General features: G+C 42.4%; 1 protein-coding gene across 4 annotated transcripts; it reads right to left on the bottom strand.

The window, feature by feature from the left end:
* Positions 1-9,658: 9,658 nt before the first annotated feature.
* SEPTIN6 (septin 6) lies at positions 9,659-103,113 on the bottom strand. 4 transcript variants are annotated; one of them, XM_082263512.1, is made up of 11 exons: positions 103,001-103,113; positions 71,973-72,087; positions 67,981-68,176; positions 55,100-55,286; positions 45,915-46,076; positions 45,603-45,699; positions 44,527-44,695; positions 43,911-44,043; positions 40,276-40,466; positions 36,454-36,490; positions 22,805-23,088 (listed from the first exon to the last, which is right to left on the bottom strand). In XM_082263512.1, exons 1-10 carry the CDS (start codon positions 103,028-103,030, stop codon positions 36,487-36,489), a joined length of 1,284 nt encoding a protein of 427 aa, XP_082119638.1. In that variant the 5' UTR covers positions 103,031-103,113; the 3' UTR covers positions 22,805-23,088; positions 36,454-36,486. The 4 variants fall into 4 exon arrangements, with proteins under 4 accessions (XP_082119637.1, XP_082119635.1, XP_082119638.1 ...); XM_082263511.1 differs by lacking the exons at positions 22,805-23,088; positions 36,454-36,490 and adding an exon at positions 9,659-10,328; XM_082263509.1 differs by lacking the exons at positions 22,805-23,088; positions 36,454-36,490 and adding an exon at positions 19,832-20,049.
* Positions 103,114-144,179: the final 41,066 nt, after the last annotated feature.

Below are 144,179 nucleotides of genomic sequence, written 5' to 3' on the forward strand. Positions count from 1 at the left end.
TATCTACAATGCAAGAATATGGTATCTCTGTTCTTGAAAATCTTATTTTTCCATAAACCACATGCAGAGCAATTTAAAGAGCATTAAAAAAAAAAGGACCCTGTCTCTGCTATATGGTATTTTAAAAATTGTCTTTTTGCTTTGTTAAATCTCCTCAATGGCAGTTATCAGCTGCCCATGTCCATTTTTTCTTTTTTTTTGTACAAAAGACTGCCTATTAGCCCTGAAAATGGCCAAAAGATTTAGTATTAAGATTCACCCTCCCAGCCACAGACTTCAGTAGGATTCAATGCGACGTTCAGGGTTCTTGGATTTTTTTAAGCAGGATTCAACAAATCTCTTGCAAATAAAATTCGGGAAGATTCGCTCATGCCTATCTCTTAATAAAAATGTCAGATGGAATGGTACAGTATATACAATCTGCTTACAGAGCTCCATTTGCGTGATCTCAGTACTTAATTTAGGCAGCTGAAATTCCACCTCAACCCATATGGCACTGAGTCTTCAGGCAATGGTCCTGATACTTAGAGCTTGCTTTAGATTGCAAGCTTTAAGCTACTCTTCTCAAGAACTATTCTTTCAAGAGTGGCTGCTAAAACATGACACTAGCTTGTATCTTGGAGGACCTGAAATGAAAGGATTTCCTGTTTGACTGCTGCCTATGGCAAGATTGCCCTGTACCTGCAATGCAAGCTAGAAGAGTACATATAAATATAAACATTTTTACATACCTGCAACTTGTTTCTCTCTTGTCAGGATGCAGTGGTGTAGGCCACAATCCATCTCTATCATCCATAACACCTGGGAGTCTCTAATGTGCAGGAGAAAAATCTTTTCACAGCATAATTGGAGCTCTGAGATAATCATCTCAAAATAAGGTGTATCTAAAAATAAGGATTAGTTCTTGGAAAAAAAAAATACACACCAATAGGTATTCATCAATGACTCAATAGCAAATGTCAGATTTGTTAGGTAATCCCAATAAAAGGTTTTCTTGCTCATCATGTCAGTTTATTAAAGGCGGGATATATATGTAACTGTTGCTCACAGTTCAACAGACCTTTCCCAAATTCTTTTGATGTCATTTTTTTTTTTTTAAAGAAGTGTCCCCTGACATTTTTATCCAAAGCCAGGATGGTTTCCAAGCCATTTACGTGAGATGCTTTAATAGGAAAATGCCAGTCCCCAACCAGAGGTAACAACCCCATGTTGATCACAACAGACTCTCCACTGAACTTAGCAGTGTGAAAACCTGTTCCATTATCATAAAACTTGGATCTAAACAGAAAGCACGCAAAATACACATCTAAGGTAGAACAATATACAAAACTTTTTTTTTAGATTTGGATTAAGTGGTATGAACTTGGGATAGACCGATATGTTTTTTTTCAGGGCCGATACCGATATATTGGTCACATTATTGGTATTGGTATCGGCCGATATTTTGTACATCCTGTGTCAGGGTCCGAGACTAGTCTTCTCCTCCTCAAACCATTAGGTGGTGATGCTCATGTAAGGGTAAAATGATGTCACATAATTCCGTTAAGAAATGCTATTGAATATGCCACTCACATATGTACAACAGATATAAGCAATTTCACATTAGCAGATCAGTATCTCTCACCCACTTGCTGTACATGATACCCGGGTGATACCGCTCCATCCCTCACCATCTGCCACCCATCCAATACCGCTCCATCTCTCACCCACTTGCCATAAGTGACACCCGGGTGATACTGCTCCATCCGTCATACGATCTCGGAGGTCACGTGCATGATTTTGGCCATGTTCCCCGACACAGTAATGTGAACCTAGCCTTCGACTGGGGTGCCTCAAGACTTAAAATACTTTTTAAGGGTGCCCTGAGTTAAAAAAAAATAAAAAACACTACTTTAGAACCTGGGTTTCAACAGCAATGCCATTAAAATTAGTGACTGAGAATCTGGGTGGAACAGAGGGCCCTGTGACAAGAGGTCTGGCTTGCTTTCAGAGGCTAAGGCTCATCCACCAGGAATCTGTGGACCAAGTTTACCTGGGCCTGTTCTTGAACAAGGGGGATCACCGGAGCTTTTTCCTCCTCCATCTCACGACGGAGTCAGGGAGGGAATGTATGCGCCAGTGTGAAAAGTAACAGGACATCCACTGCAAAGGGTGGGGGAATCCCTGGACCAGACTAAAAACCTGTCCAATTTCTTTATCTGGAGGTAATGATGAATTGCTGCGATTCTACCACCAATCCCAAATCACACTGCAATAGTAGATAAAAGTACTACGCCTGATCGGGTGCCATTTATTTTTATCGCTTGACAATTGCGGTAAAACTGCAACGCGTTTAGGTTGCAGTAAAAATGAATGGCACCCAAACCACTATTGTAGTGCGTTTTGGGATTAAGGGCAGAATCACACTCCTCTGCCTGCAATCCCAAAATGCCAGATGAGAATGGGGCTTTAAGGCTGAGGAAATTCTAGGTTCTAGAACAGCAGAATTTCCCAAAGAAATCACATGTGGTAACAGTGAAGTCTGCCCTTGTTAGATTGGCATGTCTATTACATGCCTAAGAGGGAGCTCAAATTAGAGGAATCAAACTGGTGTTAAGATAGCTGTTCTCCTGCCCCGAAGCAAAGTCCTAACAACCTGATCATTTTGCTGGTATTCCTCAATGCTGTCTGAGTGATATTAGACCCTTTCTTCTCAGCTCCTCTCTGCCTGGTCTCTACCACCACGAAGGCTTGCCATAGACCGATCAAAATTTGGCCGAATTTCAATCTATCTATGGCCTTTGCCGCTCAACAGAAGCCAATCTAGCGCTCGACTTCGGTCAAAAATTAAATTTTCATATAATTAGTGGCTGCAGCAGAAGTCCCTGCTGTTTGAATACATTAGGGTGGAGGATTCCTTCAGCCACCTCACTTGCTAGCTGATCAAAAAAAAAGGTTTTTGTAGGGTACTTACGAAATTGATGTGGAATGAGAGGGTGTTAGCATGTTTAGGAAAGGAGCTGCAATGCAAACTTGCTCCTTGCATTCCTCAGCAGGGATGGCCTTCCTGGCTGGCAAACACAAGGATTACTGCTAGCAGCTACAGCTACCGTCAGTAATCACATGTAAAATATGCAACAGGTTGGTTGTACCCAGATGGATCTACTTGGGTACAACCAGCCTGCCCATAGATAGAGCAAATCTCAGCAGGTACCTGCTGAACTGGTCGAAATGTAACCACTTGCCGACAGTAATCCTACTGCGGCAGTGCGGCTACCCTGGGTCCATCGACGTAGACCTACGTCGCTGGACTCCTAGTGGTCTCGTCGGTGCGCACGCGCTGCTGGAGGCTCGCTCCCACTGTGTTTAGACACAGCAGGAGTCGGGCCGGAGGAGGAGAGGCGGCGATCGCCGTTTCTCTTCCCTGATCGTCGGGGAAAGTGTGAGAAGACCTGCCTGCTTATGTAAACAAAGCAGCCAAATCTTCTCAGTGACCGACAGGGAGAAATCACAGGATTCAGCATAGCTGAACCTGCGATCTCTGTTTGTGTCACAGAACCCCCCCCCCCCCCCCCACACGTCAGTAAGCATGAGGCATACATTTAACCCTTTGATCACCCATAGGGTTAACCCCTTCCCTGCCAGTGTCATTATTACAGTAACAGTATATTTTTAGCACTGATTACTGTAGTAATGTCACTGGTCCCCTCAAAAGTGTCAAAAATGTCAGTTAGGGGTCCGATCTGTCCGCCCCAATGTCACAGTCCCGCAAAATATCGTAGATCGCCACCATTACTAGTAAAAAAAAAAAATAAAAAAAAAATAAAAATGACAAATCTTTCCCATAGTTAGTAAATTCGATAACTTTTGCGCAAACCAATCAAAATACGCTTATTGTGATTTTTTTTACCAAAAATATATAGCAGAAAACAAATTGGCCTAAAATGTTTTTTTTTTGGGGAATGTTATATAACAGAATGTGAAAAATATTTTTTTTTTTCAAAATTGTCGCTTTTTTTGTTGATAGCGCAAAAACTAAAAATTGCACAGGTGATCAAATATCACCAAAAGAAACTCTATTTGTGGGAAAAAAAGGACGCCAATTTTATTTGGGTACAGCCTCGCACGACCACGCAATTGTCCGTTAAATTAACGCAGTGCCGAATCACAAAATAGGGCCTGGTCAGGAAGGGGGGAAAATCTTTCGGTCTTAAAGTGGTTAATCCATCTATGGTCGGCTTCAAAGTGCTGAAGTAAATAGGTCAATGTGACAGCCAAGCACCTAGGATTTTGCAGAGGAAAGGACAGCAATGACATCCATGTTTTTTCCACGACAAGGTTCCTTTAAAAATGTTGGAGACTTCAGCTGTATCATACACTTAAGTCAAATCTGTCACAAAGATAGATGTCACTTTAGAAACCATCAATGGAAGCTACCATGCTTGGAATGAAGACTAAGCATACATTTCAGAGAAGTGTCTTTACTCACAGTGAAGTATAATTATAGATGCTGACATTTTAAAATGTTCAGAAAACCTTGATACAGAGGCTTGTGTTCTCATGTTTTCTGAAACATAGCTTTATTACTATTAGACACTGGTGGGCCAACACCTAGAGTGGCAATATTAGTGATGGGCCTCACCAGGCCTCAATATTTAGAGTTTACAAAAATGTATTTTCATCTCCTCTTTTGTCAAATTCTTCCTAAGAGCAATTTTGTGGCAAGGCTTAACCGTGAATAAGCTCAAAGACAAACCCTCCCTGACTTCTGGAGCTGTAGATACTGTGAAGAAAATTCATCCTCAAGGTTACTAACAGAAGCACTGAAGTCACTCAGCACTCTTTCAGACAACTTTAGTTCTTATACTGTGAACATTGAGAATAAACTGCTGCACAGCGCCTGCAACTACAAAGGTCAGTAAGACAGGTCTTGTACTAAAGCTCATTTACTGCTTGTTTAGGATATATAAAAACATGAATGTTCTTGGCCTGATAACTCTGATCATGTGTTTATTGCAGGGAACCCATAACAAGCAGATGTCATTTACAATAGACCCATAAGTTCAAACATATTCAAAGTCTAGCTTCTAGGAGACATTTTACTATGTACATTACCAGTGCTCCTCATACTGGATTACCGATTAAGACCAGAATTGCTAACATGTAACGCAAAGCATCACAAAAAAGGCACAAAATCTTAGTTGTTTTTGTTTAGTTTTTTATTTAAAATGTACGTAAAAGTATTACATGAGATAGTGTTGGTTCTTTAAGTTCAGAAAGAAATATGTATCAGCTTACTATCCACAGCTTATCTTCAGGTTTTATACCGTTAAAAGTAAACCTGCATATAAGGGAATATGTAGACTGTAATTGGGGGGCTCCTTTTGAAAATGCTAGTTGCTTGGCTGTCTCTGCCTTTGATACATATATATTTTTTTAACAAGCATGCAGGTGATGAATCAGCGCTAAGCAAATCTCCTGATCTGCATACAGGTTCCAAGTCATTGACTTAAGGTATCAAAGCCATTGGATGAAAAAAAAAAGCCAGGCAATAAGAATTTTCAGGCCAGCATTGGCAGTCTACACATTACCCTTAGTACAGGCATCTTTCAAGCAAATTCTGCCTTTCTAGTTTTTGCTGAACTATTGTTACACTTGATTGTGCAACTGGAAGAGCTTGGTGGGAATTGTAGTTCAACAGTATGTGGTGCGCTAAAAGTGTCTAAACCTTATTTAGCAAGAACACAAACATCATTGTAAAGCACTGAGGACTGTAGCAGAGATAAAGGAAATACAGTTTCTGTACCCAGTCATTAATGGGAGAAGGGGGATAATTTTTGTATTTGACCTAAAATTTTACAGATGTGGGAATAACATTTTCATTTATGGGTAGCCTTAGTAATGTGTGAAGATGTATGAAAAAAAAAAAAACTCAACTCCGGTATGACTATGGCACGGCTTCAAATAGTTTTGATTTTCAGCTTTTTCATAGGATGGCAATACAAATGTCCCATATTTTCACATGTAATGCACGTGCAGCTAGAGTATGAACCCAAACTGAGGGGCTTTTGTTTGCTTCAAGCAGGTTTTACATTCCCATACAAGTCTACAGAAATGCAAAACCTGCCTGAGGAAAGACAAAAGTTGTCAACTGCAGGTCAGTAGAACCTGTCAGTGAATTCCTAATGGTCTCTAAATCATCTTAACTGATACCATTGACACAAGCCCAAAACCCATCACTACAGGTTTTAAAAGGTGAACAATATGTGGGTTAGCAGACCAACTAGTGTTTCCAGGATCCTTTTTGGAACCCCTTCATGAATTTTTAGAAACCTAAAAATCAAAACAAATTAAAGCCCATTTGTTTTCTAAAGTATTATTTACAATGTGTACTTACACAGCTTTTATGGGTTTAATGACTAAAGTAATAAGTAGAACTGTGTTTTCAACAAAGAAACAGCCCATTAAACATGTGTTGTGCATGACTAAGAATTTCAACCTTTGGTTCTTAGAGTAAAACTGAGATTTAGAGAGGAACTGAACTCTGTGGCCAGAAAAGGCAGGCAGGAGGACAAAGGACTAGTCACCAGCCTAAAGTGACACTAAACGCTTTTCTAAGGCTGCATTCACACTTGAGCGTAGCGTTTTCGCACGTTTTGTTACCGCCATTTTTACCGTAGCGTTTTCAGGTGTTTCTTTCAGGCGTTTTTGGAGGCAGGCATTGACATCTATCAAAAACTCTGCTAATGAGCCTAAAAAGAAGCTCATGTACTTTTTTCAGCTACAGGCGTTTTGCTTCAGGCATTAAAACGCTCAGATGGGAACAGGGGCCATTTTTTTTAGCGTTTTTGGAGCTGAAAAACGCTTAAAAACACCCAGGTGTGAATGGAGCCTAAATGAAGTAATTAGAATGAACAATGTATTCTTAATTAAAAAAACAAAACAAACACCTATAAAATCGCTCAGCCTCCTCCAGATTCCTTTTTTTTTTTTCTGTGATCTGACTTCCTGTTAGAGGGTGACTACGTTCATTTATCATGGTCCCACGGTATGCAAGAACATAGTTACCCTCACCTTCTCTTGCTTGCCCACTGAGATGGATTAGGGATTATGGGATGTGTATTGTGCATAGAGCAATGTACATTATGACAACTAATGTGCACTGCTCGTTAGAAACAAATAAAATGAGGGTGGGGGAGGTTGGGAGGTTATGAAGGATAATACGAGGAGGCAGAAAAACACAATAACAGTTTAATGAAAAATAGATTACAGAGCCTTCAAGCAGTGGATGTGCATGGATTATAGAATTTATTGAAAATAGGGATATAGTTTAGTGTCACTTTAAGGTCTCATAGCATCTGATCCTTTCTCATCGCGGACTTTGTTCTGCACTGTGTGTCTGTGTGGAGACAGTCATCATAGTATAGCATTGATTTTGGTTCCTCATGTCTGAGCCTCTAGTAAGAGCAGCACAGCTGTGACATCAGAAAACCTCACGTGACTAGCTGTCAGAGGCAGCAGTGCCTTAACTTTCACACTGCAGATACACAGCTATGAGGCTCTAGGTACAGGAGTGCCTAGGCCAGTGATGGTGAACCTTGGCATCCCACATGTTTAGAAACATTTCCCATGATGCTCAACCACACTGCAGAGTGCATGAGCATCATGGGAAATGTAGTTCCAAAACATCTGGAGTGCCAAGGTTCGCCATCACTGGCCTAAGCACATTTTCCAGTAAGAATTGAAGGTGCACATCGCTAACATTTGCCTGCCTGCTAGCGGACCTTCTTGCTTCAAAATATTGAGATACCATCACAAAACAAGTATGCCAATAAGGAGTTCAGACATCTTCTGGGTCAGTGACTCAAAGTATTTAAACCAGAGGATCAGCATAAAAGCCGAGCAACAAATTGTCATAAAAAGATCAGCAAAGGCAGCCACAAGTTTGATTCAGGAATGGCTTATGTTAACCTATACTGATCTAGGGTATGAGCTTTAGAACCTTTTCTTCCAATATGCAGCAAGCCTGGTTTAAATTTCCATGTGTGTCCTTGTTAAGAGAGTCGTATTTAGTTAACTTTTACACAGTATAATAGATAAAGTACCTTACAATCATAGGTTAAAGAACTTCTGGGTAGAGGAACAAAGAGAATTTGAGTTGTTACAGTTAGTTGGGGCAGGTTTGTCACATACTTTGCAAAATCTCACACACACATACACAGCACACATGCATCAATATCAGTACAAGTGTGAAGGAGGCACAGGAAGGATCTGTAAACCAAACCTCTTATCGTATCAATACTAATCTTACTGCATAACCTTTATTTCTTTGCAGATTCTGATTGTTGGTCTCAGCTAATATTGCATTGAGCAGTCATTTTAGGGCAGAGTATGGTTACTTTGGGATATTTGTATAGCAAATACAATATTTGTATCTAGGGTAATTGAACGAATAATAAAGATCTTGGTTTCATACATCAAAAAAGACTTAACAGTTGCAGTCTTTGCTTGTTTGTGAAAATGTAATTTTTTTTTTTAAATTTATACAAATTGCTGCATAGCTTAACCACTTGGCAACTAGCCGCCATAGTTTTCCTGCGGCAGGTCGGCTCCATGTACGTCACTTCGTGTAATAGATAGTGAAGGCGTGCAAATGTGCCAATTGGCCAGAGGGGGAGCCAATCAGCGGGTCCGTCGGTCTCTCTGTTCATCAAGTGAGTCGATCCCCCAAACAGTTAGAAAGCACTCTCTAGGAGCACATTAACCCTTTAATCGCCCCCTAGTGTTAACCCCGTCTCTGCCAGTGTCATTAGTACAGTAACAGTGCATATATCTAGCACTGGTTACTGTAGTAATGTCACTGGTCCCCTCAAAAGTGTCAGTTAGGTGTCCGATCTGTCCGCCGCAATGTCACAGTCCCGCTAAAAAATTGCTGACCGCTGCCATTACTAGTAAAAAAATAAAAAAAAAATAAAAATCACATAAATCTATCTCCTAGTTTGTAGATGTGATAACTTTTGCGCAAACTAATCAATATACACTTAGTGGGATTTTTTTTACCAAAAATATGTGGCAGAATAAATATTGGCCTAAGTTGATGAAAAAGTTAGATTTTTTATTGGGAATGTTCTATAGCAGAAAATAAAAAATGTTTTTTTTATTTTTTATTTCAGAATTGTCACACTTTTTGGTTTAAAGCGCAAAAAATAAAAAACCACAGAGGTGATCAAATACCACCAAAAGAAAGCTCTATTTGTGGGGGAAAAAAAAGACATACATTTTATTTGGGTACAGCGTCGCACGACCGCGTAATTGGAGTTAAAATAACAGTGCCGTATAGCAAAAAATGGCCTGGTCATTAAGGGGGTAAAACCTTCCGGTCCTTAAGTGGTTAAACATTGCACTTATGAGTAACTTGACTGCCAAATCTGATGCTGACTAAAGCAAAGCTTTCACATCTTATGGTGGACATATACATGCAGATGTCTCAGTGAAAACAATTAGTAGGAAATCTACACATCTTTAACGAGTCATGTGCCATCAACACCCATCAAGATCTGCCTTCCTAATCAGCAGCATGAAAAATGCAATTTAAAGGCTAATTTAATCTTTTGTACCATGTTACCCCCATATTTATTGTATGGCAAAGTCCCTAAAACCCCACCCTTCCTTCTATGGTATAATATGTAACCTGGTGCAAATTGGTTCTCCCCAGGATATCTTAATAAAACATGCAAGGAATTTGGGAAACGCTGTTCTACTGTAGATCTAGAGAAAACACCTGAAAGTTTGCAAAAGCTGACATAGATAAAGAGCATGTGCTTCAACATACCATCACACATCCACACTTATTTCCCCTAAGCCCACCACACTATCTAATAAAATGACTCCCCCCACCCCCTTTCTCTGCTCCATCATTGAAAAAACATTCACAAAGCTGAGAACTACTTGTGAAAATGGCTTTGTTAGCACTGACCTGAGCGTTGCTCTCTGGGTAAATTAAATAGCAATATGCATTAGCCAATGTCCATCCCAAGCATGGTAATAGTTACAGTATGTATAGGTACTTTTGTTAGTGACGGATGTTATTATGCAGTACAGTTTAATCTCATAATAGGCTGCATACACCATCAAAATGTTAAACATTGCCTAACATCTCAATGGATACCATGCAAGTCACAGAAGCACACTGTTCAATTATTGACACCATTGGTTAGGATAATTATGTGTTTTTTTTTTTGTTATATCTATTATTCCTCTCTCTCTCTCTCCCAGATAAAACGGGACCTCTACATCTTCTACAAAGCAGTCTTCTCCTTTTGACAGATGCGGAGACAGATTAAAAGAAGCTATGAAGAGAAAAAAAAAAAGGGAGAGAAAAGAGGGCATTATCAAGAGGCGGAAAAATGTGCAGTGATTAAAGCTTATCGGCCAAAGAGCATTAACGTTATTAGCATTCAGCAGCAGTAAAGAAAAAAGTTAGGGAAAGCAAAAAGCCATCAACTCAACTGAGATACACAAATAGATTAATATAGTAACTGCTTCTAAATTCAAGCAGACCTGTATTAAATAGGAACAAAATGTGTCTAAACCCCAATGACAAAATGTACATATTCAGGTGTATTTAAACCCTAAATGTATCAAACTGATAATTGCAAATAGTGCAAACCAAAGTATAGAATGTTTCCAAACATTATACCCATTCATAAACAAAAAGGGGGGATGGGTATACGATTTGGAAGGTCTCCCCCTCCCCCTGCAGTCTTCTGGGACATGTCACAGGTTTCAGAAAACTGCGGGACTATTCAAAGCGTGCAGAAGGCATCTGGTTACGAAGCGGTCACAGCCAGGTGCCCACAGTTAAGATGGCAGGGACAGAAGATGGCAGGGACAGAAGACTAGAGGTGAAAATGGCTGGGGTGAGCACATTGCTGGGTCGTGGGACAGGTGAGTGGCTGTTTATTAAAAGTCAGTAGCTACAGTTTTTGTAAATGCTGACCATAATTTTTACACAGGGGACTGGAGCTGCTCTTTAAGGGCTTGTTCACACCAGCACACACAAACAATCTTTTAATGTGCAGGCTGGTGTTCTATGTGTACAAATGGCACCTTTTTCTTTAAATTCATGGGAAGATCACAGAGGACATTGGTGACAGGTGAGCTGTGGTGCATTGTGGAACATTGCAACATGCCTACATTTTTACACAATGCACTGCAAACCACCGTATAGAGGAAAACTGGATTTTTGTAAGAACTTACCCTAAAATCCTTTTCTCTTGAGTCCATTGACGCCGCTCTTATGCTTCTTAGACCGTTGGGTTATGCCATCCCCTGCAGGAGTAGTACTAGGCAGGGGGACAAAAAAAAAAGAAATTCACCACACCCACGGGGCTGTCCCTATAGGCATAACCCCACACACCCTGCTCCAGCAAAACAGTTTTGTTGCAAGCAATGAAAGAAGACACAAACCATCCCCAAATCAGAGGGGCGAGTGCTGCGCCTGTCAATGGACTCAAGAGAAAATAATTTTATGGTAAGTTCTTACAAAAATCCAGTTTTCTCTATAGTCCATTGACAGACGCAGCTTAGACCGCTGGGAAGTCCCAAAGCAGTGTAGGCATGAGGGGTGGGGAGAACGCAATCAAACAGTAAATGTAAACTCCAAAGGCTAAACGTAGCCAATTTGGTAACCTAAAGCTCAACCAGGAACAACAGGAGCTCACCCATGAAAGAAAAAAAAAACCCTAACAAGAGAAATAAACGATTCTCTTATGAAACAGCAGCCTGTAAAACCTTGCGGCCAAAAGGAAGCATCCAAAGATGCCAACAAATCTACCTTGTAGAATTTTGTAAAAAGTGTGCACAGACGACCAAGTCGCTGCTTTACAAACTTGCACTACTGAGGCCTGATGACGAAAAGCCCAAGAGGCACTCAGTCTTCTAGTAGAATGTGTCATCACAGGGAAAGGAGGAACTTGACCCTTCAGTGAATAAGCCTGAACACCCGTCTGCCTGATCCATCTGGATATGGTCGCAGCAGACGCAGCCAAACCTTTCCGAAACCTTTCTAAAAACAAAGAGTCAGATTTTCTAAAAGACTCAGTTACCGTCAGATAAACCCTTATCACCCGAACCACATCCAGAGAATGCAAGGCAATTTCCTTGGGATGCTTAGGCTTAGGACATAGGGAAGGCAACACAATGTCTTCATTGAGATGAAAATCCGACACAACTGTAGGAAGAAAAGACGGATTAGGTCGGAGAACCACTTCATCTCTGTGAACCACCAAATAAGGCGAACGACAGGACAAAGCCGCCAACTCAGACACTCTGGGGGCAGAAGTTATTGCCACCAGAAAGGCAACCTTCTTGGATAAAGAAAGCAGAGAAATTTCCCTAATGTTCTCAAAAGGAGGCTTTTGAAGAACAGACAGAACTAGATTGAGAGCCCACGGAGGCAATGGGGATCTCCACAGGGGAGCCAGATGACGCACCCCCTGAATAAAAGTGTGAATCAGGGCATTAGTAGCCAATGGACTTTGGAAGTAAATGGCCAAGGCCGACACCTGGCCCTTGATAGTGCCCAAAGCCAACCGCTGCTCAACCCCTTTTTGTAAAAAAGGCCAAAACCCTAGCTATAGAGAACAAGCGAGGGTGCAGCTTCAGCGATTCAAACCATGAAATGTACAATTTCCATGTATGATGATAGATCTTCCTAGACGTCGACTTCCTGGCCTTCAAAAGTGTAGGAATCACAGAGTCAGAAAGACCTCTATCCCTCAACACCTCGCTTTCAATAGCCATGCCGTTAAAGCCAGCAACCATAAAGCAGGATGGAAGATTGGTCCCTTGGACAGCAGATTCCCCCGCAGAGGAAGTCTCCACGGAGGATCGACGATCATTTTTACTAGGTGTGCGTACCAAGACCGATGAGGCCAGTCTTGGGCCACCAGAAAGACCAGAAATTCCTTCCACCGCCACCCTGCAAAGAAACCTTGGCTGGAGTTTGAGCGGAAGGAAGGCTTAAATCAGCCGATACTGGCTACAAGGAACCACCAAAGTGTCTATGGCGTCGGCCAGAGGATCCCGAGACCTGGCCACAAACCTCTGGACTTTTCTGTTGAGGCGAGACGCAAACAGAACCACCTCCGGAGTCCCCCACAGGACGCACAGGATATGAAACACCTCCGGATGAAGGGACCATTCCCCTTGATCCAGCACCTGATTCTCCAATTCTCCACACCCGGAATGTGGACTGCGGAAAGAGCAGGAACATTGTCTTCTGCCCATACCTGGATCTCAGCCACTTCCTTGGCCGCCAGGACACTCTTGGTGCCCCCTTGATGATTGATGTAAGCCACAGCCATGCCGATTGAATCCGAACCAGAGAACCATGTAGCCGATTTGTCCAGGGGAACAGGCAAAGCTTGATCGTTCTGAGCTTCAGAATATTGATCGGCAAGGAAGACTCCTCTGTCAACCAAGTCCCCTGGGCACAGAGCTTCCCCAGTACTCCACCCCAGCCTGACAGGCTGGCGTCAGTGAGAACCACTGTCAGAACAGCAGCAGCAAGGACTTGCCCTGACACAAAGCTGGTGACTGGATCCACCAGGATAGAGCCGACCTCGCGAGATGGCTCAAACGTATCTACTGGTCCAATGACTGTGGATCCCAGTTCCATTTTGCAAGAATCTCTTTTTGCAGAGGCCTCGAGTGAGACTGAGCAAACAGAACCGCCTTGAAGGTTGATACCATCAGACCCAGGGCTCTCATGCAAGTCCGTAGGGAAGAGTGATCGGTTTCCAACAGCAACCTGATCGCCCCTTGCAACTTCTGAAGCGGAGGCGAGACCAAAGGGTAATGCCACAAATTGAAAATTCTCCTCTGCCACCGCAAAGTGGAGGAATCGCTATTGTCCCTCGAAGATAGGGATGTGCAAATACGCATATTTGATATCAAGGGAGGCCAGAAAATCCCCCTGATTCAAAGATGCCACCACCGAGCCAATAGACTCCATTCAAAACGTTTGCACCCGTACAAAGCGGTTCAGAGCCTTGAGGTCCAGGATTGGACGCACCTTGCCCTCCTTTCTGGGCACCGTGAACAGGTTTGAATACAAACCTTGAAAATGTTTCTGAGAAAGAACATGGCAGAGTCACTCATTGAGCAAGGAGATCCTGCACAGCCTCCCGGATATCCTTCAAACGATCCGGAGACAGGCGAAGATTTGACTGAAAGAATTTGTCCGCCTGCCGGGACCGAAAATTCAATCTTGTACCTGGGAACGAATCCGTTTGTGAACCCATTTGTCTTGAATGCAGAAAAGTCCAGGGTTCCTGAAAAAAGCGCAGACGTTCCCCCCACCCCAGAAACGGGTGAGGGCGCCCCTTCTTGCTGAAGAGGACTTGTCCGCAGAACCGGTATGACTGGTCTTGGGCTTGCCCCAGGGCTTCTTAGTCACTTCAGAATCTCTGAACGGCTTACCTTTTTCTTGCACCCCGGAGGCACGAAAAAACCATCTACAAGCGGTGAAGGAAGGCTCCCGCTTATTATGGGGTGCTGGGCCTTTGGAGGATTGAGGAAGAAGAGTACTCTTCCCACCAGTCAGACCCTTGATCAACTCATCCAGCGAGTCACCAAATAAATCGCTCTCCCAGAAAAGGAAGATCTGTTAAGGCCTTCTTAGAAGCCTGGTCAGCCGAACAGCTCTTCAGCCAAACCATGCATCTTAAGGCAATCCCCACAGCCGACACTATGGCCCCTCATACAAGTCAATGGGAAAAACAGTTCTATTGCCCACACTAAAGATGGAGGTGACCACCATGAACCATGCGGTCAGGGACCCCCAATATGAAGGCCACAAGGGATCTACAACCAGACCCAGCAGGAAAAGGTAACATTTCCATCCCCCCCAGAGCGCAAGGCGCCTCAACAATAGCACCCCCCAGGGAATGAGAGAGGGGGCAGGGCACAGGGCAGGGTAGCCTCACAGACCAGGGGGATGTTTTAGGAAGTCCAGGTCCCATTATCCACAGGAGAGGGCCCACCCCCCCCCCCACAAGACCACCAAGGGACAAGGGGGGCTGCATTTACTCACCATACCATGGACTGTGGGTGGGCTCTGCTCCCCACAGACCACTTCCCACCCAGAGTGGGGGTGCTGACAGCCGAGGGGTACGCTGCGACTCAGGGCGTTCCAGGTCATTACGTTCCAGCGATACATCTACCCGCAGGCTCGTCCTCATCCAAACAGGGACTCTGTCATGGCGAGGCCTAGTGCGGGGCTATAACCTGCTCACACTCATTAGGCCAGGCTGGGAGACCCTAAGGATCTAAATTATCCAGTGCGAAACCTCAGCCGGCATTGCTTGTAGATCACCAGGAGGATCCCCTGACCCCCTGAACACTAACTAGCAAGTGAGTAAAGAAAAATAAAACAAATTATGCTTAAAAGAATAAAAAAAAACTGAGACCGAAGTCCCAGCAGGAAACCTAGGTCCTACTCCTTCACCAGGCAAAAACAAACTGTTTTGCTGGAGCAGGGTGTGTGGGGTTATGCCTATGGGGACAGCCCCGTAGGAATGGTGAATTGCTTTTTTTCCTGCCTAGTACTACTCCTGCAAGGGACAGCATAACACAACGGTCTAAGAAGTATAAGAGTTGCGTCTGTCAATGTACAATAGAGAAATTCAGTTTTTGTCACCCTACAGCAAATACTGTAGCTGTTGGCATTTAAAAAACAGGTACTTACCAGTGCCTGGCGTCTAGCGCTGATTCTTGCAGCCATTAGCCTAATCACATGGCGCCCTGAATTATTCTTCAGCCTCCTGCGACACAAGACAAGTCCAAAGAGGCTGCCAGAGAGTAGGCAAGTAGCAGCATCCTCGCCTAGGCAAGGATCGCAGAAGTGGGAGCAGGTACTCACCCCCTTCCTTAAAAAAAAATCTGTAATTCAGTTACACGCTGGAGGGAGTGAATTAGTGGTACTTTACTTTTTAAATGTGGGCTACGCTTTAAGGCAGCATTACCTTATGAACAGGTCACATAGAAAACAATAATTTCTCGTGTGCCCTGGCAGGGAGTCTGCAATGATTTGTGCAGAATTTATTCAGTTCTGCATTCATGAATACATTAAATGGCCTGAATCTGTCTCATCAGCCTCTTGCAATCACTGCACAGCAAAGCTCAGACTAGGAGAAAGAGAAGCAAAAGGAGCCAGCAAGTTGTACCACAGTGTTCATTTGCCAACAAGCAGAAATTGGGAGAGAGAGAGAGAGAGCACAGGTCCTCAGTCTTCTGCTTCTCCATTCATTGCAGGCAAAACAGCTCATTTTACACAGAAGTATTTCTTCTATGTATTTAGCCATTTACTTGGAGTTTAGGTTTAAAGAATAAACTTTTTTGGTTATGGCACAACTATTTAACTATTTACCCACTAAAATCCTTTTATCATGAATTGCTTTTTTTTTTTTTTTAATTCTCTTCTAGGTCTTAGCTCATAGGGATCTATATGGAGTCTCAGATGGACAGTCTACAGGAGCTGCTAATGCTGGGCTTTCTAGAAAAACAGAATGCTTTGAAAACAATGTCATGATAGACCATTTATTAAACATTTAATTTTTTTAATGAGGATTTTGAACTAAAAAAATGTGACATACCTTCATACACATTTAGAAATTCAAAAAACTATATATAAAAAAATTAGACCAGAATTATATTGTTTTCCTCCATCATGTTAAACCTTATGTATGTGTTAATTTTAGGCATTTTAACTATTGTTTGATACCACAAAAGTCATGTTGGTGTAGAACTAAAGACCAAAATTCCGTTCACCATTCCCAATTTATAGAGCTACCTGTACAGACAATATGTACTGTGCGCCTACACTGCTTACTACTACTACTAGAAACAAATCAGGATACTGCCCTCTGCCATGGCTTCTGGAACCTAGGTTGCCAACACGTTCCCATCTTGTCTCACTAATTAAAGTATCAACAAAAGCTTGGAAGATGGCATAAACTTTCTTTTGGAGGCCATGGGGTTGATTTTCTAAAACTGGAGAGTGCAAAATCTGGTGCGGCTCCGCATAAAAACCAACCAGCTTCCCATTTTTTTGTCACCATGCAAAGCTAAACCAGATTTTGTACTCTCCAGTTTTAGTAAATCAACTCCCATATGTTCTCTCCAAGACTACTAGTTCTGGTCATCTCTAGCCCTATTGTTATTATACAGGATGTATATAGCGCCAACAGTTTGTGAAGCTTTTTACAACATCTGCTGGTCTTAATATGAATACTGTCTGTAGGTTAACAGTACATTTTCTAAAAGAAACACACATGTCATTGCTGACCTGACTTTCTGGAAATTCTAGCTGCCTGGCTGCGGTTATGCTTATCCAGTGGCTTTAGCAATTTGAGTCACAGACTAGAGACAAGTTTGTGGACTGGAAGTTCTTCTAAATTTCATTGCATGCTTTTTTCATATCACCGACTCAGAAATCATAGAAAACAATTGAACCAGCAAATCTCTCATCATCACTAATTTTTCTATGGGAGCTGCTGCTCATACACAAAAAAGTCAGCTATGAATGAGCAATATGACTGCCCCAAGGCAACAAAAATGACCCAGTGTGGTCAAAACATTCAGACAGGCAGAACATTTACAGTCAAGGTCATTGCACAATCCAGATAGATCAGATGATGGCATTGTTGTGTCTATGGGTTGTTATTAAAAAGGATTTAAGGATTAGAGAATAATGCATTCATTATACAGTGCTACATTAAAAGTATTTTTATTTACTACAACACAAACAACATATAGACAGATATAAAAAGGACACGTTGAAGCCATGAAATGACTATAGGCCAGAAATGCTTTTGGTGTAACATTTTAGGAAGGTATGGGTCATGTAACATTGTCATAACATTAAACAACAAAACAAATACAAAGGGTTACACCTTACAATAAAAAGTCTTTAAAGCATTACATATCAATATTTAAAATAAGCCGAAAATTAAAAGAGAATCAGGTTTCCATAATTCTAGAGCAAGCCTGATCACAATAATATAGTGCAAAGCCAAAAATGTGCAGTGATGCATACAAACCAACAAGGTTTGGAATTTTTTAGCCTGCTAATTCAAACTTCTGAAAACTATATTCTGTTGGTCATTCAAGATCACTACATATTACACCCCTGTCAAGTGACAGCCTAAATACAGGAAATCTACAGTGGAGAAATTCTTTAAAACCCAACACTAGTCAATACCTTTATTCAATATAGCAGCACAGAGTTAGAACATCAGGTTTCTATTGCGGTCTGTGTTTTTGCTGGGAAAATTTTACCTCCTTTAGTGTTTAGGTGAAGTGAGACCAGAAGGTTAGGAAGTGGGAGAATTTCTATAATGGGGACAGACAGCAACATAAGTACTTTAGTAGGATGGGGGAAGGTTGAAACCTATAAAGAGTTCATTGTCATTGGTGCATTGCTGTCCCTGTGATGGTCCTTTACCTGATTACTTCTTCTGGAATCCAAGTTATAGGGAAAGTTTGCCACTGGGGTGACAGAAAGCAATATAAAATGACAGATAATATAACCTTCCCTGCTCTAAATCAAAAACACAAAACAAAAGCATTAGCTACAGTTTGTTTTAACATTGCAAGGAGGCTGATGGGACAAAAAACAGAACTAATAACCTCCTAATGCACTAGTATTCAAAGTGACTATGATGTGGTACTTCTCAGCGGGAGTGAGCCCTCCCTGGCCTTGAAGAAAAAAAAAAAAAAAGCAAACATCTTTACACCCGGGTTCCGACACTGTCACTAGGTCTCACCCCAGGATCCTAGGAAAGCGGATATGCCTTTGGATTCTGTAAGGTAACACTACAGCCCTGTATAAGAACACATTTTTGTGGGATCTTCAGTGTACCCAGGATTCCATAAGAGCCAGAGACAGCCAGTGTATTCATCTTGGACAGATGAGCGGGTGGATAGGAAACGTCTCACCTGGAAGTGCTGGCATGTTAGGAGCGTGTAGTAATGCACTGAAGGGTTAACTCTAGCACTGCACAGTGCCCACTGCTCTGTAGCCTCACCCTGATTAACACAGAAAGGTTATCAGAATGCTAATTTTCATTTTAAATGAGAAAATGGATATAGAAAAGGACTATAAAACTTACTGATCTATTTGAAGAACATAAACCAAGTTTGGAGTCCACTTGTAATATAAATGTGTAATAAATAAGACAGGCAGACTAAAAAAAGCATGTTCCTAGCCTGGATTTACCCTCAATGTAGGATGTCATGTTTAGAGTTACATTTTGAGATTACCCTGTAAACATTTAGAATTTTCAATAGTAATATAAAATAAATAAAAGTGTTTTTTTACATTTTAGTTTTTCAAAGCATGGCAGACAGGAAAATACTTATAAAGCACTCTTTGCTGGAATGACACACCTCGACAAACTTAATAGAAAGGTTTTGTGTTTTCAGTATTTTTTACAAACACATAAGGTTTACAATATATAGTGTATGAGAGAGTGTATGTGTAATTTTATAAATCATGTATGTACATTGAAAAACTCCATGTGCCTATTACCAGCAGCAGACTCTGCCTCCTGCTTTTGCAATGTTACACATCCACCCAATAGAGAAATTTGAGTAAGCCGGTGTTTGCGGGTCTCAAATTCTAATGTGAAAGTTATTTAACGAGTAACTTTAATTCAAAGACTGCAATAAGGACCCAAAGTATAAAAACACACCGAAATGACACTATACTTTCCCTTTTAGTTGTTGTAAATAGCACCAACATTCCTTGTTTCATCTACCCATTGCAGATCTGAGAATGGTTGATAAAATGTGACTGGTGACTATGTACAATGGTTCTACTTTTGCCCTAGTATTTATAAAACCTTTTTAAAATGACAAAAAAAGGAAACAATAGTGACAAAGTAGGTGTAAACTAGCATACGGATTTGATCTTGGATCAAAATGATGAACAGGATATAGATGCTAATTTAGAAAAAGGCATCTTCCATCATTGTAGAAGATTACTCAGTGCACAGCCAAGGGTTACTGGAAAGAAAAAAGTGCAATATGATGTTAATATGATGTAATCAAACATACAGTAAATAAATTACCAGTTCAAATTAAGGTTTGTATTTTTATTTTAAACAGAACCGATAAAAGTTCCCAAAATGTATCATATACCTTTACATACAGTATGAACTATTCATGCACTGATAGTGGCATGTCATCTGTATTGTTTATATGGCTGTACCTGGTCTTGCACACTCAGTCTGCAGGATTAACAGATACATGTGTGAAGAGAAATATTGTAGCCTGGCCTACCATTGCTAACCCCTGCTTCCTAAAGTGGCTTTAACATGAAAAGTATGGGTGCTGCAATTGCAGTGTGCTCCTTTGAGATAGTTGGATCCCTAGCGGTTATGCTGATGCTTTGGTTTCAATAGTATCCAAGTTCCAGACCCAAAGCAAGTATAGTGATGGGGTATTTTATTTATTTATTTATTTATGTTTTACACTTGTTTGTGCAGAAGCATTGAAGCAAGCAACTATAATTAAAAAAAAAAAAAAAGGAACAGTGGCAGCCCCCATACTTTTCTGATGACAGAATTTCTTTAAAATGGGTCACTGACCCAGAAGAAGTATGCAGATGTGGTAAGTTAGAGTGAAGTCAGAATTCATGATCCCTATATTTGTTCCAGGTCAGAAATCTATAGTACTGAAGCCATTAGAGCTGCATGCCAGCCAAGGAGTTTGCACTTTCCAAAGGAAAGCTCAGCATTGGTATTCTCAATGCTGCCCAAGTACAGGTTTACTTGAAAAAGCAGTTTTGGGCAATACGTGAATTTAATCAATAAACAACTAAAGGTATCCAGGAAACGCTGAAGTTTTTTGTAAATCTATAAAGCCCACTCATTTTACTTTATTCTGAGTTCAATTAAATTCATTGCAGCCAGATACCAGAGACTTTGTGAGTTAGGTGGCCCATTTGTGTGATGTGTTGCAGAATTTGTGTCGCGTAACCCCTTCCTCTGCTTGACAATCAGCTTCATGTACTAAAAGGATTAAAAAGGTAATGAATACACCCCCCCAGCAAAATAAATATATTGCAGCCTACCAGTCCTTGGTAGCTGCATGACTTTTTATTTTTAAGGCTAAGAACATTTTTAGCAATTACAGTAACGACTGGATGATCTTACCAGAAATGCAGTTTCTTGTTCACTTCCTGTGAGTTGAAAAGAAGGCAATAATCATCATATTTCTTTTGTAAACTACTAATCCCATAGATCCATTGATTAAAAGAAACTTAACACAGGCAGGCATTTTTGTAGACCAGCCTTTATGAAAACCATGGCTTCCTTCATATATTCAAATGGTGGTGTAGCCATGTAAGGTCAAGTAGTGCGTTTGCAGGATTACAAGATTAAACTAGAAAAGGAAAAAGCCTAAAAAATTAAAATTTAGTGCAGCTACCATATCTATGGACTGGCAAGGAGCAATATATTGCATTCTTGTTTTCAGGTTTAGATAGGCTTCAAAGTATAGAGACATTTGCATTATTCTTTTACCATAGGTTAAGAAACGACAGCCCTGTTGAGCCAAGTGGTGATGAGAGGGCTACTGGCGGCTGGAATTTAGACCGAAATCAGCAGGAATCAGCCAATATATGTATGGCAGGCTTTACGCTAAAGCTGGCCTTACAAATGTACAGTTCCATTCACACATTCAAGAGATTCATGGTACTTTAATGGACTCAATTTTATTAGAACATACATTCTACTTCCAGATGAACTATGAAAAGTTCATGCGCATAATATCAGTTATGATTTTTCTTAGCTGGAAGCATACTCAACTATTTAAAATTCGTTCACTCCCAATATTGTCAAAAAATTTCCAGATTTTTTTCCCCGTTTGCCTTGCTTAAAACAGATTGATCGTTGAATTTTCCCCTTTAACCCCCAAAGATAATTGAACAAATGTTCTGAAAACAGCAATTTTCTAATGAAATTCTACCTTACCTACACTGTGACTGAGACATAAAAATGATTAAGTGGCCAGCAGCAGTGCAGCCAAGTGATATGTGCTACCTTCCATCTCCTCATTCATATTGCTCTGCCCACCATAGCGGCATGTCCTCTCCCCTGAGTTTCTAGCAACGCTGCTGATTGGAGCATGCTCAATCCAAGAACATGCTTAGCTTGAGGAAAGTGATTTTGCTTGGGGGGAGGGCTTGGGAGATTTTGGCCACATATTGCAACAATTGCCCAATTATTGTCTGCCTAATGTCATTATTGCCTCTATATCGTCTCCATGGTGTCCCGATTGCCCTTATTTTTTGCATACATTGTCATTTGTTGCTGTCATATTACCACAATTAATTTATGCCCTGTAGGCCTGTCATTTTCAAGCATGCCGCCATTATTCCTAATTCGCCCAGAACACTGTGGGTGCCAATATTAAACCCTGAATTTGATTTAGAGCACCATTGTCATTTTCATGTTTTGCCACGGCACACTAAAATGTGCTGCTATCCCCCCCCCCCCCCCACCTAACATAATTATAAAACTAATAAGCAGCAATTTGTATAGGATACTAGGAAAGACACTGTGGGGGGGGGGGGCAATGCAAAAGGGATAATGTTGTACTTGAGTGTTTAGCTCTCTACACATTGCAAAAGGTTTGCTTTCCGATTATTGCAGGAAGATACACAGAAACAGAACTATTGTGGCACCAACTTTATTACTGAAAACCTAACTCTAAGTATAAACAATAATGTAGTCAACAGCCATGTAATTCTAAGTATGTCCCCTACAACAGACATATGAAAAAAAAAAATTGATTTTAGTTATCGCCTTGTAATTAAACATGCATATAACAAAACATGCAAAATAAAAAAAATAAGGTGAGAATGAAATGTATGTTGTAAAATTTCCACATGCTACGAATCACATCTTCTACAAGCTGACAGAGACTTGCAGGTTTTCATGCAAAGGAGTAAATTACGATTGACTAAGGGTCAAGGTTCATTAAAATGATTGTTGGAGGGAAACAGTGTGCCAGGAATAAGCATGTTACAGGAAACCAGAACTGTAAATGAGACAAATTAAAATAAGGATTAATATTTACATGATTATAACTTAGGAATCAATTAGTAAATAAAATGCCAATTTGGCAAAAGAACAGACATGCAATGGCAAAATAAAACCTCAAAATAAGTAAAAAACTAAAAAGAAAAGAAAAAGGCAGAACGTGATGATTCACACAATACTGGCAGAGTTGCTGATCATCCAAGCATTTAATTTGTCTATCCATTTTTAGACATGCACCGCCACTAATCTGCCACAAGGTGGTGTTTCACCCCGCTAAGAGCAGCAATGCAGATTTCAGAATACAAGCTCCAATCTTCTCTGTAAAACATCCTATACCTGCCAAAGCTCATTTGTAGCAGCAAAAGCAGCTGCTAGGGGGTAGAAAGGCTCAATGTGAAAAAAAACACCCTCCAATGGTAAATCCTATATTACTAAAGGCATTTTTTTTGTACTGTCTTCTGCTTACCGAATGCCTCTGCCCCTCTTCTCTCTTCCCCAAGGTTTCCAATAGATTTGATGAATTGCATCCTTCTAGAATTGCTTTCATAATGTATGGTGGATAACCTATCCAAACCACAGCATGCTGGAAAGGTTTTAATGCACTGTAATGTACACAATGCAGTGCAAATGGCATTGTACTGCATATTCCTAGCATTTTTCCATTCCAAAATATGAATGTGAAGGTACAATAGTGTGAACAGACAGGACTGTAGAGTAGCAAATGTGAAGATAGTAAAAGTGCTTTTAAAAAAATTTTAGATAGGTTTTTTCTATGTGTCCCCCACCCCCTCCATCACATCCCATAACCCCTTTGTTAAGATGTGATGCAGCTCATTTGCTGGCCATTTTGTCCATTGCGTTTCCAAAGTTGTGAAGGGTTATACTAGAAAACACTAAGGCTCTTGCTGAGGCGATAGTCTCAGAAGCTCCGCAAAGTAGATTTAAGCCCCAACTGAATGACATTTAGAAGCATATTTATAAACGTAGCGAATGTGATGGGTACTGCAGGTGAGTCACTCATTTAAACCACATTCACCAGAAGATACACATGCAGTAAATGTTTAGTTATAAACACAAAAGCAGTGGTTTAAGTGGGCCGGCATGCACTGGTACTCAGTACCGCCACTTCCAAATATGGCTCTTGAGCATACCGCTACCTCTCCGTGCGCCTTAGCGTACCAGTACGCTCATTTTGGACACCTGCGCCCTCAATTGCCCCCCCCCCCCAAGAATATTTCCCACACCAAAGCCAGACCAGTCAGCACCAGTGAGTCCCCCTGCTCGGAGTCCCAGCCCAGGCCAGGGGGGTGCTCTGTGGGGACCCTGATGTGGAGTGGGGAGGGGACAAAATTTATAGGCTATAATAGAGTACCGGCACCTCTTTTGGGCCACTTAAAGCACTGCACAAAAGTGCTGCGCTTAATGGATTACATACACTATAAATGCTATATGATGCAAAGAAATGGTCTGTGCTGGAAATGCAAGTAAACAATATCATACGTGTATGAGTATCAGTGAGAAATGGCACTGCCTGTGCTAAAAATAAATCTTCACCCTCGCTATCTAGGTGAATAGTGTTGGGGAATAACCCACTGAACCTTACATGGTAATAAGAAGTGTGAGTGAGTTTGGGGTGTCAACATAAATACCACAAAATAAGCAATTAATTAATTAGCGCAAGGTTCAGTGGGTTATTCGCCAACACTATTCCCCTAGATATAAAGATTTATTTTTAGCACAGGCAGCACCATTTACCACCGATACTCACAATTTTTCAACAGGACCCCACCAGTCGGTGGTGGTTGTAGTGAGGGCAGCAGCCTTTTTCTATTTATTTACTTCATTTACATTCTATTTTATATATTTATTCACATATTACTTAAGGTGGTCCATAGCATAGGGGGGGGGGGACCCCTAGATTTATTGCTAAACAATATCATGCATGAACACACAAGTTAAATATAAATAAAGTCCCGTGCGGAAACGAGGCAATATCACAAGTGACTGGTGATGTGTATATATCTATATCTATCATGATGTGAAGGTGTATCCTAATAGAATTAGGCTTCCAGATTCAAGTTCCTAATGCCATTCATTCAGGTCTTTCCCACAAACAAGATGGCAATGGCTGATTGGCGCATGCACTGTGGCGGGTGGAGCCGGAAGACACGGCACTGCGCATGCACCAACCAGCCGCAGCCATCTTGTTTGTGGTAAAGACCTGAATTTAAATAGTTTGGAACGCCTACTTAAACCTAATGTATTGTAGGTGCCATTTTTATTTAACTTTGCTGCTTTTAAATTGATTTACACTATGGAGAGTACTCTTTTCTTTCCACGGTAACACTGCTACATGCAGCTTCATTGCCTTGTATATGTTGCGATACACTGTGGTACTGCTTTGCCACAATTAGTGAGCAGATCAGATGTCCTGGGGAGCCATTACATACTCATAAATGCCTTTTTGACTTCTCTTTAATGGGGGTCACTACAATCTGGTAAGCCCCCACCTTGCATTCACTGGGTTCATTAACATAGTGGCACTAGGGACTGGAATCCTGTCTATTTTGGGATACACGTTCACATCCTGTCATATACATCATCAATAACTCGCGATATTTCCTCGTTTCCGCATGTGGCTTTATATTTAACTTGTGTGTTCATACATGTTTACTTGCATTTCCAGCACCGACAATTTCTTTGCACCATATAGCACTCATAGTATATGTAATCCATTAAGGGCTGCACTTTTGTATTTATATACACTCACCGGCCACTTTAATAGGTACACCTTGCAAGAACTGGATTGGAACCCCTTTTGCCTTCAGAACTGCCTAATTCTTTGTGGTATAGATTCACCAAGGTGTTGGAAACATTCCTCAGAGATATTGGTCCATATTGACATGATGATAGCACCACGCAGTTGCTGCAGATTAGTCAGCTGCACATCCATGATGTGAATCTCACATTCCACCACATTCCAAAGGTGCTCTATTGGATTGCGATCTGGTGACTGTGGAAGCCATTAAAGTACAGTGAACTCATGGTTATGTTCAACAAACCAGTTTGAGATGATTTAAGCTGTGTGACATGGTGCATTATCCTGCTGAAGGTAGCCATCAGAAGATGGGTACACTGTAGTCATAAGGGATGGAAAAGCAACAATACTCACTTAGACCATGTTGTTTAAACTATGCTCAATTGGTACTAAAGGGGCCCAAAGTGTGCCAAGACAATTTCCCCCACACCATGACACCACCACCACCACCATCCTGAACCATTGATACAAGGCAGGATAGATCCAGGCTTTCATGTTTACACCAAATTATGACCCTACCATCTGAATGTCACAGCAGAAATTGAGACATATCAGAACAGGAAACTTTTTTTTCAATCTTTATTGTCCAATTTTGGTCAACCTGTGCAAATTGTAGCCTCAGTTTCCTGTGATTAACTGACAGGATTTGCACCAATGTGGGTTTTCTTCTGTTGTAGCCCATATGCTTGAAGGTTTGATATGTTGTGCGTTCAGAGATAGTATCCTGCATACCTTGGTTGTAAGGAGTGGTTATTTGAGTTACGGTTGCCTTGCTATCATCTCAAACCAGTCTGCCCATTCTCCTCGGACATCAACAAGGCATTTTTGTCCACACAACTGCCGCTCACTGGATATTTTCTCTTTTTCAGGGCATTGTCTGTAAACCCTAGAGATGGTTGTGTGTGAAAATCTCAGTAGAATACTCAGACCAGCCCGTCTGGCACCAACAACCATGCCACATTCAAAGTCATCTAAATCCCCTTTCTTCCCCATTCTGATGCTCGGTTTGAACTTCAGCAAGTCACCTTCACCACGTCTACAGTAAACCTGATAAAGTGGCCGGTGAGTGTATATGTATGCCTTGCATTAGGATATTGTGACAGCTTCTATGTTTCACATATATGACTTTTTGTATCCAGCACGGTTTTCTTTTGTTCTTAGTAAATGTTTAGTAAATGTCACACTGCTTTATAAATATAATCCTTAGTTTGATGCATCATAAGAACACCCTTTTAAATAAAATACCTGTTTCCACCTCTTTGTCATCATTTGTTACATTTTAGTGTTCTGTTCTACTATTGCTTCCTTGCAGCCACATCCTGTCTACACATGTGCTTTAGTGACAGCTGCACTGCATTTCTCAGAGTGGCTTTCTATATCTACATAAAAGGGTTTCTAAATAGTGAAAATGCTCAATAGATTAAAGGTTTCCAAAAAAATTGGATCCGAGTTTGGCTAGCTTAATTTATTCTGAATGAGATCTTTGGGCTGTATACCTTATGACGGTCCTGAAATACAGCTGCAAGAAAAAGTATGTGAACCCTTTGGAATGATATGGATTTCTGCACAAATTGGTCATAAAATGTGATCTGATCATCATCTAAGTCACAATAGACAACCACAGTCTGCTTAAACTAATAACACACAAAGAATGAAATGTTACAATGTTTTTATTGAACACGCTATGTAAACATTCACAGTGCAGGTGGAAAAAGTATGTGAACCCCTAGACTAATGACATCTCCAAGAGCTAATTGGAGTGAGATGTCAGCCAACTGGAGTCCAATCAATGAGATGAGATTGGAGGTGTTGGTTACAGCTTCCCTGCCCTATAAAAAACACACACCAGTTCTGGGTTTGCTTTTCACAAGAAGCATTGCCGGATGTGAATGATGCCTCGCACAAAAGAGCTCTCAGAAGACCTACGATTAAGAATTGTTGGCTTGCATAAAGCTGGAAAGGGTTATAAAACTATCTCCAAAAGCCTTGCTGTTCATCAGTCCACATTAAGACAAATGGTCTATAAATGGAAAAAGTTCAGCACTGCTGCTACTCTCCCTAGGAGTGGCCGTCCTGTAAAGATTACCGCAAGAGCACAGCGCAGACTGCTCAATGAGATGAAGAAGAATCCTAGAGTGTCAGCTAAAGACTTCCAAAAGTCATTGGCAAATGCTAACATCCCCGTTAGCGAATTTACAATACGTAAAACACTAAACATGAATGGATTTCATGGGAGGATACCACAGAGGAAGCCACTGCTGTCCAAACAAAACATTGCTGCATGTTTACAGTTTGCACAAGAGCACCTGGATGTTCCAAAGCAGTACTGGCAAAACATTTTGTGGACAGATGAAACCAAAGTTGAGTTGTTTGGAAGAAACACACAACACTATGTGTGGCGAAAAAGAGGCACAGCACACCAAAATCAAAACCTAATCCCAACTGTGAAGTATGGTGGTGGGAGCATTATGGTTTGGGGCTGCTTTGCTGCGTCAGGGCCTGAACGGATTGCTATCATAGAAGGAAAAATGAATTCCCAAGTTTATTAAGACATTTTGCAGGAGAACTTAAGACCATCTGTCTACCAGCTGAAGCTCAACAGAAGATGGGTGTTGCAACAGGACAATGACCCAAAGCATAGAAGTAAATCAACAACAGAATGGCTTAAACAGAAGAAGATACGCCTTCTGAAAAGGCCAAGTCAGAGTCCTGAACTCAACCCGATTGAGATGCTGTGGCATGACCTCAAGAAAGCGATTCACACCAGACATCCCAAGAATATTGCTGTACAGTTCTGTAAAGAGGAATGGTCAAGAATTACTCCTGACCGTTGTGCACGTCTGATCTGCAACTACAGGAAACGTTTGGTTGAAGTTATTGTTGCCAAAAGAAGGTTCAACCAGTTATTAAATCCAAGGGTTCACATACTTTTTCCACCTGCACTGTGAATGATTACATGGCGTGTTCAATAAAAACATGGCAACATTTCATTCTTTGTGTGTTATTAGTTTAACCACTTAACCACTGGAGGATTTTGCCGTCTTACGTCCAGGCCACTTTTTGCGATTCAGCGCTGTTTACACAGGCGGGCAGATCTCCAAACTAGATTCCCAGACGATCGGGGAAGAGCAGCGGCGATCGCCGCCGCTCCTCCCCTGGCCCGACTCCCGCTGTGAATGAATACAGCGGGAGCGCGCCTCCGGACGATAACGAACCACTTTGCCGCAGTAGAGCTCGAGTGAGCGGTCGGCAAGTGGTTAAGCAGACTGCGATTGTCTATTGTTGTGACTTAGATGATGATCAGATCACATCTTATGACCAGTTTGTGCAGAAATCCATATCATTCCAAAGGGTTCACATAATTTTTCTTTTCTTGTAGCTGTATATCAGTAAACACATAGCAAAATTGCAAACATGCAAACATCAATGACATTCTGTCTTTACATGCAAGCTGCATGGCATTTCTCAGGGCAGGTTTCCGGATGATTAAAACGGTGGAACATGCCTGCATAATTAAGATTTCTATTCAGTAGGACGGTGAATCTAATAATACATACACACACATATATATATATATACATACACATACCATACACACACACACACACTAGTATGTTACCAAAAGTATTGGGACGCCTGCCTCTACACGCACATGAACTGTAATGGCATCCCAGTCTTTAGTCCGTAGGGTTCAATATTGAAATGGCCCAGTCTTTGCAGCTAGAACAGCGTCAACTCTTCTGGGAAGGCGGTCTACAAGGTTTAGGAGTGTGTCTATGGGAATTTTTGACCATTCTCCTAGGAAGTGCATTTGTGAGGTCAGGCACTGATGTTGGAGGGAAGGCCTGGCTTGCAGTCTGCACTCTTATTCACCCCAAAGGTGTTCTATTGGGTTGAGGTCTGGACTCTGAGCAGGCCAGTCAAGTGCCTCCACTCCAAATGCGCTCATCCATGTCTTTATGGACCTTGCTTTGTGTACTGGTGCGCAGTCATGCTGGAACAGGGAGGGGCTATCCCCAAACTGCTCCCACAAAGTTGGGAGCATGAAAAGTTTCCAAAATGTCTTGGTATGCTGACACCTTAGGAGTTCCCCTCACTGGAACTAAGGGGCCAAGCCCAACCCCTGAAAAACAACCCCACACCATAATCCTACCTCCACCAAATGATTTGGAACAGTGCACAAAGCAAGGTCCATAAATAAATGGATAAGTGAATTTGGGGGGGGGGGGGAGGAACTTGACTAGCCTGCACAGAGTCCTAACCTCCACCTGATGGAACACCTTTGGGATAAATTAGAGCAGAGAATTTCCCATTCACATCAGTGCCTGACCTCACAAATGCGCTTCTGGAAGTATGTCAAACATTCCCATAGACACACTCCTAAACCTTTTGGACAGCCTTCCTAGATGAGCTGAAGCTGTTAAAGCCACAAAGGGCAGGCCAACTCAATATTGAACCCTACAAACTAAGACTGGGATGCCATTAGCTCAGCCCACGTGACGTTATCACATGGGCAGAGCAACGGACATCAAGACACATGAGATCTGCTCATGGTGTTCTGTGAATGTGAGGGTTTTTCTTATGGTTCAAAAAAATTGCATTTGGCAATCTACACTATTGTGTTCTTCTCCTTGCTTCCTAGATGTACATTTTATGGAATTGAGGATATCTTCATCAAGGTGGACAGAAAGAGTCAGTGGAACAGTACCCCCTTAGATTGATATAAGCTCTTGCAACCTCCTCTAGCGTAGCAAGGCCCTATTTAGAAGGTGAGAGGACACCCTTGAGGTTAGGTGAAAGGCATGGCAGTGTGTCAAAACATCAATTCTAGGAGAAGAGGTTCACTTATTAATTTGGAGTTGCACAATCACCGTATGTAGTACGGGACTTAGGAAGTTGATTTTTTGAATGCACAAAAAACACAATTATTTCTGGATTTATAATATTTTTGCATATACATGGACTTTTTACACATGAACAATTTATTATAGTTTTTGGAATTTATGGCTACTATGGGAATATTTTTTTTTTATTATCAAATACTTTTTATTTCATGAATTGTAGAGATAGATAGATTATATACACACATACATACACACAAACACACAGACACACACACAATCTCACGAAAGCGAGTACACCCCTCACATTTTTTGTAAATACTTTATTATATCTTTTCATGTGACAAACACTGAAGAAATGACACTTTGCTACAATGTAAAGTAGTGAGTGTACAGCTTGTATAACAATGTAAGATTTGCTGTCTCCTCAAAATAGCTCAACACACAGCCATAAATGTCTAAACTGCTGGCAACAAAAGTGAGTACACCCCTAAGTGAAAATGTCCAAATTGGGCCCAATTAGCCCCCCCCCCCCCCCTCCCGCAGTGTTATGTGACTCATTAGTGTTACAAGGTCTCAGGTGTGAATGGGGAGCAGGTGTGTTAAATTTGGTGTTTTCACTCTCACTCTCGCTTACTGGTCAGTGGAAGTTCAACATGGCACCTCATGGTAAAGAACTCTCTGAGGATCTGAAAAAAGAATTGTTGCCCTACATAAAGATGGCCTAGGCTATAAGAAGAATGCCAAGACCCTGAAACTGAGCTGCAGCACGGTGGCCAAGGCCATACATCGGTTTAACAGGACAGGTTCCACTCAGAACAGGCCTCGCCATGGTCGACCAAAGAAGTTGAATGCACAGCATTATATCCAGAGGTTGCCTTTGGAAAATAGAGGTATGAGTGCTTCCAGCATTGCTGCAGAGGTTGAAGAGGTGGGGGGTTAGCCTGTCAGTGCTCAGACCGTATGCCACATACTGCATCAAATTTGTCTGCATGGCTGTCTTCCCAGAAGGAAGCCTCTTCTAAAGATGATGTACAAGAAAGACCACACACAGTTTGCTGAAGACAAGCAGACTAAGGACATGGATTACTGGAACCATATCATGTGGTCTGATGAGACCAAGATAAACCTATTTGGTTCAGATGGTGTCAAGCGTGTGTGGCGGCAACCAGGTGAGGAGTAAAAATACAAGTGTGTCTTGCCTACAGTCAAAAATGGTGGTGGGAGTGTCATGGTCTCGGGCTGTGCGAGTGCTGCCGGCACTGGGGAGCTACAGTTCATTGAGGGAACCATGAGTGCCAACATGTACTGTGACATACTGAAGCAGAGCATGATCCCCTCCCTTCGGAGACTGAGATGCAGGGCAGTATTCCCACATGATAACGACCCAAAACACACCTCCAAGAGGACCACTGCCTTGCTAAAGAAGCTGAGGGTGAAGGTGATGGACTGGCCAAGCATGTCTCCAGACCTAAACCCTATTGTGAATATGTTGGACATCCATAAATGGAAGGTGGAGGAGCGCAAGATCTCTAACCTCCACCAGCTTCGTGATGTCCTAGTGGAAGAGGACTCCAGTGGCAACCTGTGAAGCTCTGGTGAACTCCATGCCCAAGAGGGTTAAGGCAGTGCTGAAAATAATGGTGACCACGCAAAATATTGACACTTTGGGCCCAAATTGGACATTTCCACGTTGGGGTGTACTCACTTTTGTTGCCAGCAGTTTGGACATTATTGGCTGTGTGTTGAGTTATTTTGAGAGGACAGCAAATTTAAACTGTTATACAAGCTGTACACTCACTACTTTACATTGTAGCAAAGTATCATTTCTTCAGTCACATGAAAAGATATAATAAAATATTTACAATAATTGTGAGGAGTGTACTCACTTTTGTGAGATAATGTACATGCTCATGGCTTACCCCACACAGCTGAAGAATTGAGGAATGAGCTGAGGCAATAGTGTGCAGGAGTTTGTACATAACTGTTGTCCACATTCTATATGCAGAGAAGTAGAAGAATTTTTCAACAAATTCCGTCATATCAATCAATAATTATTACACTGCTGCACACGAGGCAGAACACCTATTACATAATAAACTCATGGAAGCATGGAAAATATTTAAAACTGCCAAACTGGTTCCTAGACTAGTGCTGAAGTTATATAAAATTATCCAGGTACCCATATGATCTAGCACAAACTCAGATTTTTAAATTGTATTCTGAAAACTGCACTGAAGAGTACAATTTTTTTTTCTTTGGCATTATTTTTAATTATAAACACTGCCAGAGGTGCTTACAGCAATAAACTTTTATGCAAATAAATTACAAAAAAAAAGAAAAAAAAAAAAAAAAAACACTGCTACAACAGCTTAACCTCCCCTAGCACAATTGAAAAGAAGCAATAATGTATGCAGAATACTGCCAATTACACGTATTAAGCCATTAAATACATTTATCAAATTATTATTGTGATAGTAGTAGTATGGTTTGATTGGTTACTACTGCAGCCATTTGTAATACAAGTCACATTCTGATTCCATTTATTTCCTGCTACAGCAACACATGCATTCCAGGCACAATACTAACAGAAAAACTGCTAGGAAGAGATGTGAGCCAATCAAATAAACCAAAAATTATGTTTTAGAGGCATGTTGTACACACCAAAATAATACAAAATTACCCTTATATATAGGAAGCAGGATTCATTTTTTCCAGTTTTGTAATAGCTTAGGGGTCTGCAGAATGAACTGGACAAGTCGTTTTTATTAACAATGAACTACAAAAAGGCTTGTGTAGAAACTTTACAGGTATATACAAACAAGTGTATAAGGAAAACTTTCCCTATGAAAATGTCTAAAAAACTGACTCCGCAGAACATGCATATAGCAATTTCCTATACTGTTCCAGCTTTATTTTTTAATTCACAGAAAAGCCTAGTTCTTAAAGTTCCTTCCTCCTTCTTACTTGCACAATAGTGGAGTGTTCTCCTGCAGGCATTTAAAGGAAGCTTTATAGCAGCTTATACAGACTGTCACTATAGCTTTCTCACAAAGATAATTGTTGCAGAAAAATTGTACGTTGCAGTGGTTAGGGCAGATGTCTATTTACTTATTGCAAGCAAAAAATACAGACAATTCTTGAAAAAAAAAAAAAAAATAAAATCAGGCAGAATTTTAGATCCGTTGTTCCGTGAGAATTACCTACCCGTGAGAAAAACCTACCCCTCGTCACTTCCGGTACTCGGCACTGTATGTAATGCAGCGGGTACATTAAAACAGCTGGGCTGCAATACAAATCATCTCCGCTCCTGTCACTGTCACTTCCCTGATCTCGGATAGTAAATATAAAAGCGGCAGCGGCTGTATGAAAAGATAAATCACGGAGCCGAAAGCCGCTTTTATATTTACTTGCCGAGAGCAGGGAAGTGACCGGGACAGGAGCGGAGATGATTCGTATTGCCGCACAGCTGTTTTATGTAAGCGCCGCGTCGGTAGGTTTTTCTCACGGTACACCGTGATCGTTTCATACTAGTGCGCTTGCGCACTAGTAAGCTCCTCTGTTCTTCCATCACGTATCCGGGGCTCTGAGCATGCGCAGTGCTGCGCTGCTCAGCTCTTTCTGGCCGGAAGTGACGAGGGGTAGGTAATTCTCACGGGGTAGGTAATTCTCACGGAACACCGTATGCAACTTAAATGCCCTTAGTGCCTAGTGTTTAGTATAAAAATTACCAACTGAGAGGGTTGGTGGTAAATTATACAAGCGTAAAAAAGTTAGCAAAAACAACAAGGTAAATGTGAAACCAAATACATTGCTTTAGTTAAGAGTCAAAATGGTGTGCATTGGACTGCATATTTACAAGGTATAACAGTTGATTTAAGGCTAGGTTCACACCATCGTGGCTCTGCGAGATGAAATTTGCGTGGATGCGTCAGCCCATTCATTTGAATAGACTGCTGTGCCACCAGAAATGCAGGAAAAAAACATTTCCAAAATGGTAGCCCACACAAGAACTGCAAGAACAGTGCGGTTCTCATTGTGTACGGTGTGCCATTATGATTACTGGCACACGCATGAATCTCCTGTGTCTCACTGTGCAGGTAGCCACGCAAACAGGCGTGGAGCCGCAGCGGGAACCACCCATACAACTGTGAACCTAGACTTCTACAGGATTAAAAAAAAAACACTTCAAAAAGTGTTCTAAAGCAGTAAGTGAGCTTGCCAGACATTAACTAAATTGTAAAAATGCATTTCAGATATAAGGTTTACTAATGATTGAATCTCTGTGCATTTGGTTTACTCGATTAGCTGTTGGTTAGATCTTTGAGCTGTATATTAGTTAATGGGAGGGTCTAGAAATATATCACTAAACAGTTAATAAAGTCACAAAGCATGATAATAAAATAATGCAAAGCAACTCATTTAACTAGATTTTCATTACAGATCTCACTTACATATGCAAACATTAGTGACATACTGTCTATATATATTTTCACTCCAGTGACAGATGCATTTCATTCCTCGGGGCAGGTTTCCGGAAAGTGACAACAGTGAACCATGACTACATAATGTGTGTTAAAATTGCTCTTTTAGTCTCCATAAAAAGCCTGTGTAACAGGGTGACAATGCAGGAGAACATTTGGAAAAATCTAAATTTTAGAATCCTATCTATTATGCTGCATGGTTTATGGCTTTTCATTTGGCATGATATTCAGATATAGTTACTATGTCTGACAAGATACAATATTTGGATATTTTAATACATGCCCTTTGTCAACAGACTATTATTTATTTGTTAAATCTATATCTGCAATAAATTTTTTTTTTTTAAAAAACACGAAAGGACAATGAAAGACTTTAAAAAATAGATTTCACAAAAATACACTATGAATGCACTGCAGGTAGTTTTGTTAATTTATTTTGACATTTTAAACTTTCCTCTTAAGCAGATTGTTTCTGCATGGAAAAAAGGTACACTTGTATATGCAGAACAACTTTAGGCTTGGAATAAAACTAAAGTGGATGCTCATTTTTGAACGTCAACCTTTGGACACTTGTCTCCTTTATGGACATTTTTTGCTAGGTTTACCAAGCAGATGATCTCACGCCACAATCAACATATAGATAGAGATGTGTCAGCACAGCTCAAAAGGTAACTGAAGCACTATATAGGCCTTTAGGATTTATAGGTGGCTGAATACATTTCCCCTTATTACAGATAATTACGGTCATCAAAAGGGTTAATTGGTGGCTGAGGAGTTACAGAGATGGAGCTCACCAACACATTATGAACCTCCTTATAGAATAAAGAGGAACCATTAGAACATTTTTTCCTGTTCTTGCTGGTAGAAAATTAAGGACTAAGATGGTTTACCATTAGAAAGGTAAAATGCAGACACAGTTTTGTGAATATCTAGCTCATGTAGGAAAAAAAGAAAAACCTCCACCAAATGAGGTTTTACCCAAAACATGGCTCAGTCAAAAGGGTAATTCCTTTTTAATTCATCTCTTGATCACAAGCATATTACTGTGTTAACACTAGATTAATGGACTAAACATTTATGAGTAATAGTAGTATATCATTCTTGTGTTAGGTTGGGCTATACAGCTTGGTTGCACAAAGTGGTTACCGGTATACACATTGCCACCTTCATGTTTGTCTTACATACAAAGTCTGAGTAGTTCTAACATGTTAATAGCTTACCAAAGCCATGCGCCCATGCAGCAAACAGCAGAGTTAACTGTAAAAACAGCACACAGTAACATCGAATGGGAGAATGAAATGTTAATAGGAAAAACAAAAAAGTGAAATAAAAAAACCAGAACAAAAAGAATGACAAAATGAGTGAACATAATTGCAAAAAAAAAAAAAAGGATCATCATATATAGGAGTGCAGTGCATATTGCCTCTTTCCTACGGTCATGCAAGTGACATTAATTGGTCGCATGGTTATGTTGTTAGCTTGGCATTAGTGTTAATTACAGATTAGAGTGATTTTCTGTACCATATATGTGACTATAGCACTTTGACAGGTGCATAGATAAAAGCATCATATTTCCCTTTTCCATGCAATATATGCTGGATAAAAGCGATGGGGCTTAGTATAGTTGACAATTATACACAGAAGATGTAAAGTCGTTCCTCTATGTGTCCATTAAAATTTCAGCGGTTAGTATTTACAGCCACTACAGTAGGCCATAGAAATGGATCATGTAGCATTAACAGTAGATTCGACCTTCAAAAAAAAGTTGTGTAACATCTTCCTTCACCATAGGAGGGGACCATTTCTACACTAACTCATAACTTTTGCTTAGCATGCTCCAAACACACACAATTTTGATTGAGAACAATTTTTTCTGCACACTCAAAAGGCTTTACTCTGCTGCCTGACACCCTTCTAATCAAAAAGTTTCCCACATACTAGAGATCAACCGATTATCGGCAACACCGATATATCAGGGGCCGATATGCACTTTCCCCTATATATATCGGAATCGGCCCCTGAGGTTACCGATATTGCCGATATTTAGGGAAAGTGCATGTACCGGAGTGATGCCTGCAGCTAGAGGCATCACCCCGGTACCGGTGTCCATAGCTGATGGTCGGCTGACTTGTAATGACAACTGATGCGGCTGAGAAGCCACACGGCTGTCATTGCCCCCCCTTCCACCGCCTTCCGCGGCTCGCCCGGGTCTCCCGTAACACCGCTGCCGAAGAGAAGACCCGGGTCTCCATGTAAAAAACCTGGAAGTGATGTCATGACATTACTTCCGGGTACTCAGCGCCGAATTAAAAAAAACTGACAGCATTCAAAACAGCCAAACTTGGCGTTTTGAATGCTTTTCAGTGCCGAGGAGGGGTTTGGGGTCTCAGACCCCCAGATCCCTCCACAAGAAGTATCTAAAAAATAAAAAATTATTTTTAATGTCCAAAAATAATCGGCCGTTAACGGCCGATACCGATATCCGATGACCAAAATATCGATATTAAAAAAACTGATATCGGTCGATCACTACCACATACCCTAAAAGATATGCTTTCATTTAAATGTCAAAAATACACGTTGATCCTGCCACTGAAATCCATGTTATGCCTCCTTATGCTTCCTGTGATGGGAAAACAACAACAATGCTGCACTACCAATTTAGAGCAACATTGTCACCCTCATGTAGGCTGTACCTGCTGGCACTATGATGGAACAAGAAAACGTAGCAGGTGGTATGGCTATTAGCATTTCCCTGAAAATTCACAAGCCTGTAGCCTATCAATCAGTACGTAGTTGGACACATCTAGCCATACCCCATACTTTCTGGATTGACAGCACTCCCCATGCTGAGAAAACCCTTCCACGGTAGGCTGCAGTTTTTGGTAGTCAATTAGCTTACAGCTTTTTTGTCAATGCTTAATTGAACAAGCTGAAGTTAGAAGCTGATTGGCTACCATGCACAGCTGCACCGTTTTTTGCACTTCCCAATTTTAGTAAATCAACCCCAATTTTTTTTTTTTTAGGTTATAAGGCTTGTGCATCACGCCGTGTGACCTGCTTTAAATCACACAGGAGTCTTTGCACACAATTTAGGAACATTATAGATCCCTTCATAACCTAGTGAAATCTCAATGCTTGGTTGTTGTGTTTTCACAGACACTTCACAGGAAAATCAGCCTTTCCACAAAGAAGACAGAGCATTCAACTAAATTTCAGTTTTGTATTGCATGCCTTCAAAAGTATGCCTTGCCCATTGGATTTTTAAATACATCACACATCTTTGCTGAAGCAGAACACTGAAACATACAGGTGCATCTCATAAAATGAGAATATCAAAAAGTTAATTTCAGTAATTCAATTCAAAAAGTAAAAAATTCATATTTTATATAGATGGGTTACACACAGAATGATACATTTCAAGCATTTATTTCTTTTTAAAATTTTGATTATTATAGCTTACAGCTAGTGAAAACCCAAACTTCAGTATCCCAAAAAATTTGATTATTACATAAGACCAATAAAAAGAAAAAAAAAAAAAGAAGATTTTTAATACAGAAATGTTGGCTTACTGAAATGTATGTCCATGTACAGTATAGTATCCACTCAATACTTGGTAGGGGCTCCTTTTGCACAAATTACTGCATCAATGCAACGTGTCATGGAGGCCCAGGTTGCTTTGATAGCGGCTTTCATCTCGTATGCATTGTTGGGACTGGGGTCCATGTGTCAAGTCCTGCTGAAAGATGAATTCAGCATCTTCATAAAGCTGGTCAACAGAGGGAAGAATTAAGTGCTCTAGAATTTCCTAGTAGAGGGCCGTGCTGACTTTAGACTTGATAAAAGCAGTGGACCAACACCATCAGATGACATGGCTCCCTAAATCATCATGAACTGAGGAACGTTTTGCATTTCATTTAGAAATCAAGGTCTCAGAGTATGGAGGAAGAGTGGAGAGGCAGAGAATCCAAGTTGCTTGAGGTACAGTGTGAAGTTTGCATGATCAGTGATGATTTGGGAAGCCATGTCATCTGCTGGTGTTGGGTGTTTTGTCAAGTCCAAAGTCAGTGCGGCCCTTTACTATTCTAATTCTAGAGCACTCCATGCTGCCCTCAGCTGACCAGCTTTATGGAGATGCAGATTTCATTTTCCAGCATGACTTGACACCTTGCTCACACTGCCAAAATTACCAATACCTGCTATTGATCATGGTATCACTGTGGTTGATTGGCCAGCAAACTCGCCTAACGTAAACCCCATAGAGAATCGGTGGGGTATTGCCAAGAGAAAGAGGAGACCACAGACCCAACAATGCAGATGAGCTGAAAGCTTCTATCAAAGCAACCTGGGCTTCCATAACACCTCAGCAGTGCCACAGACTGTCCAGCCCCATGCCACACCGCGTGGATGCAGTAATTCATGCAAAAGGAGCCCCGACTAAGTATTGAGTGCATACTATAGTGTACATGGACATACTTTTCAGTATGCCAACATTTCTATATTAAAAATGTTTTCCCCTGTTGGTCTTATGTAATATTCTAATTTTCTGAGATACTGAAATTTTGGATTTTTACCAGCTGTAAGCCATAGTCCTCATAATTGAAGAAAGAAATGCTTGAAATATTTTACTCTGTGTGTAACACATCTCTAAAAAATATACGAGTTTCACTTTTTGAATTGAATTACTGAAATAAATTAGGTTTTTGATGATTTAAATTTATGAGATGCACCTGTAGACAGCAATGTTTGGGCTCTGCATGCGACGTGTGAAAGCAATGCCTTAACTGTAAAAGTAGAAGTAGGGAGACCTTTATACGGTATTGTCAGGGAAACGTATACAAAAAGAGTTCTGCCTAAAAAATAAATGCCTTTTTCTGCAGGTAAAAGTTCCATACAAAAGAAATAGAAATATATCCTACTTATTAGTCTATGTTCATAAAGAACTGTCAGACTATGTACAGATATATACACCTTATATGAGCCATACATTAATAAATTAATTTCTGTACACATTGATCACCACTCTTAATAAATGTACTTACTTTTTCCTCTCCTTTTCTCTTTTTAGGGTCTGTGATCCTCCTGCTTGTTGTGCTTGGGACTGGAGTAATTCTGTTGCTGTCTTGCGTTTCTTGAATTCGTTGACTTCATCCTCCAGACTTTTCTTCTTATCCTCAAGCTTCTTCTTCTCGTCCTGGTGTAATTTCTTCAAGCGGTCAAACTTTTCATGAAGCTTTCAAAAATAAGAACAAAACCATCAACCATCAATGGACTACCTGATAAAGAACCTCTCCAGGGCAGAACGATTTAGAAGAAAAGATTTTTTTACTTTATGTATTCTTGCCCAACTATACTAGAAAATCTACAAACAGAATATCATTACTTATGAACGTTTCAAGAGAACTGGATGCTGTCCAGCTCAGCAAGACGTTATTGAAATTGTGCAATTATCACTTGAAAATTATTTATAGTTCCCCCTTTTAACTCCTTGGCGCAGAGTGCACGGAAATATGTGGCCTCTTGGAAACTGGGCCATGGCGCAGAGCAGCGACATATTTGCGTGCAATAGCACCGACAGAGCGGTGCCAAGAGTGCGTGCCTTGCTCGCTCCCAGCACAGTTACCGGTGGCTGACTAGAAGCTACCATTCAAGGCATGCGATCAGGAACTTTCGGATCGTGTGACCGCCCTGATAGCTGTCACAACTGTAAGCCCCCCCCAGGCATACTAAACCCAATAAAGGGCTGGCAGACACCAGCGCTAAGGGGTTTTGCCCTCTTGCCTATAAATCATATATATCCCCCTTCTTGTTTAGCACCATTTACTTTAAAGCTAAACTAAAGAATTTGAAGCTGCATTACAACTTGTTCTCTATGAAGGAGTTCTACAGTGATACATAATAGATTAACTACTAGCTGTTACATAATAAAGCAGCCATATCCATTAATAAATCTGTACAGCAGACCATTTCAATTGGTTTGAGCTGATCACAATCTCCCTCAGAGATTGTCTCTCTTTAACATTCTGCTAAAAAAAAACTGTGTATTACTACTGCTTAGACCTTGAAGAAGGGGACATAATCCGAAAGCTTGTTCTAAAAAATTATGTTAGTGAAAATAAAAAAAGTATCATGGATACAACTGTTTCTAGCTCAGTGTTTCTCAATCTTTTCAGTCAAGGCACCCTTTACAAATTATGGACAGACTCGAGTCACCTTGTAAAAATTATAGACCGTCTAGAGGCACCACATTCTAAAAATCTAAAAGCTTTTCCAATAGGTTTTACATATTGCAGCAACATTAACATGTCCAAGTAGGACACCCCATGTTAGAGGCGATTTATTCTTCCAAAGCAAATAGTTTTGCAAACTGGTTCTGACTAGTATGCCAATGTTTCTCTACTTCCTCAGTTTTTCTCCATCACTCAGCTAATGTGAACCCAACGCTGATGGAGAGGGGCAGGAGAGGGTCAATCAAGGATGCTATGCAGGTGTCTGGCATCCTCCTTATTAACTGATGATACCATTGGTCGTTAGGATGCCGGCAACTAGAAGGTTGTAATGTTGCACAATGAAAACCTGTGATTTAGTGTAACGAAAAAGGCAGGGTTCATCCACACGCCAGCTTGTATACAATTTTTGGGCAATTTTTAGGCATTTTGCCAAGGCACCCCTAAAGAAACCTCAAGGCACCCCTGGTTGAAAAAAGGCTGTTCTAGCTGATGAGTCAAAACCATAAGAAAAAACTGGTGAGGAGCTATAGTACACTTGACATTGTGAATAAATGTTAAAAACGGAAACTGTGAAACCCTTACCAGTCATTTCAAGCATAAAAAAGGTTAGCGTCCAGCATTAAATTTATAAAGCAACTCTTAAGAAAAAACCTATAGCTAAAGAAACACAGGTTACCATAGCCTACTTTTTCTTCTGACAATGTTAGTTGCCCGGGTTTCTTGCTGATCCAGTGGCTTCAATAATCTAACCCTAGAACAAGCATGCATATTAAGAGTCATCATGTCCATTTCTGCATTGTTTGAGACTAAAAAAAAAAAAAACTAGTCAGACAGACTAGCAACTAGCATTTTCAGAATGAGGTCAACAATGGCAGCAATCAAATTATTTTGAGAGGCGACTATAATCAAAATCAGAGGTGTTCTGAAAGATGCATGTGGCTCCCACACCACTGGTTGGGGATCATAGACACAAAATATCTGTAAGGGAATTAACATCTGAATAGAGAATCTTCAACTGCAATCTATGTAGAGTCAAAGCTGCTAGACAGATGAAAGTAGAGGTCTCACTTAAATCCCCAAACTCCAAAAAACATTTTCTTGAACGCATATCCAATGCCAAACTTTTTTTTTTTTTAACAGTTTATAGTAGAAGGACATCACAAATCCTGGTCAATTTCTGTTTGTGTTCTGTTGAGGAGGTTTAAATTGACTTCCAGTCCCAGAATCACAGCTGGAAACCCCTCTAGTTGAAGTGAAGGGAATCTACTGTAAAATTTTGGATTTCACATCACTTTCTGTTCTGGAAAGGGGTATTTATCTCATCTGTGGATACAGATAGCAATAAAAACCTGCCAGATGCTATAACCCTACACCAATCTATCCAAAGTTAAAAAAAAAAAAAAAAAATAATTAAAAAATATATATTTATATTTCAAGAAAAAAAAAAAAAAAAACACGTGGGCCTTATATATACACACACACTTAATATATAGTGAGGAAGGTTTAAGAATTCTTACCTCCTGTGCTGTTGAGCATCATGGAAAATCTCTCCCATTTGGAGCACTCAAACACTTATTTAGTACAGTGGGGAACGGTTAGGACCATTGTGATGTTTTTATTTTGCCTTCCTACCTCAGGGTCCTCCCCATCCCCTTATTTCTAGTCACATCAATAACATTGCTTTAGACCAATTGTAATGTGTAAAAAGAACTCAAGCCTTTTACATACTACAACTGTCTGTTCAGGGCAATGCCTTTAGCTTGATTATTCTTGCCAGGCATAACCGGATACCTGACCTCATTTAGAGCGAGTAATTAATGAAACATTCTTATATATATTTTTAAATACTGCTTCGGAGGTCTTTTTTTTTTTTTGCTTTATTATTAGGCCTAGTACACATTATTCTTTTTTTCAACCCAGAAAAAAAGAAAAAGAAAAAAAAAAAAAAAAAGACAGCTCTGGAGGAGCCACTGTACTAACTACCTGATGTCAGTACAGCGATCTCCCTTGATGTGCTATTGTGTTCTGACAGGGGGTGCCCCACCAGAACACTCCAGTCAGAGCTCTCAGCCATTGGCTGACAGTGCTGACTGGGAGCTGGTCGTCAGACCTTTTTCTGTCAAGCCCCATTGACAGAAACCAGTTGTTTCTATTGAACTGGCCAATGCCGTCTGACATTCAGCCCGTGTGTACTATGCTTTAGCCTCTTGTAACCCCATGCATAGCATGGCTCAGTTTGGGCAGTGAAGGGGGCAGCATTGTAATCCAGTTGAGCTCTACAGTCCTTGCAATCCTTCCAGTCCAACACAGAGCGCTTGCTGATAAGTAGAGTGATGACTTTACAAGTGTTCCACTGCTTCTTCACCACCCTGTAAACTTCAAATCCTGGGTTTTTATCCAGAGGATTAAAGCCATACATTTTCAGAATGATGTGGGGTTCCCCTTACCTCTTTTTCTGCTTCTTTTAATTCTGCTTCCTTCTCTTTTACCCTTTGAACAAACATCTGTCTCATTTCTTCCTCTTTCTTCTGCAAGTCACCCAGAAACTCATTTCGTTTTGCTTCATATGTCTCTTGTAGGCTAAATACAGAAAATACATTTATTTTTTATTCAATGATTTAAAAAAAAAGCTGGGTTAGGTCCAGGTATATTAGTCCTACCAAACAAAGCTCACATGGTAAAAAGGGGTTCAGATGGTATATACCCAATTACATCCCAATTTGCATAGTTGGTGCTTTCTGACACAATTATTTCATTTATAGATTGTACTCAGTACTTGAATACAAAAATGAAATACAAAGCCATAGGAAAGAACAGGACACCTTAGCAGGGACAATTCATTTATTTACATTTCTACCTGCATTGCCATCTATAACAAAAATCTAATTGTGTCCACCAATGAACTAAAAAGGGCAAGTACAAAATCTTTTCATCAACAGTTTACTAAAGAACACAGCAGGACTACTGGGGTGGTCCAGAAACAGTCCCAAGATGGGTGCCCGACATTAGGATGCAACGAAGACCCTACTAGGGAGAATGATTTTCTGCAAAAAATATCATTACCTGAATGGTTTACTGTCAGGGTCAGTATCTTTGAAGCCCATTTCTTCTAACTTGCACCGTCGGTACAACTCATAATGATGCGTGTGTGTCTGTTCCCGCAGATCTTCCATGTTCACCCGTATAAGCATTTCTCGTAACTTTACAAAGTCACAGTGTGATTCATTTTCAACTGGAAGAAAAGAGATACTGTAATAAGAAGTTTAAATGTACACACGAGTATGTATCTCAAATAGCACGCAATGTGTTACAACTTTATAGTGGTAATAAACCCAAAACTAAAAATTTTACATATTTCAGCTTACCAAAGCTTATGTGGTGGCTATTTTTTTTTTTTATGTCTTTTCCCTCGGTTTTAACCTGATGATCTGGCCAGTAACACTTACTGTATTAGGCTGCCTACATTCAACGAAGAGGCAACAGAGACATCTTTAGACAGCAGAACTTTCAGTCTAGGGGGAGGGTACTGTTCGATGTACTAGCAGATTTAGATACACTAACGAATTGAAACCAAACTCCAGCAAAAACTTTTTAAGCAGTTACAGGAACAGTTTTTTTTTCTCCTTATGGGGGAAACAGTTTTACATAAATAAAAGTGTTTTTTTAAGCACCTCTGTTAGCGATAAATGCTTTGTCTCGGCCATCTAAATTCTACATCTGCAGGATAGCTTGTTCTGTTGAACAATAGACTTACTGGCCTGATAACTAAACCAGATCACCAGGTGAAACTAAAAGTAAAAAAAAAAAAAAATAAAAAAAAAAATAAAAACAAAATGCGGCCATGACATCTAAGAATCAGTAGGCTGCAATAGAATAAAATGTTTACTTGTGGGTTTAATGTAAAACTATTTTATATTTTTTGGAACAGCACATTCATTTGAATACTTTCTTGGGCTTCCTCTTAGGTTACAACATTACCCACGAACCAACATTAGTTTGCAACAGGTTGCCAATTGTCTACAGTAGCAGGGTACTTATTCAGAGCCAAGCAATGTAAATATTTCAATGTGGAAATGGAGGATTCAGGCACAACCTGCAAAAAAAAGTCTACAGACTTGAACAGACAGTCAACCAAATACCTTGAACAGTGCCCCACGGGTATTGCCGGACCTTCATCATTTTGTTTCCAATTTTGGCTTCCTCTGTGCTTCCAACAACTGCAAATGGTAAGTGAGCCTGCAGAAACCAAAAAAAGTGTTAAACTGCAATAACAAAAAACAATGCAAATATGGATTAATAATAAGATTTTTTTTTATAATATATTATATATATATATATATACACACATATACACACACACACACAATTTTATTCATTTTTAAATATTTACATGCTTCCTGACAAGGTAAATGTAACAGTTTATCAAAGAAAACAGTCTAGAGAACACTTACATTCATTGTTCCATTAATTTCTGCCACAGTTTCATCATCCGTGGGAAACTGATAGATCTGCACACCATTACTGACCAACTCACTCGTGATTTTAATCTTAAATTTAGTTAGCTCACTTTTTGAAATGGAGTCTGACTTTGCGATGATAGGAATGATGTTAACCTGCAGAGAAAAGTAAAACACACCCCAGTTTAGGATCACGCATTTGCTGGCCTTTATCGCATACGTACAACCGTTCATGACACCATCAAGGAGCCTGGTAATGAGCTTGTTTGAATGGGATAAATGATCAATTTAAAAAAACAAACAATTGTGCTTGTTTCAAATGAAATTGTTCAACACTGCAAATTACAAATATAGTATGCGTAATTATCCGCAGTAAAATGATTTAGAAAAGCAGTGAATAAAATTGCAACTCCTAACCAGTGCTTACTATGAAATCTGAAGGATGCAACCAAGTTAAACGATAGACAGCTTTTGCAATGTGTATCCTCTGTGGTTCCCCAGGGCACCATCCTATGGGAAGACCAAAAAGGCTTAGATTTCTATCTCATAACAGAGACTAGGCACCAGGTACATCCTAAAAGCTTCTCTGATATTTATCTGGTGATTGGTAAATCTTATTGATAGGTGTTTTTTATTTATTTTTATATTTTTATTTTTCAAAGTGTATAATTATATGTACATATACTGTGTCCAAATCTGATTCCTGCTATACAATACAATACTACACGACGGATGCGCTTTGCTGCTCCTTTTTACAATGCAAGTGTATGAGCTGTCCAACACCTAAAGCAATGCACTTCCTGTGCTGATGATATTTTAGTTCAGAGGCGAGAGATTACACTGAACTCTCTCTAGTAGCCAATCTAAAAATCAATAAATAAAAAAGAAAAAAATAAATATTAAAAAGAGAGCATGTAAAAAACGTGAAGGTCACTTACAACATTTTTAAAAAACCCTCCCATAATTATTCAAAAAATGGATTTTTGTAAAATCTTACCGTAAAATCCTTTTCTCTTAGCTCATTGACAGACGTAGTCCTCGGTGATACAGCACCTTCGGGTTATGTTGCCTCCACAGGAGCAGGACTAGACAGGAAATTAAAAAGCTCTGGCCACACCCTAGGGGCAGTCCCAGAGGGTATATCCTCTCTCTCTCTGCCTCAGCAAATCAGTTATGTCAAAAAGCAGTCTTTAGAGATTTTAACCCAACCCAACTCCAAAACAGAGGGGCGGGGACTACGTCTGTCAATGAGCTAAGAGAAAAGGATTTTACGGTAAGATTTTACAAAAATCCATTTTTCTCTATCGCTCATTGACAGACGTAGTCCTCGGTGATACAGCACCTTCGGGACGTCCCAGAGCAGTATCACAAATGAGGGGTGGGAAAATGGAAATCAAATCCCAATCTAGAAGGCCCAACCGGTGCCAACTAGAAGTTTACAATGCTCATCCTTAATGATGAGACTCAACAAAAAAGAAATTTTTCAAACAGAAAAAAACTCTCGAGGTAGACCACCGGTCTCCTCAAATTGCGGCCTGCAAAACCTTGCGGCCAAATGAGGCATCCGCCGATGCCGTTACATCAATTTTATAGAATTTTGTAAAGGTATGTACCGACGACCAGGTGGCCGCCTTACATACCTGGACCACTGACGCCTGATGGTGAAAGGCCCAGGAAGTACTGAGCGCTCGAGTGGAGTGCGCCCTAACAGGGAACGGAGGACTCTGACCCTTAATAGAATAAGCCTGTACCACCGTCTGTCTAATCCATTTGGCAATGGTCGCGGCAGATGCAGGCAAACCCTTTCTGGGGCCATCCGTGATCACAAAAAAGTGAATCCGTCTTACGGAATGATTCCGTAGCTTTCAGGTATACTCTGATTGCCCGAACCACATCCAAGGAATGCAAAGCATGTTCCCGATGATGCTTGGGCTGAGGACACAAGGAAGGTAGTACAATATCTTCATTCAGATGAAAATCTGAAACCACCTTAGGAAGAAAGGATGGCTTAGGATGAAGTACTACCTTATCCCTATGAATCACTAGGTATGGGGACTGGCATGATAATGCAGCCAGTTCTGACACCCTGCGAGCAGAAGTGATAGCCACCAAGAAGGCCACCTTCTGGGATAAAGTAAACAAGGGAATCTCCCTGATGTTTTCAAAGGGAGGTTTCTGTGGAACCGACAAAACTAAATTAAGATCCCAGGGCGGTAAGGGCGCGCGGACTGGTGGAGCCAGGTGCCGCACCCCCTGGATGAAATTCCGCACCAAGGACTTGGTAGCTAAAGGTTTCTGAAAGAAGATTGCTAATGCTGAAACTTGACCCTTGATGGTGCTCAAGGCTAGCTTCTGCTCAACCCCTTGTTGCAAAAAAGCCAATATTCGAGTCACCGAATAGGTACGTGGAGGAAATCCTAAAGATTCGCACCACGCAATATAAGTCTTCCATGTGTGATAATAGACCTTGCTGGAAGTCGCTTTCCTTGCTTTATTAAGGGTAGGAATGACTGAAGCTGACAAACCTCTGTCCTTCAGTACTTGGGTCTCAATGGCCAGGCCATTAAAACCAGCGACTGTAAAGCACGATGGTAAATTGGTCCTTGAGACCACAGACACTCCCTGAGACGAAGTTCCCACGGAAGGTCTGCGACTAGCCTGTCCAAGTCGGCCAGGCCGGCTTGACGAGGCCAGCCTAGAATTTCTAGGACCACTGGTGCTGACTGGATCTGAACCAGGCGTCCCTAGAGCTATCTGGCCCCGACCATCCGAGAAAGTCTGGTCGTTTTCTGTTCCCACACATTTATCAGATACCTGATTGCTATCAGGAAGGGTGATCTTTTCTGGTTGAACCTCAGGGACCGAAGTCACCCGGCTAGAGGCTTCTTGGCCTGTCTGGTCAACCAGATCCGATTCCTGTGGGGAATTGAGACTAATCTTAGGAAAAGGTAAAGGAAAAGATCTATTCAGGGAACGGTGACTACCGCTCCCTGTAGTACTTAAATGTTGGAAGGGAAGAATCGCACCGGTAGTAGTAGTTGATGCTCGATCTAATGTCCTGAATACCGGTGAAAACGTCCCCCCACCCTCAAACCGGGTGGGGGCGCACCTTCAGGCTGTGTACTCCTTTGCTTCGGGTTTGGCTGAGTTGGTCCTCTGTTTGTCCGACCAGCCTTTCTTGAACCCTCCTGGAGGAGTCTTGCCTTTCCCGCTTGTTCCAGCCGGGCGTGCGAACCCTTTATGGGCGGTAAAGAAAGGTCCTCGCTTGTTGCGAGGTCCCTTAGCTTTAGCAGCCTGTGGCAAAAAAGTGCTCTTGCCCCCAGTGGCATCCTTAATGATTTCATCTAGGGTGGCCCCAAATAGACGATTCCCCTGAAAGGGGAGATTCGTGAAGGTCTTTTTGGAACCTAGGTCAGCTGACCAGCATTTTAACCACAGCACACGTCTGAGGATTACCGCTGACATAGATGCATGCCCTAATAGGGGAGTAGTGTCCAAGGCTGCGTCACAGATAAACTGTAGCCCTTGTATAATCTGTACCATCAAATCAGATGTTTCCTGGGGAATATCTTTTCCCCTAAGGTCTTGGCGTACCAATCTCGCCCATTCCGTAAGTGTCTGGGAAACTAGACCAATAACAATTACTGGTCTAAATGCAGACCCTATCAGAGAGAAGATGGTGCGGGACTCTGCTTCCATCTTTCGATCCACCGGATCCTTAAAGGACGAAGTGTCTTCCACTGGGATAACCGTGGCTTTATTCAGCCATGAAATAGGTGGATCCACCACTGGTGGTACCGTCCATTTCTTAATGATGGATTCCTCAAACGGATAGCGTCTAGCAATATGCTTGGAAATAGTAAAGGTACGTTTAGAATGCTCCCATTCTCCTTTAATCTTGTTACCAAAACACTTGGGTACAGGAAAAACCTTCACCGTTTTGATGGGCTTGTTAGTACCAAAAGGAATCTCTGTATCAGTTGCTTCTGCCGGTAAAACCTCAAGTTTTAAGGTTTCCTGCACTGCCACAACTAGTGCGTCCACCAATGCTTCTTCCTGAATTATAGCGGGAGAAGAAACGTCCTCCTCACTGTCTGAGGGAGCTTTACCTGAGGTAACAGCCCTTGCAGAGGGACCTGCAACTGCAGTGACCATCTCTGAATCTGAGTCAGAGGTGTCAGATAATATAGGGGTAGGCGGGGGTCGCTTCCTTGACCCTCGTCCCTGACAGGCCGCCTCCACCCGAGCCACCATAGACTCCAAAATTGCTGTAAATGCCTCTACACTCTGTGCACCGGCGGGTCCCGTGGCCCCCTCGAGGGAAACAGGTGGGGGAATTTGTGTGGCAGGGTCCATGATTATTCCAGTAACTTCCCGGATAATATATTTCAAAAATAAAAAACTTTTTTTTTTTTTTTTTCACAGACCCCTAGCGCCACAAAAGCCCCTTAGTGTTACCTGCTAGGGATCCCTATCGATCGAGAGAGAGAGAGAGAGAGAGATAGACCCCCAGGCTCACCACTTGATGCTCAGAGTTTAACTGCAACAGGTTACAGCGCTGTCTTGACAGACAGGAAGTCTTTTGGCTGGCTGCCAAGGAAGAAAGGAGGCGGCTCCGCCCCTCTGCACGCCTTCCGGCGCCTCCCCTAGCTCGACGAGGTGTTTGGATCACCTCAAACATGGCCGCCCCCATGCTGGAGACACGAGGCTACGCCAAAATGGCGGCTCGTGCAATCCAGCAAAAAAAATGGCGGCGGCCTGTACCGAATAGCGGTGTGCTGCAGGGCACACAACACTATCTCTGCATGGGGATTTTTGGCGTGGTTGGCGGTACCGGCCCTGGCGGACCTCATGGCCGTTCGGAAGGCCTGCTATAGCTGGAGATTTGACTAGGAAAGCAGTCTACATGTCCGTGGCTTCTGACTGGTAGGTACCTTATCCACTGATTACAATCTTTTAAACATGTATACAATTAGATTGTTAGCTCCCAAACCAAGCCTCCTGGCTTTTTGCACATAAAATCACACTCAAAGTAGGGGGATCTGTGCCATGTTATAGGATAGAGGGGGACTCTATCTTACCATACAGAGAGGGGCCCGCGTTCACCACAAGACCCGTCAGGGGGAAAAGGGGGAACATACTACTGATTTACTGAGGCAGAGAGAGAGAGAGGATATACCCTCTGGGACTGCCCCTAGGGTGTGGCCAGAGCTTTTTAATTTCCTGTCTAGTCCTGCTCCTGTGGAGGCAACATAACCCGAAGGTGCTGTATCACCGAGGACTACGTCTGTCAATGAGCGATAGAGAAATATGCATTTACTTCAAATATTCTATATTTTTCAATTAAAAAGATTCCAAGGTAGTGTGGCAGCTTTTTTTTTAAAGAAAAAAAATTGGAAGAGCCATGTTCAGCAACTTATAAAATGCAGGTAAAGGCTGAAAAATCAGCCATTTTAAATGCTTACTTTTTTTTTTTTTTTTTACATAAATAATTTTTATCTTTACTTTCAGTGTGCCTTTGAACTTACTAGAAAATTTGACTACTTCAGGACAGTCAATTCCCTAACAGCCCCATCTCTCCTTACATGTCCTCTACATCTACTCTTCTGGGAGTGTCTAATTACTTTGTGCTGACCCAGCTCCCCCTTCCAGCACCTTTCTATGTAACGTTTCCTGTAGCTGCTGAGAAAGGAAAGAAGGAAAAACTATACAGTATGTATAACTAAAATGGTGGACTGCAATCCAGACCCTGACCTGAGGACAGTTTAATCCTTACTGCCGGCCATCCAGTTACCAGTGCAGGTTCCCTCTGCAGTGATTGGTTGTTAGGAACACCAGCATTTTAACAAGCAATGAGGTCATGTGCATGTTCCACTCTCATTGTCAAAGAAGGCCAGAAGTAGAACTTTGTCTAAACTGACTGCTTTGGCTCCCGCCCTCTGCCTGCCTCACACTAATTGACACGGGGCACTCTGATGAGGACACCTAATGTAAGGGGACACTCTGAGGATCCCAGTTCAAACTGTCCACAACTTTAATGCAGTTACTAAAAATTGTTAAAAATTTCTTGCAATACTATAAAATTTGTACGCTGCTTATTTTTGATAGACATAAAATGACTACATATATACTAGGATTGAGCTATAGCACAAACATGAGAATCAGACCACAGAAGGAATAATATTTTTTTTGACTGGACCGCCTTTCATTTTAGTTTAATACCCCTGCTGTAAAGTGTCACTCAAGGGGCAGTTCTGGGTCTGCTGGTAACAGTAAATATGCACAAAATATATTAATGCAAATATAATGTGGTTGACATTTTTTTCTGATGAACTTGTATGATGAAAGGTTCTCTTCAATAGCAATGCAAAGTAAGAAAGAAATATATTTTGCTACCGGTTTGGTTATTGGCAAAATATTTAAGTATGTCTCAGCATTGTATACAATCTTTCCACTGGCACCACCTAAGTAAACCTAAGTAAAGCAGTTCTAAAGGCATTTTTATTAGATTAAAATATTAAAACATATACTTGCCTGCTCTGTGCAATGATTTTGCACAGAGCAGTGTTCCCCATTGGCCCCCTTGGCCCCTCCCTTCCCCCATAGAAATCTCCTCCCCAATCCGAAGCGGGGCTGCGTGCATCTATTGAAAACAATGTAGCTCAGCCCTGCCCACCCCCCGCTCACAGGATTTGACTGACAGCAGCAGGAGCCAATGGCTGAAGCCAGTGTCCCTGTGAGAAGAAGGAGAAGGGAGATAAGACACCTGAAGCAAGGACAGCAGGATCGTTGACAGACTCAGGTAAGTGTTTTGTGGGAGAGGGGGCTGGGGGTAGTGGGGCGTTTTTTACCCTAAAGCAGGGAATGCATGAAGGTAAAAAACACCAAGGCTTTAGAACCAGGCCTCGTTGACACCATAGACGCATAAAAACCGATGAGAAAAACATGTGGATTTGACTTGCATAGGTTTGTTCACACCATGTGCAGAGACATGCGTATTTATTACATACGTCTCTGCAAGGACACAAAGAAAAAAACGGTTTTCTGTGTGTCCTGTTCACACCTGTATGTCCTGTTCAACACTGGTATCACAAGCTGATTTTTTTCTGGCCAGAGATATGCAACAAAAATTATCTGCAAGGGCACAAGAAAAAAAATAAAAATTGTTCTCTATGTGCCCTATGCACATCAGTTTTTTTTTTTTTTTTTAAATATATACAGGCAGAAGCTGCATACACATTGTAGATTTCTGCACGGGAAAAAAAAAAAATAATAATAATCTTCACATGATACAGCGTTGTGGTATGAACAGGGCACAAAGAAAAAACATCTGCAGAAAAACTCACTCTGTGCACATGGTGAGCACGAGGTCCAAGTCTCAGCCATTTGTTTCTGTAAAAAAAAGCACCATACGAAGTAAGAATTGTATAGATGTTTAGCCCATCATAACCATAGTTAAAAAAAACATATTCACAGAACGATTGTCTTTGAAAGCAGTAGTAAACCGCTAGGTGTTTTTTTTTTTTTAAACCTGGTTAATGGTTAATGTGCTAGTATGCATCGCATACTAGCACTATATGTGACACATTCTCTGAAAAAGAAAACCTTCCCGCAGTGAGCTGTCATTACTAAAGGAGCTTCAATCTTCACCCGGTCTTCCTTCAGGTTCAAAGACTCCGGCTGTGTGAGTGGCCGAAGCGGCAATGACGTCACACCCGCGTATGTGCGCGGCAGCCACCGTTTATGGCACAGGACTTACAGGTATCTGAAGGAACAGCGCGAGTAAGCCGTTCCTTTACAGCACATGTGCCAGTGACGTCACCAGCTGCATGTACAGTAAATATCTCCTAAACTGTGCAGGTTTAGGAGATATTTACAGTAACTATAGGTAAGCCTCATCATAGGCTGCGACAGGGATAAAAAGGTCCGATACTATCAGTGAACACCTCCATTCCTAGTAACAATACAAAACAGGAGAGAAGGATGCCCTGGGACTTTAAATTGAGGTGAACACAGAGGGGCCAATGTATTGAAAATGTAACAAATCATAATATATGACCACACGTACATACATGAATAAAAGTATGCTTGCAAGTACAGTAAACACAATGCATAATTGAATTGGCGCATCATAGAACTCGACGTGTATCGTGAGAAACATAGCTCACTTATTCAGGAGAATCTGCTCATCAATTGGTCTGAAAAGTACATGGAGTATCAATGTTAATTATTTAAAAAAAATATATATGTGTATGTATGTATGTATGCATGTATGTATGTATATACACACACAAACACACACACACACACCATATTGTCTAATAAAGTATGAAGACATATGCAGGACCCTATGCTGGGAATACATACTTGCATTTTGATGGAGCCAAATTGAATGAAATGCCACTGTGATCCCGAGGTGGTGGCAAAGGCACAGCCTTACTATAGGCTTATCTATAGGTAAAATTCATGCATGGGAGTTTACTCCCACTTTAACATTAGAGGTCATAATTAGGTTTACTGGATTAGCTAGCTCAGTTATCATATGTAAAACATGTAGATGGTCACTTCTTTTATAAAACACTATCTAAGCTGCTTGAGATAAACATCCCATGCCCAGATCTGAAAAAAACGGTTTAGGTATACAGTATATATGAAAAAAGAGGACTGAGTTATAAGTGACCACACACCGATCTCAATCACCCAGCGCTTAGGGAATCATTAATGAACAAATGATTCAATAGTTTCAATAGTAATTAAAATAATAAGAAACAGCTGCTGCCTAAACATAAAACCGGTGTAGATCATCCTAACGTGTCAAGAATAATATCCACAAGCGGCGCTGCTTGTGGATATTATTCTTGACACGTTAAGATGATATACACCTGTTTTTATAATTATACAGTACATATGGCTAAACCAAAAAGAAATGTAGGTGCTCCTTACTCTATCTACAGTACTTCTACTTTCCTATGTGGTTAACGCATGTATGGCGAATAGTGTAGCACATGAGCAGGGCCCTCTGAACCCTCTTGTATTGAAATGTATTTTAATTGTACTGCCTTCTTTTATTTTGTAAAGTGCTACACAAACTGCTGGTACTATACAAGTCCTGTGTAATAACAACAATAATTTAAATAGGAGACGGCTATGCAATCTTAGTCTGTTTTCCGAACACTGACCTTGCTGTCCAGTTTCTTCATGGTGACCAGGTCTATAGATTTCAGGGAATGGCCAGTGGGGGCAATGAAGTACAGGCACGCATGAACACGAGAATCGTGGTAGCTATGAAGAACTCGCTTAATCTTCAGCTCTTCCTGCAAGTAGGCTTCAAACTGGGAGTCAATGAACTCGACAAGGGGCTTGTAACTAAGATAAAAATGGACAAGTGTGTATTTAAAACAAAAGATCTTATATAGCATAGTCACATGTATACGGTGTCCACTCCAATTGTGCAGTAAATCTTCAAGGCGATTTCTACCAAAGTTCACTAAATGGGACCAATATCACAAGTCCCAGGAAAACGATGAAGGCAATATCCAAACAGATCCCCATGACATCTGTATGGCAGATGAAATAAAAACCAAGCAGCAAATGGCTACTAAAAGCAACTTCAAAAACTTCCAGGATTTTTGCATTTAGCTTGGAAATACATGCATTCGTACAATATACATACAGTTAGGTTTATACAGGAAATTTCAGTTTAATTTTTACATTTACAACACCAAATTAGTACCTACCTATGACATGTTTGCTATGTATTTATTTTTTTTTTTCAATTATAAAACTCCAGCCAAATTACTAAATAACCATCAGAAACTTATATGTGAACTGGTTAAACAGAATATTCATGTTCATCAATATACATCTCCACTGCGCACTCCCTATATTACAGCTAAGAATACACCCGAGGGTCCTTAACCACTTCTGGACCGGAAAATTTTCCCCCTTAATGACCAGGCCATATTTTGCGATTCGGTACTGCAAGATTGTAAACGGACAATTTGCGCGGTCATGCGAAGCTGTACCCAAATAAAATTGAGGTCCTATTTTCCCCACAAACAGAGCTTTCTTTTGGTGGTATTTGATCATCTGTGCGATTTTTTTTTTTCAAAAATAAAAGGAGCGTCAATTCTGGAAAAAAGCCAATATTTTTCATATTCTGCTATATAACATTCCCCAAAAAAAAAAAAAAAAAAAAATGTAAAAATCTAAATTTAACATTTTAGGCCAATTTGTTTTCTGCTACATATTTTTGGTAAAAAAAAAAAAAAAAAACGCAATAGTGTATTTTGATTGGTTTGCGCAAAAGTTATCGCGTCTGCTAACTACGGAAAAGATTTATGTCATTGTTATTGTTTAATGGCGGCGATCTGTGATTTTTTGCGGGACTGCGACATTGCGGCAGACAGATCAAACCCCTGACTGACATTTTTGAAACTTTTGGGGGGGACCAGTGACATTACTACAGTAATCAGTGCTAAAAAATATGCACTGTTACTGTAATAATTACACTGGCAGGGAAGTGGTTAACATAGTAAGTGATCAAGGGGTTAAATGTGTACCTAGGGGCATGTTTCTACCTGTATGGGGGCGGGGCTTGTGAAATGATCACAGAGACCTGTGTTCCTATATAGCAGGATCACAGGCGCTCTGATCATTCCAGGGAGAAGAACGGTCAGCTGTGTTTACAACAGCTGCCCGTCCTCTCTCTGCGGGGAGCGATCGCGCGTGTCAGGCGGCAATCGGAGCCACCTGCCCCGTGCATCGGCATCCCTGCTGCCGAATGGGGGCGGGAGCGCGCTGCCAACGGCGCGCGCTCGCATTCTAGCTACGGGCATATGACCAACGTATATCTACGTCTGTTTGCGCATGGGGGGGCTGCTTGCCGCAGTATAACTGCAGTGGGCGGTCGGGAAGTGGTTAAAGAACTGAACAAATAATCAGCCCCTCATTCCAGCGATGTGGCCATTTGTCATTCTCCCCAGCTACTTCTTAGTGCTAGGCTGATGTAAATACACATCTGTAAGTGGTTAAAGAACTCAGCCAGGTGATTGCCAGACCATTGTTCCTAATTTTTATGGATAGTCTACAGACGGGTATGGTGCCAGCTGATTGGAAAAAAAGCCAGAGTGGTACCAATATTTAAAAAAAGGGCAGAGATATATCCCTGGGAACTACAGGCCTGTAAGCCTAACATCAGTAGTCTGCAAGATTTTGGAGGGGATAATAAAGGACTATGTACACAAGACTTTAGTAAGGAAAACTGTATCATTAGTAGTAATCAGCATGGATTAATGAAAAATCGCTCTTGCCAGACCAATCTATTAACCTTCTATGAAGAAGTGAGCTGCCATCTAGACAAAGGAAGGCCTGTGGATGTGGTGTATCTGGATTTTGCAAAGGCATTTGATACAGTTCCCCACAAACGTTTACTGTACAAACTAAGATACGTAGGTATGGACCATAGGGTGAGTACCTGGATTAAAGGCTGGCTTCAGGGGCGAGTCCAAAGGGTGGTGATAAATGGGGAGTACTTGGAATGGTCTGGTGTGGAAAGTGGGGTCCCCCAAGGATCTGTCCTGGGACCAATCCCATTTAAATTTAATTATAAACGATCTAGAGGATGGGATAAACAACTCAATCTCCGTATTTGCAGAGGATACTAAATTAAGCAGGGCAATAACTTCTACGCAGGATGTGGAAACCTTACAAGAAGGCCTGAACAAAATAGTGGGGGTGGGCATCTACATGGCAAATGAGGTTTAATGTTGAAAAATGTAAGGTAATGCATCTGGGTGCCAGAAATACGAATGCAAGTTACTCACTATGGGGAGAGCCTTTGGGGGAATCCAAGATGGAAAAAGAACGGGGGTCCTAGTAGATGACAAGCTCAGCAATTGCATGCAATGCCAAGCTGCTGCAAGCAAAGCCAACAGAATACTGCCATGCATTAAAAAAAAAAAAAAAAAAAGGGGGATTCACTCCAGAGATAAAACGGTAATTCTCCCACTCTAAAAGACTCTGGTCTGGTCGCATCTTGAGTATGCCGTCTAGTTCTAGTTCCCACTCCTCAGGAAGGATGTGCTGAAACTGGAGAGAGTACAGAGAAGGGCAACAAAGCTAATAAAGGGACTGGAGGATCTCAGCTATGAGGAAAGACTACAAGCATTGAACTTATCCTTTCTGGAGAAGAGATGCTTGAGAGGGGATAGGATATCAATGTACAAATACTGTACTGGTGACAAACTATTCAGCAAAAGGGAATATAAAAGTATTCGCAGCCATTCACTAAAATTAGAAGAAAAACGGTTTAACCTTGCGTAAAGGGTTCTATACCGTCAGAGCGGTTATCATCCATATTTTTGCTGTATGCATGTAAAGATTTGTGCTAATGCTTGTGTACAAGCAGGAAGCATTCAGAAACCCTATTGGAAGCCACCGATAGATTAGATAGCGATTTATAAATGACTGCCCGAGGTCATTCTGGCCATGCACTGTGGGTGACTCAATGACTCATTCAGACTGACAATGTGTATTCAGCAAGTATCACAGGTTACACACTGTTGATATTGACAAGTTAGCACTAGCAGCTGCTGCCAATAGGGTCCCTGTACATGAGTAAATCTGCCACAAAACATTGCATGCGTACAGTAAATACACAGGATCTTTCAGCCACCCTCTGCCAGCAAGACCCTGCTTCTATGTAGACATATTTCTGATACATCCATGTGTTAGTAGGTTATCATATTTACAGTAATCTATGGACCGCACTATGCAATAGAACCACAAAGTATTTCATATCCCGTCCCGAGTCCTGCTGTACAGGGAATTTTATAAAAAAATTCAGATACCTAGGACAGCTTTATAAGTTGGACTCCAGAAAAGGTTTTATTGCATAGTTACATTGGTCCAGCTTGCATCAATGAATGTACACTTATTCCATTCCTTGGGGTGGGACTGCTGTGGAAGCGGACCATCAGTATTTCTTCAGTGATCACCCAGGTCCTCTGGAGTTGATTCACTAAAAAACTGGAGAGAAAAATCTGGTCCAGCTGTGCATGGTAGGCAATCAACTTCTAACTTCAGCTTCTTCAATTAAGTTTTGACAATAAAACCTAGAAGCTGATTGGTTTCTATGCAGAGCTGCACCAGATTTCGCTCTCTCCAGTTTTAGTAAATCAGCTTCTGTGTCATGTGCCGAGTAGCTGTCCTTTTGCATACTGACAACAGAGAGGTTGATTTCCTAAAACAGGAGAGTGCAAAATCTGGTGCAGCTGTGCATGGTAGCCAATCATCTTTGTCTTCAGCTTTTTCAATTAGGGCTCTTTCACACACTCTGTCCGCTGGACGGATTCCGTTTTTCTCAGCGGGGGATCGAGCCGCCGATCCCCTGCTGAGCAGCAGGAGGACAGCTGTGTCTCCGCGCTGTGTGCGGAGACACAGCTGACAGTTCCCCATGCATCTCTATGGGGGAAATCGGATGTCAACGGACCGTCAGTCCGTTCTCACCCGATCCCATCCGATCCGATCCGCTGGACGGATGGAAAATAGGGTTTCCATCCGTCCAGATTTGACGGATCGGATCGGGTCGGATGTCAGCGGACATGTCTCCGCTGACATCCGATGCCCCATAGGAATGCATGGGGGGACCGTTCAGATCCGCCAAAAAAACGGACAGGCGGATCTGAACGGTCCGCCTGTGTGAAAGGGGCCTTAAGCTTTGACAAAAAAAAAAAAAAAAAAAAACACACCCACCTTTAACCACTTCAATACAGGGCACTTCCCCCTTCCTGCCCAGGCCAATTTTCAGCTTTTAGCGCTGTTACATTTTGAACGACAATTGCGCGGTCATGCAACACTGTACCTAAACCAAATTTATGTAATTTCCCCACAAATAGAGCTTTCTTATGGTTGTATTTGATCACCGCAAGGTTTTTTCTTTTTTGCTAAACAAAAAAAAAAAAAAAAAGACCGAAAAGTTTGAAAAAAAAAAAAAAAAAAGTTTTTTGTTTACGTTATACTGTACAATTTTGTTTTTTCCTGCACTGATGAGGCCGCAATGACAGGCACTGATGAGGAGGCACTGATGGGGTGGAACAAATATGCTGCACTGATAGGTATCACTGATAGGCACTGATAGGTGGCACTGATAGGTGGCACTGATAGGCACCGATAGGCAGCACTGGTGGGCACTAATGGGCACCGATAGATGGCAATGATGGGCACTAGTGGGCAGCACTGATGGGGAGGGCACTAGCGGGCTCCCTGAGCCCTGATTGTCATCCCTGGTGTTTATGGTGGGCATCCCTGGGGTCATGGGTGGGCATGACAACCGGCCACCGCAGTTTTACTGCGGCAGGCAGCCGCTCACAGGCAAAGCGACGTAGTACTACGTTGATCGCTCCTGGCGCTCTGGGGCATGCTCCCACGCGCCCCCGGCCCCGCTGATGGTCTGATAGGGTTCAGAACCGATCAGTCATCAGGTCCAGGCCAATGATTTTTGGCCTGGACCTGTTGATTGTTCCTGCTCAATCAGTTACTGATTGTGCCTGTGTAATGTAAACACAGGCGCAGAAAAGACCCGCTCTCTCCTCCCCAAATCCTTTTTGGATTCATCAAGAGTAGAGAGAGGATCAAAACTGAGTACTGCACCAAGCACCCCCCCCCCCCACACATCACCTGTCACAACACACACTGTATACAGTATATAGCATTTTCCTATATACCTGTATAGGTGTGACTTGTGACCTGGTTTAGTGCTTGCGGCCGTTCCTTTTAGGCTTAGGATACCTGCCCCCCCAATAAAGATTTAACCCCCTGATCACCCCCAGTTAACCCCTTCATTGCCCTGTCACAGTATTACTTATAGTGTACAGTTTTTTTTTCTGATCACTATTATTAGTGTCACAGGTGACAGCGTCAGCATCAGTCTAGGACAGCGCAGATCCCCGACGCATAGTTAGAAATATTAGTTAACCCCTTGAGTACCACATACACTTCCATTACAAGTATAGTGTTTGAACAGATCAATATCTGATCTGATCAGAACTATACTAGTGTGCGATAGTTTAGGGTTCTCAAAACGCTGTGTTTGGACGATCAGCAGTGATTCCTGCCAGCACCTGCGTTTAACCCCTCCACCCAGCCCACCCCACCCAGGCAAGTGCAGTAATCAATAGAGGACTGTCACTTCCAAAAAACACAAAAACGCTGTGTTAGCAGAGTCAGGCCTGATCCCTGCTAGCATTAACAGTTTTTTGGTAGCGGTTGAAATAGTCATTGACAACCAGGTGCTTTTTTACCTGTCAGTCACACTACTGTACCTGTAAATTTAGTTGCTAAAATGACCAAACGGTGGTACAGTAGTTCAGAGGCCTACAGTATACTGACCATGTCAAAAGAGAGCGATAGGGAAGCCTCACTGGCAGAATCAGGGTCAGTATATGAACCTGAAGAGAGCAGTGGCTCCCTGACCGACAGCTCTGACGACGGATGGGTCCCTGTTAAGATCAGGCGTACCCGACCCCATTCTGGAGTTGCTGAGGTGCAGGAATCGCAGGGTGCTCGTATGGAGCAGAGAGCCAGCACTAGTGCCGCTCACCCTTCTAGTGAACTAGCAAGCACCAGCGGCCTAGTACACCCTGGACCTAGAACAACCAGCACTGCAGTATCAGTTGGTGACGTGGTGAGTCCCATAAGTGCAGTTGAAGCTGCAGCCACCGCGTATTCGAAGACAGGCCCGTAGAGCCCATAGTGCCCTCCCTGATGCGCTGGCATATCCTAATTGGCAGCCCACTGGTACTACAGTACCCGTACTTCCCCCATTCACTGCCCAACCTGGAATCCACGTGGAAACACCCAATTTTACTCCCCTGAATTTTTATGAGCTGTTTTTCACGGAAGATCTTTTCAGATCTATTGTGGACCAAAGCAATTTATACGCTGGTCAACAAATCGCCGCCAACCCAAATTCGTCTCTTGCCACACAATTCGGCTGGAAACCTATAACGGTTTCTGAGTTTAAAACTTTTCTGGGCCTTTCCCTCAACATGGGCATAACGAAAAAGAGTGCGTTGTGGTTATATTGGTCCACTAGCCCAATTCACCATATGCGCGTGTACTCCGCTTCCATGTCCAGGGTAAGATACGAGCAAATTCTGCAGTTTATGTATTTCAACGACAATGAAATCTGTCGTCCTTGGGCAGACCCTGAATATGACCGGCTCCACAAAATTCGGCCCCTCGTGAAACCACTTCAATCAGCGGTTTGCAGCCTTGTTTACCCCCCCCCCCCAACAAGTTGTCTGCGTTGAGGAGTCCCTGATTAAGTTTACTGGCCGCCTTGCTATGAAACAGTATTTTCCCAGCAAGCGATCCAGATACAGGCTCTACAGTTAGTTTTCGGGTTTACGAGGGAAAAGATAACACTGTGGAGCCCCCCAACTGCCCAGACTACATAGGGAGCAGCAGCAAGACAGTTTGGGACTTGGTGTCACCCTTATTCGGGAAGGGGTACCATTTGTATTTTTTATACAAGCTTGCCACTATTTAGTCACCTGCTTGAATTTCAAATTGGCGCATGTGGCACCGTGCGACCTAATTGCCGGGGCTTCCCGCAACGGCTTGTAAATTCCCGTCTTAGTTGGGGGGAGAGAGCCTGCTTGAAAACTGACAAATTGCTTGCAGTGAAGTGGAGGGATACATGGAATGTTTTCGTTCTGTCCTCCCTTCACGCAGACACGACAGTCCAAATTACTACGGCAACTGGCGTTTTGGAGAAACCCCTCTGTGTCCACGAATATAACCTTTATATGGGGAGGGGTGGACCTCAACGACCAGCTTTTGGCGCCGTACTTAGTTGCCTGTAAAGCCAGACACTGGTACAAAAAAGGGTCTGTTTATTTATTCCAATTGGTTATGCTGAACGGCTTTGTGCTATACAAAGCATCAGGACGAACTGGATCCTTCCTAGAATTCCAGGAAGAGATCATCGAAGCCTACCTTTATCCAGGAGGTGCTCCTGCCCAACTTCCCCTACCAGATGCAGTGAGCCGGCTGCATGAGAGGCATTTTCAACATGTCCTCCAGCTTACCCCTACCCAAAGACACCCCCAAAGAAGATGTTGTGTCTGTAGCAGGCGCGGATTTAGGCGTGACAGTCGTTTTTATTGTCCCTTCTGTCCTGACCAACCTGGTCTCTGCATCGGGAAATGTTTCCAATGCTACCACACATTAGTGGAGTTTTAGTGTAGGGCACACTAACACAGGGTCTAGAAAGATGTTCGATGGCTATTGACATTTTGAGAGACCCTAAGCTGAAAAGTTGCAGTTCAAAAAAAAAAAAAAAATGTAAACAAAAACTAAAAATTAAAACAAGTTACAAAAAAATTGTACAAAAAAAAAATAATATAAAATAAAAAAGCCAAAACAGTTGTCGTTTGAGTTATTTTTCTGCTCTTCTACTCTTCCTACTGTACTTTTACTGTACTTTGTTTTTCATTCTATTGTTAACCAGTTTGCCTTGCAGGTACACTCATCGGCTGCCACACTGATTTTATATATTCTGACACAAACCGGCGAAGGAGTACCTGTCACTACAGATTGCTATCATAGGGGATATTTAAATTCACTGCGATAACAATAAAAATGATAAAAAAAAAAAACCGAAAAGGAAAGGTGTCAAAACATAAAAAAGCAAAATAAAAAAAAAAATAAAAAAAAAATCAAGCCCCCCTGTCCCCCCGTGCTTGCGCGCAAAGGTGCACGCAAGCATTGGTCTAGTGTCATATGTAAACCGCAATTGAAGCATGCATGTGAGGTATCGCCGCGAATGTCCATGGAGTATTTTATATTTTGCCCTAAGTCTCGGGAAGGTGACAATTTTTTTTTTTTTTTTTTTTTTTACACAAAGTTGTCACTAAATGATATATTGCTCACACATGCCATGGGTATATGTGAAATGATACCCCAAAATACATTCTGCTGCTTCTCCCGAGTACAGGGTTACCACATGTGTGAGACTTTTTGGGAGCCTAGCTGTGTATGGGACCCCGAAAACCAATCACCACCTTCAGGTTTTCTAATGGCGTAAATTGTGCATTTCACCTCTGAACTACCTGTCACAGTTTCAGAGGCCCTGAAACTTCAAGATAGCACAAAACTCCCCCCCAAATGACCCCATTTTGTAAAGTAGACACCCCAAGCTATTTGCTGAGAGGCATGGTGAGTATTTTGCAGCTCTCATTTATTTTGGAAAATGAAAAAAAAAAAAAGGGGGAAATGCATTTTCTTTCCTCTTTTTTCCAATTTCTAAAACTTTGTGAAATAAAGTGAGATCTGCAAAACACAACATGCCTCTCTACAAATAGCTTAGGGTGTCTACTTTCCGAAAAGGGGTCATTTGGGGGGGGGGGGTTGTGCTGTCTTGGCATTTCATGACCTCCAAAACTGAGAGGTATGAGGAGCCCTTGGAAAGCCCGAAGGTGGTGATTGGTTTTTGGGGTCCTGTACGCGGCTAGACTACAAAAAAATCTCACACATGGGGTATCCCCATACTCAGGGGAAGCAGCAGAATGTATTTTGGGGAGTAATTCCACATATACCCATGGCATGTGTGAGCAATTTATCTTTTAGTGACAACTTTGTGTTAAAAATTTTTTTTTTTAAAATGTACATTTTCCAAAAAATTGTGGCAAAATATAAAATATTCCATGGACTCCAACATGCCTCTCAGCAAATAGCTTGGGGTGTCTACTTTACAAAATGGGGTCATTTGGGGAGGGGGGGGGGGTTTGTGCTATCTTGAGATTTCAGGGCCTCCGAAACTGATGATAGGTAGTGAGGAGTGAAATCAAAAATTTACGCCATTAGAAAACCTGAAGGTGTTGATTGGTTTTCGGGGTCCAATACACAGCTAGGCTCCCAAAAAAGTCTCACACATGTGGTATCCCTGTACTCAGGAGAATCAGCAGAATATATTTTGGGGTGTAATTACACATATTCCCATGGCATGCGTGAGCAATATATAATTTCAATGACAACTTTGTGTAAAAAAAAAAAATATATATATTTTTTTTAGTCATTTTTTAAACACCTGTGACAAAAAAATGAAATATTCAATGAGCTCAACATGCCTCTCAGGACATTCCTTAGGATGTCTACTTTCCAAAAAGTGGTAATTTGGGGGGGGGGGGGGTGGGGGTTTGTACTGCCCTGCCATTTTAGCACTTCATGAAATGAGATAGGCAGTCAGAAAGTAAAAGCTGCATAAATTCCAGTATTTACACCATAGTTTGTAGACGCAATAACTTTTGCGCAAACCAATAAAAATACGCTCATTGAGATTTTTTTTGTCAAAGACATGTAGCCAAGTACATTTTGGCCAAAATATAAGACAAAAACTGAGTATATTGGATATTGTTTAAAAGACAAAGATGAAAATGTCATTTTTTCTCAAAATGTTCTCTCTTTTTTTATTAATATCGCAAAAAATAAAAAAGCGCAGAGGTGATCAAATACCACCAAAGGTACAGCATTGCATGACCGCGCAATGGTCAGTTAAAGTCACGCAGTGCCAAGTTGAAAAAGGGGGTCTGGTCTTTGAGCAGCCAAATCCTCCGGTCTGAAAGTGGTTAAGCTGATTTTGGTTTTTATGCAGAGCTGCACCAGCTTTTGTACTCTTCAGCTTTTAGTAAAATCAACCCCAGAGGGTCATTTGCTCATCTCAGCCACTATTCACAGAACACCCTGTATGTTTTTTTATACTCAAATATTTTATTAAATTGAGGATCACAAAAGCCATCACATATAACATAACAGCCATCATAAATAGGGAATGCTTCCATGCAGGGAGTGGTTCATTATCAAGTGTCATTAACATGTCAAAACAAACACCAACTGTACACAATAGGCCAATCAACCTATGAACAAAGATATTCCACCAAATGATGCCTTTTAGCAACCTAAAAACTAAAGTAGAGGTAGAAAAAAATAAAGTGATGATGTTCGAATGGTATAGCTACACGATTAATTGTTAAAAATAAAAATCGCGATCTTAATTCAATCCCGCCCCCCCCTCCCCCCTCTCGATCTTAATCCATGTCTGCGATTAAGTGCAGAGCACTTCTCTGCTGTCAAAAAAAAAAAAAAAAAGAGCCGGCAAAATTTATCACAATATTGCTAAGTGCTTAGAGATAAGGAGTAACATTGTATCATTTTGCTCTTTTAGATCAAAGGGATAAACTTCGGTCTGTAAATGAGGTCAGTTTACCCACTTAAAGATCTTGCCTTTTTCTGACACTTGTTGCTTACAAAAGGTAAAATCAGCATTTTTTGCAAGAAAATCGCTTACAACATACACACACAAAAAAAATTATAATATATATATATATATATATATATATATATATATATATATATATATATATATATATATATACACACACACACACACACACACATACATACATACACATACATGCATACACACATAATACATACACTTTTTTTTTTTGTAGCAGGGACCCTAGAGAATAAAATGGGAGTTGTTCTAATATTATATGTCACACTGTAGTTGGGCAGCGGTCTTTCAAATGCTATTTTTTGGGGAAAAAAATAAACTTCCAATGAAAAAAATAAAATAAATAAAAAATAGTAAAGTTAGCCCAATTTTTTTTGTATAAAGTGAAAGATGATGTTACGCCGAGAATCATGATCTTTATTTTAAGCAAAAAAAAATAAAAAAAATGTGATTCTGATTTCATCCAGAAACATGCAGCTCTATCAGATGGCCCCACCCTAGCCATGGCCCAGGGGAAAACTAGCACCAACCAAAGTTGGTGAATTATCCAGTAATGTACTAATAAGCAAGAGAAAAAAGGTAGAGAGGTACTGGGGGAGGGTGTAAAATGAGAAGGACAGTTATGGGGAGTGAACCAGCCATGGTCCCAAGAGCACAGTCAACTGACAAGTAAAGCTCCATAAGTGAGGTGTCAAAATTAGGGGGGGGGGGATCTATCAACCCAAGCTTGCCAGATTTTGGCGTATCGTCTCACCTTGTCTTGGGTATTTATTTTTTTCCAACTAATGCAATGCTTTCTATGACTGGATGAAGTGTGTATTTGGGCAGACATTTCACGATCTCCACCTCATTAAAGCCTCGTACACACGCAACGAATTTCCGCCGACCGGTCGTCCGTCTTTTGTCCAGAGTGGGGTCTGTTGGTTGAAATGTGCTCTAGACTGCACACAAATTTTCCAGCACGACAGAATTCTACTTCAGAAGTGATGTCATGTGTTGGATTACTTTCTTTGTGTTCTTTCATCTCTGAGCATGCCTAGTCTTGCTCATAAGATTTTTCCCCATCGAAATCTGTACTAATGAGACGAAAATCGAACGTGTTTTGACGGTCGACAAAAATTATATAGCCTGCACACCAGGATTTTTTCGCCCGAAAAGTCAGAGTCGGTTGTCAGAAGCACCATACTAACAAGCCGAAAATCGGCAGATTGGTCGTCGGACGAAATTTCCGGGCAGAATTTCTACTCGTGTGTACGGGGCTTTAGAGTGCTAATGTCCAAATGCTACTATACAAGTGCGCTGCCCGAGTTCCCTCAAAAATGTGCATTTCCTACCATTTGTTCTGGTGATAATGGTCAGGTGAGGATGAATCACCCCAACAGGTACACAGAAAAAAAAAATTAAAGCTTGGTGTTAAATCCTTTTTAAGTCCAACTAGAAGCATTCCACTCCTGCATGTGACACTACAACCCTGTGGTCACTGATCTTGGGTCAAGAGGAGGATGTGCCCTTCAATAATTGGGAGGTAGACATTTTGGATGGACTTTTATTTTATATTACCAAACTTCACCCAAAAAAAAAAAAAAAAGCCTTTAATAAAAAAATCTAAATATGGCCAACACCTGTAAACATTTGAACTGTTGAACTGTAAAAATCTGAATTCAATATGGATCGTTCTTCGGTTTTTACTATAAAAGGTTTCAATTAAAAAAAACAATTACAGTTGACAAGTCCTTGTTACATCATCTATATAAAACTCACCTGTCTTCCTTATTAATTTGGTCCCCAAATCCTATGGAATTGACAATAGTCATTTTCAAACGTACATTACTCTCTGTGAGATCATAAGTGCAGGATTTCAGCTCAACTCCAGGCTGGGAGTGAGCACTTTGTTCCCCCTCAAACTTTGTGTTAAACAATGTATCCATCAAGGTGGATTTTCCAAGACCGGTTTCACCTTTAAGAAAAAAAAAAAAAAAAAAGTTAAATCAATAACTACAGAAGCAATAAAAGTAAAAACTAATGGTTACACAGCGAGGAAGGGAAATGTGCTGTTTATAAGTGTGGTAGTGGGAGGATGTAACCACATTTCCTCAATGATATCCAATGGTTTTGGCAAGAGCTCCGTGAGACCTAAAAACTTCAAGGATCTATAAATCACAGCCTGGAAAATCAGAATACCTTAAAGTTTTGTTTAATTGCATACAAAATCTGCGTTTGAACAGCCGATTCTGTACCAGCTTAAAAGGCTAACTCCACCTTTTACACCTATATATAGGTGTGACATGATGCCAAGCTGACCCTCAACCCCCAGCGGCGTGACAACAGGGAATGAATGAACTACAATCCCTTTCCCACTTTGCTCTAGAATAAATGTCATTAAAAAAAAAAAAAAAAAACACACACACACACACACACACACACACACACACACACACTTCCCTTAAACACACACACACTTCCCTTAAACACACACACACACACACTTCCCTTAAATATATAAGTGTTTTGATAGCATGGATATATTTAGCCTGATTTACTGGCAGAGTTGAGAATCTTCCTTAACACTTCATTCATTTTATTTGCAGAATTACAGCAAACAGGAATTTGCTTTTCACCTGGATGCATAAATTGAAGTGAACATTCACACAATTTATTGAGTGAAGGCTCTCATTTCCTTTGGTAAATCAGCTTCACTGTACAGAGACCCCTCAGAGATGCCGCATTTCTATAAATCTAGAAAGAGAAATAGCATTTCCTCTGAAGAGTGAAGTAATGAGTTTAACACATATGTAAAACAGGTTAGGACATTCTGAAAATTCTCCATCTCCAAGGATCTGAAATAACAGAACTATATTTAGCCAGTTTTTGTTCCCCTAAGAGTTTTAGGCACTAGCAAAATGGAATGCTCACAGCAAAAGCAGTTCAGCCATGTGGAAGATCTATATATCTATCTATTTATTATATATAGAGATATATATTTATTTTTATTTATACATCTCTTACAGAAACTTTTCTGAATAATTTACTATCGTTTTAAAATGTGCTTAACAAAAAAAAAAAAAAAAGGCACAATGAAACTCTGACATAGCACAAAGCCAGGTCCATAAAGACATGGATGAGCAAGTTTGGGGTGAAGGAACTTGACTGGCCTACACAGAGTCCTGACCTCAACCCAACAGAAAACCTTTCGGATGAAGTAGAGTGCAGACTGCGAGCCAGGCCTTGTCGTCCGACATCAGCGTCTGACCTCACAAATGCGCTTCTGGAAGAATGGTCAAACATTCCCATAGGCACACCCCTAAACCTTGTGGACAGCCTTCCCAGAAGAGTTAAAGCCGTAATAGCTGCAAAGGGTGGGCCAACTCAATATTGATCTCTATGGACTAAGACTGGGAAGCCATTAAAGTTCAGGTGCGTGTAAAAGGCAGGTGCCCAATACCAAGATACACTGCAAAGAGATTTAAGCATCCTAAATAATAATCAGGGCCGGCCCTATTATGGGTCCCACTGGGTCCATTGGACCCAGGCAGAACTTTGAGAGGGGCAGCAAATTGATGTCCAAGATTTATTTTTCCAGCAGTTTTGTGTGTCATCAGTTTGCGGCGCGTTACGGGCAGCATTTCCCCATCTCATACTGCCGTCCGTAGTGCAAACTGATGAGTATGAAGTGGCAGGGGTCTCCTCCGGGGAACGTTCCTTATGCGATTGTGGTGTGCGCAATGATGTCAGACATTCAGAAAAACAAAATAATACTGGAGTTTGTGATTTGGAATTTAACATAATGATAGGTCATACAATTGTGCATGTAGACAAAGGGCTATTGCATATAAAATCGGACTTCCTGATATATTGAATTTTAAATTATCATAATATAAAATAAAACTGTGTGGGTCTTTTGGTGGGCATGATTTTTTTTTTTGGGGGGGGGGGCAGCATTTCATTTTTGGCAGCACAATGTCTTGGGCCAGCACTGAGAAGCTGATAATATAATGTTGGTTGCTGAATGTAGTTAAGAGTGGTGTGCAGACCTTTATTGCCAATTACATGTGTTATTTGATCGTCTCGCCCATTTTGTTGCAGTTTGAAAGTTTTTCCTTTACCTGTTAATTTTTTTTCTCACTTGTAAAATCCAGCATTTCACTACTTTGCTGGCCCGCGGAGCTCTTTACTATAAATACTTTGGGAAACCATAAGCAAATTCTACTATAACACTGTCAAAGGAAGAAGTGTGAAGTCATGAGGTGCAGAACGCCAGCAAATGAAGACATGGGAGGTTTGTGTGAATGACCTAACTAGAGCTGGGGAACACGAATACAGTATGTGGATGTGCGTTTTTTTTTTTTTTTTTTAACCAATCAAAACAAATGCACAAGTGCCTTTTTAAGCAATGCAGCACATCACAATGTATGGTGTGTACTTTGTGGTGCATTTTGTATTGCACTCTATTGTACAGTGCATTGGAGTACCATTCACACTGCATGGACTGCAACACACTTAGAATAGGCGAGTTGTGGTAATGCACGCCCTTTAATACATACTGCCACAACACAATTCACATTTGAATTATCCCTCATGTCAGAACAAACAGCAAATCCAGACTTACAGGCATCCAAATTTAATATTAAGACTTTTTTCCTGTAAAAGTTGAGACTCACCCTACTCCCTTCCACCTTCAAAGGCTCCCCGTTAGTCAGTGGGGGCACCCATCACAAAGGACCAATAGGAAGGTTCAGGTGGGGTCAAAGGGGAAAAAAAAAAAAAAAAAACACAACTTTATCTGCCTTTATCTATGGATAAAATCTCTGCTGAGTCATTCTCTATATTCTCTGGCTGAGGCCAAATTTGGGAACAATCACACATGGGTCCAGTATATGTGCCTTCATTTATTCGGGGTCAAGATGCTTTTCTTCCTGTCTGATAAGAAGAAAGTTGCTGCTACAGCAATATTTCTTAGGCCCCTTTCACACTTGTGTGAATTGTCCTGGGACTTGGGACAGCAAAGTCGCATGACAAGTCATACTCCATGATTTCCAATGAGTGTCGTTCAAGTCAGTGCAACTTCAAGTCGCAACGACTTCAAATTAATCCCTGCACTACTTTGATCCGACTTTGATTTGTTAGACATAGTCCTTAGACATAGGCATTGCTTCAAGTCCAGGCGTTGCTTCAAGTCCAGTCAAAATCGCGTCAAAATAGTGTAAAAAAATAAATTGCGGTATAATCGCGCAACTTTTAGGTCGCACAAGTGTGAAAGGGGCCGGTGCTTTTGGCAGGCATATTGTAGTCAGTTTTTTTTCTAATACCACTTTCTGCTTTGACATCTTTAAACAGGCAGTGAAAAAAAAATAAACATTTGCATCCCTTCCGATCAACTGTTCGGATGACAAATCAATGATTATATTATTTGATTGGATCATTAATTAACCAGCAATGGATACATTATTGCATAAGAAAATTATCGTTTTTTTTTCTACCATTCTTATGTTCCTTGACTTGCAATAAAATGGTCCCAGCTTTCTCACATAAAGCACTGCAGTGTTGAAGTGATTTTGAATTGGACTTGTTACAAAGCACTATGTAGCTGGCTGTAAACAAGGCATGCACACAATACTGTATTCATCCATGTCCGGCCATTGAATAGGCTCATTTTCAGCACAGTTTGAGAAATCTTGGTCCTCTGGTGCTATTCATACACAATCTTTTGGATCGTTGCCTCTCCTAACAATGTCAGCATGTCTGCAAATACTCACCCACACAGAGGATATTGAAACAAAAGCCATGATTAATTGATTTGTTAACCAGCTGGTCCGGCAGGCTGTCAAATCCCACATGTCCAGAAAGAGGAAGAGTACGGCACCCTTCACCCTGAAATAACAATAACAAAAATCACAGTTTAAGTTTGATTGCTTGCAATATTTACTTTTCAATTGTATAAATCTATTACTATTGTATTCAGTAAGGAGAAGGGTATTGTGCAAACTGCAGGGAGCCACAGCAGCTAAATCATATATTTTGCCAGTCATGCATTTGGTTTCTATGGGTTACTACAGTCTTCAAATCACCAATCCTTGTGCTACCTTACTAAAATAACCTCATTAACATGTACCCATGAGCAGTAATAAAGTGTGTGATACCTGATCACAATATAAATAAGGGCTCATACCCCAGATAATAACAGCAGGATTCTATAATAAACAGGATGTTCATTATTCAGCTCTGGAAAAGCTACACAGAGGTGCCCTATGCTGCTGTGCATGTAAATCAGGTGTCATTGTATGTGTTACATGAGGCGGAACAGATATGGGCTAAGGAGCAGAAGCCACTAGTAAGCTGCTGAACCAATGACCAGATACAACAGGCTTCTCAGCGAAAAAACACACAGAACATGAAGTACAGAAAGGAGGAAAATGCGTTGTAATATCCTGCAAGTTGGGGAGAGTGACTGAATGACATGCAGCAGTTTAAGTCCCGGTTCACACGGATGTGATGCAGGATTTGCAGCAATTCCTATGCGTTTCCCACACAGCGTCACAAATCGCACTCCGTTCATGCAAACCTCTGCGGGTGTCAATGTTAAGTTAACGACACCCCAAAAACCGTTTGCAAAACACAGTGCAATTGGCTGAATCAGATCTCATGGGTGTGAAGGCCCTCACGATCTGAATCCAGTGCGGCAAAACAAAAAAATAGAGAAAAAGGTGCAAACACCTTTTTCGTGTGGGTGAGTTGTGGTTTGAGCCATATAAAATGTATGGGCTCAAATCGCATCCTTCTTTCCATGGCACATATTGATGTGCCATCCTGGAGGAGTTGGGCTGTCTGTGCAACCTCTATAGCAGTGATGGAGAACCTTGACACCCCAGATGTTTTGGAACTACATTTCCCATGATGCTCATGCACTGTGCAGTATAGTTGAGCATCATGGGAATTGTAGTTCCAAAACATCTGGGGTGCCAAGGTTTGCCATCACTGCTCTATAGGGTCCAGGTATGCATCATGCTACCAGTAGTGACACTGACCCTAGTCAAATGAAAAACAGTCAGAAGAGGGGGCGTGGCCGGCAGCCGAAGGAGATGGCCGCTTAGGATCCGAGCTCCGTCTCTCCCGGTATCTCCACCGACAGCCAAGCGACGTGGGTAAGCACCTCCGGCTCCTAATCCCCTCATACACCACTCAGGAACCTCTAGACCACCATGAGGAAGCGTAAAGACCGCGGGGCGCCCCGTAAACTGACGGACTTTTTCGCCACCTCCAGCACCCCGCGCTCACAAGATGGCGCCGAGTCCTCCTTGCAGGCCCGAGGCGCCGGAGCCTCCGGAGAGGCGCGGCGAACTCACGAGCGGACCTCCGGCTCTATCTCCCCCGCCGCGAGCAGCAAATCATCCCAGGGGACCTCACCTGCCCACAGCCCCCACAAATCGGCGCCCAAGAGGTCTGAAAGCCACAGATGGGCAGGAGATGAGCGGGCGGGGGAGGGGTCCCTGAACAGCACGCTGGAGTTCTAGGAGAACTTTAAAGACTTTCCTACTACAGGGCAGCCTCTCACAGATGCCACTATGAAGGAAATGCTCCTCACTATTAATGGCGCTTTTCACAGGGAAATTGTGGCCTGTGTCAATGGAATTAAAACCGATGTAGTTGAACTCGGGGGCAGGGTGGACCATTTGGAATCCAAAATGGAGGAGTTCACGCTAGCGCATAACGAACTAGTTGACTCTCATAACGGGCAGGACGATGACCTGGAGGCCCTAAAGAGCAAGATGGCGGACCTGGAGGACAGGGCCCGCCGAAACAATGTTAAACTTCGGGGGGTCCCGGAGTCTATTCCCCCGTCAGACCTGAGGCCGTATGTCCAAGCCATGCTTTTGGCTCTGATGCCTGACACACCTGTGACGGAAGTAGTGGTAGATCGGGCCCACCGCTTGCCAAAGCCGCAACATCTTCCAGACAAGGTGCCACGGGATGTCATAGCCCGCATCCATTTTTTTCATGTCAAAGACGATCTCATGAGGTTCGCACGGAAGCATTCACCGCTGCCGGACCCGTATCATGATATATCTGTCTACGCAGACCTGTCTCAGTTCACAATGGCGGCGAGGAGGAAACTAGTTCCCTTGACCAAGCTACTACGGAACAACAACATTGCTTATTCCTGGGGATTCCCTACCAAGCTGCTCATAATCAAGGAGGGCCGCACACATGTTATTCGCTCAGTGCATGAGGGCTTTGCGCTGACTAAGCAGTGGGGAATTATCCCGGATCAGCAGAGCTCACCGCCGAGTACAGATCCGCCAGCTCGACTTGAACCTGAATGGCGCCGAGTCAACAAATGAACTTTGGGTCCCTTCCCGTTGGCCCCGATGGTTCTAATGGCCTGTCCCTTTTCCCTGGAGGTCTCTTCAGCAGATCCAGAGAGGTTTTAGGGGGTCTGTCTGTTTCCCTTTTTTTTCTCCCTGACCGACATGCTGGAGTTCAAGGGGTATCCGGGAGGCCGGTGCTATTACCCCCCTTACCACTACCTGCGATTGAATCGCATGATGGGGTTTACCCCAAGCTTTTGGTTTGTTACCTTTGTTACTTCCATGTTTTGTTTTATTTTGTTTCTTTCATTTCTTCAGCCTCTTTGCAAGCTACTTACACCTGGAAACCACTCACCCTGTAACCAAGGACTCCCACGGTTCCATTACACCAGCGAGGACAAGTTGCTCAGTTCTGACCTTATTCTACATGGACTGCAGGTACTGTGACGGCCACGGCCTAGTGTTACCCTCCAATTTAGGTCTAGTCGCTGATGCTGGAGGCTATTCATGGTCCCCAACCATATCTTACAGAGTCCTTGTCTCTGCATATAGATTGGACTGCAATGATCATTACGGTACCATTTTAAATGGTTATTCAAATTGTCTCTATTAACGCCCATGGACTGAACAGCCCGTTCAAACGTAGGTCCCTCTGGAGAGAGGCTCGCACCCTCAAGGGTGATATTGTATGTGTACAGGAGACCCACTTTGCGCGATCCAACCCACCTAAATGCACGGATAAGGCTTATCCACATATATTTGTCTCTTCTGGGGAATCCAAAAAAAAAGGGGGTGCTCACTGCAGTTAAACATTCTGTGGCATTTCAGCTGCATGAAGTGGTGTCAGATGAGGCGGGTCGATACGTGATATTGATCTGCGACATCAACAACACTACATATACAATCGTAAATCTTTATGCCCCGAACAAGGGCCAGATCAAATTCTTTAAAGCATTAGTCAAGAAGGTGGATCGCGTGAAGAAAGGTCTCACGGTGTATTGTGGGGATTTCAATTGTGTGGTGGACCAGGAGCTGGATTGTTCTCCAGCTCAGGGACGTGCAAGGGCTACTCTGCAGAGGTTCTTGCATGCCTCTGACCTGTATGATGTGTGGCGATGCTTTAACTCCACGGAAAGGGATTTTACCTACTTTTCGGCCCCTCACAAATCTTATTCGCGGCTGGATTTGTTTGTGGCCGATTTGCAATTTTTGAGGGCAGTGGAGAATTCTGTGATACATTCTATATCATGGTCTGACCACGCGCCGGTTTCGGTGGCGGTCTCGGAGTCTCACGTGACAACGCCGGTGCATTTGTGGCGCAACAATGTCTCTTTGCTCCGGGACCCCGCTCATAGGGACCGACTGGGTGGTCAGATAAGGGACTATTTTGGGTACAACGATACCCCTGGGATTGATGTGTTTCATTTGTGGTGCGCTCATAAGGCGTTCTCGAGAGGGTTGCTCATTCAGCAGGCTTTGAGGGCTAAAAGAGCAAGAACGGAGGCGCTTAGGGCCCTAATGGAGAAACTTAAAGCACTAGAATCAGCGCATAAACTGAATCCGTCCCAGCTCTTGTTGCGAGACCTCACAAACTGTAGACTGCAGGTTAGAGCTAAGCTTATGGAGGAACATCAATACCTCCTCTTTCGCACTAAAGCGCGGCATTACTCTCAAGGAAATAAGTCGGGGAAAATGTTAGCTAACTACTTAAGGAAAAGACAACAAAAAACTAAGCTGGCCTCTATCACTGATCCCGTTTCTGGTAATCAGGTGCGACACCCTAATGAGATCGCTAATGCTTTCTCGAGTTACTATACCTCGTTGTATAATCTCCAGGATGATGTGATTACCCCACAGCCTACAGATTCCCTCATAGCTGACTTCCTGGATACCCTTCATCTCCCAGGGGTTACGGACCATATGTTGCAATCCCTTAATGCCCCCATAACCGAAGAGGAGATCCGACTAGCCATAGCTTCTTTGCCCTCCAATAAATCACCGGGAGCGGATGGCTTCTCCTCAGAATACTATAAGGCCTTTAGTCAGGTTCTGTCTCCATATCTAAGTAGGATGTTCAACGCCGCTGTTCAGCGCTCCTCCTTCCCCGAGGAGATGCTCCAGGCGGTTATCGTGGCACTTCCAAAACCTGGGAAGGCGCCAGATGCTCCCCAGAATTTTCGCCCCATTTCCCTTTTAAACACCGATCTCAAGTTGTATGCCAAAATATTAGCGGTCAGACTGGCTGAGGTGACTCCTCACCTGGTCAAGGCTGACCAAGTGGGTTTTGTGAAAGGGAGACAGGCGCCGGATGGTACCAGGAGGATGCTGGACCTGGTGCAGATAGCTGAAACCCGGAAGGTGCCCTCGGTGTTCCTGACATTAGATGCTGAAAAAGCGTTCGATAGGGTTCACTGGGGGTACCTTAGAGCGACACTCACTAAATTCGGGTTGAGGGGGAACATCTTCTCGGCTATCTCAGCATTGTACACCAAGCCCTCAGCTAGGGTATTTACATCAAGTGCTTTATCATCTAATTTCAACATTACAAATGGGACCCGTCAGGGGTGCCCCCTTTCCCCCTTGATTTTCACTCTGGTTATGGAACCTCTGGCTGAGGCGATTAGGAGCGACCCCAATATATCTGGGATTTCGGTGGGAGGTAGGGATCACAAAATCGGGCTTTTTGCGGATGATGTGATCCTGACCTTAACTTCCCCTGTAAAGTCATTGCACTACGTACAGCAACAGCTAGACAGGTTTGGGACAGTCTCTTACTACAAACTCAATGTCACTAAGTCCGTGTGCTTACCACTCTCCCTGAACCCTCCGATCTTGAAGTTCCTGAAGTCAAAATATCCTTTTCAATGGACTAACAAGTCCCTTACGTATCTGGGTATCTCCCTAGTGGCGCCGACATCCTTAACGTACCAGACCAACTTTGCTAAATTACAGTCCATTGTTACGGGGGACTTGCAGCACATTGCGTCCTACGATCTTTCCTGGATGGGCCGCATAGCTGCCCTTAAAATGATAGCGCTCCCCAAAATATTGTACTATTTTAGGACGCTCCCTATATTGTTACCCGAATCCTTCTTTAGAGGTATGGATAAGCTCTTCCGGAAGTTCCTATGGGAGGGCAGGGTACCTAAATTGTCATACTCCACGTTACTTAAATCTAGATCGGCTGGGGGGGGTGGGTTTCCCTCATCTTAAGTCCTACCACTCTGCTGCCCTGTTGGACCAAGCGAAAGCTTGGTTCGATCCAATTTCGGACAAACTATGGGTGCTGTTAGAGAGGGCAATGGTGGCGCAGCGAGATCTACCATCTCTGCTTCAGGCCACATTGACGAAAAGGGAGGTGCACATTCCCAGCCTGTCCTCACTGCGGGCCACACTGGGAGCTTGGGGGGAGGTACAGAGGATGGAGGGAACCCCGATAGCTAAGAGAGAATTAACACTGGCAGCCTATCAGTTCCTGCTTCCCTCCCTGAAAATTCCGAGGACATTGTTCCCGGATACCTTCACATACCATGATGTCCGTGGGCAGGTCGGAACCCCGTCCTCCTTCTTTCATGCACAGCTACACCATTACCACATTAAGTTTCCCAACCCGATTATTGAGGTGCCCTCTGAGATCTGGGACTATTTGCACAAAGGAGTATCGTAAAACGAGGGGGTTGTCGTGGTTCTACCATCGTCTGCGCTTCCAGCGTGGATGGGTCAAGTCGGCTAGTATGGTGGCCTGGGAGGGCGACCTTTCAGTGGCATTTTCGGAGCTGGAATGGCGGCTGGCTATTCGCTCCTTTTACACATTTACGCATTGTACTAACCACTGGGAGGTGGCTCTCAAATTTCTCCACCGTAGTTATCTGACACCTGTGAAGATGGCTAAGATGTTCAAAGATACACCAGTCCTATGCTGGAGGGGGTGTGGGGGTAGAGGTACACTATTCCATCTATTGTGGCAGTGTAGGAAGCTGAGAGGATATTGGGCAGCGGTGTTTGCACTACTTATCTCTATAACGGGAATTTCGCTGTCCATGTCCCCAGCCCTAGCTCTATTGAACTTGGGTATTGACAAGGTTCCACGACCGTTTCGTTGTGTGACCTCTCACATTCTCACAGCTGCTAGGATGTCTGTCACCGCGGCGTGGAGGTCTGTTGATGCACCCATGGTGACAGATGTCATAAACAGGGTTAGAACCCACTACTCCTATGAACAGTTCTTTGCCAACTCCAGCGATAGAAGCCTGCTGTTTGACCGTGAATGGAGTCCTTGGTTGCTAAAGTACCCGAGCTGAGGGGTTTTCCTCTTGCTCGGGCTTGATCTTTACTTGATCACATTATTAATGATGACATATATTTCTATCTGAGGCTGATGTTTAGACCGTCCGGTTGATGGTCTCTGTGTTCATCTGCGTGGATATTGCAAACGTAATGTTCTATAGCATGCTAGAGTTAAGGTTCTTTGTGGACGCACCTCCTGTTAGCTTCGGGAAGCTCTGGGTGTACGCCGGGGGCTGGGTCCCAGCTCCTGCGGGGGTGGGGGGGAGGGCGTGGGACCACAGTATTGATCCCCTTGGGGGTGGTCCGGCGGCCCGAACCTTCGGCTCAGCGCGGGGGAAGTTGGACTGGGGCCTGGTCTCCGGGGGGGGGGGGCCCGGATATTGAGTACTGGGGAATCCAAAAATGTATCCGTCACGGTTTTGTATGGTATACTCTAGTGTGTTTACTATATTTGTTCAATGTTATACAACCATTACGTTTACCTGTACTGTATTTTATGTTTGATGTTTTGAAACTTTAATAAAAACTATTGAAAAGAAAAACAGTCAGAAAAGATGAGTAGGGGAAAAAAAAAATTCAGTTGACCCCACATGTAAAACCATTCCTGTTTTGGAGGTCGTCTCATTGTTGCCCATCTAGTGCCCCCTGTTAATTTCATTAACACCAAAGCAACTGAAACCGATCAACAACCCCCTCTACTACTTAACTGACCGGATCAATATCACAGGAGTTTAATTGACTTGATGCTATACTCTGATTAAAAAGTGTTCCTTTAATTCTTGTGAGAAGTGTATAAGGTTATAGATTTAAAAAAAAAAAAAAAAAACATTTTACATACAAAGCTACACAACTCTGTAAACCCCAAAGTCTTTAAAAAAAAAAAACATTTAAACAGGAATAGAGACACAAGCCATTTGGCTTCATAACTTGGAAGTGGCCGTAGAATTTTGCCATGGTGATGATGGAAGTGTATAATACAAAATATTTATACTTGGGAGCGGTAGGGATCACACATCCGCAATAATGTACAACACTGCCACTTAGGAAAGCCATGCAGCACACTGTTACTATTAAATGATAAACATTTGCTTTAGAGTCAATGCCAACAGGCAAAGCATGATACATTAGAGAGCAGCGTTAGTAAATCAAGTATGGCAGGTTTACAAAACATAAAAAAAAAAAAAAGCAGTGGATTAAAATAATTTGCAAATGGATCCAGTTGAAAACAGTTTACTACTCGCTTAACTCATTTAGGCCCCTTGCACATAGGGGAAACCAGCCACTGTGTATAGTCCTGGCATTGTAGTGCACATGGGAGCACAGGTGTAGTGCGCATGGGGGCACAGGTGTAGTGCCCATCCCCAATGTCAATCAAAGCCTATAGCAGGCTGAAACCTGTACTTTGGGATACTTACAAGAGAAGAGAGAGAGAAAAAAAAAAAAAAAAGAGGAGGAGAGAAGAAGAGGAAAAGGAAAAAAAGGAATAAGGAGAAGGAAACGGAGAAGGAGGAGAAAAAAAAAAAAAAAAGTGTACCTTATATTTATCACAACCAAAGTGACCAATGCCCCATTTGTACCTCAGCCCTTGTAGCCAGTCTGTAAAACAAACACAAAGAAAGGGCGCACCAGCCTAGCGCATTATCCTCAGCAAGCTTTTTAGTAAAATAGTTTAAAATCAGCCACATAAAATAAGTCACATGTAGACGGAAGACTGACGCGTTTCGAGGCCTTGCCTCTTCCTCAGAGCCTGGGGGCCATGACCAAGACCATGGCTTAAATAGAATGGTCAGGCCTCACATGACCCTCCAACCTGTGGATTTACTATTTCTATTTAAGCCATGGTCTTGGTCATGGCCCCCAGGCTCTGAGGAAGAGGCAAGGCCTCGAAACGCGTCAGTCTTCCGTCTACATATGACATTCGGACTTTTCTATTTTGATGCTGTTCGTTGGAATCTATATGCTGACCTATCATGCATGTTTGTGAGTAGCTGATTTTAAACTATTTTATTAAAAAGCTTGCTGAGGATAATGCGCTAGGCTGGTGCGCCCTTTCTTTGTGTTTGTTTTACAGTGTCTTTGACCACCCCGGTTGTAGAGGGCAGCAAGGCCTAGCCATACGGGATGCCAAGTGTGGGTTCCTAGATTGAAACAGCCTGAGGACCTGATTTTGAGCGCAGGAGCAGGGTGCTTAGCATTACTCTTTTCTTTTTTGGACTACTTGTAGCTAGTCTATCCCATTCATAAAAAGTTCTTATTGGACCTGATTAAAAGATCACAGAGTAAAAATGTATTATACTGTATGTCTGTGTACACTGGAGAGGAAGAGATGCGCTCCATCCATGGAAACTATTCCAAAATGGCAGCTGTACATCTACAGTGTCAGATACCATAACATGATTTTTAAGACCAGCAACATCCCCCAGACATGAATTTAGTTACTTCCTGCTACATCAGGAAATGTGGTTATGATACCATTTCACCGCACCTCACATCCGTTCTAGACAGCAGAAACGAGGATGTCATTGTAGGTAATATTTAAAGTAAATGTGGAGAGGATTAAAATATAACAAGTTGCACTCTTCTTTAGTATTAAGTGAACGCCTCCTCTCCACACCTTATATTCCTTTGCTCCTTCTGGACAGTCATGTAATGTCACATATTCTTCTTATTGTCCAGCATGGACTGTGGGCAGTCAGGAACATTGAAGATGTAATGAGTAAGAGCCATTCAGTGAAGTAATACTTAAAGAGGTTGTACACCGAGATTTTTTTTTTTCCTCTTCTTTAAATCCTGAAAGAGAAACCCATAATGAGCTAGTATGCATCGCATACTAGCTCATTATGAAATACTTACCTTAGAACGAGCCCCCGCCGTGCCGTCCGCTTACCTGTATGACGGGCGACATGTATAGTCGCCCGTCTTCCGGGATCGCGGCATCCGGCCATCTGATTGGCCGGAGCCGCGGTGACGTCACTCCCGCGCACGCGCGCGGGAGCCGACGGTCACGGCACGGGGCTCTGAAGGAACGGCACGATCTGCCGTTCCTTCAGAGCGCATGCGCCAGTGACGTCACTGGCTGCATTAAAGGTAAATATCTCCTAAACGGTGCATGTTTAGGAGATATTTACAGTACCTATAGGTAAGCCTATATTAAGGCTTACCTATAGGTACAACTTCCTGAGGAGGGTTTACTTCCTCTTTAAGCTGGCCATACACTAGCCAAAAAAATCATTCTAACTCCTTATCGAAAAAGGAAAAATGGGCCGTGAGAGCAGACGATCGTGCCATCATGTAATGACCGAATTTTGAACGATAAATCGTTCAATGGACGTTTTTCGTTCAGTTTGTCACATATGCCTAGTGCGAACAGTTCGGCTGAGAAACACATTTCCTTTCAATTTATTATTAATTCGGCAGAATTTTCCAAAACGGTTCCTTCGATTTTTTGGCTCTGAAAAGTTAAAAACGATTTTCTATTTGCGTCCATTAACTGGACGAAAAACAAACAATCGGACCAAATGACAGATTTTCGAACGATTTTTCGGCTAGTGTATGGCCAGCATTAGTTCTAAGCTCACAAGAACTGTGCTGAAGGATGCTAGGCACCATTTAACCTGGAAGGAGGAGACATTCTGGTGGGGACAGCACATTCTGGTGGGGACAGCACCAGACTGAAGGTGAGTATTGAAGTTAAAGCAGACCTATATATAAAGTCTATAAATACGCTGTGTAACCGAGATCAGTTAGCATAAGTGAAAGTGCAGGCACCCCGATTCTTTCAGACTCACAGGAGTCAATTGGGAGTTGGGACACCAGAGATATACTGTAGCTCTTTGACTTCTGCTTCTGATCACCAATTACAGTGGCAGCTTTATCAGTAGATCAGGTCTAGGCACAGGTACAACTGTCCAATGACCTCTTGCTTCACCGATTTAGTGGCTGCCTTGTAGCTGCACTGTGCTTTGGAATACATGGCAAAATGATCCTAGGCAAATGAGCAGAAGAAAGTAAAATGTTATATTTTTTACTGACCTGGGTTGATTTACTAAAACTGGAGGGTGCAAGTCTGGTGCAGCTCTGCACAGAAACCAATTGGCTTCCAGGTTTTTTTTAGTCTTTTTTTGTCAAAGCTTAACCTTAACATGTTGTAAAGCGCTGCGGAAACTGTTGGCGCTTTAAAACCAGTATAATAATAATAAATAAAAAAAAATAAAAAAAGGAAAAAACGCTGAAGTTAGCAGCCGATTGGCTACAATGCACAGCTGCACCAGATTTTGCCCTCTCCAGTTGTAGTAAATCAACCCCACTGTTTAATGGTTAAGGTTACCAGAGTCTAGGTCTGCTACAATAACTTTTTGCTTCACTTCAGGTTTATTTTAAGCCTTTCCTATCAAGCGAAGGTAAACAAGCAAGCACCAGTCTGCAACTTTTGACCTTTATCATTTCACATTCTACAAAGTACTTCTGCTACTTGCTGCATGTTCAGTTACAGGAATTCACTATCTGGCAAATTTGTCTGCTGATGACAAATCAAATATAACTGCGGAGTTTTGTTCATACAAGCAGTGCATTCTTTCATACCAAAAATATGATCAAATGATAGAAATTAGATATTTACATTGACCCATGTAATGGAAAGCAAAACACACACTGGGGGTGATTTACTAAAAGCAAATTGACTGTGAACTTTGCAAATGCAGTTGCTCCTGAGCTTAGTAAATGAGGTAAAGCTTCACTTTGAAAAAAGAAAAAAATTAAGGATGCGCTAACCTATGTATAATATTGCAGCACCTAGAATTCCCTCAACACCCGGAAATAAATAGCTGAAAAAAAAAAAAAAAAAAACTAGTGCGCCATCTTAAACAAATTAAACCCATAAAACACAACAACAGATGTTTTGGCAGTGAAAACTCACAGTGAAAACACAGGAAAAACAAGTGATGTTAGATGCAAACATACGTAACCAACCACCTGATGCTTCTGCAAATATTGCACTTCAATGCAAATAAACGTGACATATGTGATATATTGGGTAACCATACAAAAAGTCCCATATGAAAGCTGTGAATGATTAAAAATAAGTCCCAAATATGTGAACAAAACTGGAAAGGTGCCATTGGGAAACTCCTCTGAGTGCTGCATGCATCACCTGCATGCTCAATAGTAGATTAGATGGACACTTACCAGACAACAGCGGTTGGAAGGCTTATAGGAATGCTCCACTGAGTGGACTCATTCTGTGTCACCTTCCCTGTCAGGTAAAGACTCTTGGCCCGTAGAGGAGGAGGAGAGAAGAGGACTTCACACAGATGGACCATTCAGATCCACCTGTCTGTTTTTTTGGCGGATCTGAACGGATGCCCCATGCATCTCTATGGGGAATCGGATGTCAGCGGAGGCATGTCCGCTGACATCCGATCCGTCAAATCTGGACGGATGGAAACCCTATTTCCCCAAACCCAATATTGGTATCAGCCCTGAAAAAAAAACATATCGGTCTATCCCTACTACAAACTATAGTATATGAATTATTATTTATCAACACAGAGCTCTGGGCTGTGAATGCAGAGCTGCCTTCGGGGGGGGGGGGGGGGGGGAAACAGGCCATACACATAGTTAGTCAGGTTGAAAAAGACAGAAGTCCAACAAATAGAAAAAAAAAAAAAAACAGTATTGAAAACCCAAACATACAATCCCATATACACAATCCTATACCCGCAGTTGATCCAGAGGAAGGCGGAAAAAAACCCTGCAAAGCACATGTAGGGGGCCTGGGCATACCGAGGGGCCCGGCCGCCCAGGCCCCAACCCACGAGACTAAGTTGTTGCTGTGGTAGATGTGATGAGCCAATGCAGCTGATGGGATGTCTCTTTGCTGGATTGGGAGGTCTCTTTGCTGAAAATATGGGTCCATCTCTTTGCTGCTGGATTGGGATGTCTCTTTGCAGAATATATGGGGCTGGCTCTTTGCTGGATTGGGAGGTCTTTTTGCTGAATATATGGGTCCGTCTCTTTGCAGAATATATGGGTCCGCCTCTTTGCTGGATTGGGATTTTCTCTTTGCTGGATTGAGATTTTCTCTTTGCTGGATTGGATTCATTTTTATATATTAAGTTGTAAGAGGGTTAAAATAAAAGTGGGTGCACTGAAGGCCTTGGTGGGATGGCCAGTGAGTGGATTTAGTGGGACAACTATTGGACCGGCCCTGGGGGGGGGGGGGGGGGCACGCCTAAAGCGGTGTAAGGGGCCCACAAATTTCTGATGGCTGCCCTGTGTGAATGTACACAGCCGACCAGCATGTTGCAGCCATAAATCATTGGCTGGGATCATTTTGGCTGGGATTTGCTGACAGGCTCCCTTTGTGTAAAATTACAGCGGGTGCCAGGCGGGAAGCGCTCCCTAAAGCTGTTAAGTAGGCAGCGACGTACGGGTAAGTCGCTTTGCTTACAGCCACTGCTCACTCGCTGTACAAGTGGTTAATTACATTCCCTAATACTCCAGTTACATGTACACCAACTAGAAGGCCAGATTCACACCTGTCCATTATGCAACAGCAACACATGAAATGCAGTGCGTCACATTCAGAACCATCTGACTTCTGAGTAATGGGAAGCAAAAAAAAAACACATTGGGGGAGGGGGGAGGGGGTGTCTACAAAAACTGGAGGAACTCCAGCTTCTTGAATTAAGCTTAGACAATAAAACCTAGAAGCTGAACTTTTACTATGCAGAGCTGTACCAGATTCTGTGTGCTCTAGTTTCAGTAAATTGCAATCGCTACCACCCAGTGTTGGGGGTAACTAGTTACAAAGTAACTGATTACAGTAACTACATTACTTTTTTCGGTAACAAAGTAATGTAACCAGTTACAATACTAATATTGGTAACTACTTTACTAGGCTATAGTAAGTAACTACACTACTTTACTAGGCTATAGGAACGCGCTTTCCTGCGTTACCCAAGCCCTGCGATACAATCGTTATTTTGAAGAATAGAGAGGGATGAAGTTTATGACTTTTTGTTGCACTTTATGTTTTATTCTGTTTTTTCAGGTTTTGTTCTAATGTTTCCCAAAGCCTGTGTTTATACAATAAACTCTATGCAGAAAGAGTGTCATGTATCTTCTTCTACACGGTCAATTAAGAAAGAGGAAAGTTAAGTAATAAGTAGTGAAGTTACTTTTCAAATGCAGTAACTAGTAAAGTAATCTCATTACAATTTACAGAAGTAACTAGTAACTAGTTACATTTTTTGAGTGACTACCCCAACACTGCTACCACCCATTGTATTCCTTTGCTTTTTATTAATTTGTCCCAGTTACTGGTCCTATGCATTTTCTCTGGCAGTCAGACACAAAATAAATGTTATAGGCAATATAGCACAATTATAAGACTTTAAAGCCATACAAAGTATTTATGATGCCCCCACGTTTCAACAAATTACAACAGAGAAATTAATTCCAGTGCTTTGCAGTTTTTTCTGTATATTTGTTGTTTTTCAGATAACAATCATGTCCTGGGGCAGTGGAAAGATGTATTTGCATTAGGATATAAACACATTTATATAGATATCAGTAAATGCATGGATGTGTCTGGCTGCTTGCCTAGAACAATATCAAGGACTGCCTGCTATAATCTAAAACAAACCCCCATTTTCACATGACTTTATGTATATTTTCATGCAGATACTTTACTAGGCAGCACTACATAATGTCAGCTCTAATGCTTTCAACAATCCATATTCCACCCAAAGGCAATGCTAGTATTTATTTAGTGCCAGGTTCTCCTCCCAGAACTAATTGGAAAGGACAGCAAGGTCGCTGCATCGGAGCGCCAGGCAAAAGAGGATTTTCACCAATAGGGTAAACCCCCGGAACACACACGATATTCCACACTGGCATCTCATTTACCAGCTTGTAATGCTTAATCTTCATGTTTAAAAAGGAGACTAAAACATTGACTGGTCAGCAACTAATGCCCCATTATGCTGTAAAATTTACACAATGTTAACCTGATCAAATGTACAGTACTCCTCTTTAAAATTGTATTTTAATAAAGTCCAAGTCAGTTTATTTTCTTTTCGGTTGCCGCCCCTGTTGCAGTAGATTCCTGGGATTGGGAAAATGCTCACTCTCCCTACCTCCCACAAGGAGGCACTTGGTGCTTGACCAACCCATCACCAAGCATAAATCTTGCCACATGAGGTATGGCGGTGCATGTACGGCACTATGCAAATCTTGTATTTCAGAAAAAAGTCATTATATACATTCTATATTCAAAAATGCTTTTAAAATGGATTAAAGCAGCTGTCAATCTTTAAAGCATATCTAAAGCCAAAACGTTGCCCCATTTGGATAAAAGTAGTCCAGCAGAATGAACATAAAGTGAAAGGATAACTTTCCAATGCGAGGAATATCGCCTCTAAAGCCTCGTACACACGCAACGAATTTCCGTCGACCGGTCGTCCGTCTTTTGTCCAGAGTCATGTCTGTTGGTTGGAATGTGCTCTAGACTGCACACGAATTTTCCCGCACAACAGCATTCTACTTCAGAAGTGATGTCATGTGTTGGATTGCTTTCTGTGTGTTCTTTCATCTCTGAGCATGCCTAGTCTTGCTCATAAGATTTTTCCCCATCGAAATCTGTACTAATGAGACGAAAATCAGACGTGTTTTGATGGTCGACACCAGGATTTTTTCGGCCGAAAAGTCGGAGTCGGTTGTCGGAAGCATCATACTAACAAGCCGAAAATCGGCAGATCGGTCGTCGGACGAAATTTCCTGGCCGAATTTCTACTCGTGTTTACAGGGCTTTAGTTGTCACAGAAGGGTCTCCTTTGGAAGATTTCCTCTCCGTTCCTGTACTGTAACAACTCAACATTCTGGGTTTACCCTTACTTTTATTCCCAACGACAATAGTGATTAGGACAACTAGAGAGAGCGTGGACCTCCCTGACAGACACTGAAGGTCATAAAAGCCCCAGAGTGGTTCTAAACCCCCCAACTCGTCACTCTTAAAGAAAAAAATGAAACATCTGACACCTGTGATGTTGGAAGAAATTGAACAATCAGGAGAGATTTTCAGCTAAGGACCTATTGTTGCACCATGTTACTCCTAAAATAAGAGGTAGCTCTGAGGAACTGGTGCTGCACGTCACACACTGGACTTTATTATGTCTTACATATTTCAGTGAAGTTTCAGACACCAACATACTTTTATACCTCCTGCTGAAACTTGGGAAGTTGCCTTTTTAAATATAAAGCAAATCTGAAAGTGTGCCAATTTGTCATATGATAGGAAGACAGTAAGATAAAACGTGTGTGCCTGGAGGGAGAAAAGCAAAAAAAAAAAAAAAAAGGGAATGGAATATACTTTGTAATGGTGTTCTAGGGAAGGCAGGGGTTAATTTCTCTTTGCTCTCCAAGGACAGGTGTGTGCACGGTGTTCTAGGCAGGGATCTACAACCTAAGCAAAGTGACAATTTAATGTCCTTCAGGCCTTAGGGGGGACAGATGTGGCCAGTGGGGATAATAAAACGCCCCAGCATCAGGGCCCCATCATTATTTTTAATGAAAAGGAATAGTGCCCGATTGTTGATATCAAAGAGAAATATAGCACCCCATTTATGGTATCAGTGGGGGAAATAGTGCTCCAAAGGCCAGTTAAAGGCAAGCACAGGGCCATATCTGAATTGGAGACATCTGTTGGGAACACATGGTGCAGTATACACTCACAGCTAAAGCCTCGCACTCACAAGACTTGTGCTATGAGAATACCCTAGTTATTTAATTGACAGATAGCTTGAGGAAGATTTAAAAAATATTCACACAAACTACTTATAAACATTCTCAACACCTTTAAATCAGCCTGGTCATGTGGGATTAAAAAAAAAAATAAATAAAAAAAATGAGTGAACGGATGAGAAAAGATAAGAAATGTCTCCATAATAAAGTAGCCAGCATAAACAAATAACCTGAGGTCACTGATGTTCATTGATGGGGTTGTGAATGAGGGTTGGGTCAGGAGCAGACAGGCGATAATTAGTTAAGCAATCAATAGGTAAGGAGGATGGTCCCAGGATGACAGACAGCATATGGACACTGAAGGACAGACAATGAGGTCCCTATAGCCTGGCCAATTCTGTATCTCGACAAAACAAACCTATTATCCGTAGAAAGGAATAGGACTGAGAAGGTGTGGGAAAAGGTTTAGAAGGAATATTTTGCCAGATCACAAAATAGACAAATTCACAAACGCCACAGCAGAAAGTCAAACCTACTGTTTCCCAAATCAGAAAACAGGAAGCATTTAGTAGATGATTAGATCTTTTTGGAACATTTGCGCGACTTATTTTTCCATTGCTAATCATACAACAGATTGTGCATGATCACACACACACACACATATATTATATATATATATATATATATATATATATATATATATAAAGCCAGATCACTATATTTCTCCTGCCCTTACTCTAGAAGAGAGGAGGAGCAGGCTGTAGAGCAGGGGTCTTCAAACTATGGACCTCCAGTTTTTCAGGAACTACAGTTCTCGTCATGCCTGAATATCAGAGTTTTACAATGCCTCATGGGATGAGTAGTTATGCACCAGCTGGAGGGCTGTAGTTTGAGGATCCCTGCTATAGAGGGTCATAGGTCTCATCAGTCCCATCACCCTGCTATAGAGGGTCATAGGTCACCATTCAGCAGTGGGCACTCAGTACAGGGATTTGTAGATAGTCATTAGTCTGGGCTGACAAGGGTCATGGGGCAGTTTCAGCTTTTCATCAACATATTCTTTATCATTTGGAATTAAGGATGAAGAAAAGCGAGGCTGACACAGCAGACTCCCCTTGTAGGATTGCCTTGTTAGAAAGACTGCCATAGGGGTATACACCCTGTACCACTGGCTACAAAAACTGTTTCCATTCCATGGTATTTTTATGGCTTTCATTCTTCGTTGCTGCCCAAGGAAAAAAAAAAAAAAAAAGGAAGTACAAGAATTAATTCTACCCACAACCAAAGGAAAATTAATAATTTGTGGCATGCAATTGAAGGAAATCACACAAGGATAGATAGATAGATAGATAGATAGGATAGATAGGATAGATAGGATAGATAGGATAGATAGGATAGATAGGATAGATAGGATAGATAGGATAGATAGGATAGATAGGATAGATAGGATAGATAGGATAGATAGGATAGATAGGATAGATAGGATAGATAGATAGAGCCACCCCCTTTATGTTACTATTCACAGGACACTTGCCATCAAATTGAAGATTTAAAAACACATCTGATCAAAGACAGCTCAATCATGGAACAATCACATGGTTTTGCACCTATTCAAAACAATGTGTAGAATAAAAGTGCTTTATAAAGAGAAGGACTGCCATGTGAAATCTGGCTCTGGTAATGATGGAGAAAGAATGGTTAGGTGAAAGTGTGATGGGTAAGATATTGCCCTGTAAGAGCAAAATTCCTTGTGAGAAACTATGGGAGAGTAGGCATGTACAATTGGAGTCTGACTTCCATCTCCAAAATTTGCAAGAACCCTTCATATTGGGGGAAAAAAAAAAATGAAAAACAGGAATTCTGACATACAGATCCATTACTGCAATATCCAACAAATGTAAAAAAGGCAGAGAAGGCTTCAGCTCCAAGAAGTGGATCAGGGATGGATGGATGGATGGATGGATGGAGGTAACCATGCAAGAGAAAAGATACTGAAGAGATAGAGAGATAGATAGAACAATAATAGTGCATGTGCTGTATAGATCCAATATTTAGCATTACCCATTCCTGTTAGAATATTTTGAGGACAGGTAGTGGCACTTGCCCTGTAAACACCCCCATGAAGCTGCCAAATGCCTCTAAGGCTGCCAAGTCTGCAAACCGCTCATGACTGGGGTTCAAATTATCAGATAACATTTCTACTGTGTTTTTAAAAGGTCCTTTTCAAAGACAGAAATGCTCTAAATGAAATACATAATACGAACTCTGGAATAAACAAGCTTTTTGTTTTGGAAAGATCGTACTAGGTTGATCATTACATTGTTGTACTCCTACAGAATAACCTGTTTATCTCATTTCTGAAACTACCAGATCAGATTTACAAAAAAAAAAAAAAATAAAAAAATAAAAAGTCTTATGTTGCAATGAAAGATTTGGAATGCATAAACAGCATAGATATAGAATGTACGACACTGACAGGTCATATAGAGACCATCACAATTTATATATATATATATACATATACATATACACACACACACACACGACAATATTTTTTGTACACCAAAGATTATTCTAACCCTATTTTCTAAATATCTGGAAACAAAGCATCTGCTGCATCACCACTAATACAACTCTACACTGCTAGACTATTTAACCACTTCTGGACCGGAAGGTTTTACCCCCTTAATGACCGGGCAATTTTTTGCAACATGGCACTGCTTTACTTTAACTGAGTGTCGTGCGACACTGTACCTAAATAAAACTGATGTCCTTTTTTTCCCCACAAATAGAGCTTTCTTTTGGGGATATTTGATCACCTCTGTTTTTTTTTTTTTTTTTTTTTTTTTTGCGCTATAAAACAAAAAAATCTAATTTTTTTTATCATTTTAGGCCAATATGTATTCTGCCACATATTTTTGGTCAAATAAATCCCAATAAGTGTATATTAATTGGTTTGCACAAAAGTTATAGCATCTACAAACCAGGGGATAGATTTATGGCGTTTTTATTTTTTTATTATTTTACTAGTAATGGTGGCGCTCAGCCATTTTTAGCGGGTTTGCGACATTGCGGTGGACAGATCAGACACCTACCTGCCACTTTTGAGAGGACCATTAACATTACTACAGTAATCAGTGCTAAAAATATGCACTGCTACTGTACTGACACTGGCAGGGAAAGAGTTAAGTGTGTCCCTAGGGGATGCTTTCCAACTGTGTGGGGGATGAACTTAGTAGATGAACATAGAGATCTGTGTTCCTGAATAGCAGGAACACAGGATCAATGTGTTCATCTGTGACAGAAAAGCTGTCTGCCTTGTTTACATAGCAGACCACCGTTCTCCCGCTATGAAGAGCGAACGCGGGTGGCCCGCTGATTGGCTCCCCATGGCCAATCAGCGCACACACCCCTGTACAGGATGTACAGGTATGTAATTTCGCGCAATAGAGCCAACCTGCCCCACTAAAAGTGAGTGTGGCAGCTGGTCGGCAAGTGGTTAACAGTCATTTGACTGTTGGTCGGTGACCGTTACTCTACCAATGCTATTGCACGGAGTGGTCCCTTTCCTTGCCTCCTCTTCTGGAGTCCCTTGCCAATGCTCTCTGCTCCTCAGAAAGCCATGTGCTGAGGGGGCATATGTGTGGAAGCACTACTTACCCAGGCTGTGTGCATCCATAGACACACACACAGCTTGGCTTAGCCACACCCCCCCACTCCCTTCTCGCAGGATATGACTGACAGCAGCAGTAGCCTTTGGCTCCCTCTTCTCTCAGACCCTCCCGTGACACCAGAAAGCGAGAACAGCGATGCTGCAGACAGGACTGCGCTGGATGGAGAGAGGACTCCCGCTAAAAGCCCAGTTCAAAAAAAAAAAAATTGGGGCTGTGAAAAATCTACATAAAAACATTATGCAATTATTTTCAGACCTCAAACATATAGGTTTTCTATTGTGAATAAAACATATCAAATGTTTAAACTGAGAAAAATTTACCATTTAAGAAAAAAAAAAAAGGTAATTTTGAAATTGATGGCAGCAACACATCTCAAAAAGGTTGGGACAGGGCAACAAAAAGCCAGGAAAGTAAGTGGTACCAACAAGGAAGAACATTTTGCAACTAATTAGGTTCGTTTATTTAATATTAAGTGTACAATCAGCGCTAACTTCAATAAAGTGATCTTTTCAACTTAGAACTATACAGACAATTAATAACCGAATCACTTGCTGCTAAACACTACTTAGTAATTCCACCACACTAAAAATGCCAGATATATTCGTTATTACAATGTAGCGCTACTGGTTATAACCTTATCTTCATACAGTGATATTTACAAATCATGTATCCACCATATATGTGAAATAAAACAAACAAATACAAAAAATAAAGACTTTCAATGTCTGAAGTCAACCACTGTGCTTTTGGGAATGTTCTTAATAAATCCAGATGCCATCCCACCACCAGGTGAAATACCCGCCCAGCTCACAACAGTCAAAAGCCTTTCACCATCTATCCTGCTGTTCTCATTGGGTTGATCTCCTCATAGGACAAAAGGCAGACACACCATTACTTTTGGAAAATAATTGGCCGTGGCCATTTATTATTGGTTTTAAGACTTTATTAAATAAATAAGCAAACACAACACACTCTCAGCCCCCGTTCACACTAAGGCGACCTGTGAGGCAACCTGGTCGCCTCACAGGTCGCCTCCCATAGGGAAGCTGCGGACCCGTTCTAATAGGAGCGACACAAGTCGCTCCGACTTAGAAAAAGGGTCCGGAGCTTCTTTGGGGCGACCAGGAGGCGACCGCCATAGACTTCAATGTTATGAAGTCCGTGGCGGCCGCTCCGAGGTCGCGGCGCGCTGCTCGCACCGCGACCTCGGAGGTCGCGGTGTGAAGTAGCATCGCCCCTATGTGAACGGGGGCTTACAGCCCATTCAGACTGGCGCGACACGACTTTGTGGGGCGACCTGTGAAGTCGCGGTGCACGCTGTCGCGGTGACTTTGGCGCGACTTGCACGGACTTTATATAACTGAAGTCAATGCAAGTTGCCTCCAGGTCGCCCCAAAGTAGTACAGGACCCCTTTTCTAAGTCGGAGCGACTTGTGTCGCTCCTATTAGAACGGGTCCTGTACTACTCAATGGCGAGTGACCGACCGCGACTTGTCGCGCTAGTCTGAATGGACTCTTAACAACCCAGCCACTACGGCTTAGGCTACATAAATAAATATTTTCAGATAAAATTCATAACTTCCAATTTAATAAGACAAGAAAGCCGTCCCCCTTTGTTTAACCACAAAAGGTGACCCACCACATAACAGCCATGACAAGGGGAGGGGGAACACCACAGATATGCCTTTTGAGGCGAATGAGCCCCGCTGAGGCGAACCCCCCGCTTTTTATAGAGCCCTTGAGCAGTTCCAGAAGCTTCCTTAGCTGTCACGTGCCCCTGCAGGTGAGACCTGTTACCTGCAGCGCCACGTGATCTCCTACTCCAGCTGACTACCTCAGGAGAATAGCCTTCCCTTCCCGCCCTTTTTCCCTGAGGAAAAAGAGGAGGGAAACTGCCTGACCTAGCTTTGACCTTTTTCCCACCACTCTCCCCATGAGGAAAAAGGGGCCTATTTCTGCCTTCCCTTTTCCTCCTGGGATAAAATCGCTCTTCATCACAAATACTGTTCGCTATCTTTCCTGCTGTTCTCATTGGGTTGATCTCCTCATTCTCCTCCTGGGATAAATGGCTCCTCACCACAAATACTGTTTACTATCTTTCCTGCTGTTCTCCTCCTTCCACCTCTGGAATAGATCGCTCCTTATCAACGTTATTCCACCACATGAAACAAAAAAGCATCTCCATAGTGTTTGGTTTCAAAACCTTTATTAAAATGCTCCCTTAAAAAATACACTTACACGACATGCAATAAAAACAAGCAATTGTTAATCTTGTCCGATAGCTCACCACTCGGCCGAGTTAGCAGTGGTTCTGTGACGTTATGGACTGGGCTCCTCCCTTCTGTATGAGATAGGATCCTACTGAAGGAGCCTATCATATCAAAAGATTCAGAGAAGTGGAATAATAACACATTATACAGATTAACAAAAAAAAAAAAAAGTAAATCTAGTTTTCATACCTACTTCTTCCATACTTCTGAGACCCATTTTGTTTTATAAACACGTGACATTGGTCTCATTCAGATTCTGGTCTCCAGATTTACCATATAATATATTTCTATATTAATGTTGAAGGTTTCTCCTGTGTGCTAGTTTGTTCTGCGATTTAGATTAAGCTAAATCTCATAAAATCGGGTCTCACGTGCATTTGAGGCAGGGTGTGCTGCCCTGCGCCCTTGGACACAGCTTGTACCCGGTTGGGGTGTTGGGGCGTAGAGGCCACACACTATGAGGCTCGATCATAACATGACTTGCAATTATTATTTGATTAATAAACATTCAGAGAATCTGGAGAAATCTATGCGCACAAAGGACAAGGCTAAAACGCAACATGGATGCCTGTGATCTTTGGGCTCTCAGACGGCACGGCACCGAAAACAGCCACAAGTTTGTGATGGACATTTCTGCATGGGATCAGGAATACTTCAAAATATCACTGTCTATGAACACAGTTCACTAGGTCAGTGGTCCTCAACCCTGGCCCTCAGGGCCCACTAACAGGCCAGGTTTGCAAGATAACTGAAATACGTCCCAGGTGATATCATTTTCTGCTCAGTGATTGCAGTACTCAAGTGTGCATCTCCCCAAAGGTAATACTTAAAGTCTGGCCTGTTAGTGGGCCCCGAGGACCGGAGTTGAGGACCACTGCACTAGGTCATCTAAAAATGAGAGTTAAAGTGATTCATTTTTTGAAAAAAAAAAAAAAAAAAAAACAGACTTTACAAACAAACATATTATACTTACCTGCTCTGTTGCAGTGGATTTGCAGAGTGGACCGGATCCTCCTCTTCTCGGGTCCCTCTTCGGTGCTCCTGGCCTCTCCCTCCTGCTGGGTGTCCCCACAGCAAGCAGCTTGCTATGGGGGCACCTGAGCCGAGTAACAGCTCCGTGTGTCCATTCAGACACGAAGCAGCGACCCAGCCCCAACCCTTCTCTCCCCTGATTGGCTGGCTGACTTTGAATGACAGGAGCGGGAGCAAATCACACCACGCTGCTGTCTTAGCCAATGAGAAGGGTAGCTGAGACATTCCTGCAATTCCTGGTTAAAGATGGGCTCAGAGAAGTATTAGGAGGGTTGAGCACAATAAAGAGGATTTTCAGTCCTGTTGATTGCGAGTCTACCCTTATACACGTGTGGCACTGCCATGCTTGATAGTCCAGTACATGCACAGATGCGCCGACGAGCTCGGTCTGGCCTTCAGGACCGGGCAGGGCCCTATGGCGTATCTTCACATGCGCCCAGCTGTGCTCATGCTTCCGTGGCTCTCACGTGCTTCTGTATGAATACATGTACAGACGTGCCCAGCCCTTGCATATATCTGTGCACACACGTGCAACGTTATTCTTGCCCAGGCAAGAAAGGAGGAAATGCTGCCCTGCAACACATAAAAAGCGTTTGGAAGAGAAGTATGGGGAAAAAAAAAAAAAACACACATTTATAATCACCTAGGTAGATGCAGTATCGATCTGATGCTGCATCTGTCCCCCACCAGATCAGAATTGAGATCGGAGCATTCAAACAGTACTGATCGCTCAGTTCTCAGCAGTCTGTGAGCCAGCTCTTTGCTCTGCACCCACCGCACTCACTGGAGTGCTGGGCTGTGGAGGGGGAGGGAGGAGCTGGCTCAGGCTCTCAGTGGATCCCAGAATCTTTTCAGATCAGCCTGCTGTCAGCTGAAAGCGGATCACAGGAGTGCAGAACAAACTGCACTCCTTTGATCCACCAGGAGAAGTACAGCCAAAATAGCTTTGGCTCTACTTAAGAACCATGCCTTTTCTGGCATTTTTTGTTTCCAAGTAAAAAAAAAAAAAAAAAAAACAGTATTTGTTGCTAGAAAATTACTTAGAATCCCCGAACATTATATATGTTTTTTTAGCAGAGACCCTAGAAAATAAAATGGCTATGTGGAGGCTTTTTATCTTTTTCCCCCAGATTATTCATCTAATTGGAGAAGACTTTATCCATGCCTCATTGTGACTTAACAATCCCATACTGAGCTGTCCCCATTGTTGGTGGAAGTAGAACATTCAGGGGTGTGGAGCTAAGGCGTAAGCTAAACTGGCTCCATTTGTTTCGGTAAGCCTCCTTGATGTTGGTGGTGGTTGATCTATTCACAGTGTTACTCAATATTCACTTGGATCACTTATCGAAGATTCACGTTTTCACATCAGTCTGGACTTTGTGATTTGTGGAACTTTTTTTCCTTCTTTCTTTCTCATCACTCCTAAATGCCACGGTACATTCAACATGTACCATTGTACCAATGTGTAGCTCACTGCATTATATGCATTATGTTTATTACATTTTTTTAATAAGATATATTGATCATTTCAATTATTCACTATTTTCTATATACATTTATTTGTTCACAAGAGTTTTTTCTAGATTGTAAGCTCTAACGAGCAGGGCCGTCCAATTCCTCCTGTATTGAAATTGTATTGTCTTCCCTCATATTGCAAAGCGCTGTGCAAACTGTTGGTGCTATATAAATCCTGAATAATAATAATATTATTATTATTATTATTAATAATAATCTAGGATACACTTGCGCCGCCCATTTTGTTATAATTTTGTATACAAACTGTCTTCTGCTGTGCTGGCTGCTCTCTTATGACTCTGCATGTCCAACCTGCAGCTGAGAACCTCAGGCAATGCAGCCCACCGGCCGTGGAACTCCAGACAGTCTCCCACCTTTGGCCAGGGGCTCACGGACACCCGCAAGTTCCGTGCGATCTCCTGGCTGCCGCAAGAGACTTAGGATGTCTGCAGTCAGTGACAGAGCCGATGCTTCCTGTAAAGTTCCGGCTCTGTCACAGGCAGTGATATGAAATTCACTCCGCCTGTGACAGGAGCCATACAAGAAGCAGCGGCTCTGCTCTCTACTGCAGCCGCTGCTTCCTCCAACAGTACCTGACGTCATGACCAGCAGTACCCAACCCAGGACCAGCAGTACCTGCCAGCAGTACCCACCAGCAGTAACTGGCAGATACAACCGCCAGCATTACCCACCAACACTACCCGCCGGCATTACCCGCACCAGCAGTACCCGCACCAGCAGTCTGCAAAATAAGTAGAAAAAGGTATGTGCATTAGCGTGTGTAAATTGTTGCAATATGTTTTTTAATAACTAGTTGTGTTTTGTCATAATATGTCATGTCCTTGTTCATACATGTATGAATAAGGACATAACTTTTTCTGGCTGCCTAACTCATATGTGCTAGGGGTGCAACTAGCCCCCAGCAGATAACTGTAAATATCCCAGCATGTGCAGTGTTTCTGACTCCTACCACCATGACCACTTCAAATCACTGAAGTGTTAATGGTGGTTAGAATGTTCCTTTAATATCTCTCAGAAGAAGTAAACCTCTGTATACTGATTCTATTTCATTTGATCATCCTCTAGTTGTGTTGTGTTGAATTAGTGCGAGGGGGGGGGGGGGTGCGGTGGCGTGGGAAGGGCATGGCGGCGTTTTATTACTTATATACCTTAACTATAGTATATAATATATATTCGGCCCGCAAAAATTTCTCTACACTTAATGTGGCCTAGAGAAGCCAAAAGGTTGGACACCCATGCTTTAGTGCGTTATTATTTGGTTTTTATACACCTGAAGCTCAAAAAAAGTACATGAGCTTCTTTTGACAAATTACAAGCGTTTTTTGGCCCCATAGACTTCAATAGAAATGCCTGACAGGAGTAGAAAAACGCTCATAGAATGCTCAAATAGCAGTTCTCCACCCCCTAATTTCCTCTCCCTCGCCTCCTCCTAGTACTTTCTTTCGGCTAAACAAAAACCCCCATAAAACGCTTGTAATACACTTCTAAAATACTTTAAAAAAACACCAGTAAATTGATATGCTCAGGTGTGAATGGAGCCTAAAGCCCCGTACACACGTACCGATCGTCGGCATACAAATGTTCGTCTTTTCTCCCCGGGATGTCGGTGTCTGTTGAAAAGTGCAAAGACTGCCCAAGAATTTTGTCCGCCGACTACAGCCGACTGCAGAAGTGATGTCATGTAATGGTTAACTTTCCCTGTGTTTTTTCTTTTTTGAGCATGCCCAGTCTTGCAAATCTGCGGTCTGTCGGCAGAATTCTGTACTGACTGGCGAACAATCGTCCGTTCTGGTGTCGGCATACAAAAATTTAAATGCTTGCAAGAAAGACTCTTGTCCGCAGAATGTGCGCAGACAGCTGTCGGAGGCACCATACTAACAAGCGTACAATCGGCAGATCTTTCGTCCGCCGACGTTTGTATGCCGACGATCGGTACGTGTGTACGGGCCTTTAGTCCAAAAGAAATCTACGCGCTATGGAGTATCTAAATACACTCCTCAAAAGAAATAAAGGAACACGTTTTAATCAGAGTATAGCATCAAGTCAATTAAACTCCTGGGATATTGATCTGTTCAGTTAAGTAGCATAGGGGAGTTGTAAATCAGTTTCAGCTGCTTTGGTGTTAATGAAATTATCAACAGCTGCACTAGATGGGCAACAATAAGATGACCCCCAAAATAAGAATGGTTGAACAGGAGGGAGGTTAATGACATTTTTTTCCCCCTACTCATCTTTTCTGACTGTTTTTCACTAGTTTTGCATTTGGCTAGGGTCAGCGTCATTACTGGTAGCATGAGGCAATACCTGGACCCTATAGAGGTTGCATTTTTACTAGCAATGGCGGCGATCAGCGACTTCTAGCGGGACTGCAACATAGCGGCGGACAAATCGGACACCTGATACTTGACTCTTTTTTGAGAAGCAGTGACATTATTACAGTGATTAGTGCTAAAAAAAAAAAAAATATGCACTGTTACTGTACTGACACTGACAGGGAAGGGATTAACATCAAAGGGTTATATGTGTTCCCTGGAAGTGTTTGCTAACTGTCGGGGGGTTGCTCTAACTGGGGGGGGGGGGGGAGACCAATATCAGTGTTCCTGCTTAGAAGAAACACAAGATCTCGGTCTTCCTCCCTGTCAGAATGGCGATCTGCCTAGTTTACATAGGCAGATCGCCGTTCTGTGTCTCTCTTGAACGATCACGGGTGACCGGTTGACATCAGGTCCGCCGGACCCACTAATTGGCACCCCCTGTAGCCAATCAGTGCGCGATCGTGCCTCTGGCAGTGTGCGCCCCCTGGAGCCGCTGCACAAAAATGATGTACAGGTATGCGATTTCACGTAGGGGAGCTGACTTGCCGCAGTAAAAGTACGTTAGGCGGTCGGCAAGTGGTTAATGTTCTTCAGAACCGTATGTTTTTCATTTAAGAAGTAAGAACTACTTTTTCCAAGGCTGACAGTTTCTTTCCACCGGAGTTTTTATTGAAAAGCCTCTGCTACAAAATGAATAGTATTTATTGCCAAGCTTTGTAAGCGCTCAATACACCAGGAGTATCGCTTCATCAATTAGAACAATGATATTTATAAATACTACATGTCCCTGGAAATGATTTTGCCTGCTGTAGAACAAACCATATCATAATGCCTTATAAATACATACAACAAAAGGACTAATACAACCATGATTCGACAGCGGTGTCTCCAAAGCCTATTTGGGCAGATGCGCTTACTACTCAATCACTGCAGTGCTCACTGAGAGGACACAAAGACGGACCATCCACATTGAGCAGATAACTAAATGGAAAAGTTGAGCTTACCTTAAATGACAACTACATGTCACAGATATTTTGGAGACATACCGGCCAACACATTTATAGACAAGTCCCAACTTTTCCTGCTTTCTATACTATTACACCCCAAAAATGAAGTGCAATACATACCTGTAGCCCCTTCTCAATACAACCAAACCAAAGACCACCGTGACCAGGCGAGGCTTTGCAGGACCTAGCAGTGTTGTGGATTGCCCACTTCCCCACAAATCCCGATGGCCCCTTCATCCAGTCCTCCACAGTGATGGGCCATTGGGAAACAGAACACACGGGCTTCTCCACAACCAGACGTGTTGGAGATTTACTCATCAGAATTACCCAGCGTCAGGTCGTATTGTGTACCGGATTTCAGCTTGTTAAAAATTACATTAATGCAATACTGTGCAGCAATTTTAAAAAGAGAAGTTCAGGTTTAAAAAAACAAAACAATCATCACCAAGATTGCAGCAGCATGGATCTGATGCTACAGCTGTCCCCTGATGGCTCCTCACCGAGAACTGAGAGGTCAAAGAGCACTAATCACTCAGTTCTCAAGTGCGTTCTGAGCAGAGAGCGGTGACTGTCAGTCACCGCTCTCTGCTCTGCCCCTCCAGCACTCACTGGAGCGCCAAACTGTGGAGAGGACAGGAGCAGCTGGCTCAGGCTTTTACCAGTGATCTGAGAGGTTGAGCCAGCTGCCAGTCAGACATCTGGGTGGATCCAGACATTATTGTCAGGATACCTGCAGAGCCTGGGCTAACTCTGTGATGTCAGCCGACAGCAGACTTTACATACTGGGGCCCCTGGACTCCAAGGTCTATTTTCTTGAAAAGGTAAACTTAAGGCCCCTTTCACACTTGTGCGACTTATCATGCAATTTGGGACTGCAAAATCTCACGACAAGCCGTTCTCGATTATTTCCAACGAGCCCCATTCATATCTGTGCGACTTGAAGTCGCACCGACTTCAAAGTAGTCCCTGAACTACTTTTGATGCGTTTTGAGGAAAATAAATTATAAGCCCAGTCAAACTTCCGGTCCTTCATCCTCATTTACACTAGCACTGCCCTCTGAAAAGCAATCCACTGCATTTGATAGGCAGTGAGGAGGAATACATTGCCTTCTCACTGTCTTTTTTAAAGGGTTACTAAACCCAGGACCCTGCAGTCACTATATCAGGTCTCCCACAGTACACAGCACATGGAAATGCAATTATTTTAGTAAATATAAACTGCCTAATACCTTTTTTCATCATCAGTAAAGTGACTTCTATCCATATCTGGTTAAAACTTGTAGGAGGAGTTTTAATTCTACTCTAATTGTCCTATGAGGCTGCATGACTGCTGACTCTGTCTGGACAGTGCTGATCGAATGCACTCTCCCCCCCAAAAAAAAAAAAAACACCTCTTTAGCAATACACACCAAACTGAGCATGTGCAGAGTGCCTCCTAGGGCTCTTTTCTATCAGCAGATGGATTGGGAACAGTAAAAGAAGGGGAGGGGGGATGAGAGAAGACAGGATCAAACAGCCTTTTTACACAATGCCAAGGATTAACCCCTTAGGTTCCACAGTAAGTATAACAAGTATGCTTTACTACATATACAGACTGATTTCATTGTTGTGGGGTTATAACACTTCAAATCCCAAAACTCTGAGCCACCACACAGCATCCTTGTGCATATCAAGTAGTTGTGGTGCAGCCTCATTTACTTGAATGGGTCATAGTCAGCGAATGGCATACACTGCAAAGCATTGCGGTAGGTGTACAGCTTAAGCAGCTGCGTTTCTGTGTTTAGGTGAGCAGTCAGTGGGGAAGCGGTAAAACCGTGGCTCAAACACCTGCTTTTACTGCTCATGACAGATTATTTTTTTAGAAATAGGGATAATGTTTAGCATCACTTTAAGTACAGCCTATCCCTGCACCTTCCACCATTCTGGATCTCCCCCCTGGCCCAACACATTCTACACCTTGTGCAGTAAAGTTGTATAGGAGGCGGGGCCAAGTCTGACTCATACAAGAAAAGTCCAGATTTGCATAGAACTTTAGCTGATCAACCATTCTGGTGCCCTGCTTATACATCATTCATCATCCACTCAGATTGAATTGCCCAGGTCAGTAACAGGTTCACTTTGCATCTAGGTTACACACAGACACATGATGCTGCATGGTACCCCTTCCATCCGCTATGAATGATGGTGACACATAGAAGCAGAGATCCCCCCCCACCATACAGAGACATAGAAGATGTGCCCTCCACAATCCCTCCTTCCATGCTGGATGCAATCAGAGGAAGATCAGCCTGCAGACAGCATTAGATCAGTGCTTAGCTTTTGCTGTGCACCTGTTATTCTCCAGATCATCTCCTTATCCTCACAGTGCCATCAGCATTGCCAACGCCCTGGCTGTGATGGTGTGAGTGTGGGGCTCCGATCACCGCCTCTACAATAGGATGGGGGGGGGGGCTGCTCTGCTCCCCACCACAGCCAGGCATAAAGCAGGATAGGCACATGATGCAGCCTGCACCATCACACATGAATAATGCACAGCCAGGCATCCATCATAGGATGGGAGATCCCCGGATCAGGGCGATCAGAGCCCTCTACTGCACCCACACATCCACCACTCACCATCTGCCGAGCAACCTCTGTAGCCGCCATGGTCAGTCCTCAAAGAAACTGAACAGGAAACCTACACAGAGAAACAGTTACAATCTGGGCGATACCAAGTCAAGGCGGAGGGGAGTCTGCAACACACAGATCTCCATCATTCCCTGGGTTGATAATAGTACTTGTGTTTAAGTATTTGTCTATTTAAAGCTTTAAATACAACACATCAGAAAGGGGTTGAATTGTATTGTGGATGTGTTAGAGGGGGTGGAGGAGGAGAAAGCATACAGACCCCCCTCTCTGCAGGCAGTGGATGCGTCCACTTTTCAATGAAATGTCATTAATTTGACTTGTGTGAGGCTGCGGTGCTGTGAGGTGCTCAGGACTGATAGATCACTGCAATGTATTCTCCTCCAAAACTGGTCCCATGACAGGGACAAGGAATCCTGAGGATCGAGCATGACATGGGGGGAAATGATCTGTCAGATCACAGCACACTCCACATGTCCACAAACAGAAGCAGGGACACCATCCAGACTGATAGAGCCAAGGACAACCTGCAATGACCCATAGGATAGAGGAATCGGGGGCTACTCACCTCTCCTTGGAAATGCTTGGCTGTCACTCTGGCCTAATAGCCTAAAGTGTATCTATGGTCAAAATATAAAATCATATATTCACTTTCATATTTTGTTTCAATTATTTCTACACTACTATTAATTTGAAGTTTGTAAACTTACTTTGTGAAGATCCCCACTCATTTACTACTTTAATTTTGTGATACGTAATCACTATGCCCAGTGACTGCTGTGTCACACCTTTCACAGAGCCTGCCTTCTATACTCAGGGCCGCTGATAAGGCAGTATAGCTGGCCCTCCTGTACCGGGCTCAGGCCCAATCAGTTCAAAAGGGGGACCCAGGCACCTGCTGAGCAGCAGTACTGCCTTATTGCTGACACCGATCCTCTTGTGGCTCCCCCTGCAGCAATGCCGACTTCTCCTCCTCTCCTTCCCTCCAGCTGCACTGCAAGGGGATCAGTTTCTCAAGTATCTGCGCCCCCACCCCCCTTCTACCCTCTGATCACCCCCACCTGTGAACCCCCCCTTTCATCTGCTGCCTTGGCCCTCCTGTGTACCCTTTCCTTCACAGCGCTGCCAGATTCTCTCCTTTACTCTCTGCTGGCAGCTACTGAGGACACACAGGAGGATCATTTTATAATGGAGAACAGGAGTCAATAAATATGTCATATTTATCAGTCCCTTCCTTTCCTGAAAGAACACAGTGAGTGATTGGTACCGATCGCTCCTGTGTTCACTCATTTCTACTGTGCTTACTATGCTTCAGTTTGTGAATGAACAGGAAGCCTCTAAAGGCTTTGTATTAATTCATCTGTGCATCTGAGGCTGTAGAAAAGGGGATGTAGGAAGCTACCGTATGTCCTCATTCCCTGTCTCTGTTCCAAAGGTTAAAAAACATTACCAAAGCCCTCCTCCAACAGGGCAGCTAAATAAATAAAGTTCTAAAAAAAAAGTTAAGGGCACTTTTACATGTGCTTTGCTCTCCGAAGAGGTGTCAGCATTTGAATCGCTCATCAGAGAACATTTGATAGGGGGTGGGCCCGTTCAGGTAGGTTGTATGGAGCCCTGTGATTTCTAACAGCAGCCCTGTCTGTACTAGAGAAGTGCTGAAAATGAGAAGTTTAACCACATAGCGCCCGCCCACAATCTACTGCGGATGGGCAGCCGCTGTAGGCAAAGCGACGTACCCGTACGCCACTGCCTTCTTCTGGGTTTATGGCGCACACATTGTGTGCCCCCTGTCCAGCACCAGCTGTGGTTGCACACAGTGGGAGCCTGTCAGCAAGTCCCCACCAATGATTCACGGCCAAGACCTGCTGATAAACAATATAGGTCTGTCATAGGCGTGCGCAGCCTATGGCATTAGGGTGTGCACCTCAAACCAAAGCTTAAACACGTGCGCGCGCACGTGCGTGTGTGCGCGCGTGTGTGTGTATATATATATAACAACACACACACTTTTTGGGCCAACCTTGGGTTCATATTGATTTGAACAGTGTATATATATACACACACATGTATACACACACACACACAGTATACACACAGACACACAGTATACACACACAGTATACACACACACACACACACACAGTATACATACACACACAGTATACACACACAGTATACACACACACACACACAGTATACACACACACACACACACACACACACACACACAGTATATACACACACACACAGCATACACACACAGTATACACACACACAGTATACATACACACATTATACACACACACAGTATACATACACAGTATACACACACACACAGTATACACATACACACAGTATACACACACAGTATACACATACACAGTATACACACACACAGTATACACATACACAGTATACACACACAGTATACACACACAGTATACACACACACACACAGTATACACACACAGTATGCATACACAGTATACACATACACAGTATACACACACAGTATACACACAGTATACAAATACACAGTATACACATACACAGTATACACATACACAGTATACACATACACAGTATACACACACAGTATACACATACACAGTATACACACACAGTATACACATACACAGTATACATACACACAGTATACACACACACACACAGTATACACACACACACAGTATACACACACACACACACACACACACACACACACACACACACACACAGCATACACACACAGTATACACACACACAGTATACACCCACAGTATACATACACACATTATACACACACACAGTATACATACACACAGTATACACACACACACACAGTATACATACACACAGTATACACATACACAGTATACACACACACAGTATACACATACACAGTATACACATACACAGTATACACACACAGTATACACATACACAGTATACACACACACAGTATACACATACACAGTATACACACACACAGTATACACATACACAGTATACACACACACAGTATACACATACACAGTATACACACACACAGTATACACATACACAGTATACATACACAGTATACACACACACACACAGTATACATACACACAGTATACATACACACAGTATACACATACACACAGTATACACACACAGTATACACATACACAGTATACACACACAGTATACACATACACAGTATACACACACACACAGTATACACACACACAGTATACACACACAGTATACACATACACACAGTATACACATACAGTATACACACACAGTATACACATACACAGGATACACACACAGTATACACACAGTATACAAATACACAGTATACACACACACAGTATACACATACACAGTATACACATACACAGTATACACACACAGTATACACATACACAGTATACACACACAGTATACACACACAGTATACACATACACAGTATACATACACACAGTATACACACACAGTATACACATACACAGTATACACACACAGTATACACATACACAGTATACACATACACAGTATACACACACAATATACACATACACAGTATACATACACACAGTATACACACACAGTATACACATACACAGTATACACACACAGTATACACATACACAGTATACACATACACAGTATACACATACACAGTATACACACACAGTATACACATACACAGTATACATACACACAGTATACACATACACAGTATACACACACAGTATACACATACACAGTATACACACACAGTATACACATACACAGTATACACATACAGTATACACATACACAGTATACACATACACAGTATACACATACAGTATACACATACACAGTATACACATACACAGTATACACACACAGTATACACATACACAGTATACACATACACAGTATACACATACAGTATACACATACACAGTATACACATACACAGTATACATACACACAGTATACACATACACAGTATACACATACACAGTATACACATACACAGTATACACACACACACAGTATACACATACACAGTATACACATACACAGTATACACATACACAGTATACACACACAGTATACACATACACAGTATACACACACAGTATACACATACACAGTATACACATACAGTATACACATACACAGTATACACACACAGTATACACATACACAGTATACACACATATACAGTATACACATACAGTATACACATACAGTATACACATACACAGTATACACATACACACAGTATACACATACACAACACAGTATACACACCAGCACTTTCCATTTAAACATCAGCTTGATTAAATACACTGCTGCTGCCCCACTTTCCTGGCATGCTGGTACTTGTAGTGCTCCAGCAGCTCACTGACATTGGATGTGGTAATGCAGAAGAGGAGGAGGTGGGCAGGTAATGAGTAGGGAGGTGTAGCAGAGATGATTGGGGGAGACGTTTAGAGAATATCCTCTCTCCAGAATCAGTGTACTGCTCCTCACAGAAAAAACAACTAACTGACTCAGAGACAGGAAGAGAAAACACAGCCCCTCCCCCTCCTCTTCAGGGTAAGTACTGGCAAAAAATACATTTAGATTATCTTCCCCAACTTACCTTCTTCTAAAGGCTGCAGACTGTGTACTCTCCTCTCCAGCAGTCAGCATCTCCTGCTCAGAATCGAACAAGGCGCGCTGGGGAAGGGGGCGTGTACACTTTGTTCCCATTGGCTGAGGAGGCAGCAGAGAGGCGGAGCAGCTATTTTTTTCAGTGAAAGGAAGAGTCGCGAAGAGTCTCAGACAGTGAGACTCGACTGAAAAAGTCAGTGGTGGCGACGGACTCGGACCGCTCATGGACACCAGTGTCCGTGTGCAGACACCTTGCCGACCCCTGGACAGGGGAGGGTGATTAGGGTGTGCCTGGGCACACCCGGCACACCCCGTGCGCACGCCTATGAGGTCTGTACAGAGGTCTGTCAGTTTTCTATCTCTGCAAAGCAGGGAAGAGAAACTGAGAGATCTCTTATTAAAAGCAGCACACTGTACACACATTACACATAGTTAGGCACATATTTAGCACCTTGATCCCCCTAGATGTTAACCGCTTTCCAGCCAGTGTCATTAGTACAGTGACAGTGTATAGTATTATCACTGATCACTGTATTAATGACACCGGTGATGTCAGTGGCAGTTGTTCAGTCCCCCCCCAGCGTAAGTTAGGGTCAGATTGTCCACCGCAATAACACAGTCCCATTATAAGTCGCGGATCGCAGCCATTAGTATTATATAAAACAAAAAAATGTCAGTACATATACTATAGTAGGCGCTCTAACTATCTTTAAGCTGAATGGTGTTATCTTTCCAGGTGCCTCTGGGGGGTCCCCTGAGGTGGCATCAACTGATGACTAGACATCACCTACTTTAGGAGGGTCATCAGTTGAGGCCGCCTTAGGAGACCCCCAGGAGGCACCGGGGGGGGGGGGTCACACAGTTTTTATTACCATATGCACATTTTGTCACGGATAATATTGTTTATTGATCACCTTTATTAGCTGTCATTCGACAAAGCAACACAAATACTTTATTAATATAACTATTGTTTTTATTTTTATTACTATGCTGTTGGAGTCACTGACTCAAAACAAGTGTGCGGATCAAGAGTTCTGGCTTTACTCAGACTTTACTTGCTACATGCTTGTTCTAATTCAGTCAGTCATAACTTATTAAAGCTAGAGACAGCAGATAAACTGCGATTTCAGAGGGAGCACAACAATGGCAGCCTCTGTATTTTTCTCAGTACAGTCTTTTTGTTTTAATCCAAAGAAGCTGAAAGTGGTTCTAAAGGCTACATTTTTTTTTTTTACCTAAAATGCATTCTATGCATTAAGATAAAAAAAAACCTTCTGGATGCAGCCCCCCCATAACTACCTGAACCCCATCTCGATCCAGAGATGTGCATAAAAGCAGCGGTCTCTCTCTCTCTCTCCTCATTGGCTCACACAGGAGGTGGTGCCAATGGCTCCTGCTGCTGTCAATCACAGCCAGTGAGCCAATTAGGAGAGAGTGGGGGCGGAACCAAGCTGTGCTCTGTGCGTGAATGGACACACAGAGCATGGCTCGGGAGTGCCCCATAGCAAAAGACTTGCAATTGGGGGCAGTCTGCAGGGGGTAGGAGCCAGGACCCCCACGAGGAACCCAAAATGAAGAGGATCAGGGCTGCTCTGCACAAAATAATTGCACAGAGCAGGTAAGTATACTATGTTTGTTACTTTTATAATAAACAATTATTTCCTTTAGAATCACTTAGACCCCGTTCACACTGGGGCGACCTGTCAGGCGACCTGGTCGCCTGACAGGTCGCCGTAGGTCGCCTGCCATAGAGAAGCTGTGGACCCGTTCTAATAGGAGTGACACAAGTCGCTCCGACTTAGAAAAAGGGTCGGGAGGTTCTTTGGGGTGACCTGGAGCGACCTGCATTGACTAAAAACGTCCGTATAGCACATATAGTGGGTCTTTTTATGCTACCTATTTTATATCTCTGGCTGACACAGACGTTTTTATTCACTTTTTTTTCTATTATAATATTGCACTTTATAATGAATATTAACTATTTTATCTGGATAAGCGTTTATTATATTATTTAATAATAAAAAAAAAAAAGTTTTGGTATAAAAGTACTGGGAGCATTATGTGCCCTGCAAGTGTTACTTTCAATGATTTTATTCCCAAACAGTGCCCCATCTCCGGTGTTGACGTGGGGAGGGGGGGGGGGGGGACGACAGTGCCCCATCACCGGTGTTGACGTGGGGGGGGGGGTGAATACCTTGCCACCCCTTTGCCACCCCTGTTTTAAAAGTCTAGCTCCGCCACTGGGATGTAAATAAAAAAAATGGAGGGAAAATGAAGTTCAATTTTTCTGAAAGCCCACTTATTCTTCATACATTTACATGCTTGTTACATCAATACCTCTTACTGCAGCAGCCTCATACAGTATGTGCATTAAAAAAAAGAAAAGCTCTGTAATTGCTCAGTAAAGATCCACGTTTAAAGTCAATATTTGTAATGCCCATGTCCCATCCCTCCCAGTTTAATAGAATACCTTGCTTCATGGAATCTGGAACTTGCCTCTCTCTAATCAGTTCAAATGCAGTACTGATCAAGAGACAGGCATGCATTTCTACTCAGCTCTGCAGTACCTCCTAGTGGTCAACATGCAAAGTGCAATTAAAAACAATTTTTGCAGAGAAATAAATCTCTCCAGCTATATTATAAGTGTAAAGAGTTTATGAAAGTATTGTAGACATAGGTGTACGCAGCCTATTGCATTAGGGTGTGCACCCCAAAGCTCCAACACACATGCCTTTCTCTGCAGCCTCAGCTGTACGGGACAGTGAATGAATGGGAAGAAATCTGTGCTGGGCAGCTTCCTGTTCATTCACAATCTGATGCATGGTAATAACAGCTTACTATGCTTCAGTTATGAATGAACACAGTGAGTGGGTTCACTGTGTTCATTTAGAAAAGGCTGGTAAATTATATATTTACTAGCCCTTTCCCTGCTCTTAATCCTGAAACAGCCCCCGCAGAAGCTGAGGGGAGAGGAGGGAAGCCAGCAGCACTAGGGACAGTTAGGGGCAACACAGGGGGGAAGCCTAGGCAGTGGAGGGAATCTACACTGCATGCAGTGATTAGGGTGTGCCCATACACACCTGGCACACCCCCTGCGCACGCCCATGATTGTAGATTAGTACTTTCTAGACCAAAAAATGTATACTAGCCTCAACAGGTCCTTTCTGAAGCTGTTTGCAAGAGAAGGAAAGTATTCCTTTGTTGTTACTTCCAGAGAAATGTAGGTGTAAAAAAATAAATAAACAAAAAGCACCATCTGCATCCTTTTAATCACAAAGAATCTTAGTATATCACTAAAAATGAAAGTCTGGTTTTTGTGTGTTTTTTTTTTTTTTTTAGCTATGGTAAAGCTAAGGAGTTCTTATATTGCAGCTGCTCCCACCATAAAAAATATATCCTATAAAACGGGATACAGTGGGGATCGAAAGTTTGGGCACCCCAGGTAAAAATTTGTATTAATGTGCATAAAGAAGCCAAGGAAACATGGAAAAATCTCCAAAAGGCTTCAAATTACAGAATAGACATTCTTATTATATGTCAACAAAAGTTAGATTGTATTTCCATAATTTACACTTTCAAAATAACAGAAAACAAAAAAATGGCGTCTGCAAAAGTTTGGGCACCATGCAGAAATAATATCTTGCACTGCCCCCTTTGGCAAGTATCACAGCTTGTAAACGCTTTTTGTAGCCAGCCAAGAGTCTTTCAATTCTTGTTTGAGGTATCTTTGCCCATTCTTCCTTACAAAAGTCTTCCAGTTCTTTGAGATTTCTGGGCTGTCTGTCACGCACTGCTCTTATAAGGTCTATCCATAGATTTTCATTTATGTTGAGGTCAGGAGATTGTAAAGGCCATGGCAAAACCTTCAGTTTATGCCTCTTGATGTAATCCCTCGTGGATTTCGAGGTGTGTTTAGGATCATTATCCATTTGTAGAAACCATCCTCTCTTTAACTTCAGCTTTTTCACAGATGGCATCAAGTTACCATCCAAAACTTTCTGAAATTTTATTGAATCCATTTTTCCTTCTACTTGTGAGATGTTCCCTGTGCCACTGGCTGCAATACAACCCCAAAGCATGATTGATGCTTAACAGTGCTTAACAGTTGGACAGAGGTTCTTTTCATTAAATTCTGTGCCCCTTCTTCTCCAAACATACCTTTGCTCATTCCGGCCAAAAAGTTCAATTTTAACCTCATCGGTCCACAAAACAGAGTTTCCAAAATACATCAGGCTTGTCTATATGTTCATTTGCAAAGTTCAAACTCTGATTTTTGTGGTGAGGACGTAGAAGAGGTTTTCTTCTGATGACTCTTCCATGAAGACAATATTTGTACAAGTATCTCTTTATAGTGGAATAGTGTACCACAACTCCAGTATCTGCCAGATCTTTCTGGAGGGATCGTGCAGTCAAACGTGGGTTTTGAATTGTTTTTCCTCACAATCCTGCGAGCTGTTCTGTCTGATATTTTTCTTGGTCTTACAGATCTTGCTTTAACTTTCACTGTTCCTGATGACTGCCATTTCTTAATTACATTCCGAATAGAGGATATTGACATCTGCAAACGCTTTGCTATCTTCTTATAGCCTTCTCCAGCTTTGTGAGCGTCAACTATTTTCAGTTTCAGTTTTCTAGACAACTGCTTAGAAGATCCCATGGTGCTGATTGTTGGGGCAAAGTCAGATGAGTCTGGGCATTTAAAACCTTTGAGATTGACATCACCTGATCTTCCCAGACGATGATTGAGAACAATCTATGACACTGGCAGGTCTCAGCCTTGCAAAGGGGGCAGTGCATGCTATAAATTCTGCAGGGTGCCCAAACTTTTGCAGACACAATTTTATTGTTTTCTGTAATTTTGAAAGTGTCAATGATGGAAAAAAAAATCAAACTTTTGTGGACATGTTATAAGAATGTCTAATCTGTAATTTGATGCCTTTTAGAGATTTTTCCATCTTTCCTTGGATTCTTTATGCACATTAATACAAATTTTTTACCTGGGGTGCCCAAATTTTCGATCCCCACTGTATACATAAAACTAAAATGGGTATCAAAATTGTAATGCTACAATGCACCTCCCTCTTATTTACTCCACCTGCTGCAGTTCTGACCAATCTGTTTATAAAAATGGATACAAAAGACATGTGAAAACCTAAATAAAACCTAAGCAAAACTGTGTATATATTAATCTAGAACTATGATACACCTTCCTCGTTTCAGAGTGCCACAATGTGTATATACTAAGTTGCATCTCTTTTATAAATGCAATGCTACATACAATGAGCAATGTGCAAAACGTAAATCCTCCAGCACTATAAAACTCTTCTTACGTCACTTCCGGTCCATGGAACGAAGGAGCATTCACAAGAAAGTCACTGATTCCTGCCCATGTACTTTTTTCACTGTAGGTTTCCTTTTAAATGAACCTGTTAAGGCAGAAACATATACCTTACCATTGAGGACATTGTTTTGTTGGAAGTTCCCTGTGGTTGTCATGGTGATCTGTAGCTGACTACCTGATGAGTCATTGGTCCATAAGAAACATACTGTACAGCTACTGAATTCAGAAGTGCTAACCAGCATGATAGTAAGAGAAACCTCAGGATGAACATGACAGACTGAGAACCAGCAACCTTTTAAATGGTCATCAATAGCAGCTCCAATATTGATATCATGGCACGTCTTCTTTTCAGTCATTTATTAGCGCAAAAATAAAAAGTTGTCATTGTATACTAAGTCACGGCTTAAGTTGATGCAGAAAAAAGAGTAGAAAACCCGATAGAAAAGAAGTGTGATTAAAGTGAGGGGCTGCCATTGATGCAACGCTTGTAATAAAATGTTTGAGGCTTGTTTGTTATGCTGATTCTTTGGCTTCAGTACCTTCTGAGTCACTGAGCTCAACAGCTTTTAAATGTTCATTTTCTGAGCTGTGTGTAAAAAAAAAAATGAAAGTTTGAAGCTGATTGGTTGCTATAAGCAACAGCACCAATTGAGATTGTGCTCAGACGCTTTTTAATAGTTCCTCTTATTGTGTGTCTGTAGGTCTCCATGGTGACTGGAGACATGGAGACATACAGATGCCCAGAATGCCTCCAGTAATGTAATTTCCTGCTCCTAAGATTAGATCATTGTGCCTTGTCATATTTCTGTGTATAAATGGCTGGAAACAGGACTTGTCATGATTTCAGTTTTCCCAAGCACCACTCCCAAAGTACAAGATCCTGCCATTGCTATGACTCTGCTTCATATATTCACTACTTACTTAGAGGAACTTGTCCCTTATATGCCTTGGGGTATTCCCACACTAGACCCCCACTACATGGGAATGTAGACTGCACTATTAATGTAAATATAACTTAATATAAAATAAACACCCAACACAATTCAATTGGTAGTTAAATGGCCGTGGCACTTTTATTGGCATAAATAAATAAATAATGGATCAATAAATAGGGGGGCTTTTACAAAGCTACATGGATTTGTGATATTTACTGTATAGGGGCCCCTTGCTTGCATAGGCTATATACTAGAACTACTGTAAAGGAAAATGTCATGTGTTATTCAGAGTAGCCAGCTGCCTTCTTTTGTTTTCGGCCCTCTAAAAAAATGGCAGTTGCAAGAATGCTTGTTTACAAAGCTGGCTTAGGGGTCACATGACCTCTTGCTGCATCATATGACCTCCTTGCCTATATATAACACAGCCGCAGCAGATCTGTGTCAGTTAGCTTGAGGCAAGCAAGAGAGTGGTCGCTAGCACACTTTTCATCTGAGAAATTTTGCGTTTGAACTTTTTATCTGAGCAGTTTTGCAAACGTACAATTTGAACATGCAGAGACTTTTCCTAATCTCAGGGATTTTCCTTCTTATCCTTCCCTTCTCGTCGGGTATGTACTGTATATATTATGATCATACATGCAATAGAAAGTGGGCATTAGCAGCAGTTAATATAGACATAAAAGTCAAAGGCAAAGATATTTCACATTAAGAGATATTTTATGAGTCTGTAGCCTAATTTGACAAGTTAACCACTTACCGACTGTCCGCCGCAGTTTTACTGTGGCAGGCAACCGCTGCTGGGCAAAGCGACGTAATATAACGTTGCTCGCTCCCGCTGCTCTAGGGCGCGCGGCCCCGCTGATGGTCTGATTGGGTTCAGAACCGATCAGTCATCAGTTCCAGGCCAATGATTTTTGGCCTGGACCTGTTGATCGGTCCTGCCAAATCAGAGACTGACCTGTGCCTGTGTAATGTAAACACAGGCACAGAAATGACCCGCTCTCTCCTCCCAAAATCCTTTTTGGATTAATCGAAAGAAGAGAGAGGATCAAAACTGTGAGTACTGCACACAGCACATTTGCACACACCTAGCTAGGCACACTTACCCCTGATCACCCCCCCCCCCCAGTTAACCCCTACACCCCCTGTCACATCGCACACTGTATACAGTATATAGCTGTTTCCTATATTTCTGTATTTGTGTGACTTGTGACTTGGTTTATCGCTTGCGACCGTTCCTTTTAGGCTTAGGATACCCGCCACCCCCCCATAAATATTTAACCCCCAGTTAACCCCTTCCCCGTCACATTGCACACTATATACAGGTAATATAGTGGTTTTCTGTATTTCTGTGCTAGTGTAATTGTGACTTCAGTTAGCGCTAGCGAGTTAGTTTCTGTTCCAAGTAGGTTTAGGGTCCCCGCCACCCCCCACCCCAATAAAGATTTAACCCCATGATCACCCCCAGTTAACCCCTACACCCCTGTCACATTGCACACTATAGACAGTATATAGCATTTGTCTATATTTCTTTATTAGTGTGACTTGGTTTAGCGCTTGCGACCCTTACTTTTAGGCTTAGGATACCCGCCACCCCCCCATAAAGATTTAACCCCCAGATCCCTCCCTGATCACCCCCAGTTAACCCCTTCATTGCCCTGTTACAGTGTCACTTTTATAGTGTACAATTTTTTTTCTGATCACTATTATTAGTGTCACAGGTGACATTAGTTGGGGGTGTTGGGATCCTTCTAACCCCACATAGCACCTTTCAGGTACTTCACCCACCTTACTCTCCTCATTTGAGGTACACTGCATTCGTCTTTTCTCCTCTGTTTCTCTAAGGATAGCTGTGATCTACTGCCCCCCTGGACCAGTATCGACCTTTCTTGATGACTTCTCTGCCTGGCTACCCTACTTTCTCTCTTCCGAAATCCCCAGAATCATTCTCGGTGACTTCAACATCCCTATTAATACCAACACTCCTGCCACTTCCAAACTTCTCAGTCTAACCTCCTCCTTTGACCTGAAGCAATGGATACATGCTTCTACTCACTCTGAAGGCAATATCCTTGATCTTGTTTTCTCCCGCCTATGCACTCCGCACAACTTTTCAAACAATCCGTTCCCTCTCTCTGATCACTACCTTATTAGTTTCACTCTCTCCCTCTCCTCCACCTCCTCTCCCTCCAGCTACCTTACAGTTACCCGCAGAAACCTACGCCATCTCACCCCTTCTCTTCTCTACTCTGCTACCGACCACCTCTATGACAAAATCGCACCCCTGTCCTGCACCAACCTAGCCACTTCTGTCTAAAACTCTTCACTCTTAGCCTTCCTGGACACACTGGCCCCCCTCACCACACACAATAGTCTAAGCCCCGGTTCACACTTGTGCGAGTGCGGGGTTCGCATGTAATGTCGGAGCGCACTGCTTCTTCATTACATGTGATCGGCTGTGCGGTGCGAGTTTAGCCATACACTTTGTATGGCTAAATTCGCACCCGCACCCGCAGCAAACTCGCACAGGACCCTTTTTGGCAGCCGCATCAGGATCGGATAGCACAGCGGTTCACACTTGTGCGATCCGATCCTGTGCGAACTGCAAGATCGCACTGTGATATGCGATCAAACTGGGGGTGTCGTTAAGATTACATTGACACCCCCAGCGTATCGCATATGGCAGTGTGAACTGCCGGGGGTGCGTGTGCGATGCGGGAACAGGCTGCGGATTCGCAGCCTTCCCGCATCGCATAAGTGTGAACCGGACCTGAAAAAGCATAGCTGTGCTCTTGAGCGCCTATGGCGTAAGACTAGGTCTCAGAAGGATTTCAACCGATATAAATCTGCCCTCCAAAAATACAATTCCGGTCTCCACACTGCAAAACAGACCTATTTTATCACTCTCATTAACAGCTTGTCATCCTGCCCCCGGCAACTCTTAGCTACATTTAATTCTCTACTCCGTCCTCCACTACCCCCTCCCACCGACTCACTCACTGCCCAGGAGATTGCCTACCACTTCATCATACAATTGATAAAATTTGTAAGGAGATTGTTGCTGTTCAGATACCTTCCATGCCTTATGCTTCATGCCCACAGGTGCGATCATTACTTCCCTCATTCAACCCCGCCACTATAGATGAGGTTGCCAAACTACTTGCTAACGTCCACTTAACCACCTGCCCTCTGGATCCTGTTCCCTCGCAAATGCTACCTTCACCTTCTGGCCCTATTCTACGCTCTCTAACCCACATCTTCAATCTCTCCCTCTCTTCTGATATCTTCCTCAACTCTCTAAAACATGCACTAGTCAGCCCCATACTTAAAAAGCCCTCACTGGACCCAACCAATCTTAACAACCTACGCCCTATTTCTTTGCTCCCCTTTTCATCCAAACTCCTCAAACGTCTAGTCTACAACCGACTGTGCGACCAGCTTGCCGAGAATAGCCTCCTTGATCCACTTCAGTCTGGATTTCGGCCTCAACACTCCACTGAACCTGCTCTCCTAAACCTGACAAACGATCTACTAACGGCCAAAACCAATGGACACTATTCTGTACTCCTACTTCTGGACCTTTCTGCTGCCTTTGATACGGTTGACCATACCCTCCTCCTAAAAAAAACTCCATACCTTTGGTCTCTGTGACTGTACTCTTCACTGGATATCTTCCTACTTATCCAACCACACCTTTAGCATTATGTACAATTCTACCTCCTCCTCTTCTCTTCCCTTCTCTGTTGGGGTCCCCCAAGGCTCTGTTCTTGGACTCCCTCCTATTTTCAATCTACACCTCCTCTCTGCGTCAGTTGATAGCCTCCCACGGCTTCCAATACCATCTCTACGCTGACGATACCCAAATCTATTTATCCACCCCTCAGCTTTCTCCCTCAGTCTCCTCATGTATCACTAATTTACTATCAGATATATTGGTCTGGATGTCACACCACTTCCTCAAACTCAATCCATCCAAAACCGAGCTTATAATCTTTCCTCCACCACGTGCCCCTTCCCCTGATCTCTCTGTCAATATCGATGGCATTACTATCAGCCCATCCCGGCATGCCAAGGTCTTAGGTGTTGTTCTGGACTCTGAACTCTCCTTCAAGCCCCACATCCAATCTCTGTCCAAATCTTGCCGCCTCAACCTCCGCAACATCTCCAAAATATGCCCCTTTCTAACCAAAGACACAACAAAGCTCCTAGTTCACTCCCTAGTCATCTTGCGCCTCGACTACTGCAATTCCCTTCTCGTTGGCATACCTCTAAACAGGATATCCCTCCTTCAATCCATCATAAATGCTGCCGCCAGACTCATCCACCCTACAAATCGCTCAGTGTCCGCTGCTCCTCTATGTCAAGCCTGCCACTAGCTTCCGCTCACCCAACAAGTTAAATTCGAAATACTTACAACATCTTACAAAGCAATCCACAGCTTAGCCCCCCAGCTACATCACTAGCCTAGTCTCAAAATACCAACCTAATCGCTCTCTTCGTTCCTCTCAAAACCTCCTGCTCTCTAGCTCCCCTGTCACCTCCTTCCATGCTCGCCTCCAGGACTTTTCCAGAGCCTCTCCAAACCTATTGAACTCCTTACCCTTATCTGTCCAATTATCTCCTACTCTATTAGCTTTTAGGCGATCTCTGAAAACCCTCCTTTTCAGAGAAGCCTATCCTACACACACCTAACAAATATACCTCCATTTTCTTCATCAGCCCACCCCCCATGTTTATTGCCTTTTGTTTCACTTGACCCTCCCTTCTAGATTGTAAGCTCTAACGAGCAGGGCCTTCTAGTTCCTCCTGTATTGAATTGAATTGTAACTGTATTGTCTTCCCTCACATTGTAAAGCGCTGCACAAACTCTTGGTGCTATATAAATCCTGTATAATAATAATGATTAGTTAGCATTAGCGTCAGTCTGAGACAGCACAGATCCCTGGCGCATAGTTAGAAATATTAGTTAACCCCTTGATTACCACATACACACACATACAGTACACCTCCATTACTAGTATAGTGTTTGAACAGATCAATATCTGATATGATCAGAACTATACTAGCGCCCCAAATAGTTTAGTGTTCCCATAACGCGGTGTTTGCACGATCAGCACTGATTCCTGCAATCACCTGCGTTTAGCCCCTCCGCCCAGCCCACCCCACCCAGGCAAGTGCAGTAATCAATAGATTACTGTCACCTCCAAAAAACACAAAACACACAAAACTGCTGTGTTAGCAGAGTCAGGCCTGATCCCTGCTAGCATTAGTAGTTTTTTGGTAGCGGTTGAAATAGTCCTTTACAACCAGGTGCTTTTTACCTGTGAGTCACACTACTGTACCTATAAATTTAGTTGCTAAAATGTCCAAACTGTGGTACAGTAGTGAAGAGGCCTAAAGTATACTGACCATGTCAGATGAGAGCGATGGGGAAGCCTCACTGGCAGAATCAGGGTCAGTATACGAGCCTGTAGACAGCAGTGGCTCCCTGACAGATAGCTCCGACCACGGATGGGTCCCTGTTAAGATCAGGCGTACCCGACTCCATTCTGGAGTTGCTCGTATGGAGCAGAGTGTCTGTACTAGTGCCGCTCACGCTTCTAGTGAACTGGCAAGCACCAGCGGCCTAGTACACATTGGACCTAGAACAACCAGCACTGCAGTATCACTTGGTGACGTGGCGAGTCCCATAAGTGCAGTTGAAGCTGGTGCAGTGGCTAGCACAAGTAGTGGCCCGCAGCCACCGCAAATTCGAAGACAGGGCTGTAGAGCCCTTAGTGCCCTCCCTGATGCGCTGGCACATCCTAATTGGCAGCCCACTGATACTACAGCGCCCGTACTTCTCCCATTCACCGCCCAACCTGGAATCCACGTGGAAACAGCCAGTTTTACTCCCCGGAATTTTTATGAGCTGTTTTTCACTGAAGATCTTTTCAGATCTATTGTGGACCAAAGCAATTTATACGCTGGTCAATACATCGCCGCCAACCCAAATTCTTCCCTTGCCAGACAATTCGGCTGGAAACCTATAACGGTTTCCGAGTTTAAAACCTTCTGGGCCTTTCCCTTGACATGGGCATAACCAAAAGGAGTGAGTTGCGGTTATATTGGTCCACTAACCAAATTAATGATATGCGCGGGTACTCTGCTTCCATGTCCAGGGCGAGATACGAGCAAATTCTGCGGTTCATGCACTTCAATCAGCGGTTTGCAGCCTTGTTTTCCCCCCAACAAGTTGTCTGCGTTGATGAGTCCCTGAATAAGTTTACTAGCCGCCTTGCTATGAAGCAGTATCTCCCCAGCAAGCGTGCCAGATACGGGGTCAAGCTGTATAAGCTGTGTGACAGGGCCACAGGCTCTACAGTTAGTTTCCAGGTTTACGAGGTAAAAGATAGCACTGTGGAGCCCCCCAACTGCCCAGACTACATAGGGAGCAGCGGCTAGATAGTTTGGGACTTGGTGTCACCCTTATGCAGAAAGGGGTACCATTTGTACGTGGACAATTTTTATACAAGTGTGCCACTTTTTAGTCACTTGCTTGAATTACAAATTTGCGCATGTGGCACCATGCGACCTAATCGCAGAGGCTTCCCCCAACGGCTTGTAAATTCCTGTCTTAGCCGGGGGGAGAGAGCCTACTTGTAAACAGACAAATTGCTTGCAGTGAAGTGGAGGGATTCACAAAATGTTTTCGTTCTGTCCTCCCTTCACGCAGACATGACGGTCCAAATTCCTATGGAAACTGGCGTTTTGGAGAAACCCCTCTGTGTCCACGAATATAACCTTAATATGGGAGGGGTGGACCTCAATGACCAGCTTTTGGCGCCGTACTTAGTTGCCCGTAAAGCCAGACGCTGGTACAAAAAAATGTCTGTTTATTTATTCCAATTGGCAATGCTGAACGCCTTTGTGCTATACAAAGCGTCAGGACGAGCTGGATCCTTCCTAGAATTACAGGAAGAGATCATCGGAGCCTACCCGTATCCAGGAGGTGCTCCTGCCCCACTTTCCGTACTAGATACAGGGACCAGGCTGCATGAGAGGCATATTCCACATGTCCTCCCGCGTACCGCTACCAAAAGAAAACCCCAAAGAAGATGTCGTGTCTGTAGCAGGCGTGGATTTAGGCGTAACACCCGTTTTTATTGTCCCTTCTGTCCTGACCAACCTGGTCTCTGCATTTTGTCATGTATACCCATCATTAGAAAGTGGATGTTTTGGGCGGCTAATGGAGGGTATACTACACAATTTTCTTGCGGATATTTCTGTTAGGTTCTCTTTTTTTCGTTCAGCCCACAGGCTGGATGAAAAAAAAAAAACCTACAATATATGCCAAACAAGGACCAGCAATGTATTGGTATGTTGCTGGACTTTGAGTGGTTATACCAGGAGGATGCCTGCAGATTTAGGCATTATCTTGGTATCATTTTTTACAGCCAGCAGTCGGCTTACATGTAAAAGTGATCCTAGCAGATAATTAGCCGCTAGACTGCTTTTACAAGCAGTGGGAGGGGACTCCCCCCCCCTCCCGCCGCCTTCCGCGGTTTTTTTGGGCTCTCTTGTCCCACCGGTTAACCCAAGAGTGCAGTCGGTGGTTCAGTTATCTAACCATAGAGCTCATTGGAGACGAGAATGGCTCCAATCATCTCTATGGCCTAAGATCCTGGAAGCTACGAGCATTTCATGACTTCTGTTTCGCCAGAAATAAACAGCGTCATTGGGAAATTGGGAAAGCATCTTATCACACCAATCTTGGTGTTGTCAAATGCGTTAAGGTCAGAGGAGAGATCTAGAGTCTAAAAGACCACAATTTTTTAAAAAGTACCTGTCACTAAAGATTGCTATCATAGGGGATATTTAAATTCATTGTGATAACAATAAAATGATAAAAAAAAAATGAAAGGAAAGGAAAGTTGTCAAAATAACATAAAAAAGAAAAAAAAAATAATTCAAGCCCCCCCTGTCCCCCCGTGCTTGCGCGCAATGGTGCACGCAAGCGTTAGTCTAGTGTCATATGTAAACCGCAATTGCAGCATGCATGTGAGGTATCGCCGCGGACGCCAGGCCAAGGGCAGTAATTCTTGCAGTAGACCTCATCTGTAAGTCTAAAATGGTAACCTGTAAAGACTTTAAAATGCTTTTGAAAACGTACGTAGTTTGTTGCCGCTGCACCGGCATGCGCAATTTTTAAAGCATGTCATGTTTGGTAATTATGTACTCGGCATAAGATCATCTTTTAAATTTTACCAAATAATTTGGAATTTTATAGTGTATTTGTGCATTAAATTTAAAAACAATGTATTATTTTCGCAGAAATTGCATTTGGAAAATCTGTGCGCAAATACCGTGTGACAATCTGTGTGTAAATACCGTGTGACAAAACAAATTTGCAACATCCACCATTTTGTTCTGTAGGGCCTCTGCTTTACAAAAGTACATAATGTTTGGGGGTTCAAAGTAATTTTCTAGTAAAAAAAAAAATGTTTTCATGTAAACAAAAAGTCACAGAAAAGGCTTGGTTTTCAAGTGGTTAGAAGAATGGGTGATGTGTGGCTAAGATTGAGCATAAAATGCCAGGACAGTATAAACACCCCCCCCCAAATTACCCCTTTTTTGAAAAAGCTATTTGCTGAGAGGCATATTGAGTCCATGGAGTATGTTATATTTTGCCCTAAGATTGGGGAAGGTGACAATTCGTTTTTGTTTTTTTACACAAAGTTGTCACTAAATGATATATTGCTCAAGCATGCCTTGGGTATATGTGAAATGACACCCCAAAATACATTCTGCTGCTTCTCCTGAGTACAGGGATACCACATGTGTGAGACTTTTTGGGAGTCTAGCTATGTACGGGACCCCAAAAGCCAATCACAATAAATTGCTTATTTTACCTCCGCACTACCTGTCACAGTTTCAGAGGACCTGAAATTTCAAGATAGCACAAAACTCCCCCAAATGACACCATTTTGCAAGGTAGACACTCCAAGCTATTTGGTGAGAAGCATGGTGAGTCCATGGAATATTTTATATTTTGCAACAAGTTTCGGGAAAATAATAATTTTTTATTGTTTTTTTTTTTTGTTTTTTTACACAAAGTTGTCACTAAATTATATATTGCTCACACATGCCATGGGTACATGTGAGATGACACCCCAAAATACATTCTGCTGCTTCTTTTGAATACAGAAATACCACATTTGTGAGACTTTTTGGGAGCCTAGCTGTGTACGAGACCCCGAAAACCAATCACCACCTTCAGGTTTTCTAATGGCGTAAATTGCTTATTTTACCTCCGCACTACCTGTCACAGTTTCAGAGGTCCTAAAATTTCAAGATAGCACAAAACTCCCCCAAATGACATCCATTTTGAAAAGTAGACACTCCAAGCTATTTGCTGAGAGGCATGTTGAGTCCATGGAATAATTTATATTTTGCCATAAGTTTTGGGAATTGTTTTTTTTTTTTTACACAAAGTTGTCACTAAATGATACATTGCTCACACATGTCATGGGTATATGTGAAATGACACCCCAAAATACATTCTGCTGCTTCTCCTGAGGATGGGGATACCCCATGTTTTAGACTTTTTGGCAGTCTAGCCGCGTACAGGACCCCGAAAACCAATCACCACCTTCAGGCTTTCCAAGGGCGTAAATTGTTGATTTCACTCCTCACTACCTATCACAGTTTCGGAGGCCATGAAATGGCACAATTTACGCCATTAGAAAACCTGAAGGTGGTGATTGGTTTTTGGGGTCCCGTACACAGCTAGGTTCTCAAAAAGTCTCACATATGTGGTATTCCTGTACTCAGGAGAAGAAGCAGAATGTATTTTGGGGTGTCATTCCACATATACCCATGGCATGTGTGAGCAATTTATCTTTTAGTGACAACTTTGTGTTAAAAAAAAATTATGTAATTTTTCCAAAACTTGTGGCAAAATATAAAATATTCCATGGACTCACAATGTTTTGTGCTATCTTGAAACTTCAGGGCCTCCGAAACTGTGATGGGTAGTGAGGAGTGAAATCAAAACTTTACGCCATTAGAAAACTTGAAGGTGGTGATTGGATTTTAGGGTCCCATACACAGCTAGTCTCCCAAAAAGTCTCACACATGTGGTATCCCTATACTCAGGAGAAGCAGTAGAATGTATTTTGGGGTGTCATTCCACATATACCAATGTCATGTGTGAGAAATGTATCTTTTAGTGACAACTTTGTGTTAAAAAAAAATTAAAAGATTTAATTTAATTTTCCCAAAACTTGTGGCAAAATATAAAATATTCCATGGACTCACCATGCCTCTCAGCAAACAGCTTGGGGTGTCTACATTCCAAAATGGGGTCATTTGGGGGAGTTTTGTGGTATCTAGACATTTCAGGGTCTCCTAAACTGTGATAGGTAGATAGAAAATGCAATGAAAAATTTACGCCCTTTGAAATTCTGAAGGTGGTGATTGGATTTTGGGGTCCCGTACACAGCTAGGCTCCCAAAAAGTCTCACACATGTGGTATTACTGTACTCAGGAGAAGCAGCAGAATATATTTTGGGGTGTAATTACACATATACACATGGCATGCGTGAGCAATATATCATTTCAATGACAACTTTGTGTAAAAAAAAAAATGTCATTTTTCAAACACCTGTGACAAAAAAATTAAATATTCAATGAGCTCAACATGCCTCTCAGGACATTCCTTAGGATGTCTACTTTCCAAAAAGTGGTAATTTGGGGGGATTTTGTACTGCCCTGCCATTTTAGCACTTCGTGAAAGGAGATAGGCAGTCACAAAGTAAAAGCTGCATAAATTCCAGTATTTATACCATAGTTTGTAGACACTATAACTTTTGCGCAAAACAATAAAAATACGCTCATTGAGATTTTTTTTTGTCAAAGACATGTAGCTAAATACATTTTGGCTAAAATATATGACATAAATTGAGTATATTGCATATTTTTTAAAAGACAAAGTTGAAAATGTAATTTTTTCTCAAAATCTGTGCTCTTTTTTTATTAATATCGCAAAAAATAAAAAGCGCAGAGGTGATCAAATACCACCAAAAGAAAGCTCTGTTTATGGGAGAAAAAGGACGTAAATTTAGTTTGGGTACAGAATTGCATGACCTCGCAATTGTCAGTTAAAGTCACGCAGTGCCAAGTTGAAAAAAGGGGCCTGGTCATTGAGCAGCCAAATCCTCTGGTCTGAAAGTGGTTAAATCATAGCTATTGAGACTCTGTTTGTGTATGGCCATTTCTGATAACTGTTTTGAAGGTGGCAGTGCATTGCGTTTTACTACTAATGGGCATTTTTACTAATTGTTAGTTGTAAAATTATTTCATTTCATTACATAATTTCATAATCTTCAGGTTTAACATTGTTTGTTTTTTTTTTCTTTTTCCAGCTGTGGAAGTTACTTCTATCACTAAAATCCCCAAGGAGATTCACATCCAAGTGGGTTCGCAGCTGCTAATACCATGCCGATTCAACACTGATATAAGAACTCATAGTGGCAAAATGGAAATGGAGTGGGTGAGGAGCCCCTTCGTAGGAGGATCTGTCAAATCCCTTGTTTACGTCTATAATCCAGAATTAGTGGAGTACTTCGACAGCAGGGTCCATGTTTTTCTGATTAATCTTAGGCATGGAAACTGCTCTCTGGTCATTGACCCAGTCCGCCAAGAAGATGAGGGATATTTTGAGTTACACCTCAAAGTAGATGGGAACATCTATGAACCCTTTCCCTTCTTATCTGTTCGAGTATCAGAATATAATGGTAAGTCATGCAGAACATGTGCATGTTTTTTCTCTGCCATGTACATGCTTTCATGTCCTCAACTCTATGTACTGTATATGTTTTTGTAAAGTCTTTAGCACATTTCTGTCTACTTCTACTTTGCTGCTAAAGACACTGAGGCCCCATTTACAATATGAAGCGCACAGGCGTCGCACATTTTTTTGCACATTGTCCTTCTACACACATAGGGCTGCCAATTCCTTCAGTTGGAACATAAAGGAGGGAAGGTATTTGGCGCTGCCTGAATGTAAGTAAGTATGGTTGGTGTGAGTGGTGAATGTAAACAAATCAAATAAACAACAATAAATGAATTAGAAATTACACAGTTCATGTATTCACTGAATAGCACTATGGAATTTCGTTACCGGCAGCTTAGCCATGCTATGCGGGCTCAGTTCCAAGGCCCAGTGGTCTTGGAATCGGACCCCTTGGAGAAAATGTTAACTTTTAAGGTTATAGGGAAAACTCTCTCTGCTATATATCTTATACTTTCAACAGACTATAGTCAGCCTCTTGAGAAAATCTATAAAAAATGGAAGGAGGACATTCCAGACTTGACTGTTGAAGACTGGGAGGACTCGGTTAATACTTACATTCCCTCAATGATAGCGGCCAGGGATAGATTTACACAACTTAAATTCTTACACAGAGCATATTACACGCCTCAACGTCTTGCTAGGATATACCCTATGAACGATCCCTCTTGCACTAGATGTGGGCGTGAAATTGGTACCTTTTTACACGTTGTTTGGTCGTGCCCTGAGCTGGTATCCTTTTGGAAAGCAGTGACGGACACTATTGGGTAAATTTTTGATACTATGATTCCTTTGGACCCAAAGGTAACACTATTGAGCAATCTTACAGAAGTGGTTGGGGATAAATATGCTAAAATGTGCATCACGTATGCCCTGTTTTATGCCAGGAGAGAAATCCTTCTGCGATGGAAGTTGCCTGAATCTCCCACCCGGTCAACTTGGATAGCCGCCGTTACTAAGACACTTCCATTCTACCGTTTTACATACGGTAGTAGGAACTGCCCAAAAAAATTTGACAAAGTGTGGTCAGCCTGGATTGATGCTGTAGGGGTGCTAATGTCACCTGCTCTACAATGATAGAAGCAGGAATTTTTTTTTTTTCTCTCCTTTCCCTCGAATCTTGTTTTATTGATATTCCCCTTCCCTCTTCCCCCAATTAATTTTGTTTTTTTTTTTGTTTTTTTGTGTGTGTTTGTATGTATGGATAATTTTTGTGCAGAGTAATGTATTGTAGTTGTAATTACTTGTTTTGTTTATATGTTTAATAATAAAAGAAAAATGTATTTGTAAAAAAAAAATGAAATTACACAGTGAATATCACATAATAATAAATAGTGACTAATCAAAGTGACGTAGTGCCAAAGTGCAGTGTGGAATAAGTCACAGTGAACCCTACGCATGAAAAGTTCACAATGCAACGGATAATCCTATGGGATGAAATGGCCAAAAACTCTATGATCAAAGTGACATGTGCCAAAGTGCAGTGTGGGGTCACTCACAGTGAATCCCAAGCAGAAAAGTTCACAATGTGACGGATAATCCTATGGGATGAAACAGCCAAACACTCTATAGTGGTTACAATTTGCCAGTAAGTGTGGGAACACTATAACAGTTACAAAGTCCAAAAGTGCCAAATTAAAGTGAGCATCAAACAAAAAAAAGGGGGGGGGGTAAGATATGCCAATGTGCAAGTACAACGAAATGGCATATATGAAAATAAACGTAAGTGACTGAATAAAAAGTCACCTACTTTCCAACATGTGGGTGATTCACGTGATAAAAGACATATACAACAATCAGCTGAGAAAAATAAAAAATAGTAATTAATAAGATGCAAAGTGAATTCCTTCAGTTGGGCTGACCTAAGCATGATAAATGCATTAAAGTAGCTCATGCAGCTTTTTGAAGGTTGACCTTTGCGCATTTTTAACCACACAGTTTGCAAAACACTTTAGTGTGAATGCAGCCTGACACTAAGTCATGGCTGTTGGTGAAATATTTTAAAATTAGTGGCAGGGCAGAAGGACCTATAAACACTGCCTTGTAAGTAAAAAAAAAAAAAAAAAAAAGAAAATGCTGGGTTAACCTGAGTAACCATTGTTCATTATTTACAGCTAAACTCCAGGAAAATTGCTAAATGCATAGATGGTATACATATATGTTTTATAGATTATGATTTTATCCGCCAAAGGCATTGTAATTAATTAAAATCATACTTCTAATTTGCGCACTGCAGGTGACATACTTATTTCCTGTTTTCCTGTTTCAGCAATGTGCAGTTTCATGTGTCACCTCTCTGCCTCTAAATTTAGTGTATCAGCATCATGGTATATTGCAGACGTCATAGGGACAGGAGGCCTTAAAGTGTATGTCAACTCAGAATCTATTAGTATGCTTGGTATCATTCCTTATTTTTTTTGTGACTCAAAGTTTCAAAGTTTCTTACCCGAAGATCCTGCGAGTAACAGAACTTTTTGTTGCATTTTAGGTGCATTTTACATGTTATAGGTGCGTTACCATTTAACTCTATATAACATGGCTTTTTATAAAAGTGCACCAACAATGCAGCAAGCACTTTTTTTTTTTTTTTTTATTGTAGTGCACCTAAAATGCATATAAAATGCATAGGTGTGAATGTGGCCTGACAAATGCAGCCACCACATCTATGGACCTATAAGCTGCAGTATATTACATTTTTGATTCGGGATTGAATATACTTTAGGAAAATTACATACATTGAGGAATGATACCCAATATATTGAAAAATAGATTTAGGGTTTACATATACTTTTCAAGCCTCATTAGAGTCCGGTTGTCATTCATTCAGGAATTTGAGAACCCATACTTTTTGTTTGGGGGGGGGGGGGGTCAACGCAGACTGTGTCCTTTTTAACAGTTCACTGAGCAAGATGGAGGGGGGTTCTGTGGAATCACCAGCAGAGTACATTATCTGTTCACGTCTTATCACCAATGCTCTTGTTATTTCATTTGCTTTCCTAGCAGACATTTTGTGAATGTGTTGTGTTCTTTGCAGGTCAGGAAAATGAGGCTAATAATGGGAACGAAGATAGAGGATTGTTTGATATTAAGAAAGAGACTATTAAGAACTTCTTTGCACCTTCAGACAGGAAGAGTAGGCAGATATTCAAAATGATGATGATCTCCGCACTAGTCGTTCTGGCTCTATCCATAGTGGGATCTGTGGGAGTATCCATATATCTGTAAGTAAGCCTAAACATTTGTAAACAGACTTTGCTGATTTTTTTGTTAGTTGTTTCCAGAAACAAGAAAAAAACTGAAAATTGATATCAAATACTTACCGTAATTTTCCTTTCCTGATGGACTCCATGGCAGCATACGTATCGGGTTTAGTCCCGCCTCCAAACCTACCCTATAGGACATCCACTCCCATAAATCTTTGCACCTGTTCAGCACACATGTTCTGTAACTATCCTCCTTAAAAACTGGGAGGGAACTCCTGCTGCCATGGAGTCCATCAGGAAAGGAAAATTACGGTAAGTATTTCATATCAATTTTTCGTTTTCCTGACAGACTCCATGGCAGCATACGTATCGGCAGGGCAGCCATTAGAAATTTTGGGGCCCCTTACACAGCTTTAGGCCTGGGCCCCCCTGGGCCTGACCACCAAGTTACATCCTCCTCCTCCTCTGCCTGGGCCTGTGAATGCATTTTATTGAATGCAAGGACACCAGGGGGTCCTAGCAACCAATCATTTTGACAGCGGCGGCCAGGGGGAGGCTGGGAGTCAGGAGCCAGCGCTATGTGTGGCACCAGTGAGAGTAGGGACTAGTTGCCAGTGTAGGGGAGGAAAGGAAAAAAGGGGAGGTGTCAACTTGGAGCCTGGGCATCCCTTGGGACTGGGCCCCTCTAGACGCCTGGGCCCCCTACATCTGTATGGGCTGTACCCCCCTGATGGCTGCCCTGCGTATCGGGAAATAACACGCCATACACAAACAGGGTGGGCAGGTGCTGAACAAAAGTTTAATTAACTCTGTCAACCGACAGGACTTGTAAACCAAAATTAACAGAAGAAAGAGCCGCCGGCTCAACACAATAATCAGACAAAAAGGTATTTATGGAAGACCAGGATGCTGCTCTACAAATCACTTCAGGAGCGACATGTCTGGAGACTGCCCAGGAAGTGGAAACACTCAGAGTCAAGTGAGCCGTAACCGCCACTGGAGGAGTCAAGCCCTTAGCCCTGTAAGCCCATTGAATAGCTTGGATGATCAATGAAGAAATAGACCTTGAGGAAGCCCGTAGTCCCTTGTTCTTCCCACTGAAGGTGATGAACAGATATTCTGACTGCCAGAAGGGAACTGTAGCTTCCAGATATTGCTTGAGGCAATTTTCTTCATCCAATGGATGGACAGATGGGCCCTCATCCTGCCTAAAGGTAGGCAAAACTATTTCCGAGTTCTCGTGAAAGACAGAGGTAACCTTTGGTCTTGCTTCCAACATAGGGATTAAGACTACTCTGTCCAGAAAGAATGTTAGGATGGGCTCTTGTGCCCCTAAGGCTCAAATCTCACAGACTCTCTTTGCAGATGTAATGGCCACCAGGAAAGCAGTCACCAACGAGGCTCAGCTGTATCACGGATGCGTTGTGACAGAAAGTCTAGGACTAAAGGGAGATCCCATTTGGGGAATCTTGGCTCCTTCTGGGGCCTGAGTCTTACTGCCCCCTTGAAGAACTGTCGTACCAGAGTATGGCTAGCCCAAGAGATGCTAGTAAAAGCTGAAATAGCCGATACCTGGACTCTAAGCGAGCTAACCGAGAGCGGAAGGTCCTGGCCAGACTGCAGAAAACTTACAACATCCTGAATTTTGATGGAGGAACGAGGATTGGGCCTAGCATCCAGATGCGAGGAAAATCTTGCCCAAACCCTCAATACACCCTGTTGGTTGAACTCCGCCTGGCACTCAGAAGTGTAGAAATAGCTTCTTCAGGGCACCCTAAGGCCTGTAACTTTCATTTCTCAATAACCAAGCATTCAGATGTAGCTGAGCTGGACAAGGATGAAGTATGGAGCCTTGAGACAACAGATCTGGCCTGAGGGGCAGCGGGAAGAGGGAACCAAGGTCTATTGGGCCAGAATGGTATCACCGCCACTATCTCCACTGCCTCTGACCTGAGTCTCTCGAGAAACTGCAGGATTATCGGGACTGGGGGGAAGGCATAGGCTCTGCGGAATCTCCATTGATCCATGGGGGCGTCCAGCTCAAGATCCTGGGGGTCCTTGAACCTCGCATAGTACCTCTGCAACTTGCTGTTGCAAGGGGAGGCAAAGAGGTTGACCTCTGGAGAGACTCCCAGTGTTAGGATCCACCTGAAGACTTCTTCGTGGAGAGACCACTCATTGTTGTCCAACTGCACATGAGATAGAAAATTGGCTTGGACATTTTGGACTCCTGGAACATATACTGCCGACAGGTCGGACAAGTTCTTCTGCTCCCAGGTCATAATTGGTTCTAAGCACCTCTCTAAGCACCCCAACCCCCCAAGCCCTGAGTACCTGCTAAGGGCGGGCTGACCAAAGAAGGGCGGAGAGGCTTCCATTCTGGTGCTAACCTGCAGGGATGAGCTGGACAATGGGATCAGAGGAGGGAGAGAAGGGGGGTGGAAAAAAAGCTCCCATAACCCTGGGGCCAGTGCCCTAATAAAGTAAAATTTTAATTTTAAAATGCAAATCCATTGATCAAAATAACAAAAATACAGAAAAGAGAGTAAATCATGTTTATGCTGTCCCTGCAAAGAACTCTCATTTGGTTAAAGTGAAACTCTAGACAAAACTATATTTTTTAAGAAATGAAAAACACACACTCACCCGCACTTCTAAAATGAAATACAATACAACAGCTGGCATAAAAATACTGGTAAATTACTACATTTAAAAAAAGAAATGCAGCGCTTAGAAGTAAAATAGCTTAAAAGTCCAAAGGTGCCATATAATTTTGATTGGAAAAAGACTTGACCACCTCGGTGTATAATTCTGGGAATGTGAGATAAACATCCGCCACCACCACAGTAAAAACACACTGCCTCTTACCGCATTGAACGGATCATTGCTTCCACAATGATCAAATGGCACATTCAGTGATTTAGAGGCTCACACAGCCTCAAAGACCTGTTAATAGAATATCCAACCAGTAGGTCAAGGTCCAAAGTAGGATACATATAAATCCTTTGGGAAGCCCCAGTTGCTGAAGCTCACTGGACAGATTGTCACTACTAACATTGTGCTTGGCTGCACTTAAAAGTACAGCAATGGTCGCTTTAATGTCACCAGACTCAAAACGTGCATCAGATGTTAGCTTCAAAATTTTTTTCATCATCAATGGCTTCTCCCAGCTTTTCTTTTAGCACTTGCGCACATATCAAATTTAGTTTAACCACTTTCAGACCGGAAGATTTTCCTGCTTAATGACCAGGCCACTTTTTTCAACTTAGCACTACGTGATTTTAACTGACAATTGCGTGGTCATGCAATGCTGTACCCAAACCATATTTATGTCTTTTTTTTCCCACAAACAGAGCTTTCTTTTGGTGGTATTTGATCACCTCTGCGCTTTTTATTTTTTGCGATATTAATAAAAAAATAGCGAAAATTTTGAGAAAAAACAAAATTTTCTACTTTGTCTTTTAAAAAAATATCCAATATACTCAGTTTTTGTCATATATTTTGGCCAAAATGTACTTAACTACATGTCTTTGACATAAAAAATCTCAATAAGCGTATTTTTATTGGTTTAGCGTCTACAAACTATGGTGTAAATACTGGAATTTATGCAGCTTTTACTTTCTGACTGCCTATCTCATTTCATGAAACGCTAAAATGGTAGGGCATTACGACCCCCCCCCCCCCCCAAATTACCACTTTTTGGAAAGTAGACATACTAAAGAATGTCCTGAGAGGCATGTTGAGCTCATTAAATATTAAATTTTTTTGTCACATGTGTTTTGAAAATGACTAAAAAAATATTTTTTTTTTTTTTACACATGGTTCTCATTGAAATGATATATTGCTCATGCATGCCATGGGTATATGTGTAATTACACCCCAAAATATATTCTGCTGATTCTCCTGAGTACAGGGATAGCCAAAAACCAATCACCACCTTCAGAATTTCAAAGGGTGTAAATTTCTCATTGCACTTTCTCACTACCTATCACAGTTTGCAGAGGCCCTGAAATGCCAAGATAGCAAATAAGCCCTCCAACTGACCCCATTTTGGAAAGTAGACACCCTAAGCTATTTGGGGGTGTTGTGCTGTCTTGGCATTTTATGGCCTTCAAAACTGTGATAGGTAGGTCCATGGAATATTTTATATTTTGCCACAAGTTATGGGAAAATTATTATTTTTTTTTTTTAAACACAAAGTTGTCACTAAAAAATGAATAGCTCACACATGAAATCGGTATATGTGGAATGACACCCCAAAATACATTCTGCTGCTTATCCTATTACCTAGTACCTTATACTATCCTAGTACAGGGATACCACATGTGTGAGACTTTTTGGGAGCCTAGCTGTGTACGGGACCCCGAAAAACAATCACCACCTTCAGGTTTTCTAATGGCGTAAATTGCTTATTTCACTTTCTCACTACCTGTCACAGTTTCGGAGGCTCTGAATTTTCAAGATAGCACAACCCCCCCCCCCCCCCAATGACCCCATTTTGGAAAGTAGACACCCCAAGCTATTTGGGGGTGTTGTGCTGTCTTGGCATTTTATGGCCTTCAAAACTGTGATAGGTAGGTGAACTCAACAATTTGCGCCCTTAGAAAGCCTGAAGGCGGTGATTGGTTTTCGGGGTCCTGTACGCGGCTTGACTGCCAAAAAGTCTCACACATGGGGTATCCCCATACTCAGGAGAAGCAGCAGAATGTATTTTGGGGTGTCATTTCATATATACCCATGACATGTGTGAGCAATATATCATTTAGTGACAATTTGTGTAAAAAAAAAAAAAATAATAATAATTTTCCCGAAACTTGTGGCATAATATAAAATATTACATGGACTCACCTTGCCTCTCAGCAAATAGCTTGGAGTGTCTACTTTGCAAAATGGGGTCATTTGGGGGGGGGGGGGGTTTTGTTCTATCTTGAAATTTCAGGGCCTCCGAAACTGTGACAGGTAGTGAGGAAGTAAAATAAGCAAATTACGCCATTAGAAAACCTGAAGGTGGTGATTGGTTTCGGGGTCCCGTACACAGCTAGGCTCCCAAAAAGTCTCACACATGTGGTATACCTGTACTCAGGAGAAGCAGCAGAATGTATTTTGGGGTGTAATTTCACATATACGCATGGCATGTGTGAGCAATATATCATTTAGTGACAACTTTGTGCAAAAAAAAAAACAAATTGTAATTTTCCTGAAACTTAGGGCAAAATATAAAATACTCCATGAACTCAAAATAGCTTTGGGTATCTACTTTCCAAAAAGTGGTCATTTGGGGGTTGTTTGAACTGTCCTGGCATTTAATGCTCAATCTTAGCCACACATCACCCACTCTTCTAACCACTTGAAGACCTAGCCTTTTCTGTGACTCTTTGTTTACATGAAAAAATATTTTTTTTTTACTAGAAAATTACTTTGAACCCCCAAACATTATATATTTTTTTAAAGCAGAAGCCCTACGGAACAAAATGGTGGATGTTGCAATTTTTTTCGTCATACGGCATTTGCGCACAGATTTTCCAAACGAAATTTTTGCAGAAAAAAGACACTTTTTTTAAATTGAATGCACAAATACGCTATATAATTCCTAATTGTTTGGTAAAATGTAAAAGATTATCTTATGCCGAGTACATAGATACCAAACATGACATGTGTTAAAATTGCACACGCCCGTGCAGCGGCAAAAAATACGTACATTTTTAAAAGCCTTTAAAAGTCTTTACGGGTTACCACTTTGGACTTACAGAGGAGGTCTGCAAGAATTACTGCCCTCGACCTGGCGTTAACGGCGATACCTCACATGCATGCTGCAATTGCTGTTTGAATATGACACTAAACTGACGCTTTTTTTTTTTATTATTTGTTTTGCTTTTTTATGTTATTTTAACACCTTCTCTTTCATTTTTTTTTTTAATCATTTTTATTGTTATCACAGTGAATTTAAATATCCCCTATGACAGCAATCTGTAGTGACAGGTACTCTTTTTTTAAAAAATTGGGGTCTTTTAGACTCTAGATCTCTCCTCTGACCTTTAAGCATCTGACCACACCAAGATTGGTGTGACAAGATGCTTTCCAAATTTCCCAATGGCGCTGTTTATTTCTGGCAAAACAGAAGTCATGAAATGCTCGTAGCTTCTGGTATCTTAGGCCATAGAGATGATTGGAGCAATTCTAGTCTCCAATCAGCTCTATGGTTAGATAACTGAACCACCTACTGCACTCTCTGGTTACCTGGTTGGACAGGAGAGCCTTGTGAAAGCAGTCTATTGGCCAATTATCCACTAGGATCGCTTTTACATGTAAGCCGACTTCTGGCTGTAAAAATGATACCAAGATGATGCCTAAATCTACAGGAATCATCCTGGTATACCAGTACATTGCTGGTCCTTGTTTGGCATATATTGTAGGTTTTTTTTTTTTCATGTAGCGTGTGGACTGAACCAAAAAAGAGAACCTAACAGATTCCTTCATCCACATCGATCGATGTGGATGAAGAAATATCTGCCAGAAAAGGTGTAGAACACCCATCATTAGCCGCCCAAAACATCCAACCCACTTTCTAATGATGGGTATACGTGACCAACGCCATGTATACCTATTTTTTTTTTTTTTCTGTGGTGGTGAAATCACCTCTTACAGCGCTGCCATCAGAGATTTCCATATATGCTGAGCGCAAATGCTGTTTGTTTCAGAATATATAAAATCAGTGTGGCAGCTGACGAGTGTACCTGCAAGGCAAACTGGTTAACAATAGAACAGAAATAAAACATTACTTTGGTACCTGAAAAGTAAAAAATGGTTACCAATGAAAAACAGTAACAAAGTACAGTAAAAGTAGGAAGAGTAGAAGTAGAAGAGCAGAGTAAGAACAGAAAAATAACTCAAACGACAACTTTGGCTTTTTTATTTTATATTTTTTTGTAACTTTTGTTTTTACACTTTTTTTTCAACTGCAACATTCCAGAGCTTAGGGTCTCTCAAAATGGCGATAGCCATCGAACATCTTTCGAGACCCTGTGTTAGTGTGCCCTAGACTGTGCCGTGCTGTACCCTACGCTAATACTCCACTAGTGTGTGGTAACGACGGAAACAGTCCCCGATGCAGAGACCAGGTTGGCCAGGATAGTCGAGACAACAATAACGGGTGTCACGCGTAAATCTGTGCTTACTACAAACAAGACACCTTTTTTGGGCGTATCCTTGGGTAGGGGTACTCAGGATGGCATCTGGAAAATGCCTGTCATGCAGCCGGCTCACTGCATCTGGTAGGTGAAGTTGGGCAGAAGCACCTCCTGGATACAGGTAGGGCCTGATGATCTCAACCTGGAATTGTAGGAAGGTTCCAGTTCGTCCTGATGCTTTGTATAGCACAAAAGCGTTCAGCAAAGCCAATTGGAATAAATAAACAGACACTTTTTTGTACCAGCGTCTGGCCTTACGGGCAACTAAGTACGACACCAAAAGCTGGTCGTTGAGGTCCACCCCTCCCATATTAAGGTTGTAGTCGTGGACACAGAGGGGCTTCTCCAAAACACCAGTTGCCGTATGAATTTGGACGTCGTGTCTGCGTGAAGGGAGGACAGAACGAAAACATTCCCTGTATCCCTTCACTTCACTGCAAGCAATTTGTCAGTTTTCAAGCAGGCTCTCCCCCTCTCCGACTAAGACGGGAGTCTACAAGCCGTTGGGGGAAGCCCCAGCGATTAGGTCGCACGGTGCCCCATGCGCCAATTTAAAATTCAAGCAGGTGACTAAAAAGTGGGACACTTGAATAAAAATTGTCCACGTACAAATGGTACCCCTTTCCGAATAACGGTGACACCAAGTCCCACACAATCTTGCCGCTGCTCCCTATGTAGTCTGGGCATTTGGGGGGCTCCACAGTGCTATCTTTACTCTCGTGAAAACAAAAACTAACTGTATAGCCTGTGGCCCAGGCACACAGCTTATACAGCTTGACCCCGTATCTGGCACGCTTGCTGGGGAGATACCGCTTGATAGCAAGACAGCCAGAAAACGTAATCAGGGACTCATCAATGCAGACAACTTTTTGGTGGGTAAACAAGGCTGCAAACCGCTGACTGAAGTGGTATACGAGGGGCCGAATTTTGTGGAACCCGTCATATCCAGGGTCTCCCTGAGGACGACAGAGTTCATTGTCACTGAAGTGCATGAATGGCAGAATTTGCTCGTATCTCGTTCTGGTCATGCATGCAGAGAACACGTGCATATGGAGGACTGGATTACTGGACCAATATGACCGCAGTTCACTCCTTTTAGTTATGCCCATGTTAAGGGATAGGCCCAGAAAAGTTTTAAACTCGGAAACCGTTATAGGTTTCCAGCAGAATTCTCTGGCAAGGGGCGAATTTGGGTTGGCAGCGATGAATTGACCAGCATATAAATAGTTTTGGTCCACAATAGAGTTGTAAAGATCTTCTGTGAAAAACAGCTTGTAAAAATCAAGGGAATTAAAATTGTCTGTTTCCACGTGAATTCCGGGTTGGGCATTGAATGGGGGAAGTACGGGCGCTGTAGAATCTGGGGGCTACCAATTAGGATATGCCAGCGCATCAGGGAGGGCACTATGGGCTCTACGGGCCTGTCTTCAAATTCTCGGTGGCTGCGGGCCACTACTCGTGCTAGCCACCACACCAGCTTCAACTGCACTTCAACTCGCCACGTCACCAAGTGTTACTGCAGTGCTGGTATCGACACTCTGCTCCATACGAGCACCCTGCGATTGCTGCACCTCAGCAACTCCAGAACGGAGTAGGGTACGCCTGATCTTAGCAGGGACCCCTCCATCGTCAGGGCTATCTGTCAGGAAGCCACTGCTGTCTACAGGCTTGTATACTGACCCTGATTCTGCCAGTGAGGCTTTCCCATCGCTCTCATCTGACATGGTCAGTATCCTGTAGGCCTCTTCACTAGTGTACAAACGTTTGGTAATTTTAGCCACTAAATTTACAGGTACACTAGTGTGACTCACAGGTAAAAAAGCACCTGCTTGTCGAGGACTATTTGAAACGCTACAAAAAAAACTGCTAGTGCTAGCAGGGATAAGGCCTGACTCTACTAAGGCAGCGGTTTTGTGTTTTTGAAAGTGACAGTAATCTATTGATTACTGCACTTGCCTGGGTGGGGTGGGCAGAGGGGCTAAATGCAGGTGCTGGCAGGTGTAGTGACCGATCCTGCTAACGCTGCGTTTTGGGAACCCTAAACTATTGGGGACGCTAGTATAGTTCTGATCAGATCAAAGATATCGATCCATTTAGATACTATACTAGTAATGGAGGTGTATGTGTGTGTGTTAGTGGTAATCAAAGGGTTAAATTATCTTTCTAACTATGCGGCGGGGATAGACTGTAGACTGGCGCTAACTAGTGTTAACGCTAACTAATGTCATCTGTGACACTAATAATAGTGATCAGAAAAAAAACTGTACACTACAAAAGTGACACTGTGACAGGGCAATGAAGGGGTTAACTGGGGGTGATCAGGGGGTGATCAGGGGGTTAAATCTTTATTGGGGGGGTGACGGGTATCCTAAGCCTACTTGGGACAGAAAAGAACTCGCTAGCACTAACTAGCGCTAATACAGAAAACCGCTATATACCTGTTTATAGTGTGCAATGTGACAGGGGGTTAAGGGATTAACTGGGGGTGATCAGGGGGATCAGGGGGTGCTTAATCTTTATTGGGGGGGTGGCGGGTATCCTAAGCCTAAAAGTAATGGTCGCAAGCGCTAAACCAAGTCACAAGTCACACTATTACAGAAATATAGAAAACTCCTATATACTGTGTATAGTGTGCAACGTGACAGGGGGTGTAGGGGTTAACTGAGGGAGTGATCGGGGGCTAAATGTGCCTATCTACGTGTGTGTGTGTGTGTGTGTGTGTGTGTGCTTGGTGCAGTACTCACAGTTTGATCCTCTCTCTTCTCACGATGAAATCCAAAAAGGATTTTGGGAAGGGAGAGAGGACCTTTTCTTCTGTGCCTGTGTTTACATTTCACAGGCACAGCTAGGTCTGGGATAGATCAGGACCTAGCAGCAGGTCCAGGCCAAAAATCATTGGCCTGGACCTGATGACTGATCGGTTCTGTACCGAATCAGAGCACTGGCGGCGCCGGGGGGCGCGCGGAAGCGCGCCCCAGAGCCCCGGGAAGCCAGTGATGCCTATTCACGTGATTTTGCCTGTAGCTGCCACACTGCTGACGTAAATAGGCAGTGCAGCGACGGCAAGTGGGATATTTTAGCCAATGTGTTGATCTCTGCCAGAACCCAATCAGGGCAATCCGATTCACAGCAGAAACGGAACCTCTATTATCACCTCCCAGACAAATGTCGTCCTTGTCTGTCACCACAATCAGTACATGACTGAACAGCCCCAGCAGTGTGTGCAGTGCTGGGACTGTTCAGTCATGTACTGATTGTGGTGACAGACAAGGATGACATTTGTATGGGTGGTGTTTATAGAGGTTCCATTTCTGCTGTGAATTGGATTGCCCTGATAAGCTAAAGCTAAAGTTGATATGTGCGCAAGTGCTAAAAGAAAAGCTGGGAGAAGCCATTGATTATGAAAAAAAAATTGAAGCTAACATCTGATGCACGTTTTGAGTCTGGTGACATTAAAGTGACCATTGCTGTACTTTTTTTTATTCTTTCAAGTGCAGCCAAGCACAGCAGTGAGAATCTGTCCAGTGAGCTTCCCAAAGGATTTATATGTATCCTACTTTGGACCTTGACCTGCTGGTTGGATATTCTATTAACAGGTCTTTGAGGCTGTGTGATCCTCTAAATCACCGAATGTGCCATTTGATCATTCTGGAAGCAATGAAGCATTCAATGCGGTAAGAGGCAGTGTGTTTTTACTGTGGTGGTGGCGGATGTTTATTTCACATTCCCTGAATTATACACCAAGGTGGTCAAGTCTTTTTCCAGTCAGGATTATATGGGACTTTTTGGACTTTTAAGCTATTTTACTTCTAAACGCTGCATTTCTTGTTTTTCATTTTTTATTTTTATATTTTTTAAGAGAATGCAGAAGTGTTAAAATAGCAATGTCCCACCTATGGCTCATTGTTTTTTAAACAGCTTGTCATTCACCAGCCTTTAGATGAGGCTGTGAGTTAATGATTATAAGAGAATGTATACTTTCTCTATCCTCCCTATGAATATATATAGTCCATTCCACACCTGGCCAACAATCTCTGGCTGAGCCTCTTTGATGGGAAGGCCAATCGGTTGGAATAGCATCCAAGGCAGCTGTCACCTAAAGTTCTCTATATTGCTCCTCCATAGTTATAGTTAAAAATATGCAGTTTTGCTTGGCTGACACCAAATGCCTGTAGGTATTTTAAATCACGATCACACCAACGGGTAGTTGCTTCCCCATAACAGTTTGTATTACTTCATCTACAATCAGGTACCACCAGATGACTTTCTGTCAGAAGGAGTTCCAAGTGTCTCACTGATTGTACCTGAATATTCTGAAGCCTTTATATTTAATATTGTATCTCACTGGCTCCTACAAGTCAGTGCTGTCAGAAAAATAAGCTCTCTTACAACAACAACAACCCTGGAATAGGACATCTGTCAGCCCTTTACTGCTATCTGTATGTGTACTGTATGTGTTGGAAAGATTCCTCTCACTTTTGTCTCAGACAACACAGAAAGTGAGTGGAAATCTCTCCAAAGTGATCAAAGACATGAATAAGAAAAAATGCTGAATATTCAACCCTTTCCCTGGCTATCTAAATATAAATCTAAAAAAATGACTGAATGCTAATATAATGTATTTTTCTTTACAGAGTGCAGAAACGTAAGAAGAAGAAAAGACAGGATGAATTAAGACTGGCAGAGGAGGGATGTGCAGACTGCATCTCCGACTATAACTACCATTAAGTAACAATGCCAGCCTTTTATCATTTAGATCCATGGTTGGGTATGAGAGTGTCTTGTCTGAACTGCTTGAAAAAAAATAAAAGCCATTTATATACAAATTCAAGGATTTTATTACTTGCAATATAGAGGGCATTTTTTTATATACTAAAATGCCCATGCTTGATATGGCGACAGAACTAAAATACCATTTAACCCAATTTACTGCGACAAGGTGGCACGGCTGCACGAATCGACGTACCTGAGCCTCGCTTGCGCCCATGCGCCAACTTAGTGGTGATCGGATTTGTTCCAGAACCGTTCACTTGTCAGGCCCAGGCCAATGATTTATGACTTGTGATTATGTTTCCTGGCCACCTTGTTTTCAAACAGTTTCTCCCCAGCAAGCGTTGGGGATATGGGGTCAGGATGTATTAGCTCTGTGACAGGGCAACAGGCTATACATGTAGTTTCTGGATTTATGAGGGAAAAGATAGCAGTGTGGAGCGCCCCGACTGCCCAGACTACATCGGGAGCAGCAACAAGATTGTTTTGGACTTGGTATCACCCTTATTCGGAAAGGCTACCATTTATACGTGGACAATTATTACCAGGGCTTTTTTTCAGCCGGAACTCACCGGAACAGAGTTCCGCCACTTCTGGCAGCCGTCTCTTATCCAATCTGTGTCAGCTGCTGCCCTCGAGTTTTTCAGGTACCAGCCAGCACAGCAAAGTACAGCTGCCTGTGCTATTCAGGAAGCAGCTTCTGCCCCTGCCTCTGCTCACACTGAAGCACAGAGCGGAGGAACCCTGAAACTTTTCCCCAGCTACAGTTCTGATGTCTCGATCAGCTGCAAAAAAAAAAAAAAGCCTGTGCATACCATATGGACTGGAGCACCGGTGGTGGAAGAGGTGAGGGAGCTAAGAAAGAAAAACCGGGGGGGGGGGCTGTGAAGGAAAAATGAGAGGGGGGCTGTGGAAGAGGTGAGGGAGCTGTGAAGGAAAAATGGGAGGGGGGGGCTGTGGAAAAGGTGAGGGAGCTGTGAAGGAAAAACACGGGGGGGGGGGGGGCTGTGGAAGGGATGAAGGAGCTGTGAAGGAAGCTATGAAGGAAAAATGGGGTTGAGTTTGTGGAGAAAAGAGAACTATTAAAGATTGGTGTTTGTTATAAGTCAATAAAGACGTACCAACATCCCAAATTATACTGATTGAAAGAAAAATAGTCTGTGTGGGATCTGGGTGCAAGATCACAACACTAAGACTATGTTTCACAATAAAGGGAGGGGGAGGACATAAAGGAAAAAGAACGGGTGGGAAGAGAAGGGAAGAAAAAAGGGGGGGAAAAGGAAGGGGAGGAAAGGAGGGCTGGTGGGATTTTAACGGTACAGTAGATCTGAAAAGTATGCAACTAATATATATATAAAATTTGAATTTATTTAGCATATTTAAAATCACAATAAAACATGTAACTGAAACATACAATCAGAGTACAGAACATACATCACTATATCATATGTAGACATACAGGCAAATGTACAGGCAATTTAGGATAAACATGTAGAACAATAACCGGTGGTCAGTTGAGCACCTGGCATCAACCCAACATGTTTCGCGGACGATTAGATCCGCTTCTTCAGGGGTTTGGTACAAGATACATTGTTTTGCCTTGAGAATACTGTATAACAAACAATATACATTAGAGTACAGCAAAAACAGTTAATGCTTAGGGAGTCACTTCAAGCACATGCACACCAGTGTCTCATGCTCAGTCCGCCCCATGCAGGGATAAACCACCACCCAGTAAACGCCTCACCAACGGATGTGGAGGGGATATAGGCATGCAATGGGTAATAATAAATAGTTTGATAAGAATACTAAGATTTGAAAATGTTAGATATCAAAAAGGGGAAAGAGAAAGATTTCTTTGCCCCTACAAAAAGGTAATACCTGTATATAAACAACGAAGGTCAATATTACTGCCACAATGCTTGCAAAGCTGTAACTGATCAGCGTGACGTGAATGGTATGGCTCACTATGAAGCAAAAAGGTACTAGGTTGATATTGGTAAAAGGCAGCCAGACCCTCATGGTTAACAACAGGGATTATGGGGCTAAGCTTACCATGCCTTGGAGGATATATATTTTATCAGGCCGGACAAAAAAGCGCTTGAAGTTCAGGCTCGATCTTAGGGTGCCTGGAACCTTGATCTAAAAATTAGATCCGTAAGGCAGCTTAGGCTCCCAATAAGCGGAAGAGGGAGAGGGAAGGGGGGAAGACAACAAAGTATCCCCCTATCGTCACCAGCAATACGTAACCTGAAAAAAGGACATGGTAAGGAATTTGAGCTAAAATGGTGTTCAAAATGCGGCATCCAGGCTCCCCAATACCTACCTCTGTGTCGACCTGATAGCGGAGACAGCGGCATCCGTAATACTGATGCCGGTGTCTCGCTATAAATGCCTCCCCTCAACTCGGCGGGATGACGCACATCCGGGTGGATGTGAAGTCATCACGCCGAGCCAGGTCCCTAACGGCGCAGTCCGAAGAACGGAGCATGCGTCGTGCTGTGCAATGATCAGCCACAATAGCAGCTATGCACAGCCAATAGGCCGGATGTGGGCGGGAACATGGTCCCGCTATCTCGGCCAGCCCAGAGACCACACATCCGTTGGAGGTGTAGGGCAAGGGTGACCCCCGCAGGGGGGGCGGGAAATAGCATGGAACAGTGCGTGTGCAGTGACTAACAACCGAATAGCATCAAAAAGGAAGTATAAAATTGCGTTATATTAAAGAACCAGTAAACAAAGTACAACATATTAAACAATAAATAGAGTGCATTTGATGTCAAACACCCTTTGAATAAAGAATGGTATATGTTATACAGCTGACAGCCACTCGGGTATGAAATACCCATCTGTAGCTGTCAGAGGAGGTATCAACAACATTACATAGATTACCTGTGTGTGAACATGCACAGGTTGCATAGTTAATCATAAGCACTGTAGGTCACTGACATAGACCAAACATATTCAATAGCATACATGGGAAGAAAAAAGGAAAAAGTCTTATAAGTGAAAACAACTTAAATGTGGAGGAAGCCGACTTGAAAGCCTTGATCCCCTGACTGGACCGATAGAAGCGCAGGGCACTAATAGTGTGCCCTGCCGGTCCACCTTTCTGCACAAAGTAAGGATCAGCGTGGCCGTACACCAACCTGGAACCACCCGGAAGGAAGGCCATAGCTGGCATTGATTTCATGGCAAGTACAATACCAAAAAACTAAATCTAAAAAAAGGGGAAATGGGCCCTAAAAGACAAACCCAC

This window comes from Pelophylax lessonae, assembly GCF_965119305.1.
Source record: "Pelophylax lessonae genome assembly, chromosome: 7".
NCBI classification, from domain to species: domain Eukaryota; kingdom Metazoa; phylum Chordata; class Amphibia; order Anura; family Ranidae; genus Pelophylax; species Pelophylax lessonae.

Excerpts from the sequence above, each read along its gene's own strand:
- SEPTIN6 (XM_082263509.1), bottom strand. The coding sequence starts at position 103,030 with ATGGCGGCTACAGAGGTTGCTCGGCAGATG. Across the intron at positions 45,700-45,914 it reads AAATTAATGGAACAATGAAT|GCTCACTTACCATTTGCAGT; the intron begins GTAAGTGTTCTC and ends TGGTTTCTGCAG. Across the intron at positions 40,467-43,910 it reads TAAAAGAAGCAGAAAAAGAG|CTTCATGAAAAGTTTGACCG; the intron begins GTAAGGGGAACC and ends TATTTTTGAAAG.